Genomic DNA, 132,072 nt, shown 5'->3' with positions numbered 1-132,072 from the left:
TCTGTAGCCTTTTTCCACTGCTTTCTTAATTGTCTCCTTTCCTTGACTAACTTCTCTATTTCTCTCTGCCGCCTAGACTTACCTGACTGTACCCTCTCACTCCTCTTTCTCTCATGCACACCAAACCTCTCTACACCATATGAATACATTATATCTCCCATCTTTTCTAACCTTTGTATTGCATTTCCTCTAAGCCTACTCAAGATTACTGACAAGTCTCTATTAACTATCTCCCATTCTTTACTGTCATTTGCTCTAGGCCATCTAACTCTAACCTTTTGCTCCATAGTTCTTTCTCTGGCTAGCATACTGGCCTCAGTGTCACCTGCATCCTCTCTTACTACCCCCTCCTCCTCAGTGGCAGCGTTACTGATATCCTGCGAACTGTGGTTTTCTACCTGCCGCTGGACTTCATCCGACTGACTCGACTGACTTCTTAGGAAGTACTGATCAATGCGGCTACTCTGCCCTTTCTTTGCCACACACTTCTTCTTTCCCTGATGAGTTCTGAGGCCTTTCACTGATGTTACTTTCTGCCAGCCGTAAGGACAAACCTGAAGCATCTTGTTCTCAACTATGCTACTTTTGCCCTCTACAGATGCGCTCACCTTGCCCTGAGTGCTGCTAATTCTAGCACTGGTGGATAGGTCCGTGCCCCTATCCTTCACTGAGTCACCGGTCCAAGTCATAGTCGTGTCCTTTCCAATGTCTGTTACCGTGTAATCCACCTGTGAGTCATCTTCCACCCCTGCTCTCGCTGACTCTTGGGGTATTTTCCCTATGTTGGCTGTAGCTAATTTTGGTTGTAATAAGGCTGCTAGGCCTCACCACTGCTACCATGGGTTGCTAACCCATGCCAGCACCGCTGGGGTCTTTTCCCTCCTGTCAGCTGTCTTTCCAAGCGGTCACATGGTCTTTCCCTTGTTGTCAGCTGCCCTATTCACAGCAGTCACTAGCTGGGCTAGTTCTGAATTCAAATAAACACAAGAAGTTTGTGCTCTAATAAAAAAAAAAAAGGGATCAGCACTCAGTGAATAATCCTCCTAAGCCCTATGATAAGCTATTATGGCAAGGCTTAACTATACAGACCCGTGAGCAGTGATAACTAACATGTCTTTGGGGTCATCAGGTGGGAACCTCCTTTCACCAGTGTTTCGTCTAGTTAGTCCCACGACACCTCCAGGAGGCTAGACAGTGATCTCTGGCGTCCCAGAGACACTCCCCTAATGCCAGGTCTCACTGCTCCCCACACTAACCGAACAACCTCCTTTACCTTACCTATACTACCACAGAGGAGGTAGACCCAGGGAAGGAAGCCTTGTTAGGCTATCACACTCCCCCGCCGGGTTAGGCTGTACAGTCTACCTCCCCAGGACGAGCCCTCACAACAAAGACACCTCCAGGAGGCTGGACAGTGATCTCAGCCCAAACAGCACTGCCACCTTCAACCAAGCCCAGGCTACGTTTATGCGAGCTCCAGGCAGAAGCAATGCTGATACTACGTTTACTAGCACATTCACCATACTCTATTTCACACGCTACATAGCATAACTACAATGTAAGCTAAAGTTAAAGGAGATAAATGAACTCACAGGATCAGCAAACACACTCACCTTGCAGCATGGCCTCAAACAAAATGGATTCAAATAGGCCACTCCCACACTTAAATAACCTTCCTCTTCCTGGATTTCCTTCTTACTTACACATGGCTTTCTCAGCCCAAACAGCACTGCCATCTTCAACCAAACCCAGGCTCCATACATGCGAGCTCCAGGCAGAAGCAATGCTGATACTACCTTTCCTGTCACATTCACCATACTCTATTTCACACACTACATAGCATAACTACAATATAAGCTAAAGTTAAAGGAGATAAATGAACTTACAGGATCAGCAAACACACTCACCTTGCTGCATGGCCTCAAACAAAATGGATTCCAATAGGCCACTCTCACACTTAAATACTTCTTCTTCCTGGATTTCTCCTGAGAGGAATGTGTTCAATATGTTCGTGTGTTCGTGTTCAATGTGTTCAATGTGTTAATGTGTTCAATGTGTTCATGTGTTCAATGTGTTCATGTGTTCAATGTGTTAATGTGTTCATGTGTTCAATGTGTTCATGTGTTCATGTGTTCAATGTGTTAATGTGTTCAATGTGTTCAATGTATTCACGTGTTCAATGTGTTCATGTGTTCAATGTGTTAATGTGTTCAATGTGTTCATGTGTTAATGTGTTAATGTGTTCAATGTGTTAATGTGTTCATGTGTTCAATGTGTTCATGTGTTCAATGTGTTAATGTGTTCATGTGTTCAATGTGTTCATGTGTTCGATGTGTTCAATGTGTTCATGTGTTGATGTGTTCAATGTGTTAATGTTTTCATGTGTTCATGTGTTCAATGTGTTCATGTGTTCAATGTGTTCAATGTGTTAATGTGTTCATGTGTTCAATGTGTTCATGTGTTCATGTGTTCAATGTGTTAATGTGTTAATGTGTTCATGTGTTCAATGTGTTCAATGTATTCACGTGTTCAATGTGTTCATGTGTTCAATGTGTTAATGTGTTCAATGTGTTCATGTGTTAATGTGTTAAATGTGTTAATGTGTTCATGTGTTCAATGTGTTCATGTGTTCAATGTGTTAATGTGTTCATGTGTTCAATGTGTTCATGTGTTCAAGTGTTCAATGTGTTCAATGTGTTAGTGCTCATGTGTTCAATATGTTAATGTTACTGTGTTCATGTGTTCAATGCGGTCATGTGTCCAATGTGTTCATGTGTTAATGGGTTCATGTGTTAATGTGTTCATGTGTTCAATGTGCTCATGTGTTCAATGTGTTCAATGTGTTCAATATGTTCGTGTGTTCGTGTTCAATGTGTTCAATGTGTTAATGTGTTCAATGTGTTCAATGTGTTCATGTGTTCAATGTGTTCATGTGTTCAATGTGTTCAATGTGTTCATGTGTTCAATGTGTTCATGTGTTCAATGTGTTAATGTTTTCATGTGTTCAATGTGTTCATGTGTTCATGTGTTCAATGTGTTCATGTGTTCAATGTGTTCATGTGTTCAAGTGTTCAATGTGTTAGTGTTCATGTGTTCAATATGTTAATGTTACTGTGTTCATGTGTTCAATGCGGTCATGTGTCCAATGTGTTCATGTGTTAATGGGTTCATGTGTTAATGTGTTCATGTGTTCAATGTGCTCATGTGTTCAATGTGTTCAATGTGTTCAATATGTTCGTGTGTTCGTGTTCAATGTGTTCAATGTGTTAATGTGTTCAATGTGTTCATGTGTTCAATGTGTTCATGTGTTCAATGTGTTCAATGTGTTCATGTGTTCAATGTGTTCATGTGTTCAATGTGTTAATGTTTTCATGTGTTCAATGTGTTCATGTGTTCATGTGTTCAATGTGTTCATGTGTTCAATGTGTTCATATGTTCAAGTGTTCAATGTGTTAATGTGTTAGTGTTCATGTGTTCAATGTGTTAATGTTACTGTGTTCATGTGTTCAATGCGTTCATGTGTCCAATGTGTTCATGTGTTAATGTGCTCATGTGTTAATGTGTTCATGTGTTCAATGTGCTCATGTGTTCAATGTGTTAATGTGTTCAATGTATTCAAGGTGTTCAATATGTTCGTGTGTTCGTGTTCAATGTGTTCAATGTGTTCATGTGTTCAATGTGTTCATGTGTTCATGTGTTCAATGTGTTCAATGTGTTAATGTGTTCATGTGTTCAATGTGTTCATGTGTTCAATGTGTTCAATGTGTTCATGTGTTCAATGTGTTCATGTGTTCAATGTGTTTATGTGTTCAAGTGTTCAATGTGTTCATGTGTTCAATGTGTTCAATGTGTTAATGTGTACATGTGTTCAATGTGTTCACTGTGTTCATGTGTTCAATGTGTTCATGTGTTCAATGTGTTAATGGGTTCATGTGTTAATGTGTTCATGTGTTCATGTGTTCAGTGTGTTCATGTGTTCAAGTGTTCAATGTGTTCATGTGTTCAATGTGTTCATGTGTTCAAGTGTTCAATGTGTTAATGTGTTAGTGTTCATGTGTTCAATGTGTTAATGTTACTGTGTTCATGTGTTCAATGTGTTCATGTGTTAATGTGTTCAATGTGTTCAATGTGCTCATGTGTTCAATGTGTTAATGTGTTCAATGTGTTCAATATGTTTGTGTGTTCGTGTTCAATGTGTTAATGTGTTCAATGTGTTCATGTGTTCATGTGTTCAATGTGGTCATGTGGTCAATGTGTTCAAGTGTTCAATGTATTCATGTGTTCATGTGTTCAATGTGTTCATGTGTTCAATGTGTTCAATGTGTTCATGTGTTCAATGTGTTCATGTGTTCAATGTGTTCAATGTGTTAATGTGTTCAATGTGTTCATGTGTTCATGTGTTCAATGTGTTAATGTTTTCATGTGTTCAGTGTGTTCATGTGTTCAATGTGTTCATGTGTTCAAGTGTTCAATGTGTTCATGTGTTCAATGTGTTCAAGTGTTCAATGTGTTCATGTGTTCAATGTGTTAATGTGTTAATGTGTTCAATGTGTTCATGTGTTCAATGTGTTAATGTGTTCAATGTGTTCATGTGTTGATGTGTTCAATGTGTTAATGTGTTCATGTGTTAATGTGTTCAATGTGTTCATGTGTTCAATGTGTTGTGTTCAATGTGTTGTGTTCAATGTGTTCATGTGTTACTGTGTTCAATGTGTTGAATGTGTTCATGTGTTCAATGTGTTAATGTGTTCAATGTGTTAATGTGTTCAATGTGTTCAATGTGTTCATGTGTTCAATATGTTCAATGTGTTCATGTGTTCAATGTTTTCATGTGTTCAATGTGTTCATGTGTTCAATGTGTTCATGTGGTCAATTGTTAATGTGTTCATGTGTTCAAGTGTTCAATGTGTTCATGTGTTCAATGTGTTCATGTGTTCAAGTGTTCAGTGTGTTCATGTGTTAATGTGTTCAATGTGTTCATGTGTTCAATGTGTTCATGTGTTCAATGTGTTGATGTGTTAATGTGTTCAATGTGTTAATGTGTTGATGTGTTCAATGTGTTAATGTGTTCATGTGTTCAATGTGTTCATGTGTTCAATGTGTTAATGTTTTCAATGTGTTCATGTGTTAATGTGTTCAATGTGTTCATGTGTTCAATGTGTTCATGTGTTCGTGTTCAATGTGTTCATGTGTTCAATGTGTTCATGTGTTCAAGTGTTCAATGTGTTCATGTGTTCAATGTGTTCAATGTGTTCATGTGTTCATGTGTTCAATGTGTTCAATGTGTTGATGTGTTCAATGTGTTCATGTGTTCAATGTGTTAATGTGTTCAATGTGTTAATGTGTTTATGTGTTCAATGTGTTAATGTGTTAATGTGTTCATATGTTCAATGTGTTCATGTGTTCAATGTGTTGTGTTTAATGTGTTAATGTGTTCAATGTGTTCATGTGTTCAATGTGTTAATGTGTTCAATGTGTTAATGTGTTACTGTGTTCAAAGTGTTCAATGTGTTCATGTGTTCAATGTTTTCATGTGTTCAATATGTTCAATGTGTTCATGTGTTCAATGTGTTCATGTGTTCAATGTGTTCATGTGTTCAACGTGTTCAGTGTGTTCATGTGTTCAATGTGTTAATGTGTTCATGCGTTCAATGTGTTCATGTGTTCAATGTGTTCATGTGTTCAGTGTGTTCAGTGTGTTCAATGTGTTCATGTGTTCAATGTGTTCATGTGTTCAAGTGTTCAATGTGTTCATGTGTTCAATGTGTTCATGTGTTCATGTGTTCATGTGTTCAAGTGTTCAATGTGTTCATGTGTTCAGTGTGTTCATGTGTTCAATGTGTTCATGTATTCAATGTGTTCATGTGTTCAATGTGTTCAAGTGTTCAATGTGTTCAATGTGTTCATGTGTTCAATGTGTTCATGTGTTCAATATGTTCAATGTGTTCATGTGTTCAATGTGTTCATGTGTTCAATCTGTTAATGTGTTCATGTGTTCAATGTGTTCATGTGTTCAATGTGTTCATGTGTTCAATGTGTTCATGTGTTCAAGTGTTCAGTGTGTTCATGTGTTCATGTGTTCAATGTGTTGATGTGTTCAATGTGTTCATGTGATCAAGTGTTCAATGTGTTCATGTGTTCAATATGTTCATGTGTTAATGTGTTCAATGTGTTAATGTGTGGATGTGTTCAATGTGTTAATGTGTTCAATGTGTTAATGTTTTCATGTGTTCAATGTGTTCATGTGTTCATGTGTTCAATGTGTTAATGTGTTCATGTGTTCAATGTGTTCGTGTTCAATGTGTTCATGTGTTCAATGTGTTCATGTGTTCAATGTGTTAATGTGTTGATGTGTTCAATGTGTTAATGTGTTCATATGTTCAATGTGTTCATGTGTTCAATGTGTTGTGTTTAATGTGTTAATGTGTTCAATGTGTTCATGTGTTCAATGTGTTAATGTGTTCATGTGTTCAATGTGTTAATGTGTTACTGTGTTCAATGTGTTTATGTGTTCAATGTTTTCATGTGTTCAATATGTTCAATGTGTTCATGTGTTCAATGTGTTCATGTGTTCATGTGTTCAATGTGTTCATGTGTTCAATGTGTTAATGTCTTCAATGTGTTCATGCGTTCATGCGTTCAATGTGTTCAATGTGTTCATGTGTTCAATGTGTTCATGTGTTCAGTGTGTTCAGTGTGTTCAATGTGTTGATGTGTTCAATGTGTTGATGTGTTCAAGTGTTCAATGTGTTCATGTGTTCAAGTGTTCAATGTGTTCAATGTGTTCATGTGTTCATGTGTTCAATATGTTCAATGTATTCATGTGTTCAATGTGTTCATGTATTCAATGTGTTCATGTGTTCAATGTGTTCATGTGTTCAATGTGTTCATGTGTTCAATGTGTTCAATGTGTTCATGTGTTCATGTGTTCAATGTGTTCATGTGTTCATGTATTCAATATGTTCAATGTGTTCATGTGTTCAATGTGTTAATGTGTTCAATCTGTTAATGTGTTCAATGTGTTCATGTGTTCAATGTGTTCATGTGTTCAATGTGTTCATGTGTTCAAGTGTTCAGTGTGTTCATGTGTTAATGTGTTCAATGTGTTCATGTGTTCAATGTGTTCATGTGTTCAAGTGTTCAATGTGTTCATGTGTTCAATGTGTTCATGTGTTCATGTGTTCAATGTGTTCAATGTGTTCATGTGTTCAATGTGTTCATGTGTTCAATGTGTTAATGTGTTGATGTGTTCAATGTGTTAATGTGTTCAATGTGTTCATATGTTGAATGTGTTCAATGTGTTGTGTTCAATGTGTTAATGTGTTCAATGTGTTCATGTGTTCAATGTGTTAATGTGTTCAATGTCTTAATGTGTTACTGTGTTCAATGTGTTCAATGTGTTCATGTGTTCAATGTGTTCATGTGTTCATGTGTTCAATGTGTTCATGTGTTCAATGTGTTAATGTGTTCAATGTGTTACTGTGTTCAATGTGTTCAATGTGTTCATGTGTTCAATGTGTTCATGTGTTCATGTGTTCAATGTGTTCATGTGTTCAATGTGTTAATGTGTTCAATGTGTTCATGCGTTCAATGTGTTCAATGTGTTCAGTGTGTTCAATGTGTTCATGTGTTCAATGTGTTAATGTGTTGATGTGTTCAATGTGTTAATGTGTTCAATGTGTTCATATGTTGAATGTGTTCAATGTGTTGTGTTCAATGTGTTAATGTGTTCAATGTGTTCATGTGTTCAATGTGTTAATGTGTTCAATGTCTTAATGTGTTACTGTGTTCAATGTGTTCAATGTGTTCATGTGTTCAATGTGTTCATGTGTTCATGTGTTCAATGTGTTCATGTGTTCAATGTGTTAATGTGTTCAATGTGTTACTGTGTTCAATGTGTTCAATGTGTTCATGTGTTCAATGTGTTCATGTGTTCATGTGTTCAATGTGTTCATGTGTTCAATGTGTTAATGTGTTCAATGTGTTCATGCGTTCAATGTGTTCAATGTGTTCAGTGTGTTCAATGTGTTCATGTGTTCAATGTGTTCATGTGTTCAAGTGTTCAATGTGTTCATGTGTTCAATGTGTTCATGTGTTCAAGTGTTCAGTGTGTTCAATGTGTTCATGTGTTCAATATGTTCAATGTATTCATGTGTTCAATGTGTTCAATGTGTTCATGTATTCAATATGTTCATGTGTTCAATTTTTTTTTTCAATTTTATTTATAAAGCCCAATATCACAAATCACAATTTGCCTCACAGGGCTTTACAGCATACGACATCCCTCTGTCCTTAAGACCCTCACAGCTGATCAGGAAAAACTCCCCAAAAAAACCCTTTAACGGGGAAAAAAAAAAACGGTAGAAACCTCAGGAAGAGCAACTGAGGAGGGATCCCTCTTCCAGGACGGACAGACGTGCAATAGATGTCGTACAGAACAGATCAGCATAATAAATTAACAGTAATCCATATGACACAATGAGACAGAAAGAGAGAGAGAGAGATGCAGGTAATGACAGTAGCTTACAACAACATTAATGAAAGTAATAATATTATAGTTATAGTTCTGGCTACTGTGGTACAATATGTTGAAAGTATGTATTAGTATCAGACAGTATACTTGTGTGACAATAGTCATATGTGTATAATAACAGTAGAAGTATGACTAATGACTAATGATGGCAGCAGCAGCAGGAGGCATCTGGCAGGACCACGGCAGCAGCACAACCACACACGTCACGCTGTCCAGGCACCGCTGTGATATGAGTTAATCTGAGAGACAGTGGAGCACAAAGGCTCCGGAGAAGAAGCCGAGTTAGTGACATCCAGAATGGCCGAGTTAGCAAGATGCAGTAATAGGATGAGAGTGAGAGAGAGAGAGAGAGAGAGAGAGAGAGAGAGAGAGAGAGAGAGAGAGAGAGAAGGAGAGAAGGTGCCCGGTGTATTATAGGGGGGTCCTCCGGCAGACTAGGCCTAAGTCAGCCTAACTAGGGGCTGGTACAGGGCAAGCCTGAGCCAGCCCTAACTATAAGCTTTATCAAAGAGGAAAGTCTTAAGTCTAGTCTTAAATGTGGAGACGGTGTCTGCCTCCCGGACCGTAACAGGAAGATGATTCCACAGGAGAGGAGCCTGATAGCTGAAGGCTCTGGCTCCTGATCTACTTTTGGAGACTTTAGGGACCACGAGTAACCCTGCGTTCTCAGAGCGCAGTGTTCTGGTGGGATAATATGGCACTATGAGCTCTCTAAGATATGATGGAGCTTGACCATTTAGAGCTTTATAAGTTAACAGTAGGATTTTAAATTCAATTCTGGATTTTACAGGGAGCCAGTGCAGAGAAGCTAAAACAGGAGAAATATGATCTCGTTTCTTAGTTCCTGTTAGTACACGTGCTGCTGCATTCTGAATTAGCTGGAGAGTTTTTAAGGACTTACTAGAGCTACCTGATAATAGAGAGTTACAGTAATCCAGCCTAGAGGTAACAAAAGCGTGGACCAATTTTTCTGCATCTTTTCGGGTCAGGATAGGCCTAATTTTCACAATATTACGCAGATGAAAAAATGCAGTCCGTGAGGTTTGTTTTAAATGAGAATTAAAAGACAAATCTTGATCAAATATTACTCCGAGGTTTCTTACGGTAGTGCTAGAGGCCAGAGCAATGCCATCTAGAGAAACTATGTCATCAGATAAAGAATCTCTGAGTTGTTTGGGGCCAAGAACAATAACTTCAGTTTTGTCTGAATTTAACATCAGGAAATTGGTGCTCATCCAATTTTTTATGTCTTTAAGGCAGTTATGGAGTTTAGTTAATTGATTACTTTCTTCTGGCTTCATCGATAAATACAACTGTGTATCATCCGCATAACAATGGAAGTGTTCAATGTGTTCATATGTTCAATGTGTTCATGTGTTCAATGTGTTCAATGTGTTCATGTGTTCAATGTGTTCATGTGTTCAAGGTGTTCATGTGTTCAATGTGTTCATGTGTTCAATATGTTCAATGTGTTCATGTGTTCAATGTGTTAATGTGTTCATGTGTTCAATGTGTTCATGTGTTCAAGTGTTCAGTATGTTCATGTTAATGTGTTCAATGTGTTCATGTGTTCAAAGTGTTAATGTGTTGATGTGTTCAATGTGTTAATGTGTTCATGTGTTCAACGTGTTCGTGTTCAATGTGTTCATGTGTTCAATGTGTTCATGTGTTCAATGTGTTCGTGTTCAATGTGTTTAAGTGTTCAATGTGTTCAATGTGTTCATGTGTTCACTGCGTTCAATGTGTTCATGTAATCATGTGTTCAATGTGTTCATGTGTTCAATGCGTTCATGTGTTTCCATGCCCCTCTTTATGTCTCCAAAATACAGATTCTGGTTTTAATGAATCTCAGTTTTGCAAATGCTAAATTAGCGATTTGGAAAAGCCAGATATAAACATAAACTTGTTGGAGTGGGCTGGACTGATGGTCGCAGCTTATCTGAGGGTCCAACACGCATTTTATAAACTGACCAATAATCTGAATGGTTCCAGAGATGTGTGGGCTGTCAGGCTCTGTGGGGCCGAATCTTTAGAAAGGTAGATGGTTTTTTACATTTTGTGTGATTTGTGTATGAAATATGAATGTTTGATTAATTTATTCTGAAACAGGTTTTAAACAACATTAATTACATTGATCAGAATGTCCCATAAATAAAGTTTTTTTTTTTATCGAATCGGAATCGATTCACAGCCACTGTGGAAGGAGAGTCTTCTTCTTCTTCTTCACAGCGTTCTGACTCTGATAACAAGAAAAATGATTAAAGAATATAAAAGAATTATGAAATAAAAACATACATATATATATTAATAAAATAAAAATAAAAATAAATAAATAAATTAAAATAATAATAATTCACTCCTCTGGCCGTCAGAATAAAAGTGCATCTTAAAGATTTGACCCAGAAATGAATAATCAGTTTAAGAAGACTAATATGAATATTGTAAAATACACAGAGAGCAAAGCTACAGGTGAAGAGACAGTCTGATGATTAAACAATGACACTCAGTCTCTCTGTGTTCACAGACTGATGAAATATAAACATAAATATAAATATATTACAGAACATGAAGCAGACGGGTATGAAGCTTTTATTGTGTTGTTATTGCTTAAGTTGTGATTCGTTCCAACAGAGAAAATAAAAACAGGAGACACAGGAAGTTCAGTCAGGATCAACATGTAATAAATAAATACAAATAAAAGTATGATCAGCAATAAACATGATTTGAGTTTTATTTGGTGTCCTGACGGCTGAGGGAAACAAACTGACTCTGAGTCTGCAGCGTCTGTCACATGGCCACGCCTCAAGAGTTGGTTTTATTATTAGCATCATTATTATTTTTTTTATTATTAGTATTATTGTCATTATTATTATTGTTTTTATAATTATGATTATTATAACTTCATTTTTCCGTAGTGGAGTTACTGTTGGCTCTGATGCATGAACTGGAGCCGACAGCAGAGGGCGCTGAATGACTCAGTTTCTTCATTAATTAAAACAATCATTAGGTTGATTCAATCAATAATTCCATGTCTTAACTAACATAAAGCACCACTGACTTTTGATCAAATCAAAATATATTTTCCATGTCAAATACTGGTGTTAATACAGTCACTCTCAGGCTGTTCCAGATATTTATTCAATGTATTTACAGCTTTTTCTTTAAGTCATATAAATGTTTTATTTTGATCATATTTTTTTCCTTTTGAATATTTGTAATAAGTGTTAAATCGTTTTTGTTCTTTTAATTCCAAATAAGATCAATCAGTGATTACAACTAATAATCAAACAGCCCATTAATCAATTAAATGACTTACTCAATCACTTCATGAAATACTTCCATAAACAATCATAAATCATGATTTCATTTCATTCATCCACACCTTGAAGTATCTCCACTGTCAATAAATAACATCTTAAAATCACCTCAGAAATCGACCACGTCACGAAATTATGTGAATGAAATGAAAATAATGTGTCGACACACAGCACTGTCTTAAACTAGATGAAGAATGAATGAATGAATGAATGAATGAATGAATAGCAGGTCCTGCCACCTGTGTGACAACGCGGCTCGTGCGCTACATGACTACTTAATTTTTGGGAAGCTGTAAATCGTAGTTATTTGTGCTGGTGTCAAACATCATCGTCGACGCTCACAGATTTGTTCAGACCTGATTCTCTGAGCAGAGACAAACAAAGATCAGTCACGTGCTCGTGACTGACTGACTGACTGATTCCATCAGACCAGGCCAGCGTCTCTCTCTCTACACCTACAACAGCAGAAGCTTCGGTCGCCACACTGACTGAATTCATGAGCTCACCGCTGTCTTGATTTGTTCTTGATTGTTTTTTAATTTCTGCCTTAACATCAATATTTCTTCTTCCACATTATTTTTGTTTTTATTTCTATTATTTATTTTATCAGTATTTTTTTGTTATTCATTCTTATTTTTGTTTTCCTCATTGTTATTGTTTTTGTGATTATAATGGTCAGCTCTTATTTATTATTATTGTTGTTCTTGTTTTCATCTCACATATTCATTCATGTATTTTCCCAGATGTTGTTGTCACATCATCACTAGCCCCCCCCCCCCCCCCCCCCCGGTTCTGAAAGAATCCTGAAGAACAAGTCCAGCTCCAGATGACTGAGGATGCTGCATCAAATAATAAAATCAGAATGAACTGTTTTCTTTTGATAATGTGACTAAATAGTCATTGTGGTGCTCCATGGTCACAAATTGTTCAAATCTGACAGTTTGTTTTTTCTTTCTCGTCTTTCTAAAACTCGCTGTCGTCCCCCTCAGGTTCAGGACTCTCCGCCGTCCTGTTGTTAGGTTCTCTGGTCTCCTTCCAATCATCAATACTGACTTCAATCTCAGCTACAACAATGTCTCTGATCCTGCCATCAGTGTCAGACTGTAAATCTGGATCTGGATCTGGGTTCCTGTCTGGTTCTGGTCCTCCACAGTCTTCTCCGCCATGGCGCTGTGAGGACTGGCGGCCAACACACCGATGGTTCCTGAGCTGATAAACCCAGGTGAATTTCAGATCGCAGTCAGAGCAGCTGAACGGTTTCTCTCCGGTGTGAATCCTGGTGTGCATCTGTAAGTGCCCGCTCCTGGTGAAGGTCTTCTTACAGACAGAGCAGCTGAATGGTTTATCTTCTGTGTGGACTCTCATGTGTGTCTGTAACCTGTCACGCTGTCTGAAGGACTTCCCACAGACACTGCAGCTGAATCGTTTCTCTCCGGTGTGGACGCCCATGTGAAGCTGTAAACTTCCCTTCTGTGTGAAAGACTTCTGACACACAGAGCAGCTGTAGGGCTTCTCTCCTGTGTGAGTCCTCATGTGCGTCTGTAAACTTCCTCTCTGTGTAAACGATTTCTCACACACTGAGCAGGTGAATGGTTTCTCTCCTGTGTGGGTTCTCATGTGTGTCTCTAAGTATCCACTTCCTGTGAAGGATTTCTGGCACACGGAGCAGCTGAAGAGTTTCTCTCCCGTGTGGATCCTCATGTGTGTCTGTAAATATCCGCTCCGTGTGAACGACTTCTTACAGACAGAGCAGCTGAATAGTTTCTCTCCAGTGTGCGTTTTCATGTGCGTCTGTAGATAACCACTTCGTGTGAAAGATTTCTCACACTGAGAGCAACTGAATAGTTTCTCTCCTGAGTGCACCGTCATGTGGATCTTCATATTAGTCTTGTTGTTGAACCTTTTCCCACACTCAGGGCAGCTGAATGGTTTCTCCCCTGTGTGAGTTTTCATGTGCGTCTTCAGACCCGCCTTAAGGCCAAATCTTTTCCCACACTCGGAGCAGCTGAATGGTTTCAGGCCTGTGTGACTGGTTGAGTGTCTCTTCAGATCCACCTTGTTGCCAAACGCTTTCCCGCACTCGGAGCAGCTGAAGGGTTTCTCTCCGGTGTGGATTCTCATGTGCGTCTGCAGATGTGCGCCAACGGTGAAGGACTTCGTGCAGACGGAACAGCTGAACGGTTTCTCTCCTGTGTGAGTTCTCATGTGGATCTTGAGATGTGTCCTGCGGCCAAATGTTTTCCCACACTCGGAGCAGCTGAATGGTTTCTCACCAGGTCTACGTCTGGAATCAGTTTTCAGGGAGTTTAAACCCGACTGAGGTTCTCTGGTCTCGTCCAGGTCATCAAGACTGACTTCAATCTCGGCTACGATTGAGTCTTCATCACTGTCATCAGTCTCAGCTTCAGAAGACTCTCTGGGCACTGGTAATATGCCATCTTTGGGCACTGGTCCTGGTCCTGCTGGTCCTCCACAGTGGTGTCCCTCAGACTGAGGTTTCTCTTCATCATCTTCACTCTTCACAGCGACAGGAGTGAATGTGAACTTGGTGATATCAGCCTCCTCCAGCCCTTGAAGCTGCTCTCCCTCCTGACTGCTCCACAGTTCCTCCTCTTCCTCTTTAATGTGTGGGGGCTCTGGGTCCTCCTGGTCCACACTGGAGCTCCACTCCTGCTGCTCCTCTTTAACCACGATCATTTTGTGTCGTTGGTTGGTGGAGCTGAAATACAGGAAAACAATTATTAATGTTTAATCGCACATTTTAACATCAATAGTTTAATGACACATGACGAACTCCATCAGCATCAATTTTAATAATCAAACATGATTCATCAAAGGAATTATTAGCACTCCAGCACCGATCGCAGGCAGTCACCAAGGCCCTCTCAAAACTGAAGAAATGATTAGGGACTAGACCTGGTAGGTACATGTAATACTTCAAAACGTACAAAAACCCAACAGGAAGACGGCCATTTTGAATTTTATGTGGAATTTTAGTGCATTAGGCCCGTTTCCACTGAAGAAGTTCCTGGTACTATTTAAGGGGCAGGAACTACTACAGGAACGTCCTCTCGCTCGGCCCTCTCAACCGCTGTGTCTCCACTGAGAGAGCGGAGTAGGAGGAGGGTTCCTGTAAAGTTACAGGCTCTGGATGTGATGTAATCGTTGCGTGACCATTTTGACCGGGGCGACGTAGGGACGTTGTTAGCTGTTAGCCCTTAGCGGTGTCTGTAATAACTCAGTAAATGGCCCGTGAAAAAAATATTTTTTTTTCCAGCGGATGTCTTAGTTACAACATGATTGAGCTAACTGGAGTAGTTTCATGTCGTATCTGACAACGGGAGGCTTTTAACAGATGCTGCTGTTAGCTGTCCCTGTCAGCTGCAGCCACTGATGCTTTCTAGACATCGTGATTTCCCAAAACTGAATAAATACCACACATAGCAACACAAAACTGCTTTGCTAGCTGAATCATGTTGTAACTAAGATATCCGCTAGAAAATATATTTTTTTCACGGGCCATTTAGTGAGTTTTTTTTACATGTCGGCGGAAGCTATATGAACGAGCTAATCCTCGTCTGCTGAGTTTTAAAAATGCCGGCTATTTTGTAGCTTTCTGTTGACGTCACATCCCTCCTTGAGTATATCCAGTCAGCACCAAGTAAACCCCAAGCCCCAGCCAGGAGTCTTTCGGGGCCGTTCTGAGTACCTACTCCGAGGCAGGGACTTGTTTAGCCCCTGTAAAAGTTCCGGAACTCTGTCCTTCAGGGGTGGTTCCTGCGGTGGAGACACGCACCAACGGCCCCGTAAAATTACCCCGAAGTTCCTGCGGTGGAAACGGACCTATTTTTTTACCATTTCAAGGGGTCGTACTTTGATGAACTCCTCATTCACATTTGATCCAATCGACTTCAAATTTTGCCTTGAATATCTTTAGACCTTGGACATGCAAAGTTGTTAAAAGTTTGAGTTTTCGTCGAACTGTGTGACCGTGACGAGGCATCGGTTTTTAACTCAAGCACACACATGATCCAACCCGCACCCTACTCAGTCTCCCTCTGTTAGCACTCCACTGAACAGCCGAGACCCTGGACCAGATTATGAGATCCTGTCCAGTTTTTGACAAAAGACTAGTGTTCAATCAATCAATCAATCAATTTTATTTATAAAGCCCAATATCACAAATCACAATTTGCCTCACAGGGCTTTACAGCATACGACATCCCTCTGTCCTTATGACCCTCACAGCTGATCAGGAAAAACTCCCCAAAAAAAAAACAAAAAAAACCAAAACCCTTTAACGGGGAAAAAAAAACCGGTAGAAACCTCAGGAAGAGCAACTGAGGAGGGATCCCTCTTCCAGGACGGACAGACGTGCAATAGATGTCGTACAGAACAGATCAGCATGATAAATTAACAGTAATCTGTATGACACAATGAGACAGAGAGAGAGAGAGAGAGAGATGCAGGTAATGACAGTAGCTTACAACAACATTAATGAAAGTAATAATATTATAGTTATAGTTCTGGCTACTATGGTACAATATGTTGAAAGTATGTATTAATATCTGGCAGTATACATGTGTGACAATAGTCATATGTGTATAATAACAGTAGAAGTATGACTAATGACTAATGATGGCAGCAGCAGCAGGAGGCATCTGGCAGGACCACGGCAGCAGCACAACCACACACGTCACGCTGTCCAGGCACCGCTGTGATATGAGTTAATCTGAGAGACAGTGGAGCACAAAGGCTCCGGAGAAGAAGCCGAGTTAGTGACATCCAGAATGGCCGAGTTAGCAAGATGTAGTAATAGAATACAAGAGAGAGAGAGAGAGAGAGAGAGAGAGAGAGAGGGAGAGAGAGAGAGAGAGAGAGAGAGAGAGAGAGAGAGAGAGAAGGTGCCTGGTGTATTATAGGGGGGTCCTCCGGCAGACTAGGCCTAAGTCAGCCTAACTAGGGGCTGGTACAGGGCAAGCCTGAGCCAGCCCTAACTATAAGCTTTATCAAAGAGGAAAGTCTTAAGTCTAGTCTTAAATGTGGAGACGGTGTCTGCCTCCCGGACCGTAACAGGAAGATGATTCCACAGGAGAGGAGCCTGATAGCTGAAGGCTCTGGCTCCTGATCTGCTTTTGGAGACTTTAGGGACCACGAGTAACCCTGCGTTCTCAGAGCGCAGTGTTCTGGTGGGATAATATGGCACTATGAGCTCTCTAAGATATGATGGAGCTTGACCATTTAGAGCTTTATAAGTTAACAGTAGGATTTTAAATTCAATTCTGGATTTTACAGAGAGCCAGTGCAGAGAAGCTAAAACAGGAGAAATATGATCTCGTTTCTTAGTTCCTGTTAGTACACGTGCTGCTGCATTCTGAATTAGCTGGAGAGTTTTTAAGGACTTACTAGAGCTACCTGATAATAGAGAGTTACAGTAATCCAGCCTAGAGGTAACAAAAGCGTGGACCAATTTTTCTGCATCTTTTCGGGTCAGGATAGGCCTAATTTTCACAATATTACGCAGATGAAAAAATGCAGTCCATGAGGCAAATCTTGATCAAATATTACTCCGAGGTTTCTTACGGCAGTGCTAGAGGCCAGAGCAATGCCATCTAGAGAAACTATGTCATCAGATAAAGAGTCTCTGAGTTGTTTGGGGCCAAGAACAATAATTTCAGTTTTGTCTGAATTTAACATCAGGAAATTGGTGCTCATCCAAGTTTTTATGTCTTTAAGGCAGTTATGGAGTTTAGTTAATTGATTACTTTCTTCTGGCTTCATCGATAAATACAACTGTGTATCATCCGCATAACAATGGAAATTTACAGAGTGATTTCTAACGATGTTACCTAAAGGAAGCATATATAGAGTAAATAGGATTGGTCCGAGCACAGAACCTTGCGGAACTCCAAAACAAACTTTGGTACGTACGGATGATTCATTATGAACGTCAACAAATTGAAAACGATCAGATAAATAAGATTTAAACCAGCTTAGTGCAGAACCTTTTAGGCCAATTAAGTGATCCAGTCTCTGCAGCAGAATTTGATGGTCAGTTGTGTCAAACGCCGCACTAAGATCTAATAAAACAAGTACAGAGACAAGTCCTTTGTCTGAAGCAATCAGAAGGTCATTTGTAATTTTAACTAGAGCTGTCTCAGTGCTATGATGCACTCTAAATCCTGACTGAAATTCCTCAAATAAATTATTATCCTGGAGAAAATCACACAGCTGGTCTGCGACTACTTTCTCAAGGATCTTTGACATAAAGGGAAGATTAGATATTGGTCTATAGTTGGCTAACACCTCTGGATCCAGGGTGGGCTAGTGTTGTCACGGTACCGAAATTGGGACCCACGGTACAATACCAGTGAAAGTATCACGGTTCTGAGTAGTATCACGATACCACAGCAAAAATGAGGCAGATGTGCCTTTTGTCATTTATAAAAAGATAAATCACTTTTCTATAATACATCAATGATATTTCAATGGAATAAATTACTTACTGACTTATTCATACTTCAAAAACAGCATCAATAAGTTTTTAACATAGGGGGGATCAAAATAAAATAAATAAATTAAATACACTGAACAAAAATATAAACGCAACACTTTTGTTTTTGCTCCCATTTTTCATGAGCTGAACTCAAAGATCTAAAACATTTTCTATATACACAAAAGACCATTTCCCACAAATATTGTTCACAAATCTGTCTAAATCTGTGTTAGTGAGCACTTCTCCTTTGCCGAGATAATCCATCCCACCTCACAGGTGTGGCATATCAAGATGCTGATTAGACAGCATGAATATTGCTCAGGTGTGCCTTAGGCTGGCCACAATAAAAGGCCACTCTGAAATGTTCAGTTTTGCTTTATTGGGGGGGTCTGGGGGGGGTCAGAAAACCAGTCAGTATCTGGTGTGACCACCATTTGCCTCACGCAGTGCAACACATGTCCTTCGCATAGAGTTGATCAGGTTGTTGATTGTGGCCTGTGGAATGTTGGTCCACTCCTCTTCAATGGCTGTGCGAAGTTGCTGGATATTGGCAGGAACTGGAACACACTGTCATATACGCCGATCCAGAGCATCCCAAACATGCTCAATGGGTGACATGTCCGGTGAGAATGCTGGCCATGCAAGAACTGGGATGTTTTCAGCTTCCAGGAATTGTGTACAGATCCTTGCAACATGGGGCCGTGCATTATCATGCTGCAACATGAGGTGATGGTCGTGGATGAATGGCACAACAATGGGCCTCAGGATCTCGTCACGGTATCTCTGTGCATTCAAAATGACATCAATAAAATGCACCTGTGTTCGTTGTCCATAACATACACCTGCCCATACCATAACCCCACCGCCACCATGGGCCACTCGATCCACAACGTTGACATCAGCAAACCGCTCACGCACATGACGCCACACACGCTGTCTGCCATCTGCCCTGTACAGTGAAAACCGGGATTTATCCGTGAAGAGAACACCTCTCCAACGTGCCAGACGCCATCGAATGTGAGCATTTGCCCACTCAAGTTGGTTAAAACCCAAAAGTGTTGTGTTTATATTTTTGTTCAGTGTAAATCAACCAGCCACCCTCCTCCCCTGACAAGTAAAGAACAGTCCCTTCATAAGTAAAGAACAATCCCTAACGTGCGGTGAGGTTTGTGGGCCGTTACCTGCCACAAAGAGAGAAATGTGAGTCGGGCTTCTCGGTCGCTGGTAAGCCGTTATCTTGGGTCACTGAGCACTATGGCCACCGTATTTGACAGGAATACGTATTCCTGTCTGTGACCCCCGTTCAACCCACAACCGGCAGGATTCGCCTTTCGTTTCTGCTGCAGGTTGAAATCTGTACTCGCACAGCGTGCACCTGAAAGATTTCTTTTGCTCCCACAAAACTATTTTTAGTGGCAAATGCGAGTAAAATGCTCGCACCGTAGAGCTCTGTGGAAAACAAACCACTGTAGCATGTATAAACAAATCTAACCTACAAGTAAAAAGAAATAAATAGTAACTCAATAGCTCAGCTAATACCTGACATGTCACTGGAAAACAAACCACTGCAGCAGCATGTTGAGTGCCAGGTGGCCAGCACACGCCGTTATTGGACGGCGCATGGACACTCACCCGATTGTGATTGGACTCTGAACTTATCCCATAGTAGTGGTTCCATGAGGTACTGTAGCACTACGGTGCTCCAACATTATGGTATCATATGTACTGTGGTGGTTTAGTACCGCGGTCTACCTTTGGTACCAGTATACCCTGCAACACTACAAGAGACAACACTGGTGGAGGCCAACACTCACTGAAAACGTGTTTGACTTTGTGCCGAGCATGTCCGCCTGAAACCCTGGGCCCTTACATGAGGACGTCACATTGTGGCTTTACTTGACCTTATAATTCATTCTACTAAACTCAGACTTGTTGTCCTAGTTTGTGGACACTTTTTTGCCCACCTAGCAGCCTTTACGGAGCGCCGAGATGATGGTCAAACTTGGCTATCTAGAATAAGTCATGACAAGGTTTCCATCAGTGGACATGTGCAAAGATAATCTGCACAACAAACAAATCCAGGTAAAAACAAGATGGCAGCATACTCTGCCGTCATAAAGAATCCAGAGTGGACGACCCGGGGACGGAAAGTCCTAAGACCCTGAGACTGTACACTAGGGATGTCCCGATCACATTTTATTTTGAAACCGAGTCCGATCTGATACTTTGCAAAGCATTAACAAGAAAAAAAAATAATGCATCCAAGTTGTCCCATAAGATTTTTTTTTAATTTAAATAGTATCCAAAAAGCTTATCGGTGGTTCAGCAGCATAAAATGTAAACCAAGTCAATATCTTCTTCTTGTCTTCAATAAACAAAATAGGCCTCTATCTTTTGTAGCGGTTTGACACATGAAACAAATATTTTTCTTTTCCTCAGTCAAACCCCACAAAGAAACCATGAAACCCATAAAACAGGTCCCTCAACACCAAAATGAAAATGATTTTACCTGGTCTCTGTAGAACAAAAGAATTATACTCAATTTTCAAAAATACAAATACAACTGTAATCAGTTTCAAGAATGTAAATATTTTTTTCCACCAAAGAAAAGAAATGTTGAATCCAGTTCAAACAAAAAACAGCACTCCAGGATTTCCAAATAACATATCACAGTTCAATTCAGTTCAATCCACACAGTTCGCTAAACAAAAGAAAACTCCACCCCAGGTTTTCCTGGAAGCAAGGAGGTAAAGAAAATCCACTGTTTGCTCTGACTCAGCTCAGTTTTAAAACATTAATTCAACCCGTCCCGAAGGTTCCAAATAAGGAATAATGAAACGGAAAGTAACCCCCGGCTTGTGCCAACTCACGGGACCGTGGGTGAATGCCGTAATGCTCCGGCGTTGTTTTGGGCGTGGAGGCTCTGTAGGATCCCTTGATATCCATGGCGGAATCTCTGAGGTGAGGCCGGTGGCCGGATGGATGATATTCCACAGGGAAGCGCACCTATTTCGCGGACTTTGAGCGGTGTAAAATGCCGTGGTAGGCCGAATACGCAGAGGAATTCTGGCTCATTTCTCACTCGCCGATGACTCTCGCCATACTGACAGGAGCAGCATAATGTAGGGGCCGGTCAACCTGGGCTCTGCTGATCGCGCCATCCCACTGGCCGATAGCACCGGTGGTTGTGTCTGGCGGTGAGCAAGCCATCAGCTGACTGAGACTGTACACTAAGTCCAGCACCCTGAGACTGCACACTAAGTCCAGAACCCTGAGACCGGACACTAAGTCTAGCACCCTGAGACAGTACACTATGTCCAGCACCCTGAGACTGTACACTGAGTCCAGCACCCTGAGACACTACAGTAAGTCCAGCACCCCGAGACCGTGCACTAAGTCCAGCATCCTGAGACTGTACACTAAGTCCAGCACCCTGAGACTTAGACTAAGTCCAGCACCCTGAGACTGTACGCTAAGTACAGCACCCTGAGACTGTGCACTAAGTCCAGCACCCTGAGACTTAGACTAAGTCCAGCACCCTGAGACTGTACAGTAAGTCCAGCACCCTGAGACTGTACACTAAGTCCAGCACCCTGAGACTTAGACTAAGTCCAGCACCCTGAGACTGTACACTAAGTCCAGCACCCTGAGACTGTACACTAAGTCCAGCACCCTGAGACTGTGCACTAAGTCCAGCACCCTGAGACTTTACACTAAGTCCAGCACCCTGAGACTGTACACTAAGTCCGGCACCCCGAGACTGTGCACTAAGTCCAGCACCCTGAGACTTTACACTAAGTCCAGCACCCTGAGACTGTACACTAAGTCCGGCACCCTGACACTGTACAGTAAATCAAGCACCCTGAGACTGTACAGTAAATCCAGCACCCTGAGAGTGTACAGTAAGTCCAGCACCCTGAGACTGGACACTAAGTCCAGCACCCTGAGACCGTACACTAAATCCAGCACCCTGAGACTGCACACTAAGTCCAGCACCCTGAGACCGTACACTAAGTCCAGCACCCTGAGACCGTACACTAAATTCAGCACCCTGAGACTGGACACTAAGTCCAGCACCCTGAGACCGTACACTAAATCCAGCACCCTGAGACCGTACACTAAATCCAGCACCCTGAGACCGTACACTAAATCCAGCACCCTGAGACTGGACACTAAGTCCAGCACCCTGAGACTGTACACTAAGTCCAGCACCCTGAGACCGTACACTAAGTCCAGCACCCTGAGACCGTACACTAAATTCAGCACCCTGAGACTGTACACTAAGTCCAGCACCCTGAGACTGGACACTAAATCCAGCACCCTGAGACTGTACAGTAAGTCCAGCACCCTGAGACCGTACACTAAATTCAGCACCCTGAGACTGTACACTAAATCCAGCGCCCTGAGAGTGTGCACTAAGTCCAGCACCCTGAGACTGTACACTAAGTCCAGCACCCTGAGACTTAGACTAAGTCCAGCACCCTGAGACTGTACACTAAGTCCAGCACCCTGAGACCGTACAGTAAGTCCAGCACCCTGAGACTGTACAGTAAGTCCAGCACCCTGAGACAGTACACTAAGTCCAGCACCCTGAGACTGTACACTGAGTCCAGCACCCTGAGACACTACAGTAAGTCCAGCACCCTGAGACCGTGCACTAAGTCCAGAACCCTGAGACTGGACACGGAGTCCAGCACCCTGAGACAGTACACTAAGTCCAGCACCCTGAGACTGTACACTGAGTCCAGCACCCTGAGACACTACAGTAAGTCCAGCACCCCGAGACCGCACACTAAGTCCAGCACCCAGAGACTTAGACTAAGTCCAACACCCTGAGACTGTACGCTAAGTCCAGCACCCTGAGACTTAGACAAAGTCCAGCACCCTGAGACTGTGCACTAAGTCCAGCACCCTGAGACTGTGCACTGAGTCCAGCACCCTGAGACACTACAGTAAGTCCAGCACCCCGAGACCGTGCACTAAGTCCAGCACCCTGAGACTGTACACTAAGTCCAGCACCCTGAGACTTAGACTAAGTCCAGCACCCTGAGACTGTACGCTAAGTCCAGCACCCTGAGACTTAGACTAAGTCCAGCACCCTGAGACTTAGACTAAGTCCAGCACCCTGAGACTGTACACTAAGTCCAGCACCCTGAGACTTAGACTAAGTCCAGCACCCTGAGACTGTGCACTAAGTCGAGCACCCTGAGACTGTACACTAAGTCCAGCACCCTGAGACTGTACACTAAGTCCAGCACCCTGAGACTGTACACTAAGTCCAGCACCCTGAGACTTAGACTAAGTCCAGCACCCTGAGACTGTACACTAAGTCCAGCACCCTGAGACTTAGACTAAGTCCAGCACCCTGAGACTGTGCACTAAGTCCAGCACCCTGAGACTGTACACTAAGTCCAGCACCCTGAGAATGTGCACTAAGTCCAGCACCCTGAGACTGTACACTAAGTCCAGCACCCTGAGACTTAGACTAAGTCCAGCACCCTGAGACTGTACACTAAGTCCAGCACCCTGAGACTTAGACTAAGTCCAGCACCCTGAGACCGTACAGTAAGTCCAGCACCCTGAGACTGTACAGTAAGTCCAGCACCCTGAGACACTACAGTAAGTCCAGCACCCTGAGACTGCACACTAAGTCCAGAACCCTGAGACCGGACACTAAGTCTAGCACCCTGAGACAGTACACTATGTCCAGCACCCTGAGACTGTACACTGAGTCCAGCACCCTGAGACACTACAGTAAGTCCAGCACCCCGAGACCGTGCACTAAGTCCAGCATCCTGAGACTGTACACTAAGTCCAGCACCCTGAGACTTAGACTAAGTCCAGCACCCTGAGACTGTACGCTAAGTACAGCACCCTGAGACTGTGCACTAAGTCCAGCACCCTGAGACTTAGACTAAGTCCAGCACCCTGAGACTGTACAGTAAGTCCAGCACCCTGAGACTGTACACTAAGTCCAGCACCCTGAGACTTAGACTAAGTCCAGCACCCTGAGACTGTACACTAAGTCCAGCACCCTGAGACTGTACACTAAGTCCAGCACCCCGAGACTGTGCACTAAGTCCAGCACCCTGAGACTTTACACTAAGTCCAGCACCCTGAGACTGTACACTAAGTCCGGCACCCCGAGACTGTGCACTAAGTCCAGCACCCTGAGACTTTACACTAAGTCCAGCACCCTGAGACTGTACACTAAGTCCGGCACCCTGACACTGTACAGTAAATCAAGCACCCTGAGACTGTACAGTAAATCCAGCACCCTGAGAGTGTACAGTAAGTCCAGCACCCTGAGACTGGACACTAAGTCCAGCACCCTGAGACCGTACACTAAATCCAGCACCCTGAGACTGCACACTAAGTCCAGCACCCTGAGACCGTACACTAAGTCCAGCACCCTGAGACCGTACACTAAATTCAGCACCCTGAGACTGTACACTAAGTCCAGCACCCTGAGACCGTACACTAAATCCAGCACCCTGAGACTGTACAGTAAGTCCAGCACCCTGAGACTGGACACTAAGTCCAGCACCCTGAGACCGTACACTAAATCCAGCACCCTGAGACCGTACACTAAATCCAGCACCCTGAGACTGGACACTAAGTCCAGCACCCTGAGACTGTACACTAAGTCCAGCACCCTGAGACCGTACACTAAGTCCAGCACCCTGAGACCGTACACTAAATTCAGCACCCTGAGACTGTACACTAAGTCCAGCACCCTGAGACCGTACACTAAATTCAGCACCCTGAGACTGTACAGTAAGTCCAGCACCCTGAGACCGTACACTAAATCCAGCACCCTGAGACTGTACACTAAGTCCAGCACCCTGAAACCGTACACTAAATCCAGCACCCTGAGACTGTACACTAAGTCCAGCACCCTGAGACCGTACACTAAATCCAGCACCCTGAGACCGTACACTAAATCCAGCACCCTGAGACCGTACACTAAATTCAGCACCCTGAGACTGTACACTAAGTCCAGCACCCTGAGACCGTACACTATATCCAGCACCCTGAGACTGTACACTAAGTCCAGCACCCTGAGACTGTACACTAAATTCAGCACCCTGAGACTGTACACTAAGTCCAGCACCCTGAGACCATACACTAAATCCAGCACCCTGAGACTGTACACTAAATCCAGCACCCTGAGACCGTACACTAAATCCAGCACCCTGAGACCGTACACTAAGTCCAGCACCCTGAGACCGTACACTAAATCCAGCACCCTGAGACCGTACAGTAAGTCCAGCACCCTGAGACTGTACACTAAGTCCAGCACCCTGAGACCGTACACTAAATCCAGCACCCTGAGACTGTACACTAAGTCCAGCACCCTGAGATTGTACGCTAAGTCCAGCACCCTTAGACTGTATGCTAAGAGGAACGAGGGAGGCCGAGGACTGGTGAGCGTCAGAGCCACTGTTCAGGACCAAACAGCCAAGATCCAGCAACACATCAGGAAGATGTTCCCCAAAGATGAGCTGCTCAGTAAATACCTAACAGCTAACATTAACTAGGTGCTAACAGCTAACGTTAACCTGCTGCTAACAGCTAACATTAACTAGCTACTAACAGCTAACATTAACTAGGTGCTAACAGCTAACGTTAACCTGCTGCTAACAACTGTTTATTAGCTCTTCTCCGTTTTCCAAACAAATACAACATGCTAACATTATTAGCAAAAGCCTATGGCATTTTACATTGTATAAATTAGCCTAGCACCTAGCAGAGATTTCCACTGCTCATATTTCAGTCAGGACAAATCTCAGTGTGTGCGGAGACTTTATTGAAACGGACCTGAGTTCCGGATTTACTCGCAACCGTGTTAATTGGCGACTTTCAGCCGAATGCATCTGTGGTTGTCGTAGTGACAACAACTGTTTTTTCAACCAGGAAGAGAACATGTAGCTGTCCTCGCGACGCCTCTTTATTCCATTTTTCAGAACAATATCAAAACATAGCTGACCTGATCTGTCTTTGGACTCTTGTTGGAGGAACCCAGTCACGGACCAACACTCAGTCACAGTTTGAATCACACTTGTTATGACGGAATGTTGAAAACAGGAAGAGGCCAAGTTGCTTTTCCTGTAAATTTAACTCTTATCTCTCAAAAATGTTCTAAATAGGCTTACACAGTTTGGTCTCTGGTGCCTGTCTAAATAAACATGTGCCATATTAAAGAACCGTTCAGCCCTGTGAAACGTAAAAAAGAACATTTTCACGGGATTCAAACCCGCTCCATCATGGGAACATAGGCGCACAATTAACGTGATGCGCCACTATTGCAACTCCACCACAGATACAGATACACCGACAACATACAGCCAGTTGTGTCTTCAAACTGGGAGGCAGCCAGATCAACTTGTGACCACACAGTCCATGTACTGAGGAACATTTTACAATCTCACTGCTTTCAATACAAAAAGCAGCGGTTTAAACCGACTTAATTCATAAACCTAACGTTTACTGTTGTGCTACAGGTCGATAAAGACAATATTCATATACTCACCTGGAAATACTTTATTTTAAATTAAGCAATAAAGCAGCAACTGTGTAACAGATTTATCTCTAAGATAAATTATCTATTTATGTTGTAGCATTAAGGCGATTAAAACCACAGACGCATTCAGCTGAAAGTCGCCAGTTAACACAGTCGCAAGTAAATCCGAAACTGACCTGTGTTTGTATGGCTGCTTTCTAGTCATCCGACCACTCGAAGTACTTTTTACACTACGAGTCACATTCACACACACGCTTGTCGGTGAGAGAGATCACTCTGATTGGCTGTTCAGGTTTTATTTCCTCGCCCCTGTAGCGAGTGAATCTGCCTGTAGTGAAACCGGGGCTAACCGGTGCTTCCTCCTCAGGCTCCACTTCACTCAGCTGCCCCACAGACCCGCTGCTTCTTCACACTTTAACCTGAATAACAAACCGGAGCTAGCTGGGAGCGGCTAGCGGAGCGTTAGCCGCAGCATGACCGGAGGGAAGCACAGCCAGTTAGCCTCCACTAGTCTCTGAGCTAGCCCCGGCTCTCCCCTCGGCTGACAGGATGTACCACTCTCTCACTCCGCTCTCTCTCACGCAGGCGCAGAACGTACGTGCTACTTGGCCGTCGGATGTAGTCCGTGTAGTGTGTTCAAATGCAACTGACACAGGGCGACGTGAGGCAAAGTAGACGACGCAACAGATGGCTTTCATCACCGCTAGTTCTTTGATGTCGGTTTAGTGTGTCCGCACCTTTACACACTCACACTCCGATGGAAGCATCATCGGGAACAATTTGGAGGAGCTGGGGATCGAATCTCTGATCTTCCGATTGGTGGACAACCCGCTCTACGCCTGATCACAGCCGTCTGATCACAGCCTCTGATCACAGCCTCTGATCACAGCCTCTGATCACAGCCCTCTGTTCACAGCCCCTCTCTGATCACAGCCTCTCTCTGATCACAACCTCTCTCTGATCACAGCCTCACTCTGATCACAGCCTCACTCTGATCACAGCCTCTCTCTGATCACAACCTCTCTCTGATCACAGCCTCACTCTGATCACAACCTCTCTCTGATCACAGCCTCTCTCTGATCACAGCCTCTCTCTAATCACAACCTCTCTCTGATCACAACCTCTCTCTGATCACAGCCTCACTCTGATCACAACCTCTCTCTGATCACAGCCTCTCTCTAATCACAACCTCACTCTGATCACAACCTCTCTCTGATCACACCCTCACTCTGATCACAGCCTCTCTCTGATCACACCCTCACTCTGATCACAGCCTCACTCTGATCACAGCCTCACTCTGATCACAGCCTCTCTCTGATCACAGCCTCTCTCTGATCACAGCCTCTCTCTGATCACACCCTCACTCTGATCACACCCTCACTCTGATCACAGCCTCACTCTGATCACAGCCTCTCTCTGATCACAGCCTCTCTCTGATCACAGCCTCTCTCTAATCACAACCTCTCTCTGATCACAACCTCTCTCTGATCACAGCCTCACTCTGATCACAACCTCTCTCTGATCACAGCCTCTCTCTAATCACAACCTCACTCTGATCACAACCTCTCTCTGATCACAGCCTCTCTCTGATCACAACCTCTCTCTGATCACAGCCTCACTCTGATCACAGCCTCACTCTGATCACAACCTCTCTCTGATCACAGCCTCACTCTGATCACAGCCTCACTCTGATCACACCCTCACTCTGATCACAACCTCTCTCTGATCACAGCCTCTCTCTGATCACACCCTCACTCTGATCACAGCCTCTCTCTGATCACAACCTCTCTCTGATCACAGCCTCACTCTGATCACAGCCTCACTCTGATCACAGCCTCTCTCTGATCACAACCTCTCTCTGATCACAACCTCTCTCTGATCACAGCCTCACTCTGATCACAACCTCTCTCTGATCACAGCCTCTCTCTGATCACAGCCTCTCTCTAATCACAACCTCTCTCTGATCACAACCTCTCTCTGATCACAGCCTCTCTCTAATCACAACCTCACTCTGATCACAACCTCTCTCTGATCACACCCTCACTCTGATCACAGCCTCTCTCTGATCACAGCCTCACTCTGATCACAGCCTCACTCTGATCACAGCCTCACTCTGATCACAGCCTCTCTCTGATCACAGCCTCTCTCTGATCACAGCCTCTCTCTGATCACACCCTCACTCTGATCACACCCTCACTCTGATCACAGCCTCACTCTGATCACAGCCTCTCTCTGATCACAGCCTCTCTCTGATCACAGCCTCTCTCTAATCACAACCTCTCTCTGATCACAACCTCTCTCTGATCACAGCCTCACTCTGATCACAACCTCTCTCTGATCACAGCCTCTCTCTAATCACAACCTCACTCTGATCACAACCTCTCTCTGATCACAGCCTCTCTCTGATCACAACCTCTCTCTGATCACAGCCTCACTCTGATCACAACCTCTCTCTGATCACAGCCTCACTCTGATCACACCCTCACTCTGATCACAACCTCTCTCTGATCACAGCCTCTCTCTGATCACACCCTCACTCTGATCACAGCCTCACTCTGATCACAGCCTCTCTCTGATCATAGCCTCACTCTGATCACAGCCTCTCTCTGATCACACCCTCACTCTGATCACAGCCTCTCTCTGATCACAGCCTCTCTCTGATCACACCCTCACTCTGATCACACCCTCACTCTGATCACAGCCTCTCTCTGATCACAGCCTCACTCTGATCACAGCCTCTCTCTGATCACACCCTCACTCTGATCACAGCCTCACTCTGATCACAGCCTCTCTCTGATCATAGCCTCCTCTTCACCGTTTATTGTTTGTGAAATTAAAGTCAACCAGAGTTTTGTCTCCACAGAGGGAAATGGTGTCAGCTGGCAGAGACAAGAGGAAGCATCACTGTGACGTGGAGTTACATTTCTGGAGGTGCACGAGACAAACTGTGTGGATGTTTCCGCTGATTATAAAACTACAACACATCTTTGTTGCAGTTCTGTCCTCTTGAAATGAACTACAAAGTTGTTTTCAGGATTTTCTCATCTCGTGGAGGAATGATGAAAGAAAAACACCCTGAAATATAAAGAAACGATTTTCAGTCAGCAGCTCAGACTGTCCCCGTGTGTCCTCCAGGAGGACATCCTGTCTGGGTCCATGTCCCAGTGTCTCTCAGTCAGCAGCTCAGACTGTCTCCATCCTCCCAAAACACTCTCACTGACAGCAGCAGAAGGAATGAGACGTGTTAGCAGGAGCTAGCTGTGGCTAACGTTAGCAACATTAGCAGTGAAGCTGTTTCCGGCGGGAGAAAGAAAACAAACCTGCTCTTTGTAGTTTTATTTCAGCTTTGAAGTCCACATCCAGCTGTCTGTGACGTCACAAGGTCTTTACTAAACTAAACTCTGGAGCCTTTTCACTCCGCCGTCCTCCGCACGAGACTAATCACTACTGTAGGTTCCTCTTCTTTTTCGTTTTGTTTTCCGGCGGTTGGCATCCGGCATTTGGTGCATTACCGCCACCTTCTGCTCTGGAGTGTGGCTCACACACACACACACACACACACACACACACACACACACACACACACTTGCTTATCCTCCTGATTTGTTCTGGATTTCTTGTTGTTGCCTTCTCATCAGTCTCTCTCTCCACCGACCAACTTCTCTCCCTTCATGTGTGTTTCTCTCTCAAAGCTCTTTCCATCCTCGCATACCGAGATATCACCCACTCCATCTCATTGCCATCCTCTTCATCACTAATTGACGTGATGAAACATTCAGAGTACAGTTTGTGCTCCCGGGTGATCGTTCTTACGCCAGAAGTATTTTAATAATGTCAATGACATAAATCATCGTGACTGAGTTACACAGCCTCAGACATATTAATGACATCATCATTATTTTTATCATGTATCATCATTATCGTTCACAACGAAACCATTCATTATTGACTTTTTTTTCAACTTTATTAAACAAAGTCTGGCGTTATATTCAAAGCTTTCAATTTTCCAGACTGAGCATTTGCAGCATATTTGTAACAGTACATATATCAAAAATAAAATAAAATAAAATAAAATAAATAACAGAATAGAAGTCAGAGGTCTAGACAGAAATGAATGCATTCAAATTGTCATAAACAGTCAAGGCTTGTTTGGTTTGAAGACATTTCAGTGTTTTTTTTAAAGTTGGTTATCTCATTCATATAAACTGAGAACAGTGGGTGGCTCTTCATGATTCTGCATCTGTGGATAAATTGTTTTGCAATGATAATTAAACTGTTACACATCATTTCCCGTTTTTTTTTTGTTTTGTATTATAACTCCATACTTAATGTCCTTGTATTCCAGCTCGGGCGACTGAGTGACCTTTTCAGATATGCAGTCTTGAAATGCTTCCCAAAACACTCTGGTATAAGTACAGTTAAAAACAAGTGTTCTAATGTCTCAGTGTCAGAGTCACAAGAAGTACAGTGGTTTTTATCGATGTTGAATCTTTGTCTCAGAAACTCATTACAAGGATAGACATCATTTAAGGTTTTAAAATGTGTTTCCTTAGCTTTCGGTGATACGGGTAGAGTGAGGCATCTGGCTCTAATTCGGACTATAATCTCTTCAGGATAATCTTTGAACAGATTTTTTCTTTTTAATGATAAAGGGAAGAGATTAGACGTGAGGACACCTCGTATGATTTTGTTAGTACATTTTTTATCTATGAAATTAATATCATCTATAAAAAGTGACGGCATCATTCTTTTATCATAAAGCAACATTCCTTTTACCATGTTCACCTTGTGGAATTGCTTTGATCACCACTGAGTGTTGTTGTTTAGTACACTTCATATTAAATTGATTAACAAAATCATCATAGTCAAGAAAGTTTCCTCTTGAATCCATTAAGTGCAAAATCGACCAAATACCTCCCTCTACCCAGTCATTAAAAAACAAAGATTTTCTTCTAGACAAGACACATCTGTTGTTTCAGATGGGAACAGACTGTGGAGTAAAGTTATGATCATAAATTAGTTTCCAGTACAGGAGGACCTGCTGATGAAACTTGGACAACTTAACTGGTAGCTTGGTGATATTAACAGAAAATCTATCCCATTTTTCAAATATTTTAGAGGGAATATGAATGAATATAAAAATGAAACCAGAAACCACTGACATTTTTTAGATTGTTGCAACCATTTGAGTTTCATCATGCCGTTCATTGCTTCATAGTCGATCACATTTAGACCTCCTTCATCTAACTATTTTACCACATCCCCTTTTCTCAGATAATGATGTTTATTTTTCCAAATAAAATTAAAATTTGTTTGATTAATTGATTTAATTAAATGATCAGGAATGGGTAAAGAGAACGCTGGATAGCCTATGTTAATCTAGAAAGTGCTTCAATTTTGGGGCTCAAAATACGTCCAAAAATTGACATATCTCTTTGTAACCAGGAGTTGAGTATATTTTTACTTTTCTTTATGACAGTCATAATATTTAATTCTTCTCTGGTTTTACAATCCTTTGTTATGGTCACTCCTAAATATTTCACTTCATTCTTCACTGCAGTTCCATATAAGTCAATTGGTTGAAGATCATGTATTGAAATTAGCTCGCATTCTTTTAAATGTAAGTACAGTCTAGAAAAATGATCTATTTTATTGATTACCAAAGGGATCTGTTCTGCCCTCTTGAGGAAGATCGTGGTATCTTCAGCTAGCTGAGTTATGGTCAGATGATTACTTCATACATTTAAAGGCTCAATGTCGGGGTTATTTTTAAGAAAAACTGCTAATAACTCTGCAGCTAAAATAAATAATAAAGGAGAGCAGGAACAACCCTGCTGGACCACACGTTTAACCTCAAATCTTCTAGTTGTTCCTTGAGGGAGAGAGACTGAACTGTTAATATCCTTATACATTATATTAGTTACTTTAAAAAACTGTGCACCAAAGCCAAAATACTCTAAGGATTTCATTATAAACAATTGCTCAACAGAATCGAAGGCTTTGTAAAAATCTAAAAATAAAATAAAGCCTTTATCTTCAATTAAATATTTATAGTCAAGTAAATCAAGAACCAACCTAATATTATTATGTATAGACCTGTCTCTATAAATCCCGATTGAGTTTCACTTATTGTCTGTCCTAAAATAAGAGTAAACAATTTGTAGTCAACATTTAATAAAGTCATTGGTCTCAGGTTATCAACATACCTTTTGTCCTTACCAGATTTGGGTAATAGAGTAAAGACACCTTGTTTCATAGTCGGCATTAAATCATTATTCTCAATGAATTCCTTCAGAGCATTAAATAATAGTTCTTTTAAGTCTTCCCAGAAAAACTTATAAATTTTGAGGTTAAACCATCTTGACCAGGTGATTTTCCTGCTGACATTTGCTTTATAGCTGCATCCAGTTTTGTCATTTCTATCTCAGAATCACACAATGTTTTTAATGTTGAGTCAATTTTAGAAATGTTTTGTTTCATACTTTCCAAAAAAAGATAATGAATCTTCTCCTGCGTGTGCTGAAGAGTATAAATTAGAATAGAAACAGTGAATTTCTTCAGATATTAATTTTGTGTCAGAGCATTCTCTATCATTGATCATCAGCAGATCTATTCGATTTCTTTCTTGTCTCCTCCTTTCAAGTCCAAAAAAATAAGATGATTTTTTCTCTCCTGGCTCTGTCCATTTAGCTCTGCCTTCTGAATGTACAGCTTATCTACTCTGGTTTGTAAACATAACTTTTTTGCCTTATCTTCATCTGATAACTCAAATTTTCTACAACATTCATTAATTTCTTGAAATAATTTAAGTTCATTTTTTCTTTGCAGTTGATGTCTGGATTTACCACGTTTATAAACTTCTGACCTTATATTTAAAATATTCCCATTTTCTGCAATAATTTTCTAATTCTGTATCATTTTTAATTTCTGCTAATAAATCCTCTACATTCAACAGATCAGCATTAAACACCCAACCATTCTTCTTGGATTTTGAATTGTTTTCCGCTTTCAGAGTGATACCAGTTACACAGTGGTCTGTCTGCTGTGCGGGTTTCTCTCTCCAAATGTTGATAAGATTTATTTTATTGACATTATTGAAACACTTTTGGCGTAAGAACGATTACCCGGAAGTGGTTGTTGGTCCGACCCCTAACCCTTCCGTCCCCGGAACCTACAGTAGTGATTAGCCAAAGAGCATGGACACCAAGAGGCGAAGCTCCGTTGAATTTCTGCCAACAGCCACTAGGGGCGCTAACGCCATTTTGGACTGTTGCGCCCAGACAACATGCAAGATGTCAAGGAGAGAGGAGGAAACAAGTAAAAGAAAACAGTGTAGTGCAATTAACTGCAACAACTATCAGTGGAACACCCCGCACCTGGCCTTCCACCGTTTCCCGAAGGATCCCGACAGGTAAGAACTCCTGAGGTGTAAGTTTTTAAGTGTTTTAATATCAATTTAATATGCCAGTTTTCGTGGGAAGATATATGTGTATATGTATATATAGGCCTATATATGGCCTCTTGGACATTTATATCAGAACTGATTACTGCTTAAGCATTAAAATATATCATATTAAAATAGCCTATATATTATTATTGTTATTATTACTGTCCCCTTACTGTACAAACTGTAAATCAATCTTTATGTGACGTCGCCATTAATGTGTTTCTAGTTAAAATATTGTTTTTTTTATTATTTATTTATTTTTTGGTAGATTGGCTTATGATGGCTTATTTTGAAGTTAATCTTCTCATAAGTGGATGTAATATGTAGAGATGCCATCTAGGCCGTTTTTCTTCGTTTTGTTTTTTTTTAAAGTCTATATTTTGCTTTACAAAAACGTGAAAAAGCAGCTGTGACCAAGCTATGACGAGGTGAGTAGCATTGTAAGCATAATTAATAGCGATATACTTCAGTTTGTCTGTGTGTTTTTGTATGCAAGCGGGTCTGCTGCGGTCTGCTGACAGTCCAAAATGGCGGCGGTAGGACGAAACCATGGGCGAGTCTGTTGCTATGGGGCGTTCTGTTGAGCTTTGCCTCTTGGTGTCCATGCTCTTTGGATTAGTCTCGTGCGGAGGACGGCGGAGTGAAAAGGCTCCAGAGTTTAGTTTAGTAAAGACCTTGTGACGTCACAGACAGCTGGATGTGGACTTCAAAGCTGAAATAAAACTACAAAGAGCAGGTTTGTTTTCTTTCTCCCGCCGGAAACAGCTTCACTGCTAATGTTGCTAACGTTAGCCACAGCTAGCTCCTGCTAACACGTCTCATTCCTTCTGCTGCTGTCAGTGAGAGTGTTTTGGGAGGATGGAGACAGTCTGAGCTGCTGACTGAGAGACACTGGGACATGGACCCAGACAGGATGTCCTCCTGGAGGACACACGGGGACAGTAAGTGACACTGTTTACTCCCTCTGCTCCACATTTCTCTGACAGCTGCAGTCACTCTGCTGACTGACAGGCACTGGGACATGGACCCAGACAGGATTCGTTTACTGTTGATGGAAATGTTGATGTGGAGCTGCGGCCTGTTTGTTGTCACTCCCCAGAAATGCTGTTGAGCCATAAAGCAGGAAGAGGACAACACACTGCATTAGGTGACAGGTTATGAAGAAGGTGGTCTTAAATGATACAGACTGTATTAATATTGAATGAATTGGTTCAGATCCTTCGTGAGAAATGACAACAGCCTTTGGTTTCACATCTCAAACCACGTGTTCAGGAAGTTAGGTGCATCAACCTCCTCCAGATGTGACTGTTATTACATTAGCTCCTCTTCCATCAGCAGGGACCACATTATTGGAAAATGATCTGCAGACAGTTTTAGCCCCATAACACCTCAGTGTGGACCTGCAGGTCTGTGTCGCTGAAAAGTCAATCTGTAGTTTCTAGAAAAAGGAACATGATGTGTGTTGCACTGACTGAACGCTTCAGGAAACATTCTGCCCTTTGACGACCTTTGGTCTACATCAAACGTGTCATCACAGCAATCCCTCAGTCTGTTATTGTGATGTCATAACATTTATTCCAAAGCAATGTTTGCCCCAGTCTCCCTTCGCTTTGGTGAATGGTCCTAACATCACCCTTTTAAAACGACCTCATTTCACAACCCTGGTTAAAGAATAATATCCGCTCTCATCAAACAGAAATTCAATTGTACAGTTCTTGTCTAAACAGTTTCCTGTTGCACCAGAAGTGAAGGAGGGTCACATTAATAACCATCTGCTGAATGATCAGGACGTGTTTTTGGTTTCGATCATAAGAACTGCTCCTTCTGTGACGAACACTGAAACTACACAGCATTTATTTTATCAATGTAACTTTGTCTTTTGGGACAATTTGCATTATTGTCTGTTTCCTCAATTTGTCAACGTCTCTCGTCTCACAAAGGAAAACGTTTTGTTTGGTTTACGTGTGAAAGATCTGATACGTAACCTGGAGATCGACTCAATCATCAAGTTTTTTTATACATAAAACAGATTCATGAAATTTAAATCAAATGTTTGTCACAAAGAAATGTGTCTTTACTTTTCATCACTGAAATATATGGAGGAAAATAATGTGCTGAAGCCCAGCAGAGGATCTTCACCTCTTATTCCTGCTGAGTTTACTTTTATTTAGTTATCTGCCTTTTTGTTATTTATCTTATTTAACTTTTTTTAATAACTATTACTTTTAATTTTCTCTTCATCCACATTATCTTTAACACCCATTACGAGGCTTGTCTGTTCCTTGTTCTTTATGTACCACACTAAACTATGCCAATTTGTACTGTATATATGCTAATAAAGAATAATAAAAAAAGAGCTAACAGAGCTAACACGGAGCTAATAGAGCTAACACAACGTTAACACAGAGCTAACACAGATCTAACACAGGGCTAATAGATCTTACACAGAGAGAATAGAGCTAACATAGAGCTAACACAGAGCTAGTAGAGCTATCAGAGCCAACAAAGAGCTAACGCTGAGCTAATAGAGCTAACACGGAGCTAACAGAGTTGACACAGAGCTAACATGGTGCCAAACAAGGTGACACAGAGCTAACAGAGAGCTAACACGGTGCTAAAAAAGGTGACACAGAGCTAACAGTGAGCTAACAGTAGGGATGACCCGATCCGAATCGGCCGCCGATATTAGCAAAAAACGTGCGTTGGTATTGGATCGGACTGCATGGACAAATGCCAATCCAAGAACTCCAATCCAGTTTTTCATAGAGTCCAATCCAGGTTTTCCGGCCAGCCCAGCGCTCTGCAATTCAAGCAGTCCATTCCAGTGATCCGCTCCAGCACTTACTATCAATCCACCAGGCCAGCATGCAGACACACAGGAAACAGCAGCACCAGACTGGCATTGACACTACTAAAATAACTGAAAAGGAAAGGCTGCATTGTTTGTTAAATGTCAACAATGTTTTGTGGTGTTAATCTTTTTTTTTATTTATTAGGGGCCAAAGCACAAGTGTGTGGAGTCTTGCTGCTATTTTAATTTCAATGTTAGACATTTTAAAGATTTCTTGTGTTGATTTATTTTCTATTTATTAAGGGACCAAATCAGCCAAAGCAAACCAGCTATATGTTTTATTTAATGTTAATGTTCATGTTTAAAGTTTGTTTATTTAACCCTGTTAACAATAAACGGGTCAGTTTCTCATAAGAGATAAGATAAGATACACCTTTACTGATCCCATAATTGAGAAATTCCAGTGTTACAGCAGTCAAGGGGAAAGAGTCAAATTAAAGATTTCAATATTTAAAAACTTGAAAAAACTAGGCATGCAGAAAAAAGTACAAAAGATACAAGAAACAGCAATAAATAATAATAATAATAATAATAATAATAATAATAATAATAATAATGAGCAGTGGATAAAAAAGGTGAGCAATGGATTAAAGTGGACATATTTAGTGCAAGTGAATATTGAATGTGCAAATAACAACATGGGGGGCAGCAATGCTTATTGTGGTGTCCATAAAGTGTCCATAGTGTCCCTAAAGTGTCCATGGTGCAGTTTACTGTGAGCAGTGCTGGTTATGTAGCCTGACAGCAGCAGGCAGGAAGGACCTGTGATAGTGTTCCTTCACACACTTTGGGTGAATCAGTCTATCGCTGAAGGAGCTCTCCAGAGCTTTTATCTCCTCCTGCATGGGGTGGGAGTCATTAGTCCTCAGAGACGACAGCTTGGCTGTCATCCTCCTTTCTCCCACCACCTGCACAGAGTCCAGAGAGCATCCCAGGACAGAGCTGGCCTTCTTGATCAGCTTGTCCAGTCTCTTCCTATCTGCAGCTGAGACACTGCTGCCCCAGCAGACCACTCCGTAAAACCACCACAGTGTCTTCAGGAGCGCCCCCTGCACTCCAAAAGACCTGAGCCGCCTCAGCAGGTAGAGTCTGCTTTGGCCTTTCCTGTACAGTGCTGTTATGTGATTAGTCCAGTCCAGTTTATTGTTAAGATGAACACCCAGGTATTTATAAGATGTCACTATCTCAATGTCCTTTCCCTGGATGTTCACCGGTGTTGGGGGGAGGAGTCTGCGTCTGCGGAAATCCACCATCAGCTCTTTGGTTTTCCCCGCGTTGATCTGAAGGTGGTTCCTCAGGCACCAGTCCACAAAGTCCTGGTTCAGGACTCATCTGTGATGAGGCCGACTATGGCAGAGTCGTCAGAGAACTTCTGCAGATGACAGGTGGGAGTGTCGTATGAAAAGTCTGCAGTGTAGAGGGTGAAGAGGAACGGTGCCGGCACTGTCCCCTGTAGGGTGCCCGTACTGCAGACAACCAAGTCCAATACACAATCCTGGGTCCTGACATACTGCGGCCGGTCCGTGAGGTAGTCCAGGATCCAGGATGTGAGGTGATTAGCCACCCCTATGTGCTCCAGTTTGTCCCTCAGAAGCGCAGGCTGTATGGTGTTGAAAGCGCTGGAGAAATCAAAGAACATAATTCTCACAGAGCTTCCAGGCTTCTCCAGGTGAGAAAGAGCTCTATGCAGGAGGAAGATGGCGGCGTCGTCCACCCCAATGCCAGGCTGGTAGGCAAACTGCAGTGGGTCCATTGAAGGGCCTACTGCAGAGCTAACACAGAGCTAACAGAACTGATACAGAACTAACACAGAGCTAACACAGAGCTGATACAGAGCTAACACAGAGCTAACAGAGCTGATACAGAGCTAACACAGAGCTAACACAGAGCTGATACAGAGCTGATACAGAGCTAACACAGAGCTGATACAGAGCTAACACAAAGCAAACACAGAGCTAACACACAGCAAACACAGAGCTAACACACAGCTAACACAAAGCAAACACAGAGCTAACACACAGCTAACACAAAGCAAACATAGAGCTGATACAGAGCTAACACAGAGCTAACAGAGCTAACACAGAGCTGATACAGAGCTAACACAGAGCTAACAGAACTGATACAGAGCTAACACAAAGCTAACACAGAGCTAACAGAGAGCTAACACAGAGCTGATACAGAGCTAACACAGAGCTAACAGAACTGATACAGAGCTACTACAAAGCTAACACAGAGCTAACAGAGAGCTAAAACAGAGCTGATACAGAGCTAACAGAACTGATACAGAGCTAACACAAAGCTAACACAGAGCTGATACAGAGCTAACAAATCTGATACAGAGCTAACACAGAGCTAACAGAGAGCTAACACAGAGCTGATACAGAGCTAACACAGAGCTAACAGAACTGATACAGAGCTACCACAAAGCTAACACAGAGCTAACAGAGAGCTAACACAGAGCTGTTACAGAGCTAACACAGAGCTAACAGAACTGATACAGAGCTAACACAAAGCTAACACAGAGCTAACAGAGAGCTAACACAGAGCTGATACAGAGCTAACACAGAGCTAACAGAACTGATACAGAGCTACCACAAAGCTAACACAGAGCTAACAGAACTGATACAGAACTAACACAGAGCTAACACAGAGCTGATACAGAGCTAACACAGAGCTAACAGAGCTGATACAGAGCTAACACAGAGCTAACACAGAGCTGATACAGAGCTGATACAGAGCTAACACAGAGCTGATACAGAGCTAACACAAAGCAAACACAGAGCTAACACACAGCAAACACAGAGCTAACACACAGCTAACACAAAGCAAACACAGAGCTAACACACAGCTAACACAAAGCAAACATAGAGCTGATACAGAGCTAACACAGAGCTAACAGAGCTAACACAGAGCTGATACAGAGCTAACACAGAGCTAACAGAACTGATACAGAGCTAACACAAAGCTAACACAGAGCTAACAGAGAGCTAACACAGAGCTGATACAGAGCTAACACAGAGCTAACAGAACTGATACAGAGCTACTACAAAGCTAACACAGAGCTAACAGAGAGCTAAAACAGAGCTGATACAGAGCTAACAGAACTGATACAGAGCTAACACAAAGCTAACACAGAGCTGATACAGAGCTAACAAATCTGATACAGAGCTAACACAGAGCTAACAGAGAGCTAACACAGAGCTGATACAGAGCTAACACAGAGCTAACAGAACTGATACAGAGCTACCACAAAGCTAACACAGAGCTAACAGAGAGCTAACACAGAGCTGTTACAGAGCTAACACAGAGCTAACAGAACTGATACAGAGCTAACACAAAGCTAACACAGAGCTAACAGAGAGCTAACACAGAGCTGATACAGAGCTAACACAGAGCTAACAGAACTGATACAGAGCTACCACAAAGCTAACACAGAGCTAACAGAGAGCTAACACAGAGCTGATACAGAGCTAACACAAAGCTAACACAGAGCTGATACAGAGCTAACAAATCTGATACAGAGCTAACACAGAGCTAACAGAGAGCTAACACAGAGCTGATACAGAGCTAACACAGAGCTAACAGAACTGATACAGAGCTACCACAAAGCTAACACAGAGCTAACAGAGAGCTAACACAGAGCTGATACAGAGCTAACACAGAGCTAACAGAACTGATACAGAGCTAACACAAAGCTAACACAGAGCTGATACAGAGCTAACAAATCTGATACAGAGCTAACACAGAGCTAACAGAGCTGATACAGAGCTAACACAGAGCTGATACAGAGCTAACACACAGCTAACACACAGCTAACAGAGCTGATACAGAGCTGATACAGAGCTAACACAGAGCTAACACAGCTGATACAGAGCTAACACAAAGCAAACACAGAGCTAACACACAGCTAACACAAAGCAAACACAGAGCTAACACACAGCTAACACAAAGCAAACACAGAGCTAACACAAAGCAAACACAGAGCTAACACACAGCTAACACAAAGCAAACACAGAGCTAACACAAAGCAAACACAGAGCTAACACAGAGCTGATACAGAGCTAACACAAAGCAAACACAGAGCTAACACACAGCAAACACAGAGCTAACACACAGCTAACACAAAGCAAACACAGAGCTAACACACAGCTAACACAAAGCAAACACAGAGCTAACACAAAGCAAACACAGAGCTAACACAAAGCTAACACAGAGCTAGCACAGAACTAACACAGAGCTAACATTTACAACACCATAATGTACAACCAAGGGCTGAAATGCTAACAAAATGTCATAGCTAAAAACATCAGATAGCAGACTAGCAGATTATTTAACACTGTATGTCCACCTGAGAGGACACGTTCGGGTTTTCCAAATGAAATAAATTCCCCAGATATAACACTAAACTGGTCAACTAGCTCCGTCTTGCTATGATGAGGATATCTGAATAAAATCATTTTCCCACGTGTCAGGCTTGCGTGACAGCGATTTAATCCAAAAGGAGACTTGCAGCGTCAAGTTTTTCTGAGGTAAGTAACTTTCTTTCTAAGTCAAAAATAAAAGCAAAATGCTAGCTTTTTAGCCCATTAGCTAATGTTAGCTTTGATTGCAAAACAAATAATGGATTTGTCTGTAACACTAATGTTTTACGACATTAGCTAACGTTAGCTTCAATAGCAAAACAAATATTGGATTTCTCTGTAACACTAATGTTTTACGACATTAGCTAACGTTAGCTTCAATAGCAAAACAAATATTGGATTTCTCTGTAACACTAACGTTTTACGAAATTACCTAACGTTAGCGTCAATAGCAAGACAAACAGGATTTCTCTGTAAAACTAACTTTTTACACTAGCTAATGTTCCCTGCGATACCAAAATAAATATTTGATTTCTCTGTTACGCTAACATTTTAACGCATTAGCTAATGTTAGCTAATGTGATAGCAAAAAAGGGATTTCCTCCGTAATGCTAGCTTACCAGCACATCAGCTAACACTAGCTTCGATAGCAGAACTAAATTGGATTTTCCCCGTAATGCTATTTTTTAAGTGTAGTTGCTAAGTAAGCGTTAGCTGCAATATTATAACAAATATCGGATTTCTCTGTAGCGCTTACATTTTAGCGCATTAGCTAATGATAGCGTCAATAGCAAAAACAAAATTGGATTTCCTCCCTAATGCTAGCTTTCTAGAGCATCATCTGACATTAGCTTCGATAACAAAACAAAATTGGATTTCCCCGATAATGCTAGTATTTTACTGCATTAGCTAACATTAGCTGTGATAGCAAAACACATATTGCATTTCTCTGCAATGGTAGCTTTTTAGCCCATAAACTAATGTTAGCTTCAATCGCAAAACAAATATCAGATCTCCCAGTAATTCCAGCTTTCTAGTGCATTAGCTAGCATTAGCTGTGATAGTAAAACAAATACTGATTTCTCTGCAATGATAACTTTTTAGTGCATTAGCTACAATAACTGAAAGGGATAGTTCGACATTTTGGCAAATTCGCCTATTGCCATAATCCCTATAGTCATATGAGTAGGTACATTATCTTTAATTATCAGTGCCTGCTGTTCTGAGATCAGTGGGGCAGAGCTGCCCGCTGCTCAGCGCACAAAATGGAGGTGAGCAGTACGGCCCCCTCTCTCCCTCAAAAGTAATCAAATACACCATCAAGTAGGGTAAGAGATATTGGATTTTACTGTAATGCTAACTTTTTAGTGCATCAGTTAACGTTAGCTTCAGTAGCAAAACAAATATTGGATTTGGCTGAAATGCTAACTTTTCAGCACCTTAGCTAATGTTAGCTGTGATAGCAAAACAATATTGGATTTCCCTTTAGTGCTAGTTTTTTTTAGAACATTTACTTTCTGTAAATGTTCTCTTCTGCTGTAAGATCGAATTCAATGTAAATTTGTTTCTTTTTAGGTCTGAACTGACGTCAGAATCCAGCTGAGTGGAAAACGCTGGGGTCAGAATCTCAGTAAATGGACCCGCCTCTGAAACGACTCGTACACACAAAATGTTTTTCCCAAAGCAAAGAAAATAAAATGTTCCAAAGGGGAATTCCAACTGTGCAAATGAGCATGTGCCAAAATGCCAGGAGACCAACTCGGGACCAGCGACCCAGCTGAAGTATTTTGATCTCTTGAATACATTTTGAAAATGTGAAATGTTTTTAACTTTGTTTTCTTTGTCGTGTATTTTGACCTCAAGAAGCATGTGAATGACAGTGAATTATTTGGAACGGCCACTAGGTGGCAGTCCTGTATTGTTGAAGTAGAAACTGCAAGTGTGGGAAGGTGAGGAAGTAATCAAGTTGTATAGTTTCCGCCTGTGTGCCGCTTCCTCATCGCCTGCACTGCACACACTTTGTTTGCTTCGGTTTGGCGTGGCGTCTGTGCTGCTCCGGTTCCCCGCCGCTGATTCCTGATTTCCTGGTTAATATAGAGTAAGTTTACCCCATGTGTTGAGTTTTATTTCCATTGTGGCAACTATCACCGCTGTTGGAGGCCTTCTATGTACCGCTGTTGTTTTGTTTATTGGTAGAGAAGTAGACGGCCCCAACAGACAATATCAAACAATTAGCCCCCTTGGTAGTGGAATGAGGTACATTTTGCTTGGTGTATTTGTTCAGTTTGGGGTGTTTATTCGGTGTTTTAATCATAATATTAGCTTTGTTTATAAATGTATTTTTTTTGTGTGAAATGTTTGTAAATTTGCCTTGTAATTCATGAGCGTGTAAATTAACCCTTTTTTGTATTTCAACTTATAGTTTTCACGGTGCATATGGAGAAATAAAGATTTAAGCACCAGTACGAGACTCTCCATTTTATTACGGATGCCAAGGGCCAGCTATAGTGAAAACTCAACCATCATGTGTGAGCCATCTTCTATCGTCATCTGATGCCAGCAGCCGACCCAGCCTTTGTACACCGACAAGACCAGTAAATGGACGGTACCTACACTCTAAGGTCGGCTAAATATGCAATGAGAGATTTGGACTGAAACAATAAAGGAACAGCAATGGAACAATGCACTGAATGTCACCTATGAGATAAATTTCAAGAAACAAGCCTATAATTATCAAAGGTTTAAGAGTTTTAAATACCTGGTAAAGACTGTCTTTTAACCGTAATTAAATGATATGTTTACAATGTCCTTTTTAAATGAAAGGGTTGAAAGGGTAAAGTGCAATATATCTGTTTAATGCTCATAGCGCTCATGTATGTTTGTGGTCACAGTTTAATGCTAATTTTTAGTGTCAATAATTTGCAAATGTGTTGATGCATTGCTTGGTGAATTTATAACCCACAGGCCTAAATTCAGATATTTAAAGTAAAACAAACTATTCAAAATGTCACTTAAATCACAAGAGATAGACAATCTCACCGGCCAACCATCCAAGTCCAGCTCTCGTGAAAGAATTTTAACTGATAAGGGTCGAGAGTTGCGTGAAGAGAGGGCCAAACAAAAACTAAAGGCATTCTGTTCACTGGACAACCTCGACAACATTCAACAAAACATAAAGGTTAAACATGACGCAGTGTGCCAACTCTATGAGCCCATTAGACGCAACTGCACCTCCACTCCAGAGATCACTAAGAAAATGGATGCCTGTGTCTCCCTCACAGCTGAGATCTATGAATTTGTGGTCAAAAGAAAAGGGACTATAGAAGAGTCCTTTAATGATGAACTGGAGAAGGAGCGGGTCAGGATGATGCTGAATAAAAAGGATTACGGGTCTATCTTTGGATGCACTAACACAGAGACAGTAATTTCTGAGACATCCTCAACTCACTCTTCCTCCCACTCGACAGTCTCTAGTAAACGGGCTGATGCTGAAGTAGAACTTGTAGTAAAACTGGAACAAGCAAAAGCAATGCGGAAAATCCAAGCTCAACAAGCAAAAATGTGTAAACTGGAGAATGAATGGAAACTAAAAGAAACAAAAATGTTGACTGAAATGAAGCAGAAGGAAGCTGAAATGCACCTGAAGCGGGAAGAGGAGAAGTCAAGGTTGAAACAGCTAGAGGCAGAAAAGGAGATTGAAGTAGCAGCAGCCCGGGTGAGGGCTTATAAGAATTTTGAAGATGGAGTAAGGAATCATGGAGAAGAGAGTGATCTTGTTGAGATTCTGTCTGTTCATCAAAGAATGGAATCCAGAGATTCACTAAACCCAAGGGCCGTGCCATTCCAGCCTCATCAGACACTTCCTGAAACATCAAATCAAGACACAGTCAACCTAGCTCAAGCCATTGCAAGCTCTTTAAGTGTAAACCATCTGCCTCTCCCCGAACTGCCAACATTTTCTGGTGACCCTTTAAAATTTATTGACTGGAAAATTTCTTTCATGGCCCTCATTGATCAGAAGCCCCTCCCAGCTTGTGGGAAGATGCTCTATCTTAAACACTATCTTGCAGGAGAGGCACGCAAAGCCGTGGAGGGATTCTTTTATAGGAATTCTGAAGATGCCCATTACAGTGCTTGGGCACTATTGCAGGAGAGATATGGAAATCCATTTATTGTTCAAAAGGCTTTTCGAGGCAGACTTTTGAAATGGCCAAAGATCAGCGGAAGCGACCCCTTTGCCCTCAGAGAATCTGCAGATTTCTTAAAAGGCTGTGCTGAGGCTATGCCCCATGTGAAAGGATTAGATATCCTAAGTGACTGTGAGGAAAATCATAAATTACTTAAGAAATTACCCGACTGGATTATGCGCCAATGGAGCAGAATTGTCGTGGATGAGCTGGATGCATCTGACAACTACCCAAGCTTTTTGCATTTTACAGATTTTATGCAAAAAGAAACTCGTATAGCATGCAATCCCATTGCCTGCCCATTTCTGTTGAATCCCAAACCCGTGGATGATAGATTACCCAAAAGAGCTAACACCTTTAATACGAGCACCCAATTTAATAATTCCTCTGCAGGGATGCATAGAACTCACTTTAAGCCAAAACCACCTTGATTAGTCTGTGAGGATGATACACATGGTGTGGCTAAATGCCCTACCTTTGCTGAAAAAACCATTGAGGACAAAAGGGTATTTATTCGAGAGAACCAACTTTGCTTTGGCTGCCTGTGGAAAGGACATGTCATAAAGGACTGCAAAAGGCGACACGCATGCACTACATGTGGACAGCGTCATCCTACCTGCCTGCCATGAAGAGAGGGGTAACTCGTCTGTGGTAGCATTGGAGCAAAATCCTGCTCCCGCTGAAGACAGTGCAAGTCAGGAAGTCCACAATGTATTGTCACATGCTGTGACTCAAAGTTCTTCTTCCACGTCCAATATTGTACCAGTGTTTTTGTCATCAGTAGAAGAGCCACACAGAGAGGTACTCACTTATGCCTTACTTGACATGCAGAGTGACTCAACCTTTATTTTGGATGATCTGCTCAGTGAAATAAATGTGAATGCACAATCTGTGCAATTGAAGCTGAGCACAATGACTGCTGGCCACATGGCCTGCAAATTAGAGGAACCCACTCTGAAACCCACATTCAACTACATAAGGCCTACTATAGGGATTTTATCCCAGTGGACAGATCTCATATCCCAACTGACAAGACAGCACTGCAGTGGCCACACTTGAGACACCTGGCCGACAAACTATCCCCACTGCAAGAGTACGAAGTGGGACTGCTCATCGGATATGATTGTCCCTCAGCACTAGCACCTCTGGAGGTCATTAGAGGCGGCAAAAATGAACCTTTTGCACAGAGAACTGAGCTTGGGTGGAGTATAACTGGATCATCCAACCTCCATCTTGACAGACAGGGAAACCAGAGCTTCGTACATTGAGTCGCAGTGAAGGAAGTGCCAGTACCATCAGCCACTGACATTCTTAAGATCCTTGAGTCAGATTTCAATGAGAAGAGTTATGAAGACAAATATGTGTCACAAGACGATGTTCATTTTATACAACTCCTTAGTGATAACATAAAGCAGAGAGAAGATGGACATTATGAGCTTTCCCTCCCCTTCAAGAGTAGCACTCTTCCTTCACTCCCAAATAACAAAAAACTGGCTGTTGTTCGTTTGCAACATCTAAGGAGGAAATTGAAGGCCAACAACCAGTATTATGACCATTATAAGGCATTCATGGAGGAAATCATCAAAAGAGGTGACGCAGAACTTGCCCCCCCCCCGACGACATCTGAGGGAGAGACTGTGTGGTATATACCCCACCACGGTGTATACCACCCACAAAATCCAGACAAGCTAAGGGTGGTTTTTGATTGCTCAGCAACGTTCTGTGGAGTCTCTCTAAATGACACCCTGTTGACTGGCCCTGACTTGATTAACTCCTTTGTGGGTGTGCTTTGTCATTTCTGGAAAGAGAGTGTGGCCGTGGTCTGTGATATTGAAAGGATGTTTCACCTGTTTTTTGTCTCTCCTAAAGTACGGAACTATCTGAGGTTTCTCTGGTGGGATAGTGCAGATCTGGAAACAGAACCACAAGAATATTGGATGATGGTTCACCTTTTTGGCGCTGCCTCATCCCCTGGCTGTGCCAACTTTGGCCTTAAGTACTTGGCTCAACAATACAAGTCTGATCATCCCTTAGCATCAGCCTTTGTTGAAAAGAACTTTTATGTAGACGACGGCCTAACCAGCGTCCCTTCAATCAAAGAAGCTAAGGACTTGATTGTTGAAGCACAAAGGTTGTGCAAAAGGGGAGGTCTACATCTGCACAAGTTCAATTCAAACAAGCAAGAAGTCCTCAACAGTGTTGACCCCACAGAGAGGGCGACAACTGCTAAATCCCTTGATCTCAGCCTGGATGCGACATCTGTTGGACGTGCTCTTGGGATTCAGTGGTCAGTAGAACATGACACCTTCAGTTTCGACGTCAACTTTAAGGACCAGCCTTCCACTTGCCGTGGTATTCTCTCAGTCATCGCTTCTCTGTTTGATCCGCTTGGATTTTTCTCTCCATTCACCTTGCGTGGAAAGTGCATTTTACAGGAACTGTGTCGTATGGGTATTGGATGGGATGAGCCCCTTCCTAAGGACTTATATCCACGGTGGGAGGAGTGGAAGAGTGGTCTCCAGAAATTGAGAGCAGTTACAATTCCAAGATGTTATCACCCACATGACTTCAGCAACATTTTGAGGACCAGAACTACATCACTTTTCGGATGCCGGTAATGTTGGCTATGGTGCATGTTCCTATATAAGGTACATTAACAGAAATGAAGTCCACTGCAGCCTTGTGATGGCCAAGGCGAGAGTAGCACCTACAAGAATCATGAGCATTCCAAGATTAGAACTTTCTGCCGCTGTGGTCGCCACCAGAACAAGTGTCATGTTGAAAAATGAATTGGAAATGAAAATTGATGAGGAGTTCTTTTGGACAGACTCTCAAGTCGTATTGGCATATATCAATAACGATGCAAGAAGGTTTCATGTTTTTGTTGCAAATCGCCTCCAAGTGATAAAGGAAAAAACGGATCCCAGTCGGTGGCATTATGTTGATACATCAGAAAATCCAGCGGACTATGCCTCTAGAGGGCTTGATGCCTCTGACATCTCCTCAACTAGCTGGATGTCAGGACCCAAGTTTTTGTGGGAGCAAGAAGTGAAACCAAGACTCACCCCTTCAGCTGAATTGCTGGTTGGTGACCCTGAGATCAGAGCAGTAAATACAGTAAATACAACCACCACCAGTAATTGTATGGACATGCTCAGCAGTTTGAGTCGATTTTCTTCCTGGACAAGGCTTCTCAAGGTTGTTGCAAGAATCAAGAGGCTGGCATCTAAGCAAGAACACCACAGTGATTATGTGATTATAGATGAACGAGGCAGAGCGGCTGAAGTAGTTATTAAACTTGCCCAGCAGCAAGCCTTTGCTCAAAAGATGAAAACGCTGGAAAGAGGAGGCAGCCTTCCTAGTTCTAGTCCTCTTTTTCGCCTCGATCCTGTTGTAGACAAGGGAATCCTTCGGATTGGTGGGAGGTTAAAGTAGTCATCTCTTAGCCAAGAACTAAAACATCCAGTTATCCTTCCAAAAAACTCTCACATTACCAAGCTCATTCTGTCTTATTACCATAACAGAATTTATCATCAAGGCCGAAGTCAAACTCAAATGGAGCTCAGAGCCAGTGGGTTTTGGGTCATTGGTGGGAGCAAATCAGTCGCCAAGCTGATATACAACTGTGTGAGATGCAGGAGGCTCCGACGTCCAGCAGAGGAGCAACGAATGGCTGAGCTCCCAAGGGAACGCATTGAAGTCTCGGCTCCGTTCACATACTGTGGTATGGATGTGTTTGGCCCATTCTTCATCAAGAGGGCACGCAAGGAATACAAGAGGTATGGACTGATCCTAACTTGCTTCTCTTCTTGAGCTGTTCATATCAAAATGCTCGAAGATCTGTCGACAGACACGTTTTATCAATGCTTTAAGGTGTTTCATTAGCCTCAGAGGAGCTGTGCGCCAACTCCGCTGTGATCAGGGCACAAACTTTGTGGGAGCCAGAAATGAGCTCAGAGAAGCACTAAAGCAGTGTGACCCCAGCCAACTGGAAGTTTACCTAGCTGATAAGCAATGCGAGTTCATCTTCAGCGCCCCTGCAGCAAGTCATGCCGGTGGCGTCTGGGAGCGCCAAATCCGGACTGTGCGAAATGTGTTAAATGCCACACTCTCTCTCTGTCCAGGTAGACTTGATGACGCCTCACTGCAAACTCTGTTCTATGAAGCTATGGGCATCGTTAACAGCCGTCCGTTGAATATAGATGGAATTAACGATCCAAAATCACTAGAGCCTTTGACCCCCAACCATCTTATTCTGATGAAAACCAAAATCGCCTCCCCGCCTCCTGGGAAATTCGTAAAGGAAGATATGTATGCAACAAAACGGTGGCGACAAGTGCAGTATTTGATTGAACAGTTCTGGAGCCGTTGGAAGAGGGAATACCTCTTGAACATTTCTAAACGGCAGTAGTGGCACGTGCCTCGGCGCAACCTTAAAGTAGATGACATTGTTATTATCAAGGATGATACTCTTCCAAGAAACCAGTGGCAGCTGGGACGAGTGGTCGAAACCGTACAAGGAAGTGATGGACTAGTTTGTAAGGTCAAGGTACAAGTTGCAGATCAGAAACCACCAGCAAAATCAGATGGCCCTCCCAAACCTACCATCCTCGAAAGGCCCATTCAGAAGTTGGTTCTCCTTCTTGAGAGTGACTGAATTGCGGTGTAATGTTTTTATGCCAAACTGTTAACGTGTGAATCAATTCAGTGTTGTCAAAAACATTATAGGCCCTTCTAGTCAGGCACTTATTTTAAAAATCATGTATGATTCGTGTGGTTATAAATTCATCATAACATGATTGGTGGGAGTGTGAATGACAGTGAATTATTTGGAACGGCCACTAGGTGGCAGTCCTGTATTGTTGATGTAGAAACTGCAAGTGTGGGAAGGTGAGGAAGTAATCAAGTTGTATAGTTTCCGCCTGTGTGCCGCTTCCTCATCGCCTGCACTGCACACACTTTGTTTGCTTCGGTTTGGCGTGGCGTCTGTGCTGCTCCGGTTCCCCGCCGCTGATTCCTGATTTCCTGGTTAATATAGAGTAAGTTTACCCCATGTGTTGAGTTTTATTTCCATTGTGGCAACTATCACCGCTGTTGGAGGCCTTCTATGTACCGCTGTTGTTTTGTTTATTGGTAGAGAAGTAGACGGCCCCAACAGACAATATCAAACAATTAGCCCCCTTGGTAGTGGAATGAGGTACGTTTTGCTTGGTGTATTTGTTCAATTTGGGGTGTTTATTCTGTATTTTAATCATAATATTAGCTTTGTTTATGAATGTATTTTTGTGTGTGAAATGTTTGTAAATTTGTCTTGTAATTCATGAGCGTGTAAATTAACCTTTTTTTGTATTTCAACTTATAGTTTTCACGGTGCATATGGAGAAATAAAGATTTAAGCACCAGTACGAGACTCTCCATTTTATTACAGATGCCAAGGGCCAGCTTTAAAGCAGTTAAAGAAGTTAAGAGGAGTTAAAGTCTATTGATATTTTTTGAAAAATGTAAATGTGTAATTATTTCTTAATGGTTATTAATGTTGACTTGATCTTTTTAATATTTGTGTGCAATAACAATGAAATATTCATCAAGCTTTATTTGACTGCTTTATGACTGAACCACATGCCGTGATGTCACACACCACTCCACCCACCATTACAAGTAAACTCTCACCCTGTGGTGACGAGTGCTGCATACGCTGAACGAAGAGTGACGTCCATAATTGAATACTTGTTTCCTCATGCCCATGAGAGGTCTCCCGATTCATCAGTGTGGCTGATTAGATTGAGTCAGATTTTGATTGCAGGACTTTTACTTTTAAAATTCGCTGCCTTAATGTGGTGCTACACTTGTGTCCCAGGGAGCTTTGCTGTCAGGGGCTGTAGCTCCTGGTCAGGTCATAGGGGAGGGGCCAGACTAAGAGTGTTTCACAAACTATGCGAATCTGCAAAAAAGGAGCTGTAGCTTCTCGCTAATTTGAGGAACCTTAAAATGTTTGGTAATTTATGTTCGATAATGGAGTTGAAATGTCCGAATATACACTAACAACTGTCTGTCTGTGTTTCAGCTTCAACTCCAGACGTCCAAACAGTGATCGCTGTTAAAGAGGAGCAGCAGGAGTGGAGCTCCAGTGTGGACCAGGAGGACCCAGAGCCCCCACACATTAAAGAGGAAGAGGAGGAACTGTGGAGCAGTCAGGAGGGAGAGCAGCTTCAAGGGCTGGAGGAGGCTGATATCACCAAGTTCACATTCACTCCTGTCCCTGTGAAGAGTGAAGACGATGAAGAGAAACCTCAGTCTGAGAGGCACCACTGTGGAGGACCAGGACCAGGACCAGGACCAGTGCCTGAAGACTCATCTGAAGCTGAGACTGATGACAGCGATGATTGGACGGAGACCAGAGAACCTCCATCGGGTTTAAACTCTTTGAAAAATGATGATGTGTCTGTCAGAGATGGAGAGAAACCGTTCAGTTGCTCTGAGTGTGGTAAAAAATTTGGCCTCAAAAGGATCCTGAAGGAACACGTGAGAATCCATACGGGAGAAAAACCGTTCAGCTGCTCCGAGTGCGGGAAAAGATTTCGCATCAAGGCACATCTGAAGAGACACATGAGAACCCACACAGGAGAGAAACCATACAGTTGCTCCGCCTGCATGAAATCTTTCACAGAGAACGAAAGTTTACAAACGCACATGAAAATCCACACAGGAGAGAAACCATTCAGTTGCTCCGGATGCGGGAGACGATTTAGCACCAAGGGAAGTCTGAAAAGACATGTGACAACTCACACAGGAGAGAAACGGTTTAGCTGCTCTATTTGTGGGAAATCTTTTACGGAGAGCGGTAACTTACAGAAACATATGGTGACTCACACAGGGGAGAAACAGTTCGGCTGCTTTGAGTGCGGGAAAAGATTTGGCATCAAGGGAAATCTGACGAGACACATGAAGTTCCACACGGGAGAAAAACCGTTCTCCTGCTCCGAGTGCGGGAAAAGATTTGGCCGCAAGACGCATTTGAAAATACATGCCAGATCTCACACAGGAGAGAAACCGTTTAGCTGCTCTGAGTGTGGGAAAAGATTTGGTTTCAAGGGGGGTCTGGACCGACACATGAGGACTCATACAGGAGAGAAATCACAAACGATCACTTGGCTCAGAAACCATCAGTACCGTGGTCGTCAGTTCTCACGTTTTCATCAGATTGAGGAGAACAGAGGGGCGGAGCCTCCAGTTAACAGCTCGACTCTAAAGATGGAGACAGAAGCTGAAAGAGAGGTCTGTGGAGGACCAGAACCAGCTAGGAACTCGCATTCAGGTCCAGGTTTACAACCAGGAGATTTGTTTGGACCTGAGACTGATGACAGTGAGTTTTGGAGAGAGACCAGGCAGCATTCATCAGGTTTCACGTATCTGAGTAATAAAAGAGTCTCTGATGTCAAGACCAAAACTGAACCCAGCGTTGTTGACCAAGATATTCGTCAGCAGCCTCCCTTGGTGAAAACAGAGGATGTCTCTGAGACTGAGGAGAAACCACGTCACAGATTTGAAGACAGTCACACTCTGCAGACGCACAGGAAGTCATACGCAGGGGAGAAACCATTCGGTTGCGTAGTGTGTGGTAAAACCTTTGTGAAGTGTGAACGTTTACGATCCCACATGGCTTGTCACACGGGGGAGAAACTGTTTGGTTGGTCAGTTAGAGATAAGAAGTTAGATTCTCATTTGATGAGTAACACAGGAGAGACACCATTCCACTGCTCAGTGTGTAATGCCAGCTTCATCGACAGCGAGGTTTTAATCCAGCACATGAGGGTCCACACGGGACAGACCCAGTTTAGGTGCCCGATGTGCGGTCAGGAGTTCGCCTGGAGACGGACTCTGACCAAACATTTGGAGGTCCACAAAATCTTTGGCTGCAGAGTCTGCAACAAAAAGTTCACCTGGTACTATCAGCTGAAAGACCACAAGTGTGTCGGCCGCCAGTCTGACGCCGCCAGAGAGGGCTGTGGAGAACCAGGACCAGCTGGGAACTCAGATCCAGATTTACAGCCAGACACTGATGGAGAATCTTCTGAAGCTGAGACTGACGACAGCAACGATTGGACAGAGACCAGAGAACCTCCTTCAGATTCAGAGAAACCATTCAGCTGCTCTGTCTGTGGGAAATCATTTCCAGGGAGCAAACATTTACAAGCACATCTCAAAATCCACTCAGGTGAGAAACCATTACGTTGCTCAGTCTGCGGCAGCGGCTTCATCGGTAGTGGACACCTGAAAAGACACATGAGAACTCACACGGGAGAGAAACCATTCAGTTGCTCCGAGTGTGGGAAAAGATTCCCTCGGAAGGACAACTTGGCTCATCACACAAGAGTCCACACGGGAGAGAAACCGTTCGACTGCAGCGTGTGCGACCGACGGTTCACCTGGTACACTAGCTTTAAACACCATCATTGTGTTGGTCATCTGTCTGACGCTGATGGAGACGACTGTGGAGGACCAAAACCAGCCAAGGACTCAGATCCAGATCCAAACTTACAGTCTGATACTGATGATAGTGTTGACAGTGATTTTTGGAAAGAGACCAGAGAACGTCCATCTGGTTTAAAACTGTTAGAACAATAATCAAGTGAAGAAAACATTAACTTCAGGCGCTGTGTGGAGCAGGAACAGATTCATCCAGAGCTCCAAACTGTGACCTTTTTGAGTCAGTGCGAGCTTTTACAACGATTCACTGGTGTGCGACTCACAAATTTGTAGGTGTTTCTTTTTTCATGTTGAAAAACGAGGGACAGAGCTGACAAACGTCATGGGGCACAGCCGGAGAGATGCCGTTTTAGAGTGTGTGTGGGCATGCTAGAGAGGGCGGGTCAACTGTCAATCATTTTTAATGTGGCCAATCAGAGGCTCACAATCCCCTGTCAATTTCTAATTCTGCCAATCACTTCACAGTCAGTGGGAGGAGTCAACATTGCAACTAACTAGCTACGCTAATGCTAGCTAGCGTCTACGTATCAACTTCCTGATCTTAACAGAATACAGTAACTTCAACCGCGGCTCATTGTAGAAGGACCACCGCAGGAAGGTGTGTTCTTTGTTTAAATAATTAGACAGTTAATGGACAGTGAACCATAATTGTTTGTTTCTGGCTGCAGTTTTAGTGAGCACAGTTAGCATGTTAGCTAAGTTAGCTGAAAAGTCATAATTTCCACTTCAAAGTCCACGTCTCCACATCCAGGGGTGTCTGGACGCTGGAAGAAGGCCAACAGTCTCCGCCCACTGATGTCCCGCCCTTCCTCTGGTTCTTGTAGCGGAGAAGCAGATCACAGCCTGGGTCAGCGGGGTCTGACTTAGAGTCAGGACACTTGTCTTCTCTGTCCCCGGGGGTTTCATGTCCCTGTCCTCAGGATCATTTCAGCACTAATCGGAGTCAAAGTATCAACAGGCAGAGACATTTTTAATCAACATGATAAACTTATGTAAACTTGCTGCAGCCAGAAACCAACATGTATGATCCATCGTGTGTCTGATCATCTCAACACAGAACATGTTTCCTCTCAGTGCTCCTCCTAAAATGTTCCTATATTCTCTATTGATCTAGGATTAAGGAGCTGATCAGGAGACAGCATTAGCTAACGAGCTAATGCGCTAAGTAGTAGAAAAGTTTCTATTTCTGCTTTAAACAAGGAACTGCGAACACAAGACTAACGTTATTTTCACAACAGCGATCTAAAATATGTCTTTAACAATCTCTGTCTGTACAACATACAACTGAGAGTCTGGTACTTGCTAGGGCTGTAACGGTACACAAGTCACGGTTCGGTTTTTTTCTGTACATTCATTCATTCATCTTCTAACCGCTTCATCCTCTTGAGGGTCGCGGGGGGGCGGAGCCTATCCCAGCTGACATTGGGCGAGAGGCACGGTACACCCTGGACAGGTCGCCAGACTATCACAGGGCTGACACATAGAGACAGACAACCATTCACACTCACGTTCACACCTACGGACAATTTAGAGTCATCAATTAACCTAGTCCCCAATCTGCATGTCTTTGGACTGTGGGAGGAAGCCGGAGTGCCCGGAGAGAACCCACGCTGACACGGGGAGAACATGCAAACTCCGCACAGAAGGGCTCCCACGCCCGGGATCGAACCGGCAACCCTCTTGCTGTGAGGCGAGAGTGCTAACCACCACACCACCGTGCCGCCCTTTTTTCGGTACAGTAATGAAAAAAATAGACAACTATTAAATATCTTTTACTTATTGGTAACCTTATTAAAACATATCACCACAGCAGTTAACTCTTTTTACACAATTTTTGAATGAAACAAATATATATAAAATTCTGCTTTTTTACATTGTTTGAATGAAAATAGAAATATGTAAAATTTAAAAAATAAAATCTTGCTTTTTATTTTACACATTTTTGAATGAACAACAGTGGCTTTAACTTGTTTATACAGACGTGGTATGATGACTTCACTCATGTAGGGACGAGAAGGCACTTTAAACTGCGGCTCAATCACCTTCATCATGTGTTTGAATCCTCTGTTTTCAACGACGGAGCACGGTCGTAGATCGGCTGCTATGAAAACTCCAATGGCGTTGGTTATTTCTTTAGCGTGATGGTCAGGGAAACGCTCTTTCTTTTTAAACGATGGCGATATCGTAGTTTGCACCAAATTGCTTTCTAGATGTTCAAACTAGGGTGGTGTCGCTTTAGATGCGTTAGCATGTTAGACGTGTTTCCAAGTACATACCCGACCGCTGTTCTGCAGTGTCAGCACACTGCTTTTGTCTTGCCCACTTGTTTATTTCCATCTTCGTATTTTACCCTGAAACCAAAGTGTTCCCAAACGGAGGACTTAAGGATTGCGGGTTGGTCTTCAGGTTCGTCAGGCTCACTTGCCACGTTATCCAAATGCGAGAATGTGCTGCACAAAGTGAAAGCGGAGATTTACGGTTGGACTCGTCCGTCACTCAATTATGTCCGTCGGGGAACTAGATATTTTAAATGGTTCAGCTCACAAAAACTGAATTAAAATAAAACAAAATAAAATAAAATAATATCCTGCGCCCCATAATTCGGTACAGGGTCGTGCCGAACCGAAAGTCTCACAGGGGGACACAAATACACGTACCGTTACAGCCCTAGTACTTGCACATGTGCACGTCTATAACGGCGTCCCTCCGGCTCTGTAGGGGAACGATTTTGTAATAACAGGTACGTTAGGAAGGTTACTGAGCACATACTTTTTACAATTATGAAAGTTCAATTTTGTTCAATTTGTTTAGTTGTAAACATGAAATAAACAACACTTTCTTTGTCATTTCTGTACGTTGTCTCTTTATTACCAAAACATGTTTCAGTCATTCAGTTAAAATGTGAAGATCACGCCCCCTGCTGGTTTTCTCTTGGAACTCACTGAGTGGGTTGTCACTTTAAGATAAAGTACATAAACGATGTAAAGGCTCCTGTACGAGAGCGAGTTTTGCTCCTGAATATAGATGTGCTCATATTTGGGTCCTTTGGGAGGAAGAATTAATTTACAACCCTCAAAATAATATTTTCCTGACTTTAGAGTTTATCAAAGCGATTGAAGGGAAGGTCCTACACGCCACATGTTACTAACACGGCTGTAGAAAAGTTCAGACGTGTAAACCGCAGCGCTGAACAATCAAACTAAGTGTTTTTAGCAGAGACTCAGACAGATTTAAATCCTCTGCAGGTCGTTCAGAGTCTCAAGGCCTGATTCTAAGCCTCTGCCCCCCTTTGGTCTTCAGTCTGGACTCTGGACAGACAGAAGACCTCTGCCTGAGGATCTCAGACTATTTAGAGGTTCATACGGGACTAACAGGTCTGTGATGTGATCTGGAGCCACAAAGAGCCTGAAATTTAATGAATAAGATTTTAAAGTTTATCCTAAAACAAACAGGAAGTCGATGTAACGAGACTGAAACTGCTGTGACGTGGTCGGACATCTTGGTTCTGGTTAAAAGGCGAGCAGCTGAGTTCTGATTGGTCTGAAGTTGTTGGTCGGTTTTTAGATTGAGACAGGAATAAAGTCTGCTGCAATAATCAGTGTGAAGAGATCAAATCAGGTCCAACAGTTTCTGTGTCTCTAAAAGTTCAAACAGATTTTATTCAAACAATGTTTGAACAATAATAATAATAACAATAATAATAATAATTATTATTATTATTTAAACAGTGTTTGAATAATAATAATAATGTAGACTAGCAATTTTTTTTGTAAGATAACGATCCTCATCATGTTGTGTCAGATTTTCAATCAATCAATCAATCAATCAATCAATTTTATTTATAGAGCCCAATATCACAAATCACAATTTGCCTCACAGGGCTTTACAGCATACGACATCCCTCTGTCCTTATGACCCTCACAGCTGATCAGGAAAAACTCCCCAAAAAAAAACCCTTTAACGGGGAAAAAAAACGGTAGAAACCTCAGGAAGAGCAACTGAGGAGGGATCCCTCTTCCAGGACGGACAGACGTGCAATAGATGTCGTACAGAACAGATCAGCATAATAAATTAACAGTAATCCGTATGACACAATGAGACAGAGAGAGAGACAGAGAGAGAGATGCAGGTAATGACAGTAGCTTACAACAACATTAATGAAAGTAGTAATATTATAGTTATAGTTCTGGCTACTGTGGTACAATATGTTGAAAGTATGTATTAATATCTGGCAGTATACATGTGTGACAATAGTCATATGTGTATTATAACAGTAGAAGTATGACTAATGACTAATGATGGCAGCAGCAGCAGGAGGCATCTGGCAGGACCACGGCAGCAGCACAACCACACACGTCACGCTGTCCAGGCACCGCTGCGATATGAGTTAATCTGAGAGACAGTGGAGCACAAAGGCTCCGGAGAAGAAGCCGAGTTAGTGACATCCAGAATGGCCGAGTTAGCAAGATGCAGTAATAGAATACAAGAGAGAGAGAGAGAGAGAGAGAAGGAGAGAGAGAGAGAAGGAGAGAAGGTGCCCGGTGTATTATAGGGGGGTCCTCCGGCAGACTAGGCCTAAGTCAGCCTAACTAGGGGCTGGTACAGGGCAAGCCTGAGCCAGCCCTAACTATAAGCTTTATCAAAGAGGAAAGTCTTAAGTCTAGTCTTAAATGTGGAGACGGTGTCTGCCTCCCGGACCGTAACAGGAAGATGATTCCACAGGAGAGGAGCCTGATAGCTGAAGGCTCTGGCTCCTGATCTACTTTTGGAGACTTTAGGGACCACGAGTAACCCTGCGTTCTCAGAGCGCAGTGTTCTGGTGGGATAATATGGCACTATGAGCTCTCTAAGATATGATGGAGCTTGACCATTTAGAGCTTTATAAGTTAACAGTAGGATTTTAAATTCAATTCTGGATTTTACAGGGAGCCAGTGCAGAGAAGCTAAAACAGGAGAAATATGATCTTGTTTCTTAGTTCCTGTTAGTACACGTGCTGCTGCATTCTGAATTAGCTGGAAAGTTTTTAAGGACTTACTAGAGCTACCTGATAATAGAGAGTTACAGTAATCCAGCCTAGAGGTAACAAAAGTGTGGACCAATTTTTCTGCATCTTTTCGGGTCAGGATAGGCCTAATTTTCACAATATTACGCAGATGAAAAAATGCAGTCCGTGAGGTTTGTTTTAAATGAGAATTAAAAGACAAATCTTGATCAAATATTACTCCGAGGTTTCTTACGGTAGTGCTAGAGGCCAGAGCAATGCCATCTAGAGAAACTATGTCATCAGATAAAGAGTCTCTGAGTTGTTTGGGGCCAAGAACAATAACTTCAGTTTTGTCTGTATTTAACATCAGGAAATTGGTGCTCATCCAAGTTTTTATGTCTTTAAGGCAGTTATGGAGTTTAGTTAATTGATTACTTTCTTCTGGCTTCATCGATAAATACAGCTGAGTATCATTCGCATAACAATGGAAATTTATAGAGTGATTTCTAATGATGTTACCTAAAGGAAGCATATATAGAGTAAATAGGATTGGTCCGAGCACAGAACCTTGCGGAACTCCAAAACAAACTTTGGTACGTAAGGATGATTCATTATGAACGTCAACAAACTGAAAACGATCAGATAAATAAGGTTTAAACCAGCTTAGTGCAGAACCTTTTAGGCCAATTAAGTGATCCAGTCTCTGCAGTAGAATTTGATGGTCAATTGTGTCAAACGCCGCACTAAGATCTAATAAAACAAGTACAGAGACAAGTCCTTTGTCTGAAGCAATCAGAAGGTCATTTGTAATTTTAACTAGTGCTGTCTCAGTGCTATGATGCACTCTAAATCCTGACTGAAATTCCTCAAATAAATTATTATCATGGAGAAAATCACACAGCTGGTCTGCGACTACTTTCTCAAGGATCTTTGACATAAAGGGAAGATTAGATATTGGTCTATAGTTGGCTAACACCTCTGGATCCAGGGTGGGCTTTTTTAGTAGAGGTTTAATTACAGCTACCTTAAAAGACTGTGGTACATAGCCTGTTAATAAGGATATATTGATCATATCTAATATATGAGTGTTAACTAAAGGAAAGACCTCCTTAAGTAGCCTAGTTGGGATGGGGTCTAAGAGACACGTTGATGATTTAGATGAAGAAATCACTGCTGTCAGTTCTTGAAGAGAAATTGGGGAGAAGCAATCTAAATATATATTAGGTCTTACAGCTGTGTTTGAGGTTAGATAGGTACTATCTGAGGACAGGAGGTCATGAATTTTGCCTCTAATAGTTAGAATTTTGTCATTAAAAAAGCTCATAAAATCATTACTGCTAAGGGCTAAAGGAATACAAGGCTCAATAGAGCTTTGACTCTCAGTCAGCCTGGCTACAGTGCTGAAAAGAAACCTGGGGTTGTTCTTGTTTTCTTCTATTAATGCTGAGTAATAGTTTGCTCTGGCATTGCGGAGGCCCCTCTTATAAGTTTTGAGACTGTCTGTCCAGATTAAACGAGATTCTTCCAGTTTGGTTAATCGCCAATTCCTTTCAACTTTTCGCGATATTTGTTTTAACTTACGGGTTTGAGAGTTATACCAAGGAGCGAACTTTCTTTGCTTTTTTAACTTCTTTTTAAGAGGAGCTACAGAGTCAAGTGTTGTTCGCAGCAAGCCTACGGCGCTATCGACAAAATGATCAAAGTCGGTACAGGAAACCTCTGTTACTGAGGGACTTGGTATTGAATTTAACGACGGAGTAATCTTTTCCTTAAATTTTGCGACAGCACTATCTGATAAACATCTAGTATAGTAACTGTTGCTGAGTGGCGTGTAATCGGGTAAAAAGAAATCAAAAGTAATCAGATAATGATCCAATAGCGAGGGATTCTGTGGAAAGACTTTTAGGTTATCAATTTCAATTCCATACGTCAGAACTAGATCGAGGGTATGGTTAAAACAATGAGTGGGTTCATGTACACCCTGACTGAAGCCAATGGAGTCTAATAATGAGATAAACGCGGTAGCCAGGGAGTCATTATCAACGTCGACATGAATGTTAAAATCGCCTACAATAATAACTTTATCTGATTTAAGAACTAAACTGGATAAAAACTCTGAGAATTCAGATACAAATTCAGAATACGGGCCAGGAGCACGGTACACTATAACAAATAAAAGTGGCTGCGAGGTTTTCCAGGTCGGATGTAAAAGACTAAGAACGAGGCTTTCAAATGAATTATAATCTAGTTTAGGTTTAGGGCTGATTAACAGACTAGAGTTAAAAATGGCTGCAACTCCCCCTCCTCGGCATTTTATGACATTCAGCGCACAAACATTTTTTTCCATCACATGTGCAACATATATGTCGCACTGTACAGCCCTGTTATTGTTGTCATTATTATTATTATTATTATTATTATTATCGTTATCGTTATTATTGTTAATTTTTTTTTAAATTATTATCGTTATTATTATTAGGGGAGTAGGGACACAGATTGGTTCACACCCTAACCCTCAGTGATAAGACCCTGAAAGAGATCAACAAAATGCTCCTTGACTTTGTATAGGAAAACAGGACCCGTTACTTAAAGAAGACTGTTATCATGAACTCTGGTTGTCTTAACTTTCTTTGAACAATACATTTAAGATTAATTGGTTAAAACGACTTTTCCAAAACCCAGCTTCAGTCTGAGTCTTACTCCTCTCCACATGTTGTCCAAACTAGGTGGCATTGACTTTTTTGTTCTTTGTAATTATGACATTGATAAAATGTCTGCTTTTCATCACCAGGCCTTTCTCTCGTGGTCTCTCATCTACAAGCACAACTTTTCTCCACATAACTACTTAATTTGGAAAAACAAAGACACTCTGTATGAGCACACATCTCTTTTGTTGAAGAGTTTCTTAGAAAATATAACATCCCTGTAACTCCTGGACAGTTTGCTGAGGTGTTTGGGGCCATCCCCTCTGGTGTGTGTGTGTGTGTGTGTGTGTCAGAGAAATGGCCAGGGCTTCTCTTTTGTTGGATTTTTGCAAGAGAAAAGTCCCCCTGGCCACTGCAACCCAGAACAACTTCCTGGGCTTCAGGAGGAAAGATTCTGGGAAATTGGACTCACAGGCCGAAGGCTTTGGGGTCTGGTCTGATTGGCCTGACCTCAATGACCTCTGCAACCGGACAGGAGTTGAGCTAGAGTGGTCTCAAAACAATGGACAGGTGGATATGCCCATCACTGATGAGCTCATAACTGACTCCTCTGTGGCTGTAGTGGCCACTATTAACCAGCAGGGGGTGAACATCGAACTGCTTAGTGACACTGCACCAAAGGCCCTGCTCAGTATTAAGCAGACTGAGGCCAAAGAACATTGGCGTGGACTAAGACTGCAAGGAAAGTTAGCCTGTCTTGATTTTGTTGATCATTCTATCCACATTCAATGTACAGAAATGCTGCTATTGGTGAGGACGTCTTAGAATTTACCATCAAAGCAAGATTGCAGGTATTGCCAACTAAGTATAATCTGTCAACCTGGTACCCAAGTATGCATGAACCATTCTATTTAAACCATGATTCTGAACAACTTGAATCAACAGCACATGTTCTAAATGGGTGTCATGCTTACAAAGCTCTGTATATTGCTCGTCATGATCGCATTGTTGATCTAATATCTGAGGCTGTGCAAAAAGCTTTACCATCAAGCGCTGCAAGGTATAAAAACTTGAGAGTGTTGCCAGGTTGGTTTGACCTAAATTATGACACCTTTGCCAACATCCCCAGTACACCTGACATTGTTTTTGTTGATAGCCGCCACATGGAGGTCCTAATTCTGGAAGTAGGCTGTGTGTTTGACCTGTACATGGACCAGGCTTTCCATGACAAATATTCAAAATATCAACCATTACTCCAAATCATAACAAGTCTTGGTTACAAATGCAGATTCTCTGTACTCATATTTGGAAGCCTGGGCCATGTGTATAAATATACCACTAGTGGCCTGAACATTGCTGGCATATCTAAGTGCAGAGCAACAAAGCTTGCTACGTTCTGCTCTGTTTCTGCTGTTATAGGCAGCTTGGCTGTATGGAGGAGAAGATGCTATATATTACCAGTATTGTCTTCTTGACCCTTTTGTATTTGACTGCCTGCCATATTTAATGTAATTGGTGGAATCAAATAACGACTTTAATGTGTGTGTGTGTGTATGTGTGTGTGTGTGTGTGTGTGTGTGTGCTTTTCAGAGATCAAAAACGGCTTGATGGTTCACAAATTAACCTGTTTATCTCCAACAGACACATCCGTAGGGAAACTTAGTCTATCCAGCCACGCGGTCAATAACAACAGACAACAAGAGCTTTGTTCCAGACAGATGTTGCAACACGACTATACCATGGAAAAGCTTTTGGCTCCTGCCTATATATATATATATATATATATATATATATATATATATGTATATGTGTATATATATGTATATATATGTATATGTATATGTGTATATATATGTATATATATGTATATATATATGTATATGTATATATATATATATATATATATATATATGTGTGTGTATGTATCTAACAGATATCTGCTGACAAATAAGGTCAAAGAAATTTCCTTTAAACTTTTTCTACCCAGCAAACACTTAGACTTATAGACTGTAGCTTCTCTGATGAATTCCCTGAAACATTTATGTTGGTGTTGCACAGCTGTCAAATTTTGTGGCAGAAACTGTGATTTTATTCACATTAACAAAAACAATCTGTCTTGGTTTGAAGAATGTTGTTATTTGTCTTATCTGACAATGATGTAAAACATTGTTTACTTTAGTCTCTTAATCTCGATGTGAAAATATCACATTCATTGTTGAACGTACTCTGGTAAAAAGCCACGCTGTACTGCTTTAAAATAACGAGTTTAGATACACAATAAATTCTCCCTGAAGCACTCTGAAAAATAAAAGGCACCTAAAACTGTTTTTAATGGCGTCATCTGAACCCGATCACACCTGTTCCATGGATCCTTTGTAAATGATCAACTTTCCGACGATTGTCGCTGTTCATACCACAAATAAAGTTTGAAGGGAAAAAACACTGGAAAAAAACGCTCCGGAAATGACCGTGTGTCATTGAACAAAATGGCGACTGGCGGCCAGAGTGAGTGTTCGGTGGAGAGCGGACTGTCGTGTCAGTGAGGAGGAGGAGGAGGAGAGGTGAAGATGTGTAAAGTCCAAATGCTGAGAGCGTTGGTGAAGCAGCGACTAACTGCGGCTGCTGAAGAGATATTTGGGCTGTTTGAAAGAACGATAGCAGAGTACGAGGAGCAACTTTGTCGCTCAAAAGAGGAGAACGAGCGACAACGGAAACTACTGGACGCTGTTTACAACCCTCAGCTCAGGTTACACAGAGCAGGTTAGTGTGTTCTTCTTCTGTGGTTATAAACACAGAGCAGGTTAGTGTGTTCTTCTTCTGTGGTTATAAACAGAGCAGGTTAGTGTGTTCTTCTTCTGTGGTTATAAACACAGAGCAGGTTAGTGTCTTCTTCTGTGGTCATAAACACACAGCAGGTTAGTGTCTTCTTCTGTGGTTATAAACACACAGCAGGTTAGTGTCTTCTTCTGTGGTTATAAACACACAGCAGGTTAGTGTGTTCTTCTGTGGTTATAAACACAGAGCAGGTTAGTGTCTTCTTCTGTGGTTATAAACACAGAGCAGGTTAGTGTCTTCTGTGGTTATAAACACAGAGCAGGTTAGTGTGTTCTTCTGTGGTTATAAACACAGAGGAGGTTAGTGTCTTCTTCTTCTGTGGTTATAAACAGCAGGTTAGTGTCTTCTTCTTCTGTGGTTATAAACAGAGCAGGTTAGTGTGCTCTTCTTCTGTGGTTATAAACACAGAGCAGGTTAGTGTCTTCTTCTTCTGTGGTTATAAACACAGAGCAGATTAGTGTCTTCTTCTGTGGTTATAAACAGCAGGTTAGTGTCTTCTTCTGTGGTTATAAACACAGAGCAGATTAGTGTCTTCTTCTGTGGTTATAAACACAGAGCAGGTTAGTGTCTTCTTCTGTGGTTATAAACAGCAGGTTAGTGTCTTCTTCTTCTGTGGTTATAAACAGAGCAGGTTAGTGTGCTCTTCTTCTGTGGTTATAAACACAGAGCAGGTTAGTGTCTTCTTCTGTGGTTATAAACACAGAGCAGGTTAGTGTCTTCTTCTGTGGTTATAAACACAGAGCAGGTTAGTGTCTTCTTCTGTGGTTATAAACAGCAGGTTAGTGTGTTCTTCTGTGGTTATAAACACAGAGCAGGTTAGTTTCTTCTTCTGTGGTTATAAACAGAGCAAGTTAGTGTCTTCTTCTTCTGTGGTTATAAACACAGAGCAGGTTAGTGTCTTCTGTGGTTAGAAACACAGAGCAGGTTAGTGTCTTCTTCTGTGGTTATAAACACAGAGCAGGTTAGTGTCTTCTGTGGTTATAAACAGAGCAGGTTAGTGTCTTCTTCTGTGGTTATAAACACACAGCAGGTTAGTGTCTTCTTCTGTGGTTATAAACACAGCAGGTTAGTGTCTTCTTCTGTGGTTATAAACACAGAGCAGGTTAGTGTCTTCTTCTGTGGTTATAAACAGAGCAGGTTAGTGTCTTCTTCTGTGGTTATAAACACACAGCAGGTTAGTGTCTTCTTCTGTGGTTATAAACACACAGCAGGTTAGTGTCTTCTTCTGTGGTTATAAACACACAGCAGGTTAGTGTCTTCTTCTTCTGTGGTTATAAACACACAGCAGGTTAGTGTCTTCTTCTGTGGTTATAAACAGAGCAGGTTAGTGTCTTCTTCTTCTTCTGTGGTTATAAACAGAGCAGGTTAGTGTCTTCTTCTTCTGTGGTTATAAACAGAGCAGGTTAGTGTCTTCTTCTGTGGTTATAAACACAGAGCAGGTTAGTGTCTTCTTCTGTGGTTATAAACACAGAGCAGGTTAGTGTGTTCTTCTGTGGTTATAAACACAGAGGAGGTTAGTGTCTTCTTCTTCTGTGGTTATAAACAGCAGGTTAGTGTCTTCTTCTTCTGTGGTTATAAACAGAGCAGGTTAGTGTGCTCTTCTTCTGTGGTTATAAACACAGAGCAGGTTAGTGTCTTCTTCTTCTGTGGTTATAAACACAGAGCAGATTAGTGTCTTCTTCTGTGGTTATAAACAGCAGGTTAGTGTCTTCTTCTGTGGTTATAAACACAGAGCAGATTAGTGTCTTCTTCTGTGGTTATAAACACAGAGCAGGTTAGTGTCTTCTTCTGTGGTTATAAACAGCAGGTTAGTGTCTTCTTCTTCTGTGGTTATAAACAGAGCAGGTTAGTGTGCTCTTCTTCTGTGGTTATAAACACAGAGCAGGTTAGTGTCTTCTTCTGTGGTTATAAACAGCAGGTTAGTGTCTTCTTCTTCTGTGGTTATAAACAGAGCAGGTTAGTGTGCTCTTCTTCTGTGGTTATAAACACAGCAGGTTAGTGTCTTCTTCTGTGGTTATAAACACAGAGCAGGTTAGTGTCTTCTTCTGTGGTTATAAACACAGAGCAGGTTAGTGTCTTCTTCTGTGGTTATAAACAGCAGGTTAGTGTGTTCTTCTGTGGTTATAAACACAGAGCAGGTTAGTTTCTTCTTCTGTGGTTATAAACAGAGCAGGTTAGTGTCTTCTGTGGTTAGAAACACAGAGCAGGTTAGTGTCTTCTTCTGTGGTTATAAACACAGAGCAGGTTAGTGTCTTCTGTGGTTATAAACAGAGCAGGTTAGTGTCTTCTTCTGTGGTTATAAACACACAGCAGGTTAGTGTCTTCTTCTGTGGTTATAAACACAGCAGGTTAGTGTCTTCTTCTGTGGTTATAAACACAGAGCAGGTTAGTGTCTTCTTCTGTGGTTATAAACAGAGCAGGTTAGTGTCTTCTTCTTCTGTGGTTATAAACACACAGCAGGTTAGTGTCTTCTTCTGTGGTTATAAACACACAGCAGGTTAGTGTCTTCTTCTGTGGTTATAAACACACAGCAGGTTAGTGTCTTCTTCTTCTGTGGTTATAAACACACAGCAGGTTAGTGTCTTCTTCTGTGGTTATAAACAGAGCAGGTTAGTGTCTTCTTCTTCTTCTGTGGTTATAAACAGAGCAGGTTAGTGTCTTCTTCTTCTTCTGTGGTTATAAACAGAGCAGGTTAGTGTCTTCTTCTGTGGTTATAAACACAGAGCAGGTTAGTGTCTTCTTCTGTGGTTATAAACAGAGCAGGTTAGTGTCTTCTTCTGTGGTTATAAACACAGAGCAGGTTAGTGTCTTCTTCTGTGGTTATAAACAGAGCAGGTTAGTGTCTTCTTCTTCTGTGGTTATAAACACAGCAGGTTAGTGTCTTCTTCTTCTGTGGTTATAAACACAGAGCAGGTTAGTGTCTTCTTCTGTGGTTATAAACACAGAGCAGGTTAGTGTCTTCTTCTTCTGTGGTTATAAACACAGCAGGTTAGTGTCTTCTTCTTCTGTGGTTAGAAACACAGAGCAGGTTAGTGTCTTCTTCTGTGGTTATAAACATAGAGCAGGTTAGTGTGTTCTTCTGTGGTTATAAACACAGAGCAGGTTAGTGTCTTCTTCTGTGGTTATAAACACAGAGCAGGTTAGTGTCTTCTTCTTCTGTGGTTATAAACACAGCAGGTTAGTGTCTTCTTCTTCTGTGGTTATAAACACAGAGCAGGTTAGTGTCTTCTTCTGTGGTTATAAACATAGAGCAGGTTAGTGTGTTCTTCTTCTGTGGTTATAAACACAGAGCAGGTTAGTGTCTTCTTCTTCTGTGGTTATAAACACAGCAGGTTAGTGTCTTCTTCTTCTGTGGTTATAAACACAGAGCAGGTTAGTGTGTTCTTCTTCTGTGGTTATAAACACAGAGCAGGTTAGTGTCTTCTTCTTCTGTGGTTATAAACACAGCAGGTTAGTGTCTTCTTCTTCTGTGGTTATAAACACAGAGCAGGTTAGTGTCTTCTTCTGTGGTTATAAACACAGAGCAGGTTAGTGTCTTCTTCTTCTGTGGTTATAAACACAGAGCAGGTTAGTGTCTTCTTCTTCTGTGGTTATAAACACAGAGCAGGTTAGTGTCTTCTTCTGTGGTTATAAACACAGAGCAGGTTAGTGTGTTCTTCTGTGGTTATAAACACAGCAGGTTAGTGTCTTCTTCTGTGGTTATAAACACAGAGCAGGTTAGTGTGTTCTTCTGTGGTTATAAACACACAGCAGGTTAGTGTCTTCTTCTGTGGTTATAAACACAGCAGGTTAGTGTCTTCTTCTGTGGTTATAAACACAGCAGGTTAGTGTCTTCTTCTGTGGTTATAAACACAGAGCAGGTTAGTGTGTTCTTCTGTGGTTATAAACACACAGCAGGTTAGTGTCTTCTTCTGTGGTTATAAACACAGCAGGTTAGTGTCTTCTTCTTCTGTGGTTATAAACACAGAGCAGGTTAGTGTCTTCTTCTGTGGTTATAAACACAGAGCAGGTTAGTGTCTTCTTCTTCTGTGGTTAGAAACACAGAGCAGGTTAGTGTGTTCTTCTTCTGTGGTTATAAACACAGCAGGTTAGTGTCTTCTTCTTCTGTGGTTATAAACACACAGCAGGTTAGTGTCTTCTTCTTCTTCTGTGGTTATAAACACAGCAGGTTAGTGTGTTCTCCTGTGGTTATAAACAGAGCAGGTTAGTGTCTTCTTCTGTGGTTATAAACACAGAGCAGGTTAGTGTCTTCTTCTGTGGTTATAAACAGAGCAGGTTAGTGTCTTCTTCTGTGGTTATAAACACAGCAGGTTAGTGTCTTCTTCTGTGGTTATAAACACAGCAGGTTAGTGTCTTCTTCTTCTGTGGTTATAAACACAGAGCAGGTTAGTGTCTTCTTCTGTGGTTATAAACACAGAGCAGGTTAGTGTCTTCTTCTTCTGTGGTTAGAAACACAGAGCAGGTTAGTGTGTTCTTCTTCTTCTGTGGTTATAAACACAGCAGGATAGTGTCTTCTGTGGTTATAAATAGAGCAGGTTAGTGTCTTCTTCTGTGGTTATAAACACACAGCAGGTTAGTGTCTTCTTCTGTGGTTATAAACACAGCAGGTTAGTGTCTTCTTCTTCTGTGGTTATAAACACAGAGCAGGTTAGTGTCTTCTTCTGTGGTTATAAACACAGAGCAGGTTAGTGTCTTCTTCTTCTGTGGTTAGAAACACAGAGCAGGTTAGTGTGTTCTTCTTCTTCTGTGGTTATAAACACAGCAGGTTAGTGTCTTCTGTGGTTATAAACAGAGCAGGTTAGTGTCTTCTTCTGTGGTTATAAACACAGAGCAGGTTAGTGTCTTCTTCTTCTGTGGTTAGAAACACAGAGCAGGTTAGTGTCTTCTTCTGTGGTTATAAACACAGCAGGTTAGTGTCTTCTTCTGTGGTTATAAACACAGCAGGTTAGTGTCTTCTGTGGTTATAAACAGAGCAGGTTAGTGTCTTCTTCTGTGGTTATAAACACACAGCAGGTTAGTGTCTTCTTCTGTGGTTATAAACACAGCAAGTTAGTGTCTTCTGTGGTTATAAACAGAGCAGGTTAGTGTCTTCTTCTGTGGTTATAAACACAGCAGGTTAGTGTCTTCTGTGGTTATAAACAGAGCAGGTTAGTGTCTTCTTCTGTGGTTATAAACAGAGCAGGTTAGTGTCTTCTTCTGTGGTTATAAACACAGAGCAGGTTAGTGTCTTCTTCTGTGGTTATAAACACACAGCAGGTTAGTGTCTTCTTCTGTGGTTATAAACACAGCAGGTTAGTGTCTTCTTCTTCTTCTGTGGTTATAAACACAGCAGGTTAGTGTCTTCTTCTGTGGTTATAAACACAGCAGGTTAGTGTCTTCTTCTTCTGTGGTTATAAACACAGAGCAGGTTAGTGTCTTCTTCTTCTGTGGTTATAAACAGAGCAGGTTAGTGTCTTCTTCTGTGGTTATAAACACAGAGCAGGTTAGTGTCTTCTTCTGTGGTTATAAACAGAGCAGGTTAGTGTCTTCTGTGGTTATAAACACACAGCAGGTTAGTGTCTTCTTCTGTGGTTATAAACACAGCAGGTTAGTGTCTTCTTCTTCTGTGGTTATAAACACAGAGCAAGTTAGTGTCTTCTTCTGTGGTTATAAACACAGAGCAGGTTAGTGTCTTCTTCTGTGGTTAGAAACACAGAGCAGGTTAGTGTGTTCTTCTTCTTCTGTGGTTATAAACACAGCAGGTTAGTGTCTTCTTCTTCTGTGGTTATAAACACAGCAGGTTAGTGTCTTCTGTGGTTATAAACAGAGCAGGTTAGTGTCTTCTTCTGTGGTTATAAACACACAGCAGGTTAGTGTCTTCTTCTGTGGTTATAAACACAGCAGGTTAGTGTCTTCTGTGGTTATAAACACAGCAGGTTAGTGTCGTCTTCTGTGGTTATAAACACAGAGCAGGTTAGTGTCTTCTGTGGTTATAAACAGCAGGTTAGTGTCTTCTTCTTCTGTGGTTATAAACAGAGCAGGTTAGTGTCTTCTGTGGTTATAAACACACAGCAGGTTAGTGTCTTCTTCTGTGGTTATAAACACAGCAGGTTAGTGTCTTCTTCTTCTGTGGTTATAAACACAGAGCAGGTTAGTGTCTTCTTCTGTGGTTATAAACACAGAGCAGGTTAGTGTCTTCTTCTTCTGTGGTTAGAAACACAGAGCAGGTTAGTGTGTTCTTCTGTGGTTATAAACACAGAGCAGGTTAGTGTCTTCTTCTTCTTCTGTGGTTATAAACACAGCAGGTTAGTGTCTTCTTCTTCTGTGGTTATAAACATAGAGCAGGTTAGTGTCTTCTTCTGTGGTTATAAACACAGAGCAGGTCTGTTACCAACACTGCTTCTTCTTGTGACGTCTCACCAGTCTCACCTGATAAAATGTTTTAAAAAATGTCCAATAAATGTTAATGATTTAATGAATCCCCCCCCAAAACTAATACTATATCTGAAAATTAATATTAAATTGTTCAATAAAATGTAAAAAAAAAAAAAAATATTATTAAACTGTCTGAAAAACTGTCTGGAAAAAAATGTTCATTAAATGTCTACGAAATTTTTTATAGAATGCCAGAAAATGTCTCAACAAAATGTCCAAAAGCATTATTAAAATGTCAAAGAAAATTTTGATGAAATGTCAAAAATAATTATTGAAAAGTCCAAAAATAGTTAATAAAATTTTTGAAAAATATTATGAAAATATTTGATAAAATGTTGATGAAATGTCTGGGAAAAAAATTAAATAGTCTGGAAACGTTTGTTGAAAATGTCCAAAAAACATTATTAATTGTCCAAAAAATGTTGCTAAAACTGCTTCTTCTTCTACTGTGATTAAACTGGAGGGCGGCTGTATTCTGAACTTATGGTAACTGAGCACCGTTTAAAATGGCAAAATGTTTGTGACTTTGTTCACAACCTGTTTACTAGGGCTGTGGTCAACCAACGGAAATCCTGGTCGACTAAAATCGCACATAATCTTCAACTAATCGATTAGTCGTGGGGAAAAAAAAAATCTGCGTGTTATTTTTACTTTTGCGGTGGTGTGTCTGTGTCACTCTGCAGTTACACCTCCAAAACACTAGTCAGCGGTGGAGAACTGTGTTAAGAGCTGTAAAGTTTAGTTCAAATCAAACTTTATTTATATAGTTGATTCAAAACACACATTAAACACACATTAAACACACATTAAACATGTCTTAATAGAGACAGTTTCAAAAATGTTATTTTAGTGGAGGCTTTATTGTCTTCACAATTTATTATTTCTTATCTGTGAAATTAAAGTAAATACAAGCTTTGTTTCCACTGAGGGAAATGGTGTCAGCTTACAGAGACAGACAGGAGGTCTGCGTCACCGCGACGCTGAGCGTGAGGGTGGGCGAGTTCAACTGTCATTCAACAACGGGGGTCTTTTGAAAACACCCCCATTTTCACAGGTAACTTAGCCTGTCCCCCCGCCACAGGAAATAATGGATTAATCCTGGAATGCTGTTGATGTAGCACTTTTCTCCTTATGAAAGTAACACGGCGATTATTCGACCAGTGAGAATTTGGTCAGACGAGAGCATAGCGACCAAATAATCGACCAGTCGACCAGGAGACTACAGCCCTACTGTTTACTGACCAGTACTGTTACCATGGTTACCAAGCTGATTGTCATCAGTCTGGTTTCAAACGGTGACTTGGTGGATTCTACTTCCGGTTAAGGTGAGTTTAGGTAAACTGGGACAGTTCAGGCATCTTTTCAGTGAAAACACAAATTAACCCAAAAACGTCCGGGATACTGACACTTGAGTCCAGAATCAAGAAATGGCGGCGTTCTGACCTAAGAATTATTCAGCTTATAAAAATCAAAAAGTAAATACTTGCTGTTTTATTCCAATTATCTTAACTGAGTCGTAGTAAATTTGTACCAAAATTATTACGAGTCAATTTAATTATAGGTGTAACTCTCACTCAGCTCCTTGACACTGCTGTTAACCTGCATCAAACAATAACTCCACTGTAACCTGAGGATGAAAAAGTTACACAAAATGAATGGTTCTCAAGTATTGAAAATTACAACAGTACATTCAGGGATGATGTGATTCAGTGTTTGGATGAAAAGACACATATTCCCAATCCTGTTGAAAATGATTTGGTTGCAGCAACAAAGGATGTGTGTCACTTTCAAATGGATGATGCCTCACAGGCAGCAGCACAGGACACAGACCCCATCACACTTCGTGAAGGCTCACAGGATGATGTGAAACCAAGTGATAGCATATCAAATGTGCAAAGCAGACGATCTGCACAAAGTACTGCAAGTGGAAAAGAAAAGAAAAAAGAAAGGCTCGAGTTGGATGAAGAAATTGCTGCACACTTGGCTAAAGTGAGTGTGCTAACGGCTGCTAGCACATCTGTAACAGATAGGTCCAATGCAATGAATTCTTACCTTGAAAATGAACAAGGAAAAACAGCAAAGTTCAGTATCGACGCCGCTCCTTTCATTCCTCAGAGGCTGGAAACACCTAAACAGCATTCGAAAATCATGGTCAGCGATCAGGTGACAAGGCCTAAAGCAGATAGCTACTTGAAAGCGCCACCCATCTGAGCCCAATCCTCAGTCCAGTGCTCATAATGATCAGACGCAACATGGAACCATTCTCAACACTGAAGGTTCATCAGGCAATGAGGAGCAAAGCAATGTTCTTGACATCATGAAAAGGCAAAATGAAATAACAACACTACTGATACAACAGCAGCAACGGTCATCCTTGCCCAAAAGAGATATTCAGGTCTTTGATGGTGACCCATTGCAGTATCATACATTCCTGAGAGCATTTGAAAATGGTGTTGAAAGTAAGCCTGACAGTTATAGTGATTGCCTGTACTTCCTTGAGCAATTCACTAGAGGTCGCACAAGGGATCTTGTAAGAAGCTGCCAGCATATGGACCCAGAGAGGGGCTATGCTCAGGCTAAAGTCCTACTACAGGAACATTTTGGAGATGAACAAAGGATTGTAGCTGCTTATATGGATAAGGCATTGTCATGGGCCCCAGTTAAATCAGAGGATGTTAAGGCGCTCCAGGACTACAGCTTATTTCTCAGAGGCTGTTCAAATGCAATGAACAAAGTGCAGTACATGTTTGAAATGGATATGCCTGCTAATATGCTGACAATTGTAAAAAGCTGCCTTACAAGCTAAGGGATCGATGGAGGACTATTGCTTGTGAAATACAAGAGAGGCGTAACCAAAGGGCTACATTCAGTGATATTGTTCATTTCATTGAAAGGCAAGCAAGGATTCTAACAGACCCAGTGTTCGGGGACATTCAAGATGCAACACCAGTATTAAGCAGAGGCATAAATCGAACCAGCTTAAAACCCAGATCTAGGCCAAAAGGAAGTAGTTTTGCTACAACTGTGACTACTGCAGAGAACAATAACACTACACCAAAGGAAGTCAAGAAAATCTGTCTGTTTTGTGAGGGTGGACACGCTTTGGAGTTTTGCCCTCGATTGAAGAAAAGGGCTCACACTGAAACAATCAGCTTTTTAAGGGAAAAGGGAGTGTGCTTTGGCTGTTTGTGTATAGGACACGTTAGCAAGGATTGTCGAAAGCGTCTCTCATGCAAAGTGTGCAGTTTGAAACACCCACAATGCTTCACATCCACTCAAAGGAAAAGGAGCCAGTGACGGAAGGAGAACCAGGCACTGCAGTGGGCTGTGCTCTGGTAACCAGTGGGCTTACTGGGGCAGGTGGTCATGATTGCAAGCTTCATATAGTTCCAGTACAGATTAAATCCAAGAAAAGTAATCACACAGTGGTTACTTATGGCTTCTTGGATCAGGGTAGCACGGCTGTTTTCTGCACAGTTAACCTCATGAACAAGCTCAACCTCTCAGGAAAAAGGACACGAATCCTTTTATGGACAATGAGTCAAGAGAAGGTTGTCAATAGCTGTGTGGTCACAGGACTGGAGGTGGCTGGCTTAGACGGGGAGACATACTGTGATTTGCCCAATACCTACACCCAGGAGTGCATGCCAGTGCATAAGGGCAATATTCCATGTCAAAGGGATCTTCAGAGGTGGCCTCACTTGGGAGATGTTCACTTACCTGAGACTGACTCCGAAGTTGAGCCAAATGTACCAAAGGCACTGGAATGACTACAAGTCATCCGTAGTGTGGATGATGGACCCTATGGCATTAAGACTATTCTGGGCTGGACTGTTAATGGACCACTGGGAGGAGACAGTGGTGATGGAATGGATGTTGTGACCGTTAACAGAATCTCAGTCCTGAACTTGGAGGAGCTTTGGCAGCGGCAGTTCATAACAGATTTCCCAGAATGCAGTTATGATGAACAACCTGGTCAGTGGAGAGAAGACCAAAGGTTCATGAAGCTCGTCCAGGATTCAGCCAGGCTTGTAGATGGCCATTACCAGGTTGCATTGCCTCTGAGACAAAGTTGTGTGAACATGCCAAACAAGAAGAAGGTTGCAGAGCAGCGTGCCCTAAACCTAAAGAGGAGGTTCAAAAGAAACTCATCTTTTTTTTTTACATAAAATGTCATAAAAAGTAAAAATGTCAAAAAAAATGTAGTAAAAACATCAGTAAAATCTCAGCCAAAGAAAATGTTAACAAAATGTCAGAAAAATATATATTTTTAAAAATTCAGAGAAAAAAAAAAAACAAGAATTAAAATGTCAGGAAAAAAATAAATTGTCACAAAAATCAATACAATTTTAGAAAAAATATTTTATAACATGTCAGAAAAATGTTGATAAAATGTCAGAATTTCTTTCTATAAAACTGAAAAAAAAAATTAGGAAAATGTTGGAAAAAATGTTATTGAAATGTTCTGCCAAAAAAAAAAAGTTCTAAAAAATGTTGATAAATTCATTCTTTTTTTTTTTTTTTTATTTCTGTGTCATGCCATATTTGGCCCGTCCCTCATGGGATTACAAGACACCACTTTTTACAAAACGTACATCTTCCGGTCTTGCATACCAAACGTGGAAAAAGAAAAAGAAACACAGGCAATACATACTAGGTTTCTATATAACATAACTATCATGTATCTTCACATTATCTTGATAAAGCTTTCTCCACATACCTGGCTAATTTATATGTTTCATATGTGAACAGCCAACTCAGTCTTTGTGCATCATCCATATTCATAAAATCAACGTCCATTCTTATCTTACTAAACAAAACTTCACGCAGTTCACAATACAAACGACAGTTGAAAACAAAATGAAACACATTTTCTGTATCATTTAGACAACACATTGGACAAATCCAGCTTTCTTCTTCTACATTAACATACCGTCCAGTTTCCACAGTCAAAGGTAAAATACCAGATCTCAGCTGGGCACATAAAGATCTCTGCTTTTTAGACAAATTATATACAACATAATTCTCTGTGCCATATTCAGTTTTTATCCTCGTAAAAGTAGGAAATTTTGGTCAAACAAATCAATTAACAAATCAATGTTAAGCTTTTTGCCCCCCCCCCAAAAAAAAATGTTGACAAAATGTTTGAAAAAAAAAAAAAATAATAAAATAAATTGTGTTATGGGCACTATATCCTGCGGTGTGTCAGGTTGCTCACCTGACATCAAATGACAGTTTGTCTCTGTTTCCTGTTTCCTGTTTGGTGCAGACATCCAGCAGCTGTTGGTGGTTAAAGAAGAGGTTCCCCCTGAGCAGCAGGAGTGGAGCTCCAGTGTGGACCAGGAGGACCCAGAGCCCCCACACATTAAAGAGGAAGAGGAGGAACTGTGGAGCAGTCAGGAGGGAGAGCAGCTTCAAGGGCTGGAGGAGGCTGATATCACCAAGTTCACATTCACTCCTGTCCCTGTGAAGAGTGAAGATGATGAAGAGACACCTCAGTCTGGGGGACACCACTGTGGAGGACCAGGAGCAGGACCAGCGCCCGAAGACGATGACGCTGATGATTGGACAGAGACCAGAGGACCTCAGACAGAATTAACCCATCTGAGTCTGAACATGTCTGTCCCTGCCAGTGACTGTCGCACTGACGAGAAACCCTTCAGCTGCAATGTGTGTGGGAAAAGATTCATGCAGAAGGGCTACTTGAAGACACACATGAGGACCCACACAGGAGAGAGACCGTTCGGCTGCTCCGTCTGCAGTAAGTCCTTCTCACAAAGTGGGAGTTTACAGAGACACATGAGGACGCACACTGGAGAGAAACCCTATATTTGCTCCGTTTGTGGGAAAGCTTTCAGCGAAACCGGAAACCTGAAGGTTCACATTAAAACTCACACGGGAGAGAGACCGTACAGCTGCTCCGTGTGTGGGAAAGCTTTCATCGAGAGTATCCACCTGAAGGTGCACATGTGGAACCACACGGGGCAGAAACCTTTCGGCTGCTCCTTGTGTGGGAAAAGATTCCCCTGCAATGAGAATTTGGTGCGTCACACGAGGACTCACACGGGAGAGAAGTCGCTTGGCTGCAGCTGATGAAGAGGACTGCGGAGGACGGGGGAGACCAGACAAGAAGTAGTCTTCATCAAAGCCGACAGAAAAATGTCAGCGAGTTTTAGAAACACTTAGTATGAGACTCTTTACTTTTACTTTTGTGTCACTTACTTGTGTTTTCACATGACGATCCACTCAGGAGAGAGACCGTCAACCTCAAGAGTCAGAAACAGGAAGTGAAAGCAGGAAGTGGAGCTGCTGCTGATTATTACATATTAAAGTTAAATATTTAGCTGCTTATTATTCAGCAACGTTTTCTCTTCAGTTTAACTCTTCAAAATCAGACACCTGTGGGTAGCTGAGGCCTTTGTCTTCCCCATCGCCACGTCATGACCTCATGTTACTGTACGTTCTGTGCAGATATGGTACTTTGCTGTAATGACGCCAGCATTTCCCCGTTATGACTGCAGGAGATAGTTGTTTCCATAATCCTGTGTATATATATTTATCAAAAATAAAACCTGTAAAAGTTTGAATATTCAGCTAAAGGCACAAAACACGCCGGTGGTGAACGCCATGTGTCAACAAATAGGCCCCTGTTATTTTCAACGTACGACCCCACACTGGTGGTGGCAAGAAGTGCGTTGGTGCTCTGCCACTGTCCTGTTTCCAGCCTCGCTGCCCCCACATTTAAATGCATTTTCCCCACTAGCAGCTCTTGTCTGCTCCCGTAGCAGCTCGACTCCTCTCCTCATCACAGATGTGTAAAGAGAACTCTGTAGCTGTTTCTAACGGATGAGGAGAGACTTGAAAAACATGCTAAACTAAATGACCCACAATCGTTGTGACAACCTATCAGATACTTCCTGTGATTTGAAGCTTAAGCCTAGTTCACATTACACGATTTTCACCACGATTTTGACGTCGCAGAGGATCTTGAGAGCCACTTTGGGTCGGAGGTGAGTTGGCAGGTAGACTGTCCTCATGTGTGAACAACCCTCTGAGCCAGTCGCCCCCTCGTCTGTGACTGGGACTGGATATCTGGCATGCTAGAAAACTGGAGAGGTGTGACATGACTGACAAAGAGCATCAGCTAATGAGAGGCGGGATACGTCCCACATCAGCACGCAGGAGGACGGAATAAATGTGAGGAGGACAAGCCAGCAAGCAACAACAACAATAGCGGCGTCCACAGGAGCACATAGTGCGTGTTGTGTTCGGACCCAGGCTCTGGAGGCAGATCTGATTCATTTATTTTTACTTCCACGCAATTTAAATAACCCACCTGTAGCCAGAAAACACAGGGTCAAGGACAGACATTCTCTAGGGGATATGGCAAGCCTAAATCTGGTGTCTTTCCTTGAGATGTGCAGCTCTACCAGCCCCAGCAAGAAATCAAAGTCATCCGCTGTCATCTGTAGCATTTCCTGAAAACCCGTTCGATCACTCAGCTATGACAGGTACAATAATCTGGGTCAGAATACATGCATAGACTATATACAGGGATTAAAGTTCTCCGGCACACAGCGGATTTCCGGCGTGGCGAAGTTTCTGTCCAGCACGGGCAGAAGTGCTCTACAGTGCGAGCATTTAACTTGCATTTGCCCCTAAAAATATATATATGTGCGAACCGGGAAAATGATTTAGGTGCACAGTGTGCGAGTAAACACAACCTACTGTTTACTGTAATCGGCATCGTACGTTTTTCCATCGATAACCGATCAAATAAATGTATTTTAAAACTCGCTCCTTTGGCTCTGACACAGCTGTCTCCCTCCCTACCTGCAGTCCCCACTGCACTGGGCTTTGTAACAATGTCCCGCCTACAGCCCCCTCTGATTGGTTACACGGCACAAGTGATAGCCAGTCAACACTGACGCCTGTGCATGCTTTCACATCATGTCACATTGAGAGACAGAGCACAGACAGAGTGGGAGACGCTCCGGTAAGCCAGCTGTAATTTTGAAGGTAAGGTAACTGAAACCAGACAGAAACTAAAGTTGCAATAAAAATGCTTTATGCTGAAGTTTTAAAGTCACCACCACAACGTTATATGATCCATGTCAATGATGACATGCTTGCCCAGAGGCGAAATTTCGACCTAACTGCCTGTTTAATTCACATCAAGCGCGATACAATTTTGCAAACAGCCTAAATGATTTAGCTTCTAAAAATAAATAGCACCAAGGCAAAAAAGAGATGTAGGAGCTATAAGTCAAAAAGTCTGGTAACCACTGAAAGTTTAATCTTTATTTATAAACTCATTATACTATAAAAGTTTAATCTGAAAAGTAACGACTAAAGCTATAATCTTTTTGTTTGTGTTGATAATAAACACTTTCCTTTGCAACACATACATTTCTATTTCTTCATTTTGTGACCGCAGCACCAAGCCCCCCGCTCGGGAAAATATTTCAGATTTCAGGCACACAAATCTTCCGAGCTCCACATTTCAGGCACAAAATTTTTTCTTGCTTTAACCCCTGCTATATAGACAGTACGATGAAAGCTAATAGGCTAGCGGCGCAGTGGCAACTGAGTTTCATTCACAGAACTCACCTCCAACTCTGCAGAGTTGACAACCTGCGCAATCTGCGTGCAGCAACCTTTTCCTTTCCCCAAATCCCTCTCTTCGTTTCCTGTTTCTTCTCAGCGCAGAGCAGGGCACAAACGACCTGCAGAGCTCCAAGCTGTTGGACATCTATGTTGACAAGTAGCGCCAGGGAACTTCATAATATCCTGTTTTGGTCACGCGTGACAAAATGTAGTTTGGTGTGTGTCATGTCACATGCCATACAGTGGTGGCGCCGGTGTGTTTTCAGTCCGAGGCTTCTGTCTTCCTGTCATCACATTTCATTGGTTATCACCAGGCTGTAAATGTTTTTCCACTGATTCTCAAAAACATCAGCTGAGAGACGACTCATCAGCTGTTTCCTGACGTCAGAGAAGAAATGCTCACTGATGGCGGTAACTGGTAAAAGATGTGGCTCGATGATGATGTCAGGACTAATTCAGGTGTTTGAGAAATGAACAGGTGAATTTATTTTTTATTAAATATCTAGAGAAGAAAACAGAGTGATGTCATCTGCAGATTCTTGTCACCAGTTCAATGTTGGGACCTTCTGTTTTTTTTGGTGTCTGAGATGGTGCTTTCTGTTTTCGTTGTTTTCTATTTTTTTTTCTGTTTTTTATTCGTTATTTTTTCTATTGTGTCTTTTTTTTCACATATATTTATATATCCTTAAAGAGCTCAGTGTCTATATCAGTTTTGTAAAAGCACCATCTCTTATTTTGTATTTGTTTATTTACCAATAACTTCTGTGTTTTTCATATTTCCTTCTGATCTGTGCAAACTGACGCCGCTCTCAATAAAACCATTGAACTATGACATCATGACCTGATAGTTGTTTCCATGATCCTGTATATGTGTTGATATAACACAGAAACCAACCAGCAGCAGAAAACTGAAGCTTCTCTTTCTCGTGTCATTGCATTGAACACTCATCATGATGTCACTGAGCTGCATGACGTGTGGTGCAACAACACACAGAAACATGAGTGATGTCTTTTCACGTTGCTCATAAAAGTGATCACATCTTAAAGCTATGGTCTACGTTTAGAAAGATAGATCAGTATCATTAACATCATTTAGATGGTGGTTATGGCCCAATAGTGCTAGCTGCACAATGAACAGAACAGATCAACATAATAAATTAACAGTAATCTGTATGACACAATGAAGTAGCTTACAACAACATTAATGAAAGTAATAATATTATAGTTATAGTTCTGGCTACTGTGGTACAATATGTTGAAAGTATGTATTAATATCTGACAGTATACATGTGTGACAATAGTCATATGTGTATAATAACAGTAGAAGTATGACTAATGACTAATGATGGCAGCAGCAGCAGGAGGCATCTGGCAGGACCACGGCAGCAGCACAACCACACACGTCACGCTGTCCAGGCACCGCTGTGATATGAGTTAATCTGAGAGACAGTGGAGCACAAAGGCTCCGGAGAAGAAGCCGAGTTAGTGACATCCAGAATGGCCGAGTTAGCAAGATGCAGTAATAGAATACGAGAGAGAGAGAGAGAGAAGGAGAGAAGGTGCCCGGTGTATTATAGAGGGGTCCTCCGGCAGACTAGGCCTAAGTCAGCCTAACTAGGGGCTGGTACAGGGCAAGCCTGAGCCAGCCCTAACTATAAGCTTTATCAAAGAGGAAAGTCTTAAGTCTAGTCTTAAATGTGGAGAGCAAAAGGAACCAAAAAAAATCTATTCTCTCTGGTGGCTGCAGGAGCTGCAAAGAAATTGACCAATCACAGCCATCTGGTCCACATGGGAGTTACTCCTTGCTCAAATTTGCACTCTCTCTCTCTCTTACCCTCCGTCCAATCCCCTCGCTCCATTTTGACACTCCTCTGCTCCTCTGAGCGATTCAGATACACGAGTTTCGATATGGAAAAAAAAGAGAGCGACAGCAGGAAGCAGCCTCTGCTTGCCCCACTGGCAAAGGCTGAAAGGAAGTGTAGGTCTGCCTCTGAAAAGGCAGAAACGAAGAGGAAATGCGACAGATTAAGGGCTCAAAGCAGAGTAAACATCGGGTCATCCTTTGACCGATGGAGAAAGCTCTGGCAAGATCTGGGCCTGAAAAGTGCTGCTGATATAGCAGAGTTTTTGTTGAACAGGTAATATTTCGTTTTTACTGTGGATGTTGTGACATAGATAACTGTATGCCAATGCTGGCTTATGACTGTGAAAGCTGCCATTAGTTTTTGTGTGGTTAGATGGTGTCGAAACATTTTTTGTCTGCAATATTGTCAACACTTGTTTACTTGTTCGACGGAGACGTTAGCCTCATTTTTAGCATTGTAAGCTAAAATTGCTATCATGTTTACACATTGTCACATCAGCATGTTTCCTTAGGAGGCTACGAGGGGAGGGAGGGGTGGGAGCACAGAGGGAGGGGTGTGTGTGTGTGTGTGTGTGTGTGTGTGTGGCAGAGACTTAAGAAATATTTCATGTTTCTACATTTAAAGATGTGTCGGCTCGTGCAGGTGTCTTTAACTCCTTAACCGAAGCAACATCCGCCGCCACCTGCAGAGTGGAATTCATTTTCCGAATCTACTTGAGCATGTTGTTGTTGTCGTTCCTTCCAGTGCGGCTTTGTCTGGCTTAGATTTTTCCCGTGGAGATTTAATCTCTGGTACCACTGTCGGCGAGGGGCTCCTTCCCACAACTTTGAAAAAGTCTGACTATACTACATTTAAAATTTTCGTTGACATGATGCATTACTGTTTACTACGACATTTAGAATTTTCTTTTTTAAGTTCTGAATTTTCATTGACTGAAACGTTGAATATTGCTCAGCATTTCCCCGCAGAGTTTTGACGACAACACTTTTCTCTCGAAAAAGACACTTACGTTGTAGTTATCGGCCAAGTGTACATTTCCAAATTTATGAAGTTAATCAGTGGTTGTCGGGAGCTCCATGAGTGAGCTACCATCTTTCTCAGCAGTTACGACATGCTATACTATGATGTTTTTTTTTGTTTGATTGTTTGTTGTTGACACCATACTGTACTATGATGGGGTTTATTTTGTTTTGTTGTTGACACCATACTGTACTATGATGTTTTTTTTTGTTTGATTGTTTGTTGTTGACACCATACTGTACTATGATGGGGTTTATTTTGTTTTGTTGTTGACACCATACTGTACTATGATGTTTTTTTTTGTTTGTTTGTATGTTGTTGACACCATACTGTACTATGATGGGGTTTATTTTGTTTTGTTGTTGACACCATACTGTACTATGATGTTTTTTTTTGTTTGTTTGTTTGTTGTTGACACCATACTGTACTATGATGGGGTTTATTTTGTTTTGTTGTTGACACCATACTGTACTATGATGGGGTTTTTTTTTTGTTTTGTTGTTGACACCATACTGTACTATGATGTTTTTTTTTGTTTGTTTGTTTGTTGTTGACACCATACTGTACTATGATGGGGTTTTTTGTTTTGTTGTTGACACCATACTGTACTATGATGGGGTTTTTTTTTTGTTTTGTTGTTGACACCATACTGTACTATGATGGGTTTTTTTTGTTTTGTTGTTGACACCATACTGTACTATGATGGGGTTTTTTTGTTTTGTTGTTGACACCATACTGTACTATGATGGGGTTTTTTTTTTGTTTTGTTGTTGACACCATACTGTACTATGATGGGTTTTTTTTTTTGTTTTGTTGTTGACACCATACTGTACTATGATGGGGTTTTTTGTTTTGTTGTTGACACCATACTGTACTATGATGGGGTTTTTTTTGTTTTGTTGTTGACACCATACTGTACTATGATGGGGTTTTTTTGTTTTGTTGTTGACACCATACTGTACTATGATGGGGTTTTTTTGTTTTGTTTTGTTTTTGACATCATACTGTACTATGATGGTTTTTTTTTTGTTTTGTTGTTGACACCATACTGTACTATGATGGGGTTGTTTTTTTTGTTTTATTGTTGACACCATACTGTACTATGATGGGTTTTTTTGTTTTGTTTTGTTGTTGACACCATACTGTACCATGATGGGTTTTTTTGTTTTGTTGTTGACACCATACTGTACTATGGTGGGGTTTTTGTTTTGTTTTGTTGTTGACACCATACTGTACTATGATGGGGTTTTTTTTGTTTTGTTGTTGACACCATACTGTACTATGATGGGGTTGTTTTTTTTTGTTTTGTTGTTGACACCATACTGTACTATGATGGGTTTTTTTGTTTTGTTGTTGACACCATACTGTACTATGATGGGGTTTTTTTTTTGTTTTGTTGTTGACACCATACTGAACTAGGATGGGTTTGTTTGTTTTGTTGTTGACACCATACTGTACTATGATGGGGTTTTTTTTGTTTTGTTGTTGACACCATACTGTACTATGATGGGGTTTTTTTTTTGTTTTGTTGTTGACACCATACTGAACTAGGATGGGTTTGTTTGTTTTGTTGTTGACACCATACTGTACTATGATGGTTTTTTTTTTGTTTTGTTGTTGACACCATACTGTACTATGATGGTTTTTTTTTTGTTTTGTTGTTGACACCATACTGTACTATGATGTTTTTTTTTTTGTTTTGTTGTTGACACCATACTGTACTATGATGGGTTTTTTTTGTTTTGTTGTTGACACCATACTGTACTATGATGGGGTTTTTTTTTTGTTTTGTTGTTGACACCATACTGAACTAGGATGGGTTTGTTTGTTTTGTTGTTGACACCATACTGTACTATGATGGGGTTTTTTTTTGTTTTGTTGTTGACACCATACTGTACTATGATGGATTTTTTTTTTGTTTTGTTGTTGACACCATACTGTACTATGATGGGTTTTTTTTGTTTTGTTGTTGACACCATACTGTACTATGATGGGTTTTTTTTTGTTTTGTTGTTGACACCATACTGTACTATGATGGGGTTTTTTGTTTTGTTGTTGACACCATACTGTACTATGATGGGGTTTTTTTGTTTTGTTTTGTTTTTGACACCATACTGTACTATGATGGGTTTTTTTTGTTTTGTTGTTGACACCATACTGTACCATGATGGGTTTTTTTGTTTTGTTGTTGACACCATACTGTACTATGATGGGTTTTTTTTTTGTTTTGTTGTTGACACCATACTGTACTATGATAGTTTTTTTTTCTTTTGACACCATACTGTACCATGATGGGTTTTTTTCTTTTGACACCATACTGTTCTATGATGTTTTTTTTCTTTTGACACCATACTGTTCTATGATGGGTTTTTTTTATTTTGTTGTTGACACCATACTGTACTATGATGGGTTTTTTTGTTTTGTTGTTGACACCATACTGTACCATGATGGGGTTTTTTTGTTTTGTTGTTGACACCATACTGTACTATGATGGGTTTTTTTTGTTTTGTTGTTGACACCATACTGTACTATGATGGGTATTTTGTTTTGTTTTGTTTTTGACATCATACTGTACTATGATGGGGTTGTTTTTTTTGTTTTGTTGTTGACACCATACTGTACTATGATGGGGTTTTTTTCTTTTGTTGTTGACACCATACTGTACTATGATGGGGTTTTTTTGTTTTGTTTTGTTGACACCATACTGTACTATGATGGGGTTTTTTTGTTTTGTTTTGTTGACACCATACTGTACTATGATGGGGTTTTTTTGTTTTGTTGTTGACACCATACTGTACTATGATGGGTATTTTGTTTTGTTTTGTTTTTGACATCATACTGTACTATGATGGGGTTGTTTTTTTTGTTTTGTTGTTGACACCATACTGTACTATGATGGGGTTTTTTTCTTTTGTTGTTGACACCATACTGTACTATGATGGGGTTTTTTTCTTTTGTTGTTGACACCATACTGTACTATGATGGGGTTTTTTTGTTTTGTTGTTGACACCATACTGTACTATGATGGGGTTTTTTTGTTTTGTTTTGTTGTTGACACCATACTGTACCATGATGGGGTTTTTTGTTTTGTTGTTGACACCATACTGTACTATGATGGGTTTTTTTTGTTTTGTTGTTGACACCATACTGTACTATGATGGGGTTTTTTTTTTGTTTTGTTGTTGACACCATACTGTACTATGATGGGGTTTTTTTGTTTTGTTGTTGACACCATACTGTACTATGATGGGGGTTTTTTTGTTTTGTTTTGTTGTTGACACCATACTGTACTATGATGGGGTTTTTTGTTTTGTTTTTGACACCATACTGTATTATGATGGGGTTTTTTTTGTTTTGTTTTGTTTTTGACATCATACTGTACTATGATGGGGTTTTTTTGTTTTGTTTTGTTGTTGACACCATACTGTACTATGATAGTTTTTTTTTCTTTTGACACCATACTGTACCATGATGGGTTTTTTTCTTTTGACACCATACTGTTCTATGATGTTTTTTTTTCTTTTGACACCATACTGTTCTATGATGGGGTTTTTTTATTTTGTTGTTGACACCATACTGTACTATGATGGGTTTTTTTGTTTTGTTGTTGACACCATACTGTACCATGATGGGGTTTTTTTGTTTTGTTGTTGACACCATACTGTACTATGATGGGGTTTTTTTGTTTTGTTGTTGACACCATACTGTACTATGATGGGGTTTTTTTGTTTTGTTGACACCATACTGTACTATGATGGGGTTTTTTGTTTTGTTTTTGACACCATACTGTATTATGATGGGGTTTTTTTTGTTTTGTTTTGTTTTTGACATCATACTGTACTATGATGGGGTTTTTTTGTTTTGTTTTGTTGTTGACACCATACTGTACTATGATAGTTTTTTTTTCTTTTGACACCATACTGTACCATGATGGGTTTTTTTCTTTTGACACCATACTGTTCTATGATGTTTTTTTTTCTTTTGACACCATACTGTTCTATGATGGGGTTTTTTTATTTTGTTGTTGACACCATACTGTACTATGATGGGTTTTTTTGTTTTGTTGTTGACACCATACTGTACCATGATGGGGTTTTTTTGTTTTGTTGTTGACACCATACTGTACTATGATGGGGTTTTTTTGTTTTGTTGTTGACACCATACTGTACTATGATGGGGTTTTTTTGTTTTGTTGACACCATACTGTACTATGATGGGGTTTTTTTTGTTTTGTTTTGTTTTGTTTTGTTTTTGACATCATACTGTACTATGAGTTTTTTTGTTTTGTTTTGTTGTTGACACCATACTGTACTATGATAGTTTTTTTTCTTTTGACACCATACTGTACTATGATAGTTTTTTTTCTTTTGACACCATACTGTACTATGATAGTTTTTTTTCTTTTGACACCATACTGTACTATGATAGTTTTTTTTCATTTGACACCATACTGTACTATGATGTTTTTTTTTCTTTTGACACCATACTGTTCTATGATGTTTTTTTTTTGTCTTTTGACACCATACTGTTCTATGATGGGTTTTTTTATTTTGTTGTTGACACCATACTGTACTATGATGGGTTTTTTTGTTTTGTTGTTGACACCATACTGTACTATGATGGGTTTTTTTTGTTTTGTTGTTGACACCATACTGTACTATGATGTTTTTTTTTCTTTTGACACCATACTGTTCTATGATGTTTTTTTTTTCTTTTGACACCATACTGTACTATGATGGGTTTTTTTATTTTGTTGTTGACACCATACTGTTCTATGATGGTTTTTTTTGTTTTGTTGTTGACACCATACTGTACTATGATGGGGTTTTTTTTGTTTTGTTGTTGACACCATACTGTACTATGATGGGGTTTTTTTGTTTTGTTGTTGACACCATACTGTACTATGATGGGGTTTTTTTTGTTTTGTTTTGTTGTTGACACCATACTGTACTATGATAGTTTTTTTTTCTTTTGACACCATACTGTACTATGATGGGTTTTTTTTCTTTTGACACCATACTGTTCTATGGTGGGTTTTTTTTTTTTGGACACCATACTGTTCTATGATGGGTTTTTTATCTTTTGACACCATACTGTTCTATGATGGGGTTTTTTCTTTTGAGACCATACTGTTCTATGATGTTTTTTTTTTCTTTTGACACCACACTGTTCTATGATGTTTTTTGTTTTTTTTTCCGACACCATACTGTTCTATGATGAGTTTTTTTTCTTTTGACACCATACTGTTCTAGGATGGTTTTTTTTCTTTGGACACCATACTGTTCTATGATGGGTTTTTTATCTTTTGACACCATACTGTTCTATGATGGGGTTTTTTCTTTTGACACCATACTGTTCTATGATGGGGTTTTTTCTTTTGACACCATACTGTTCTATGATGTTTTTTTTTTTCTTTTGACACCACACTGTTCTATGATGTTTTTTGTTTTTTTTTTCCGACACCATACTGTTCTATGATGGGTTTTTTTATTTTGTTGTTGACACCATACTGTACTATGATGGGTTTTTTTGTTTTGTTGTTGACACCATACTGTACTATGATGGGTTTTTTTGTTTTGTTGTTGACACCATACTGTACTATGATGGGGTTTTTTTGTTTTGTTGTTGACACCATACTGTACTATGATGGGGTTTTTTTTGTTTTGTTTTGTTGTTGACACCATACTGTACTATGATAGTTTTTTTTTCTTTTGACACCATACTGTTCTATGGTGGGTTTTTTTTTTTTTTGGACACCATACTGTTCTATGATGGGTTTTTTATCTTTTGACACCATACTGTTCTATGATGGGTTTTTTATCTTTTGACACCATACTGTTCTATGATGGGTTTTTTTATTTTGTTGTTGACACCATACTGTACTATGATGGGTTTTTTTATTTTGTTGTTGACACCATACTGTACTATGATGGGTTTTTTTATTTTGTTGTTGACACCATACTGTACTATGATGGGTTTTTTTGTTTTGTTGTTGACACCATACTGTACTATGATGGGGTTTTTTTGTTTTGTTGTTGACACCATACTGTACTATGATGGGGTTTTTTTTGTTTTGTTTTGTTGTTGACACCATACTGTACTATGATAGTTTTTTTTTCTTTTGACACCATACTGTTCTATGGTGGGTTTTTTTTTTTTTTGGACACCATACTGTTCTATGATGGGTTTTTTATCTTTTGACACCATACTGTTCTATGATGGGTTTTTTATCTTTTGACACCATACTGTTCTATGATGGGTTTTTTATCTTTTGACACCATACTGTTGTATGATGGGGTTTTTTCTTTTGAGACCATACTGTTCTATGATGTTTTTTTTTTCTTTTGACACCACACTGTTCTATGATGTTTTTTGTTTTTTTTTCCGACACCATACTGTTCTATGATGAGTTTTTTTTCTTTTGACACCATACTGTTCTATGATGGTTTTTTTTCTTTGGACACCATACTGTTCTATGATGGGTTTTTTATCTTTTGACACCATACTGTTCTATGATGGGGTTTTTTCTTTTGACACCATACTGTTCTATGATGGGGTTTTTTCTTTTGACACCATACTGTTCTATGATGTTTTTTTTTTTCTTTTGACACCATACTGTTCTATGATGTTTTTTGTTTTTTTTTTCCGACACCATACTGTTCTATGATGGGTTTTTTTCTTTTGACACCATACTGTTCTATGATGTTTTTTTTTTTCTTTTGACACCACACTGTTCTATGATGTTTTTTGTTTTTTTTTTCCGACACCATACTGTTCTATGATGGGTTTTTTTCTTTTGACACCATACTGTTCTATGATGAGTTTTTTTTCTTTTGACACCATACTGTTCTATGATGTTTTTTTTTCTTTTCACACCATACTGTTCTATGATGAGTTTTTTTTTCTTTTGACACCGTACTGTTCTATGATGTTTTTTTTTCTTTTGACACCATACTGTTCTATGATGGGTTTTTTTCTTTTGACACCGTACTGTTCTATGATGTTTTTTTTTCTTTTCACACCATACTGTTCTATGATGAGTGTTTTTTCTTTTGACACCATACTGTTCTATGATGTTTTTTGTTTTTTTTTTCGACACCATACTGTTCTATGATGGGTTTTTTTCTTTTGACACCATACTGTTCTATGATGTTTTTTTTTCTTTTGACACCATACTGTTGTATGATGAGTTTTTTTTCTTTTGACACCATACTGTTCTATGATGGGTTTTTTTCTTTTGACACCATACTGTTGTATGATGTTTTTTTTTTTGGACACCATACTGTTCTATGATGTTTTTTTTTTCTTTTGACACCATACTGTACTATGATGGGGTTTTTTTTGGACACCATACTGTTCTATGATGTTTTTTTTTTCTTTTGACACCATACTGTTCTATGATGGTTTTTTTCTTTTGACACCATATTGTTCTATGATGGTTTTTTTTTCTTTTGACACCATATTGTTCTATGATGGTTTTTTTCTTTTGACACCATACTGTACTATGATGTTTTTTTTTTCTTTTGACACCATACTGTTCTATGATGGGTTTTTTTTTTCTTTTGACACCATACTGTTCTATGATGGGTTTTTTTTCTTTTGACACCATATTGTTCTATGATGGTTTTTTTCTTTTGACACCATACTGTACTATGATGTTTTTTTTTTCTTTTGACACCATACTGTTCTATGATGGGTTTTTTTTTTCTTTTGACACCATACTGTACTATGATGGGTTTTTTTTCTTTTGACACCATATTGTTCTATGATGGTTTTTTTCTTTTGACACCATACTGTACTATGATGTTTTTTTTTTCTTTTGACACCATACTGTTCTATGATGGTTTTTTTTTCTTTTGACACCATACTGTTCTATGATGTTTTTTTTTTCTTTTGGACACCATACTGTTCTATGATGGGTTTTTTTTTTCTTTTGACACCATACTGTTCTATGATGGGTTTTTTTTCTTTTGACACCATATTGTTCTATGATGGTTTTTTTCTTTTGACACCATACTGTACTATGATGGTTTTTTTTTCTTTTGACACCATACTGTTCTATGATGTTTTTTTTTCTTTTGACACCATACTGTTCTATGATGGTTTTTTTTTCTTTTGACACCATATTGTTCTATGATGTTTTTTTTTTTCTTTTGACACCATATTGTTCTATGATGTTTTTTTTCTTTTGACACCATACTGTTCTATGATGGGTTTTTTTTCTTTTGACACCATATTGTTCTATGATGGTTTTTTTCTTTTGACACCATACTGTACTATGATGTTTTTTTTTTTTTTGACACCATACTGTTCTATGATGTTTTTTTTTTTCTTTTGACACCATACTGTTCTATGATGTTTTTTTTTCTTTTGACACCATACTGTTCTATGATGGGTTTTTTTTTTCTTTTGACACCATACTGTTTTATGATGGTTTTTTTTTCTTTTGACACCATATTGTTCTATGATGGTTTTTTTCTTTTGACACCATACTGTACTATGATGTTTTTTTTTTTCTTTTGACACCATATTGTTCTATGATGGGTTTTTTTTTCTTTTGACACCATACTGTTGTATGATGGGGTTTTTTCTTTTGACACCATATTGTTCTATGATGTTTTTTTTTTGTGGACACCATACTGTTCTATGATGGGTTTTTTTTTCTTTTGACACCATACTGTTGTATGATGGGGTTTTTTCCTTTTGACACCATATTGTTCTATGATGTTTTTTTTTTTGGACACCATACTGTTCTATGATGTTTTTTTTTTTCTTTTGACACCATACTGTTCTATGATGTTTTTTTTTCTTTTGACACCATACTGTTCTATGATGGGTTTTTTTTTTCTTTTGACACCATACTGTTTTATGATGGTTTTTTTTTCTTTTGACACCATATTGTTCTATGATGGTTTTTTTCTTTTGACACCATACTGTACTATGATGTTTTTTTTTTTCTTTTGACACCATATTGTTCTATGATGGGTTTTTTTTTTCTTTTGACACCATACTGTTGTATGATGGGGTTTTTTCTTTTGACACCATATTGTTCTATGATGTTTTTTTTTTGTGGACACCATACTGTTCTATGATGGGTTTTTTTTTCTTTTGACACCATACTGTTGTATGATGGGGTTTTTTCTTTTGACACCATATTGTTCTATGATGTTTTTTTTTTTGGACACCATACTGTTCTATGATGGGTTTTTTTTTCTTTTGACACCATACTGTTGTATGATGGTTTTTTTTTCTTTTGACACCATATTGTTCTATGATGTTTTTTTTTTGTGGACACCATACTGTTCTATGATGGGTTTTTTTTCTTTTGACACCATACTGTTCTATGATGGGTTTTTTTTTCTTTTGACACCATATTGTTCTATGATGGGTTTTTTTTTCTTTTGACACCATATTGTTCTATGATGTTTTTTTTTTGTGGACACCATACTGTTCTATGATGGGTTTTTTTTTCTTTTGACACCATACTGTTCTATGATGGGTTTTTTTTTCTTTTGACACCATACTGTTGTATGATGTTTTTTTTTTCTTTTGACACCATACTGTTCTATGATGGGTTTTTTTTTTCTTTTGACACCACACTGTTCTATGATGGGGTTTTTTTTTCTTTTGACACCATACTGTTCTATGATGTTTTTTTTTTTCTTTGGACACCATACTGTTCTATGATGGGTTTTTTTTGGACACCATACTGTTCTATGATGTTTTTTTTTTCTTTGGACACCATACTGTTCTATGATGGGTTTTTTTTGGACACCATACTGTTCTATGATGGGTTTTTTTTTTCTTTGGACACCACACTGTTCTATGATGGGTTTTTTTTTCCTTTGGACACCATACTGTTGTATGATGTTTTTCTTTTTTAACGCTATACCGTACTATGACGACATGCTACACTATGACTTTTTTTTACATGATTTTGGACGACATGCTATACTATGACTTTTTTTACGTGATTTTGGACGACATGCTATACTATGACTTTTTTTCTTGGTTTTGGACGACATGCTATACTATGAATTTTTTTATATGATTTTGGACGACATGCTATATTATGAATTTTTTTTCATGATTTTGGACAACATGCTATACTATGACTTTTTTTACATGATTTTGGACGACATGCTATACTATGACTTTTTTTACATGATTTTGGACGACATGCTATACTATGACTTTTTTTATATGATTTTGGACGACATGCTATATTATGAATTTTTTTTCATGATTTTGGACAACATGCTATACTATGACTTTTTTTACATGATTTTGGACGACATGCTATACTATGACTTTTTTTATATGATTTTGGACGACATGCTATATTATGAATTTTTTTTCATGATTTTGGACAACATGCTATACCATGACTTTTTTTTACATGATTTTGAATGACATACTATACTGACTTTTTTTTACATGATTTTGGACAACATGCTATACTATGACCTTTTTTTTTTACATGATTTTGGACGACATACTATACTGACTTTTTTTTACATGATTTTGGACAACATGCTATACTATGACTTTTTTTTACATGATTTTGGACAACATGTTATACTATGACTTTTTTTTACATGATTTTGGACGACATGCTATACTATGACCTTTTTTTTTTACATGATTTTGGACGACATACTATACTGACTTTTTTTTACATGATTTTGGACAACATGCTATACTATGACTTTTTTTTACATGATTTTGGACGACATGCTATACTATGACTTTTTTTAAATGATTTTGGGCGACATGCTATACTATGATTTTTTTTTTAAAATGATTTTGGACGACATGCTATATGACTTTTTTTTACATGATTTTGGATGACATGCTATACTATGACTTTTTTTTTAAAAATGATTTTGGAAGACATGCTATACTATGACTTTTTTTTACATGATTTTGGACGACATACTATACTATGACTTTTTTTACATGATTTTGGACGACATACTATACTATGACATTTTTTTTTTACATGATTTTGGACAACATACTATACTATGACTTTTTTTTAAATGATTTTGGACGACATGCTATACTATGACTTTTTTTAAATGATTTTGGACGACATGCTATACTATGACTTTTTTTAAATGATTTTGGACGACATGCTATACTATGACTTTTTTTCTTGGTTTTGGACGACATGCTATACTATGACTTTTTTTTACAAGATTCGGACGACATGCTATACTATGACTTTCTTTACATGATTTTGGACGACATGCTATACTATGACTTTTTTTTACATGATTTTGGACGACATGCTATATTATGAATTTTTTTTCATGATTTTGGACAACATGCTATACCATGACTTTTTTTTACATGATTTTGGATGACATACTATACTGACTTTTTTTTACATGATTTTGGACAACATGCTATACTATGACCATGGTTTTGGACGACATACTATACTGACTTTTTTTTACATGATTTTGGACATGCTATACTATGACTTTTTCACGTGATTTTTGACGACATACTCTACTATGACTTTCACATGAGTTTTGATGAAATACTTTACTACAAATTTTTCACGTGACGTGACCCCGTCTGACGAGGTGGGCAGGGCTATGACTTTATCAAGTGATTTTTGACATCATATTCTACTATGACTTTTTTTTACATGATTTTGACATCTTTTTTGACATTTTTAGTTTTGTTTTGGAATAAATTGAATCTAATAAATGCAAAAGAAATAACACAGTATTATTATTTTTGTATAATAAATAAAATCAAATGAATCAAAGCTAATAATAAATTATTCGTAAATTGTCAAATCCAAAAGTATACATTTTTTATCATAATTTTATTTAAGTGAATAATTCAGAACTAATAATTGTAACATTTCAGCCAATTTTCTTTTTCATTTAATAACCATAATATAAAAAAATACATTTTGATGTCTGATTTGCTGAATTCATTGATCAGGGTTTATATTAAAGTCATTGATCAACTTTATTCATTCATTCTACATCACTGAATGAAAACATGGATCTGATCACAAGTGATGTCACACTGTGGCACTGCCAATATAATTATTCTTTTTTTTTCATTTATCTAACAGATTTAACACAGAATTAACACAAAGAAAAAAAGTTGAAGCTAAAGATCAGAAGAGGTAAATAACAACAAATAAATAAATAAATAAAGTCTCTTCACAGTAAAACCAAAATAGGTTTTTCATTTATTCATATGTAAATACACACAGCAGGGGGCAGCAGATGTTTTATTAACTACCAATACGACTGCAGCTCAGATGAAATTTTGCTGGAGAACAAAAACAGGACTGAGAATTCTTAGTGGGTCAGTTTATCAGGGTCCAGACCTGAGGGGGTCCAGACCCTGCATCAACGGTCAGGGTCTGAGGGTCAGGACACAAAGGTTCCTGGTCACACTGTCTCTGTCCTACACTTGGGTCGAGTCCCAGTGCCGTCTGGTGTCCGAGCTTAGATCAGTTTGAGTTTCGTCTTTATGACATGTACTGACAAATGAAAAAGTCCCTGACGTCATCGTGTGCTGATGACATCACTGTGTTAAATCCAGCTCATGTTACCACTGGTGTCTGACAGGCTGGGAGCCACGTGTTTTTTGGGGTGATGAGAGGAAAACATGTCAGAATTCATCTCCTAAAATTAGGGCTGCAACGATTAATCGACTAATTGATGACTAATCGACTATTAAAATAATCGGTGACTATTTTAGTAATCGATTAATCGGTTTGAGTCTTTTCATAAAAAAGTACTATAAAAGTACCCCAAAATACTCTTATTGCAGCTTCTTATGTTGAAATATTGGCAGCTTTACACACTCTCCCATGACGGTGAACTAAAACCCTTTGGCATGAGTATGAAACAAGACACTGGATGACATAATTTTGAGGTTTGGGGGAAACAGACCGACATTTTCAACATTTTAACACATTTTTTGATGAAATGATTAGTCGACTAATCGAAGAAATAATCGACAGATTAGTCGACAATGAAAATAATCGTTAGTTGCAGCCCTACCTAAAATGTTGTAATTATATTTTTCAGACATTTCACTGACAGTGAGTGTCTGCGGTCGAAACTCTAAACTGACCAGAGGCTAACTTTTATCAAAAATTTTATCAACTTTTTTTTTTTTGGAAATATTAAAACTTTTTGGACATCTTAATGATATTTGGTATAGTCTCACCCCAGCCCCACCCTCTGTCTCTGTCTCTGTGTGTATGTCTGTCTCTGTCTTGGTCTCAGTCCTTCTCTGTCTCTGTCTGTCTGTCTGTCCGTCTAATGATGGACACACGTCTCACAGTCCACAGTGAACCTGACGGCGTCCTGATGAACTCGACAGCTGCAGTATCTCAAACACTAAAGTCTGTGTCTTCTGTCCTCGTCACTGTGGCGGGACGTCCTCCGCCTCGTGCATCGCCATGTGTTTATTCAGATTCCCCTTCTGCCTGAAGCCCCGCCCACAGCGTGAGCAGCTGAAGGGGAACTCGCTGCTGTGGATTCTCATGTGGTTCTTCAGGATGTACTTGAGACGGAACTTCCTGCTGCAGATGGAGCAGCTGAACGGTTTCTCCCCCGAGTGAACCCTCATGTGTTCCACCAGCTCTCCTTTGTACCGGTATCCTTTCCCACACAGCAGGCAGCTGAGCGGTTTCTCCCCCGTGTGCGTTTTCATGTGGTTTGCTAGACGGAACCTGTGACCGAACTTTCTGCCACACACGGCGCAGTCGAACGTGTTCTCACCTGTGTGGTGCCGTGTGTGTTCCAGGAAGTGATAGCGCTGGACGAAGCGTTTGGCACAGACGGAGCAGCTAAAGGGTTTCTCTCCTGTGTGGAATCTCATGTGGACAGACAGCGAGTACCGTCGGGTGAAGGTCTTCCCGCAGAGGGAGCAGCTGAGTGGTTTCTCTGACGTCTCCTCGCTGACGGGGACTTCCTTCCCTCCTTCCTCTTGGTCCTCAGGATCTGGTCCTCCACCATCTCCTTCGTCAGCGTCTGTCGTCATCTGTGAAGACTGGAGTCTGTCTTCATCATCCTCGCCCCTTAGTGGGACAGGTGGGAGCTCCATCTGCTTCTTTGCTTCGCCCACACAGAAAGCAGACTGCCCCTCCCTGGTGTGGACCTTCATGTGTCTCCTGACGTCTCCTTTGAACCTGAAGCATCTGTGACAGACGGGACAACTATGCGGTTTCTCTCCTGTGTGACGGGTCATGTGACGCCTCAGGTTGGACTTCTGCGTAAACTTGGCGCCACAGACCGTGCAGCTGAATGGTTTCTCTCTGGTGTGGACAACCATGTGGATCTTCAGGTTCGTCTTGTTGCCAAATCTTTTCCCGCACTCAGAACAGATGCACGACTTCCTGTCGTTAGTTGCTGCCATGTTGCTCACACAAGAAGTAAACAGTTTTCCTTGGTGGTGGATTCTCATGTGTCTCTCAACATACGGCTCACACCTGAAGTGCTTATGGCAGGAAGGACAGCTGTACGGTTTCTCTCCTGTGTGGCAGGGAATGTGACGAAGTAAATTGGCCTTCTGGGTGAAGCCTTTCCTGCAAACAGAGCAGCTGAAGGGTTTCTCTCCAGTGTGAACTCTCATGTGAACCTTCAGGTTCGTCCTGGTGCCGAATCGTTTCCCACACTCGGAGCAAATAAACAACTTCCTGCTGCCACTTTGTGGCGCCTTTGTAGAGTCTGAACCTGACTGAGGCTCTCCGGTCTGATGGATGTCAGTCTCAACTGACGTGTCATCACTTCCTAATTTTAATTGTCTTTCTGGTTCTGTCTGAGCAACACAGGAAGTAGACGGTTTCTCTACTGTGTGACGCGTCATGTGTCGCATTAAGTCCACCCACAGAGAGAAGCCCTCATCACACAAGAAGCAGGTGAATGGGTTCTCTTCTGTGTGCTGCCCGTCACTGTCTGTGGTCATGTGATCAGTCACACAGGAAGTGGACTCTCTCTGTCGTGCATGGATCCTCATGTGTCGTCCAACGTCTCCGCTGTATTTGAACCGTTTCTTACAGATGGAGCAACAGTATGGTCTCTCTCCCGTGTGACGCGTCATGTGACGCATCAGGTTCTGCTTCTGGTTGAATCTACGTCCGCAGACGGAGCAACCAAACGGGTTCTCTCCAGTGTGGACCCTCATGTGGATGTTCAGGTTTGTCTTGGAGTGAAACCCTTTCCCACACACGGAGCAGTTGAACGGTTTCTCTCCAGCATGACGTCCCTCATTGCTGACAGGGACACTGTCGATTAGCGGAGCTGAAGGAGGTTCACCAGGATCCGTCTGATAGTCACCCACGTGACTCTCAGAACAGTCTCTGGTCCTGTCATCAGTGTCTAGACCTGAGTCCCTGTCTGGTCCTGGTCCTCCACAGTGGTGTCCCTCAGACTGAGGTTTCTCTTCATCATCTTCACTCTTCACAGGGACAGGAGTGAATGTGAACTTGGTGATGTCAGCCTCCTCCAGCATACTGTGGAGCAGTTCCTCCTCTTCCTCTTTAATGTGTGGGGGCTCTGGGTCCTCCTGGTCCACACTGGAGCTCCACTCCTGCTGCTCAGGGGGAACCTCTTCTTTAACCACCAACAGCTGCTGGACGTCTGCACCAAACAGGAAACAGGAAACAGAGACAAACTGTCATTTGATGCCAGATGAGCAACCTGACACACTGCAGGATATAGTGCCCACGCAACTTGAGGTTATTTTTACATATTTTATCAACATTTTGTTGCATTTTTTTTCTTCGGTCATTTTATCAGCATTTTTTAAAAACTTTTTATTAATAAAAAAATAAAAAAGTAGTCGCAGACCAGCTGTGTGATTTTCTCCATGATAGTAATTTATTTGAGGAATTTCAGTCAGGATTTAGAGTGCATCATAGCACTGAGACAGCACTAGTTAAAATTACAAATGACCTTCTGATTGCTTCAGACAAAGGACTCGTCTCTGTACTTGTTTTATTAGATCTTAGTGCGGCGTTTGACACAATTGACCATCAAATTCTGCTGCAGAGACTGGATCACTTAATTGGCCTAAAAGGTTCAGCACTAAGCTGGTTTAAATCTTATTTATCTGATCGTTTTCAGTTTGTTGACGTTCGTAATGAATCATCCTTACGTACTAAAGTTTGTTTTGGAGTTCCGCAAGGTTCTGTGCTCGGACCAATCCTATTTACTCTATATATGCTTCCTTTAGGTAACATCATTAGAATTCACTCTATAAATTTCCATTGTTATGCGGATGATACACAGTTGTATTTATCTATGAAGCCAGAAGAAAGTAATCAATTAACTAAACTCCATAACTGCCTTAAAGACATAAAAACTTGGATGAGCACCAATTTCCTGATGTTAAATACAGACAAAACTGAAATTATTGTTCTTGGCCCCAAACAGCTCAGAGACTCTTTATCTGATGACATAGTTTCTCTAGATGGCATTGCTCTGGCCTCTAGCACTACCATAAGAAACCTCGGAGTAATATTTGATCAAGATTTGTCTTTTAATTCTCATTTAAAACAAACCTCACGGACTGCATTTTTTCATCTGCGTAATATTGTGAAAATTAGGCCTATCCTGACCCGAAAAGATGCAGAAAAATTGGTCCACGCTTTTGTTACCTCAAGGCTGGATTACTGTAACTCTCTATTATCAGGTAGCTCTAGTAAGTCCTTAAAAACTCTCCAGCTAATTCAGAATGCAGCAGCACGTGTACTAACAGGAACTAAGAAACGAGATCATATTTCTCCTGTTTTAGCTTCTCTGCACTGGCTCCCTGTAAAATCCAGAATTGAATTTAAAATCCTACTGTTAACTTATAAAGCTCTAAATGGTCAAGCTCCGTCATATCTTAGAGAGCTCATAGTGCCATATTATCCCACCAGAACACTGCGCTCTGAGAACGCAGGGTTACTCGTGGTCCCTAAAGTCTCCAAAAGCAGATCAGGAGCCAGAGCCTTCAGCTATCAGGCTCCTCTCCTGTGGAATCATCTTCCTGTTACGGTCCGGGAGGCAGACACCGTCTCCACATTTAAGACTAGACTTAAGACTTTCCTCTTTGATAAAGCTTATAGTTAGGGCTGGCTCAGGCTTGCCCTGTACCAGCCCCTAGTTAGGCTGACTTAGGCCTAGTCTGCCAGAGGACCTCCCTATAATACACCGGGCACCTTCTCTCCTTCTCTCTCTCTCTCTCTCTCCTTCTCTCTCTCTCTCTCGTATCCTATTACTGCATCTTGCTAACTCGGCCATTCTGGATGTCACTAACTCGGCTTCTTCTCCGGAGCCTTTGTGCTCCACTGTCTCTCAGATTAACTCATATCACAGCGGTGCCTGGACAGTGTGACGTGTGTGGTTGTGCTGCTGCCGTGGTCCTGCCAGATGCCTCCTGCTTCTGCTGCCATCATTAGTCATTAGTCATACTTCTACTGTTATTATACACATATGACTATTGTCACACAAGTATACTGTCAGATATTAATATATTATTATTAATTATAATATTATTACTTTCATTAATGTTGTTGTAAGCTACTGTCATTACCGTCTGTCCTGCATCTCTCTCTCTCTGTCTCTCTCTCTGTCTCTCTGTCTCTCTCTCTGTCTCTGTCTCTCTGTCTCTCTCTCTTTCTCTCTGTCTCATTGTGTCATACGGATTACTGTTAATTTATTATGCTGATCTGTTCTGTACGACATCTATTGCACGTCTGTCCGTCCTGGAAGAGGGATCCCTCCTCAGTTGCTCTTCCTGAGGTTTCTACCGTTTTTTTCCCCGTTAAAGGGTTTTTTGGGGAGTTTTTCCTGATCAGCTGTGAGGGTCATAAGGACAGAGGGATGTTGTATGCTGTAAAGCCCTGTGAGGCAAATTGTGATTTGTGATATTGGGCTTTATAAATAAAATTGATCGACTGATTGATATGTGTATAACATCATGTGTGTGCAGACATAAACTCCATTAAAACTTTCTATAGCTTTTAATAAAGCCTCCTGACAGCTGTAATCAGAAACAGATGTTGCTTCACGTGATGCTTCAGAGGAAAGGATGTCTCATTTCTCTAAAGATATGTCTCCTCGTTTCTTCTCGCCTCACATCTCATCTTCTCATCTCTCCCCCGTGTCCCATGAGGGCGGAGCTAAGATGCGAGGAAGAGACGCAAGTGAGGGAAACGTGGATGAGAGTTTCGGTATTGGGATGAACCCCTGCTCTGTGTTTATAACCACTGAAGAAGAAGGAGCAGTGTCAGCAACAGACTAGGGCCCTATTTCAGGAAGCAAGCTCCACAAACTGTGAGCCTAATCCCAATCTCCAGGCTGACTGAGCCTGAGTTGAGAAACTCTGAGCTTTAGGTTCCAGAGCAGCTGATCGGCATTAGTTCAATCAACTCTGAGTATGTTCAGCCTGAGAGAGGTGTGTTCACGGCAAGCACCGAAAGGCATCATCAATGGAGTGCAGATAACATGAGATTCAGTGGCTGAAAGCAGAAAGCCGCTTGTTTCATCCCAGCTCAGTCCGAGATTTTAATGACTGTGAAATGAAAACAAATACAAACTAACACGTCAGCTGCAGCTGAACAGCGTGAGGTGTGATGGGAACAGCCTGCAGAGTGTGTTAGTAGGTAATGTGAAGTGATGTGATGTAATGTGATGAGTTAATGTGTCTAAATAAATCTAAATATAGAAACATGTTTATATCTTAACAGTGTTCATACATTTTAATTAGGGCTGTAACGGGACACAAGTCACGGTTCGTTTTTTTTTCGGTACAGTAATGAAAAAAATAGACAACTATTAAATATCTTTTACTTATTGGTAACCTTATTAAAACATACCACCACAGCAGTTAACTGTTTTTACACAATTTTTGAATGAAACAAATATATATAAAATCCTGCTTTTTCACACTGTTTGAATGAAAATAGAAATATAAAAGTGAAAAATAAAATCCTGCTGTTTTTTAACACATTTTTTTTAATGAAAAATATAAATATAAATTTCTGCTTTAACAGTTTTACTCAATTAAAATAAAAAGTATAGTGCAGCTGGTCAGCTTTAAAGCCTGCTCAGATTCAGTTTTACTAGGAACTTACTTAGCTTTCCCACTTTGTTAAAGTGCAGTAAACAAAACATGCTTATATCTAAAGTGCAGCTTAAACAATTTTACTCAGCTCCAATGGCGTTGATTATTTCTTTAGCGCAATGGTCAGGGAAACGCTCTTTCTTTTGAAACGACGACGATATCGTAGTTTGCACCAGATTGCTTTTTCTAGTCATGCCGGTTAACGTTCAAACTCGGGTGGTGTCGCTTTAGATGTGTTAGTATGTTAGACGTGTTTCCAAGTACATACCCGACCGCTGTTCTGCAGTGTCGGCACACTGCTTTTGTCTTGTCAACTTGTTTATTTCCATCTTCGTATTTTACCCTGAAGCCAAAGTGTTCCCAAACGGAGGACTTAAGGTTTGCGGGTGGGTCTTCAGGTTCGTCAGGCTCACTTGCCATGTTGTCAAAATGCGAGAATGCGCTGCACAAAGTGAAAGCGGAGATTTACGGGACTCGGTCCGACACTCAATTATGTCCGTCGGGGAACTAGATATTTTAAATGGTTCGGCTCGCAAAAACGGAATTAAAATAAAACAAAATAAAATAAAATAATATCCTGCACCCAATAATTCGGTACAGGGTCGTGCCGAACCGAAAGTCGCGTACCGAACGGTTTGACACAAATACATGTACCGTTACGTCCCTAATTTTAATATAATTTGCTATATCATCTTATTGGGCAGTGACTCAACATCAAACACAAAAATATTAAACAGACTGGTAAAAGTTTTGTTTATACTTTCTTAATTCCTGCAATATTAGGCTGAGCTTAACTGAACTGCTGTGAAATGACTTCATGTAATCTCCTTTATTCTCACATGGAGCTATTATGGGATGTTGAGTCCAATAAATTCAGCATATTACACCGCGGAATCTTTGAATATATGAAAAGTATTCATGAATCACTGCATCATGTGTCCACGTAGATTCATTTCTCATTAACACTGACAAACCTGCAGTTCTTTTTTTAAAGATGATTTTTTGGGACTTTGTGAAACAGAAAACTCAGAGTTTCCCTCAGGGAACTAACCTGCTGTGTGTTTATGACCACAGAAGAAGACACTAACCTGCTGTGTGTTTATAACCACAGAAGAAGACACTAACCTGCTGTGTGTTTATAACCACAGAAGAAGACACTAACCTGCTGTGTGTTTATAACCACAGAAGAAGACACTAACCTGCTGTGTTTATAACCACAGAAGAAGACACTAACCTGCTGTATGTTTATAACCACAGAAGAAGACACTAATCTGCTCTGTGTTTATAACCACAGAAGAAGAAGACACTAACCTGCTGTGTTTATAACCACAGAAGAAGACACTAACCTGCTCTGTTTATAACCACAGAAGAAGAAGACACTAACCTGCTCTGTGTTTATAACCACAGAAGAAGACACTAACCTGCTCTGTTTATAACCACAGAAGAAGAAGACACTAACCTGCTCTGTGTTTATAACCACAGAAGAAGAAGACACTAACCTGCTGTGTTTATAACCACAGAAGAAGACACTAACCTGCTCTGTGTTTATAACCACAGAAGAAGACACTAACCTGCTCTGTGTTTATAACCACAGAAGAAGACACTAACCTGCTGTGTTTATAACCACAGAAGAAGACACTAACCTGCTGTATGTTTATAACCACAGAAGAAGAAGACACTAGCCTGCTCTGTGTTTATAACCACAGAAGAAGAAGACACTAACCTGCTCTGTGTTTATAACCACAGAAGAAGAAGACACTAACCTGCTGTGTTTATAACCACAGAAGAAGAAGACACTAACCTGCTGTGTGTTTATAACCACAGAAGAAGAAGACACTAACCTGCTGTGTTTATAACCACAGAAGAAGAAGACACTAACCTGCTGTGTGTTTATAACCACAGAAGAAGAAGACACTAACCTGCTGTGGGTTTATAACCACAGAAGAAGAAGACACTAACCTGCTGTGTTTATAACCACAGAAGAAGACACTAACCTGCTGTGTGTTTATAACCACAGAAGAAGAAGACACTAACCTGCTGTGTTTATAACCACAGAAGAAGACACTAACCTGCTGTGTGTTTATAACCACAGAAGAAGACACTAACCTGCTCTGTGTTTATAACCACAGAAGAAGACACTAACCTGCTGTGTTTATAACCACAGAAGAAGACACTAACCTGCTGTGTTTATAACCACAGAAGAAGACACTAACCTGCTCTGTGTTTATAACCACAGAAGAAGAAGACACTAACCTGCTGTGTCTTTATAACCACAGAAGAAGACACTAACCTGCTGTGTGTTTATAACCACAGAAGAAGAAGACACTAACCTGCTGTGTTTATAACCACAGAAGAAGACACTAACCTGCTGTGTGTTTATAACCACAGAAGAAGACACTAACCTGCTCTGTGTTTATAACCACAGAAGAACACACTAACCTGCTGTGTTTATAACCACAGAAGAAGAAGACACTAACCTGCTGTGTTTATAACCACAGAAGAAGACACTAACCTGCTCTGTGTTTATAACCACAGAAGAAGAAGACACTAACCTGCTGTGTCTTTATAACCACAGAAGAAGACACTAACCTGCTGTGTGTTTATAACCACAGAAGAAGAAGACACTAACCTGCTGTGTTTATAACCACAGAAGAAGACACTAACCTGCTGTGTGTTTATAACCACAGAAGAAGACACTAACCTGCTCTGTGTTTATAACCACAGAAGAACACACTAACCTGCTGTGTTTATAACCACAGAAGAAGAAGACACTAACCTGCTGTGTTTATAACCACAGAAGAAGACACTAACCTGCTCTGTGTTTATAACCACAGAAGAAGAAGACACTAACCTGCTGTGTCTTTATAACCACAGAAGAAGACACTAACCTGCTGTGTGTTTATAACCACAGAAGAAGAAGACACTAACCTGCTGTGTTTATAACCACAGAAGAAGACACTAACCTGCTCTGTGTTTATAACCACAGAAAAAGAAGACACTAACCTGCTCTGTGTTTATAACCACAGAAGAAGAAGACACTAACCTGCTCTGTGTTTATAACCACAGAAGAAGAAGACACTAACCTGCTGTGTTTATAACCACAGAAGACACTAACCCGCTGTGTTTATAACCACAGAAGAAGACACTAACCTGCTGTGTTTATAACCACAGAAGAAGACACTAACCTGCTGTGTTTATAACCACAGAAGAAGAAGACACTAACCTGCTGTGTTTATAACCACAGAAGAAGAAGACACTAACCTGCTGTGTCTTTATAACCACAGAAGAAGAAGACACTAACCTGCTGTGTGTTTATAACCACAGAAGAAGACACTAACCTGCTCTGTGTTTATAACCACAGAAGAAGACACTAACCTGCTCTGTGTTTATAACCACAGAAGAAGAAGACACTAACCTGCTGTGTTTATAACCACAGAAGAAGAAGACACTAACCTGCTCTGTGTTTATAACCACAGAAGAAGACACTAACCTGCTGTGTTTATAACCACAGAAGAAGAAGACACTAACCTGCTCTGTGTTTATAACCACAGAAGAAGAAGACACTAACCTGCTGTGTTTATAACCACAGAAGAAGACACTAACCTGCTCTGTGTTTATAACCACAGAAGAAGAAGACACTAACCTGCTGTGTCTTTATAACCACAGAAGAAGACACTAACCCGCTGTGTTTATAACCACAGAAGAAGACACTAACCTGCTCTGTGTTCATAACCACAGAAGAAGACACTAACCTGCTGTGTGTTTATAACCACAGAAGAAGACACTAACCCGCTGTGTGTTTATAACCACAGAAGAAGACACTAACCTGCTGTTTATAACCACAGAAGAAGACACTAACCTGCTCTGTGTTTATAACCACAGAAGAAGACACTAACCCGCTGTGTGTTTATAACCACAGAAGAAGACACTAACCTGCTGTTTATAACCACAGAAGAAGACACTAACCTGCTCTGTATTTATAACCACAGAAGAAGACACTAATCTGCTCTGTGTTTATAACCACAGAAGAAGAAGACACTAACCTGCTCTGTGTTTATAACCACAGAAGAAGAAGGAGACACTAACCTGCTGTGTTTATAACCACAGAAGAAGAAGGAGACACTAACCTGCTGTGTTTATAACCACAGAAGAAGACACTAACCTGCTCTGTGTTTATAACCACAGAAGAAGAAGGAGACACTAACCTGCTGTGTTTATAACCACAGAAGAAGAAGACACTAACCCGCTGTGTGTTTATAACCACAGAAGAAGAAGGAGACACTAACCTGCTGTGTTTATAACCACAGAAGAAGACACTAACCTGCTCTGTGTTTATAACCACAGAAGAAGAAGGAGACACTAACCTGCTGTGTTTATAACCACAGAAGAAGACACTAACCTGCTCTGTGTTTATAACCACAGAAGAAGAAGGAGACACTAACCTGCTGTGTTTATAACCACAGAAGAAGAAGACACTAACCCGCTGTGTGTTTATAACCACAGAAGAAGAAGGAGACACTAACCTGCTGTGTTTATAACCACAGAAGAAGACACTAACCTGCTCTGTGTTTATAACCACAGAAGAAGACACTAACCCGCTGTGTGTTTATAACCACAGAAGAAGAAGGAGACACTAACCTGCTGTGTTTATAACCACAGAAGAAGACACTAACCTGCTGTGTTTATAACCACAGAAGAAGAAGACACTAACCTGCTGTGTGTTTATAACCACAGAAGAAGAAGACACTAACCTGCTGTGTGTTTATAACCACAGAAGAAGACACTAACCTGCTGTGTTTATAACCACAGAAGAAGAAGACACTAACCTGCTGTGTTTATAACCACAGAAGAAGAAGACACTAACCTGCTCTGTGTTTATAACCACAGAAGAAGAAGACACTAACCTGCTGTTTATAACCATAGAAGAAGACACTAACCTGCTGTGTGTTTATAACCACAGAAGAAGACACTAACCTGCTCTGTGTTTATAACCACAGAAGAAGACACTAACCTGCTCTGTGTTTATAACCACAGAAGAAGAAGACACTAACCTGCTGTGTTTATAACCACAGAAGAAGAAGACACTAACCTGCTCTGTGTTTATAACCACAGAAGAAGAAGACACTAACCTGCTGTGTTTATAACCACAGAAGAAGACGACACTAACCTGCTCTGTGTTTATAACCACAGAAGAAGAAGACACTAACCTGCTCTGTGTTTATAACCACAGAAGAAGAAGACACTAACCTGCTGTGTTTATAACCACAGAAGAAGACACTAACCTGCTCTGTGTTTATAACCACAGAAGAAGAAGACACTAACCTGCTGTGTCTTTATAACCACAGAAGAAGAAGACACTAACCTGCTGTGTGTTTATAACCACAGAAGAAGACACTAACCCGCTGTGTTTATAACCACAGAAGAAGACACTAACCTGCTCTGTGTTCATAACCACAGAAGAAGAAGACACTAACCTGCTGTGTGTTTATAACCACAGAAGAAGACACTAACCCGCTGTGTGTTTATAACCACAGAAGAAGACACTAACCTGCTCTGTGTTTATAACCACAGAAGAAGACACTAACCTGCTGTGTTTATAACCACAGAAGAAGAAGACACTAACCTGCTGTGTTTATAACCACAGAAGAAGAAGACACTAACCTGCTGTGTGTTTATAACCACAGAAGAAGAAGACACTAACCTGCTGTGTTTATAACCACAGAAGAAGAAGACACTAACCTGCTGTGTGTTTATAACCACAGAAGAAGAAGACACTAACCTGCTGTGGGTTTATAACCACAGAAGAAGAAGACACTAACCTGCTGTGTTTATAACCACAGAAGAAGACACTAACCTGCTGTGTGTTTATAACCACAGAAGAAGAAGACACTAACCTGCTGTGTTTATAACCACAGAAGAAGACACTAACCTGCTGTGTGTTTATAACCACAGAAGAAGACAATAACCTGCTGTGTTTATAACCACAGAAGAAGACACTAACCTGCTGTGTTTATAACCACAGAAGAAGAAGACACTAACCTGCTGTGTTTATAACCACAGAAGAAGACACTAACCTGCTCTGTGTTTATAACCACAGAAGAAGAAGACACTAACCTGCTGTGTCTTTATAACCACAGAAGAAGAACACACTAACCTGCTGTGTGTTTATAACCACAGAAGAAGAAGACACTAACCTGCTGTGTTTATAACCACAGAAGAAGACACTAACCTGCTCTGTGTTTATAACCACAGAAAAAGAAGACACTAACCTGCTCTGTGTTTATAACCACAGAAGAAGAAGACACTAACCTGCTCTGTGTTTATAACCACAGAAGAAGAAGACACTAACCTGCTCTGTGTTTATAACCACAGAAGAAGAAGACACTAACCTGCTGTGTTTATAACCACAGAAGAAGACACTAACCTGCTCTGTGTTTATAACCACAGAAAAAGAAGACACTAACCTGCTCTGTGTTTATAACCACAGAAGAAGAAGACACTAACCTGCTCTGTGTTTATAACCACAGAAGAAGAAGACACTAACCTGCTGTATTTATAACCACAGAAGAAGAAGACACTAACCCGCTGTGTTTATAACCACAGGAGAAGACACTAACCTGCTGTGTTTATAACCACAGAAGAAGACACTAACCTGCTGTGTTTATAACCACAGAAGAAGAAGACACTAACCTGCTGTGTTTATAACCACAGAAGAAGAAGACACTAACCTGCTGTGTCTTTATAACCACAGAAGAAGAAGACACTAACCTGCTGTGTGTTTATAACCACAGAAGAAGACACTAACCTGCTCTGTGTTTATAACCACAGAAGAAGACACTAACCTGCTCTGTGTTTATAACCACAGAAGAAGAAGACACTAACCTGCTGTGTTTATAACCACAGAAGAAGAAGACACTAACCTGCTCTGTGTTTATAACCACAGAAGAAGACACTAACCTGCTGTGTTTATAACCACAGAAGAAGAAGACACTAACCTGCTCTGTGTTTATAACCACAGAAGAAGAAGACACTAACCTGCTGTGTTTATAACCACAGAAGAAGACACTAACCTGCTCTGTGTTTATAACCACAGAAGAAGAAGACACTAACCTGCTGTGTCTTTATAACCACAGAAGAAGAAGACACTAACCTGCTGTGTGTTTATAACCACAGAAGAAGACACTAACCCGCTGTGTTTATAACCACAGAAGAAGACACTAACCTGCTCTGTGTTCATAACCACAGAAGAAGAAGACACTAACCTGCTGTGTGTTTATAACCACAGAAGAAGACACTAACCCGCTGTGTGTTTATAACCACAGAAGAAGACACTAACCTGCTGTTTATAACCACAGAAGAAGACACTAACCTGCTCTGTGTTTATAACCACAGAAGAAGACACTAACCCGCTGTGTGTTTATAACCACAGAAGAAGACACTAACCTGCTGTTTATAACCACAGAAGAAGACACTAACCTGCTCTGTGTTTATAACCACAGAAGAAGACACTAACCCGCTCTGTGTTTATAACCACAGAAGAAGACACTAACCTGCTGTTTATAACCACAGAAGAAGACACTAACCTGCTCTGTGTTTATAACCACAGAAGAAGACACTAACCTGCTCTGTATTTATAACCACAGAAGAAGACACTAATCTGCTCTGTGTTTATAACCACAGAAGAAGAAGACACTAACCTGCTCTGTGTTTATAACCACAGAAGAAGACACTAACCTGCTCTGTGTTTATAACCACAGAAGAAGACACTAACCTGCTGTGTTTATAACCACAGAAGAAGAAGACACTAACCTGCTGTGTTTATAACCACAGAAGAAGAAGACACTAACCTGCTCTGTTTATAACCACAGAAGAAGAAGACACTAACCTGCTCTGTTTATAACCACAGAAGAAGAAGACACTAACCTGCTGTGTGTTTATAACCACAGAAGAAGACACTAACCCGCTGTGTGTTTATAACCACAGAAGAAGACACTACCCTGCTGTTTATAACCACAGAAGAAGACACTAACCTGCTGTTTATAACCACAGAAGAAGACACTAACCTGCTCTGTGTTTATAACCACAGAAGAAGACACTAACCCGCTGTGTGTTTATAACCACAGAAGAAGACACTAACCTGCTGTTTATAACCACAGAAGAAGACACTAACCTGCTCTGTGTTTATAACCACAGAAGAAGACACTAACCTGCTCTGTATTTATAACCACAGAAGAAGACACTAATCTGCTCTGTGTTTATAACCACAGAAGAAGAAGACACTAACCTGCTCTGTGTTTATAACCACAGAAGAAGAAGACACTAACCTGCTGTGTTTATAACCACAGAAGAAGAAGACACTAACCTGCTGTGTTTATAACCACAGAAGAAGACACTAACCTGCTCTGTGTTTATAACCACAGAAGAAGACACTAACCTGCTCTGTGTTTATAACCACAGAAGAAGACACTAACCTGCTGTGTTTATAACCACAGAAGAAGAAGACACTAACCTGCTCTGTGTTCATAACCACAGAAGAAGAAGACACTAACCCGCTGTGTTTATAACCACAGAAGAAGACACTAACCTGCTGTGTTTATAACCACAGAAGAAGAAGACACTAACCTGCTGTGTTTATAACCACAGAAGAAGACACTAACCTGCGGTGTTTATAACCACAGAAGAAGAAGACACTAACCTGCTGTGTGTTTATAACCACAGAAGAAGACACTAACCCGCTGTGTGTTTATAACCACAGAAGAAGACACTAACCTGCTGTTTATAACCACAGAAGAAGACACTAACCTGCTGTTTATAACCACAGAAGAAGACACTAACCTGCTGTGTGTTTATAACCACAGAAGAAGACACTAACCTGCTGTTTATAACCACAGAAGAAGACACTAACCTGCTGTTTATAACCACAGAAGAAGACACTAACCTGCTGTGTGTTTATAACCACAGAAGAAGACACTAACCCGCTGTGTGTTTATAACCACAGAAGAAGACACTAACCTGCTGTTTATAACCACAGAAGAAGACACTAACCTGCTCTGTATTTATAACCACAGAAGAAGACACTAATCTGCTCTGTGTTTATAACCACAGAAGAAGAAGACACTAACCTGCTCTGTGTTTATAACCACAGAAGAAGAAGACACTAACCTGCTGTGTTTATAACCACAGAAGAAGACACTAACCTGCTGTGTTTATAACCACAGAAGAAGAACACACTAACCTGCTCTGTGTTTATAACCACAGAAGAAGACACTAACCTGCTCTGTGTTTATAACCACAGAAGAAGACACTAACCTGCTGTGTTTATAACCACAGAAGAAGAAGATACTAACCTGCTCTGTGTTTATAACCACAGAAGAAGAAGACACTAACCTGCTCTGTGTTTATAACCACAGAAGAAGAAGACACTAACCTGCTCTGTGTTTATAACCACAGAAGAAGACACTAACCTGCTCTGTGTTTATAACCACAGAAGAAGAACACACTAACCTGCTCTGTGTTTATAACCACAGAAGAAGAACACACTAACCTGCTCTGTGTTTATAACCACAGAAGAAGACACTAACCTGCTCTGTGTTTATAACCACAGAAGAAGAAGACACTAACCTGCTCTGTGTTTATAACCACAGAAGAAGAAGACACTAACCTGCTCTGTGTATATAACCACAGAAGAAGACACTAACCTGCTCTGTGTTTATAACCACAGAAGAAGACACTAACCTGCTCTGTGTTTATAACCACAGAAGAAGACACTAACCTGCTGTGTTTATAACCACAGAAGAAGACACTAACCTGCTGTATGTTTATAACCACAGAAGAAGAAGACACTAGCCTGCTCTGTGTTTATAACCACAGAAGAAGAAGACACTAACCTGCTCTGTGTTTATAACCACAGAAGAAGAAGACACTAACCTGCTGTGTTTATAACCACAGAAGAAGAAGACACTAACCTGCTGTGTGTTTATAACCACAGAAGAAGAAGACACTAACCTGCTGTGTTTATAACCACAGAAGAAGAAGACACTAACCTGCTGTGTGTTTATAACCACAGAAGAAGAAGACACTAACCTGCTGTGGGTTTATAACCACAGAAGAAGAAGACACTAACCTGCTGTGTTTATAACCACAGAAGAAGACACTAACCTGCTGTGTGTTTATAACCACAGAAGAAGAAGACACTAACCTGCTGTGTTTATAACCACAGAAGAAGACACTAACCTGCTGTGTGTTTATAACCACAGAAGAAGACACTAACCTGCTCTGTGTTTATAACCACAGAAGAAGACACTAACCTGCTGTGTTTATAACCACAGAAGAAGAAGACACTAACCTGCTGTGTTTATAACCACAGAAGAAGACACTAACCTGCTCTGTGTTTATAACCACAGAAGAAGAAGACACTAACCTGCTGTGTCTTTATAACCACAGAAGAAGACACTAACCTGCTGTGTGTTTATAACCACAGAAGAAGAAGACACTAACCTGCTGTGTTTATAACCACAGAAGAAGACACTAACCTGCTCTGTGTTTATAACCACAGAAAAAGAAGACACTAACCTGCTCTGTGTTTATAACCACAGAAGAAGAAGACACTAACCTGCTGTGTTTATAACCACAGAAGAAGACACTAACCTGCTGTGTGTTTATAACCACAGAAGAAGACACTAACCTGCTCTGTGTTTATAACCACAGAAGAACACACTAACCTGCTGTGTTTATAACCACAGAAGAAGACACTAACCTGCTGTGTGTTTATAACCACAGAAGAAGACACTAACCTGCTCTGTGTTTATAACCACAGAAAAAGAAGACACTAACCTGCTCTGTGTTTATAACCACAGAAGAAGAAGACACTAACCTGCTGTGTTTATAACCACAGAAGAAGACACTAACCTGCTGTGTGTTTATAACCACAGAAGAAGACACTAACCTGCTCTGTGTTTATAACCACAGAAGAACACACTAACCTGCTGTGTTTATAACCACAGAAGAAGAAGACACTAACCTGCTGTGTTTATAACCACAGAAGAAGACACTAACCTGCTCTGTGTTTATAACCACAGAAGAAGAAGACACTAACCTGCTGTGTCTTTATAACCACAGAAGAAGACACTAACCTGCTGTGTGTTTATAACCACAGAAGAAGAAGACACTAACCTGCTGTGTTTATAACCACAGAAGAAGACACTAACCTGCTCTGTGTTTATAACCACAGAAAAAGAAGACACTAACCTGCTCTGTGTTTATAACCACAGAAGAAGAAGACACTAACCTGCTCTGTGTTTATAACCACAGAAGAAGAAGACACTAACCTGCTGTGTTTATAACCACAGAAGACACTAACCCGCTGTGTTTATAACCACAGAAGAAGACACTAACCTGCTGTGTTTATAACCACAGAAGAAGACACTAACCTGCTGTGTTTATAACCACAGAAGAAGAAGACACTAACCTGCTGTGTTTATAACCACAGAAGAAGAAGACACTAACCTGCTGTGTCTTTATAACCACAGAAGAAGACACTAACCTGCTGTGTGTTTATAACCACAGAAGAAGACACTAACCTGCTCTGTGTTTATAACCACAGAAGAAGACACTAACCTGCTCTGTGTTTATAACCACAGAAGAAGAAGACACTAACCTGCTGTGTTTATAACCACAGAAGAAGAAGACACTAACCTGCTCTGTGTTTATAACCACAGAAGAAGACACTAACCTGCTGTGTTTATAACCACAGAAGAAGAAGACACTAACCTGCTCTGTGTTTATAACCACAGAAGAAGAAGACACTAACCTGCTGTGTTTATAACCACAGAAGAAGACACTAACCTGCTCTGTGTTTATAACCACAGAAGAAGAAGACACTAACCTGCTGTGTCTTTATAACCACAGAAGAAGACACTAACCCGCTGTGTTTATAACCACAGAAGAAGACACTAACCTGCTCTGTGTTCATAACCACAGAAGAAGACACTAACCTGCTGTGTGTTTATAACCACAGAAGAAGACACTAACCCGCTGTGTGTTTATAACCACAGAAGAAGACACTAACCTGCTGTTTATAACCACAGAAGAAGACACTAACCTGCTCTGTGTTTATAACCACAGAAGAAGACACTAACCCGTTGTGTGTTTATAACCACAGAAGAAGACACTAACCTGCTGTTTATAACCACAGAAGAAGAAGACACTAACCTGCTCTGTATTTATAACCACAGAAGAAGACACTAATCTGCTCTGTGTTTATAACCACAGAAGAAGAAGACACTAACCTGCTCTGTGTTTATAACCACAGAAGAAGACACTAACCTGCTCTGTGTTTATAACCACAGAAGAAGAAGGAGACACTAACCTGCTGTGTTTATAACCACAGAAGAAGAAGACACTAACCCGCTGTGTGTTTATAACCACAGAAGAAGAAGGAGACACTAACCTGCTGTGTTTATAACCACAGAAGAAGAAGACACTAACCTGCTCTGTGTTTATAACCACAGAAGAAGACACTAACCCGCTGTGTGTTTATAACCACAGAAGAAGAAGGAGACACTAACCTGCTGTGTTTATAACCACAGAAGAAGACACTAACCTGCTGTGTTTATAACCACAGAAGAAGAAGACACTAACCTGCTCTGTGTTTATAACCACAGAAGAACACACTAACCTGCTGTGTGTTTATAACCACAGAAGAAGAAGACACTAACCTGCTGTGTGTTTATAACCACAGAAGAAGACACTAACCTGCTGTGTTTATAACCACAGAAGAAGACACTAACCTGCTGTGTTTATAACCACAGAAGAAGAAGACACTAACCTGCTCTGTGTTTATAACCACAGAAGAAGAAGACACTAACCTGCTGTGTCTTTATAACCACAGAAGAAGAAGACACTAACCTGCTGTGTGTTTATAACCACAGAAGAAGACACTAACCTGCTCTGTGTTTATAACCACAGAAGAAGACACTAACCTGCTCTGTGTTTATAACCACAGAAGAAGAAGACACTAACCTGCTGTGTTTATAACCACAGAAGAAGAAGACACTAACCTGCTCTGTGTTTATAACCACAGAAGAAGAAGACACTAACCTGCTGTGTTTATAACCACAGAAGAAGACGACACTAACCTGCTCTGTGTTTATAACCACAGAAGAAGAAGACACTAACCTGCTCTGTGTTTATAACCACAGAAGAAGAAGACACTAACCTGCTGTGTTTATAACCACAGAAGAAGACACTAACCTGCTGTGTTTATAACCACAGAAGAAGAACACACTAACCTGCTCTGTGTTTATAACCACAGAAGAAGACACTAACCTGCTCTGTGTTTATAACCACAGAAGAAGACACTAACCCGTTGTGTGTTTATAACCACAGAAGAAGACACTAACCTGCTGTTTATAACCACAGAAGAAGAAGACACTAACCTGCTCTGTATTTATAACCACAGAAGAAGACACTAATCTGCTCTGTGTTTATAACCACAGAAGAAGAAGACACTAACCTGCTCTGTGTTTATAACCACAGAAGAAGACACTAACCTGCTCTGTGTTTATAACCACAGAAGAAGAAGGAGACACTAACCTGCTGTGTTTATAACCACAGAAGAAGAAGACACTAACCCGCTGTGTGTTTATAACCACAGAAGAAGAAGGAGACACTAACCTGCTGTGTTTATAACCACAGAAGAAGAAGACACTAACCTGCTCTGTGTTTATAACCACAGAAGAAGACACTAACCCGCTGTGTGTTTATAACCACAGAAGAAGAAGGAGACACTAACCTGCTGTGTTTATAACCACAGAAGAAGACACTAACCTGCTGTGTTTATAACCACAGAAGAAGAAGACACTAACCTGCTCTGTGTTTATAACCACAGAAGAACACACTAACCTGCTGTGTGTTTATAACCACAGAAGAAGAAGACACTAACCTGCTGTGTGTTTATAACCACAGAAGAAGACACTAACCTGCTGTGTTTATAACCACAGAAGAAGACACTAACCTGCTGTGTTTATAACCACAGAAGAAGAAGACACTAACCTGCTCTGTGTTTATAACCACAGAAGAAGAAGACACTAACCTGCTGTGTCTTTATAACCACAGAAGAAGAAGACACTAACCTGCTGTGTGTTTATAACCACAGAAGAAGACACTAACCTGCTCTGTGTTTATAACCACAGAAGAAGACACTAACCTGCTCTGTGTTTATAACCACAGAAGAAGAAGACACTAACCTGCTGTGTTTATAACCACAGAAGAAGAAGACACTAACCTGCTCTGTGTTTATAACCACAGAAGAAGAAGACACTAACCTGCTGTGTTTATAACCACAGAAGAAGACGACACTAACCTGCTCTGTGTTTATAACCACAGAAGAAGAAGACACTAACCTGCTCTGTGTTTATAACCACAGAAGAAGAAGACACTAACCTGCTGTGTTTATAACCACAGAAGAAGACACTAACCTGCTCTGTGTTTATAACCACAGAAGAAGACACTAACCTGCTCTGTGTTTATAACCACAGAAGAAGACACTAACCTGCTGTGTTTATAACCACAGAAGAAGACACTAACCTGCTGTATGTTTATAACCACAGAAGAAGAAGACACTAGCCTGCTCTGTGTTTATAACCACAGAAGAAGACACTAACCTGCTCTGTGTTTATAACCACAGAAGAAGACACTAACCTGCTCTGTGTTTATAACCACAGAAGAAGACACTAACCTGCTGTGTTTATAACCACAGAAGAAGAAGATACTAACCTGCTCTGTGTTTATAACCACAGAAGAAGAAGACACTAACCTGCTCTGTGTTTATAACCACAGAAGAAGAAGACACTAACCTGCTCTGTGTTTATAACCACAGAAGAAGACACTAACCTGCTCTGTGTTTATAACCACAGAAGAAGAACACACTAACCTGCTCTGTGTTTATAACCACAGAAGAAGACACTAACCTGCTCTGTGTTTATAACCACAGAAGAAGACACTAACCTGCTCTGTGTTTATAACCACAGAAGAAGACACTAACCTGCTGTGTTTATAACCACAGAAGAAGAAGATACTAACCTGCTCTGTGTTTATAACCACAGAAGAAGAAGACACTAACCTGCTCTGTGTTTATAACCACAGAAGAAGAAGACACTAACCTGCTCTGTGTTTATAACCACAGAAGAAGACACTAACCTGCTCTGTGTTTATAACCACAGAAGAAGAACACACTAACCTGCTCTGTGTTTATAACCACAGAAGAAGAACACACTAACCTGCTCTGTGTTTATAACCACAGAAGAAGACACTAACCTGCTCTGTGTTTATAACCACAGAAGAAGAAGACACTAACCTGCTCTGTGTTTATAACCACAGAAGAAGAAGACACTAACCTGCTCTGTGTATATAACCACAGAAGAAGACACTAACCTGCTCTGTGTTTATAACCACAGAAGAAGACACTAACCTGCTCTGTGTTTATAACCACAGAAGAAGACACTAACCTGCTGTGTTTATAACCACAGAAGAAGACACTAACCTGCTGTATGTTTATAACCACAGAAGAAGAAGACACTAGCCTGCTCTGTGTTTATAACCACAGAAGAAGAAGACACTAACCTGCTCTGTGTTTATAACCACAGAAGAAGAAGACACTAACCTGCTGTGTTTATAACCACAGAAGAAGAAGACACTAACCTGCTGTGTGTTTATAACCACAGAAGAAGAAGACACTAACCTGCTGTGTTTATAACCACAGAAGAAGAAGACACTAACCTGCTGTGTGTTTATAACCACAGAAGAAGAAGACACTAACCTGCTGTGGGTTTATAACCACAGAAGAAGAAGACACTAACCTGCTGTGTTTATAACCACAGAAGAAGACACTAACCTGCTGTGTGTTTATAACCACAGAAGAAGAAGACACTAACCTGCTGTGTTTATAACCACAGAAGAAGACACTAACCTGCTGTGTGTTTATAACCACAGAAGAAGACACTAACCTGCTCTGTGTTTATAACCACAGAAGAAGACACTAACCTGCTGTGTTTATAACCACAGAAGAAGAAGACACTAACCTGCTGTGTTTATAACCACAGAAGAAGACACTAACCTGCTCTGTGTTTATAACCACAGAAGAAGAAGACACTAACCTGCTGTGTCTTTATAACCACAGAAGAAGACACTAACCTGCTGTGTGTTTATAACCACAGAAGAAGAAGACACTAACCTGCTGTGTTTATAACCACAGAAGAAGACACTAACCTGCTCTGTGTTTACAACCACAGAAAAAGAAGACACTAACCTGCTCTGTGTTTATAACCACAGAAGAAGAAGACACTAACCTGCTGTGTTTATAACCACAGAAGAAGACACTAACCTGCTGTGTGTTTATAACCACAGAAGAAGACACTAACCTGCTCTGTGTTTATAACCACAGAAGAACACACTAACCTGCTGTGTTTATAACCACAGAAGAAGACACTAACCTGCTGTGTGTTTATAACCACAGAAGAAGACACTAACCTGCTCTGTGTTTATAACCACAGAAAAAGAAGACACTAACCTGCTCTGTGTTTATAACCACAGAAGAAGAAGACACTAACCTGCTGTGTTTATAACCACAGAAGAAGACACTAACCTGCTGTGTGTTTATAACCACAGAAGAAGACACTAACCTGCTCTGTGTTTATAACCACAGAAGAACACACTAACCTGCTGTGTTTATAACCACAGAAGAAGAAGACACTAACCTGCTGTGTTTATAACCACAGAAGAAGACACTAACCTGCTCTGTGTTTATAACCACAGAAGAAGAAGACACTAACCTGCTGTGTCTTTATAACCACAGAAGAAGACACTAACCTGCTGTGTGTGTATAACCACAGAAGAAGAAGACACTAACCTGCTGTGTTTATAACCACAGAAGAAGAAGACACTAACCTGCTGTGTTTATAACCACAGAAGACACTAACCCGCTGTGTTTATAACCACAGAAGAAGACACTAACCTGCTGTGTTTATAACCACAGAAGAAGACACTAACCTGCTGTGTTTATAACCACAGAAGAAGAAGACACTAACCTGCTGTGTTTATAACCACAGAAGAAGAAGACACTAACCTGCTGTGTCTTTATAACCACAGAAGAAGACACTAACCTGCTGTGTGTTTATAACCACAGAAGAAGACACTAACCTGCTCTGTGTTTATAACCACAGAAGAAGACACTAACCTGCTCTGTGTTTATAACCACAGAAGAAGAAGACACTAACCTGCTGTGTTTATAACCACAGAAGAAGAAGACACTAACCTGCTCTGTGTTTATAACCACAGAAGAAGACACTAACCTGCTGTGTTTATAACCACAGAAGAAGAAGACACTAACCTGCTCTGTGTTTATAACCACAGAAGAAGAAGACACTAACCTGCTGTGTTTATAACCACAGAAGAAGACACTAACCTGCTCTGTGTTTATAACCACAGAAGAAGAAGACACTAACCTGCTGTGTCTTTATAACCACAGAAGAAGACACTAACCCGCTGTGTTTATAACCACAGAAGAAGACACTAACCTGCTCTGTGTTCATAACCACAGAAGAAGACACTAACCTGCTGTGTGTTTATAACCACAGAAGAAGACACTAACCCGCTGTGTGTTTATAACCACAGAAGAAGACACTAACCTGCTGTTTATAACCACAGAAGAAGACACTAACCTGCTCTGTGTTTATAACCACAGAAGAAGACACTAACCCGTTGTGTGTTTATAACCACAGAAGAAGACACTAACCTGCTGTTTATAACCACAGAAGAAGAAGACACTAACCTGCTCTGTATTTATAACCACAGAAGAAGACACTAATCTGCTCTGTGTTTATAACCACAGAAGAAGAAGACACTAACCTGCTCTGTGTTTATAACCACAGAAGAAGACACTAACCTGCTCTGTGTTTATAACCACAGAAGAAGAAGGAGACACTAACCTGCTGTGTTTATAACCACAGAAGAAGAAGACACTAACCCGCTGTGTGTTTATAACCACAGAAGAAGAAGGAGACACTAACCTGCTGTGTTTATAACCACAGAAGAAGAAGACACTAACCTGCTCTGTGTTTATAACCACAGAAGAAGACACTAACCCGCTGTGTGTTTATAACCACAGAAGAAGAAGGAGACACTAACCTGCTGTGTTTATAACCACAGAAGAAGACACTAACCTGCTGTGTTTATAACCACAGAAGAAGAAGACACTAACCTGCTCTGTGTTTATAACCACAGAAGAACACACTAACCTGCTGTGTGTTTATAACCACAGAAGAAGAAGACACTAACCTGCTGTGTGTTTATAACCACAGAAGAAGACACTAACCTGCTGTGTTTATAACCACAGAAGAAGAAGACACTAACCTGCTGTGTTTATAACCACAGAAGAAGAAGACACTAACCTGCTCTGTGTTTATAACCACAGAAGAAGAAGACACTAACCTGCTGTGTCTTTATAACCACAGAAGAAGAAGACACTAACCTGCTGTGTGTTTATAACCACAGAAGAAGACACTAACCTGCTCTGTGTTTATAACCACAGAAGAAGACACTAACCTGCTCTGTGTTTATAACCACAGAAGAAGAAGACACTAACCTGCTGTGTTTATAACCACAGAAGAAGAAGACACTAACCTGCTCTGTGTTTATAACCACAGAAGAAGAAGACACTAACCTGCTGTGTTTATAACCACAGAAGAAGACGACACTAACCTGCTCTGTGTTTATAACCACAGAAGAAGAAGACACTAACCTGCTCTGTGTTTATAACCACAGAAGAAGAAGACACTAACCTGCTGTGTTTATAACCACAGAAGAAGACACTAACCTGCTCTGTGTTTATAACCACAGAAGAAGAAGACACTAACCTGCTGTGTCTTTATAACCACAGAAGAAGAAGACACTAACCTGCTGTGTGTTTATAACCACAGAAGAAGACACTAACCCGCTGTGTTTATAACCACAGAAGAAGACACTAACCTGCTCTGTGTTCATAACCACAGAAGAAGAAGACACTAACCTGCTGTGTGTTTATAACCACAGAAGAAGACACTAACCCGCTGTGTGTTTATAACCACAGAAGAAGACACTAACCTGCTGTTTATAACCACAGAAGAAGACACTAACCTGCTCTGTGTTTATAACCACAGAAGAAGACACTAACCCGCTGTGTGTTTATAACCACAGAAGAAGACACTAACCTGCTGTTTATAACCACAGAAGAAGACACTAACCTGCTCTGTGTTTATAACCACAGAAGAAGACACTAACCCGCTCTGTGTTTATAACCACAGAAGAAGACACTAACCTGCTGTTTATAACCACAGAAGAAGACACTAACCTGCTCTGTGTTTATAACCACAGAAGAAGACACTAACCTGCTCTGTATTTATAACCACAGAAGAAGACACTAATCTGCTCTGTGTTTATAACCACAGAAGAAGAAGACACTAACCTGCTCTGTGTTTATAACCACAGAAGAAGACACTAACCTGCTCTGTGTTTATAACCACAGAAGAAGACACTAACCTGCTGTGTTTATAACCACAGAAGAAGAAGACACTAACCTGCTGTGTTTATAACCACAGAAGAAGAAGACACTAACCTGCTCTGTTTATAACCACAGAAGAAGAAGACACTAACCTGCTCTGTTTATAACCACAGAAGAAGAAGACACTAACCTGCTCTGTGTTTATAACCACAGAAGAAGACACTACCCTGCTGTTTATAACCACAGAAGAAGACACTAACCTGCTGTTTATAACCACAGAAGAAGACACTAACCTGCTCTGTGTTTATAACCACAGAAGAAGACACTAACCCGCTGTGTGTTTATAACCACAGAAGAAGACACTAACCTGCTGTTTATAACCACAGAAGAAGACACTAACCTGCTCTGTGTTTATAACCACAGAAGAAGACACTAACCTGCTCTGTATTTATAACCACAGAAGAAGACACTAATCTGCTCTGTGTTTATAACCACAGAAGAAGAAGACACTAACCTGCTCTGTGTTTATAACCACAGAAGAAGAAGACACTAACCTGCTGTGTTTATAACCACAGAAGAAGAAGACACTAACCTGCTGTGTTTATAACCACAGAAGAAGAAGACACTAACCTGCTCTGTGTTTATAACCACAGAAGAAGACACTAACCTGCTCTGTGTTTATAACCACAGAAGAAGACACTAACCTGCTGTGTTTATAACCACAGAAGAAGACACTAACCTGCTCTGTGTTCATAACCACAGAAGAAGAAGACACTAACCCGCTGTGTTTATAACCACAGAAGAAGACACTAACCTGCTGTGTGTTTATAACCACAGAAGAAGAAGACACTAACCTGCTGTGTTTATACCCACAGAAGAAGACACTAACCTGCTGTGTTTATAACCACAGAAGAAGACACTAACCTGCTCTGTGTTTATAACCACAGAAGAAGAAGACACTAACCTGCTGTGTTTATAACCACAGAAGAAGACACTAACCTGCTGTGTTTATAACCACAGAAGAAGAAGACACTAACCTGCTGTGTTTATAACCACAGAAGAAGAAGACACTAACCTGCTGTGTCTTTATAACCACAGAAGAAGAAGACACTAACCTGCTGTGTGTTTATAACCACAGAAGAAGACACTAACCTGCTCTGTGTTTATAACCACAGAAGAAGACACTAACCTGCTCTGTGTTTATAACCACAGAAGAAGAAGACACTAACCTGCTGTGTTTATAACCACAGAAGAAGAAGACACTAACCTGCTCTGTGTTTATAACCACAGAAGAAGACACTAACCTGTTGTGTTTATAACCACAGAAGAAGAAGACACTAACCTGCTCTGTGTTTATAACCACAGAAGAAGAAGACACTAACCTGCTGTGTTTATAACCACAGAAGAAGACACTAACCTGCTCTGTGTTTATAACCACAGAAGAAGAAGACACTAACCTGCTGTGTCTTTATAACCACAGAAGAAGACACTAACCCGCTGTGTTTATAACCACAGAAGAAGACACTAACCTGCTCTGTGTTCATAACCACAGAAGAAGACACTAACCTGCTGTGTGTTTATAACCACAGAAGAAGACACTAACCCGCTGTGTGTTTATAACCACAGAAGAAGACACTAACCTGCTGTTTATAACCACAGAAGAAGACACTAACCTGCTCTGTGTTTATAACCACAGAAGAAGACACTAACCCGTTGTGTGTTTATAACCACAGAAGAAGACACTAACCTGCTGTTTATAACCACAGAAGAAGACACTAACCTGCTCTGTATTTATAACCACAGAAGAAGACACTAATCTGCTCTGTGTTTATAACCACAGAAGAAGAAGACACTAACCTGCTCTGTGTTTATAACCACAGAAGAAGACACTAACCTGCTCTGTGTTTATAACCACAGAAGAAGAAGGAGACACTAACCTGCTGTGTTTATAACCACAGAAGAAGAAGACACTAACCCGCTGTGTGTTTATAACCACAGAAGAAGAAGGAGACACTAACCTGCTGTGTTTATAACCACAGAAGAAGACACTAACCCGCTGTGTGTTTATAACCACAGAAGAAGAAGGAGACACTAACCTGCTGTGTTTATAACCACAGAAGAAGACACTAACCTGCTGTGTTTATAACCACAGAAGAAGAAGACACTAACCTGCTCTGTGTTTATAACCACAGAAGAACACACTAACCTGCTGTGTGTTTATAACCACAGAAGAAGAAGACACTAACCTGCTGTGTGTTTATAACCACAGAAGAAGACACTAACCTGCTGTGTTTATAACCACAGAAGAAGAAGACACTAACCTGCTGTGTTTATAACCACAGAAGAAGAAGACACTAACCTGCTCTGTGTTTATAACCACAGAAGAAGAAGACACTAACCTGCTGTGTCTTTATAACCACAGAAGAAGAAGACACTAACCTGCTGTGTGTTTATAACCACAGAAGAAGACACTAACCTGCTCTGTGTTTATAACCACAGAAGAAGACACTAACCTGCTCTGTGTTTATAACCACAGAAGAAGAAGACACTAACCTGCTGTGTTTATAACCACAGAAGAAGACGACACTAACCTGCTCTGTGTTTATAACCACAGAAGAAGAAGACACTAACCTGCTCTGTGTTTATAACCACAGAAGAAGAAGACACTAACCTGCTGTGTTTATAACCACAGAAGAAGACACTAACCTGCTCTGTGTTTATAACCACAGAAGAAGAAGACACTAACCTGCTGTGTCTTTATAACCACAGAAGAAGAAGACACTAACCTGCTGTGTGTTTATAACCACAGAAGAAGACACTAACCCGCTGTGTTTATAACCACAGAAGAAGACACTAACCTGCTCTGTATTTATAACCACAGAAGAAGACACTAATCTGCTCTGTGTTTATAACCACAGAAGAAGAAGACACTAACCTGCTCTGTGTTTATAACCACAGAAGAAGACACTAACCTGCTCTGTGTTTATAACCACAGAAGAAGACACTAACCTGCTGTGTTTATAACCACAGAAGAAGAAGACACTAACCTGCTGTGTTTATAACCACAGAAGAAGAAGACACTAACCTGCTCTGTTTATAACCACAGAAGAAGAAGACACTAACCTGCTCTGTTTATAACCACAGAAGAAGAAGACACTAACCTGCTCTGTGTTTATAACCACAGAAGAAGACACTACCCTGCTGTTTATAACCACAGAAGAAGACACTAACCTGCTGTTTATAACCACAGAAGAAGACACTAACCTGCTCTGTGTTTATAACCACAGAAGAAGACACTAACCCGCTGTGTGTTTATAACCACAGAAGAAGACACTAACCTGCTGTTTATAACCACAGAAGAAGACACTAACCTGCTCTGTGTTTATAACCACAGAAGAAGACACTAACCTGCTCTGTATTTATAACCACAGAAGAAGACACTAATCTGCTCTGTGTTTATAACCACAGAAGAAGAAGACACTAACCTGCTCTGTGTTTATAACCACAGAAGAAGAAGACACTAACCTGCTGTGTTTATAACCACAGAAGAAGACACTAACCTGCTGTGTTTATAACCACAGAAGAAGAAGACACTAACCTGCTCTGTGTTTATAACCACAGAAGAAGACACTAACCTGCTCTGTGTTTATAACCACAGAAGAAGACACTAACCTGCTGTGTTTATAACCACAGAAGAAGACACTAACCTGCTCTGTGTTCATAACCACAGAAGAAGAAGACACTAACCCGCTGTGTTTATAACCACAGAAGAAGACACTAACCTGCTGTGTGTTTATAACCACAGAAGAAGAAGACACTAACCTGCTGTGTTCATAACCACAGAAGAAGACACTAACCTGCTGTGTTTATAACCACAGAAGAAGACACTAACCTGCTCTGTGTTTATAACCACAGAAGAAGAAGACACTAACCTGCTGTGTTTATAACCACAGAAGAAGACACTAACCTGCGGTGTTTATAACCACAGAAGAAGAAGACACTAACCTGCTGTGTGTTTATAACCACAGAAGAAGACACTAACCCGCTGTGTGTTTATAACCACAGAAGAAGACACTAACCTGCTGTTTATAACCACAGAAGAAGACACTAACCTGCTGTTTATAACCACAGAAGAAGACACTAACCTGCTGTGTGTTTATAACCACAGAAGAAGACACTAACCTGCTGTTTATAACCACAGAAGAAGACACTAACCTGCTGTTTATAACCACAGAAGAAGACACTAACCTGCTGTGTGTTTATAACCACAGAAGAAGACACTAACCCGCTGTGTGTTTATAACCACAGAAGAAGACACTAACCTGCTGTTTATAACCACAGAAGAAGACACTAACCTGCTCTGTATTTATAACCACAGAAGAAGACACTAATCTGCTCTGTGTTTATAACCACAGAAGAAGAAGACACTAACCTGCTCTGTGTTTATAACCACAGAAGAAGAAGACACTAACCTGCTGTGTTTATAACCACAGAAGAAGACACTAACCTGCTGTGTTTATAACCACAGAAGAAGAAGACACTAACCTGCTCTGTGTTTATAACCACAGAAGAAGACACTAACCTGCTCTGTGTTTATAACCACAGAAGAAGACACTAACCTGCTGTGTTTATAACCACAGAAGAAGAAGATACTAACCTGCTCTGTGTTTATAACCACAGAAGAAGAAGACACTAACCTGCTCTGTGTTTATAACCACAGAAGAAGAAGACACTAACCTGCTCTGTGTTTATAACCACAGAAGAAGACACTAACCTGCTCTGTGTTTATAACCACAGAAGAAGACACTAACCTGCTCTGTGTTTATAACCACAGAAGAAGAACACACTAACCTGCTCTGTGTTTATAACCACAGAAGAAGAACACACTAACCTGCTCTGTGTTTATAACCACAGAAGAAGACACTAACCTGCTCTGTGTTTATAACCACAGAAGAAGAAGACACTAACCTGCTCTGTGTTTATAACCACAGAAGAAGAAGACACTAACCTGCTCTGTGTATATAACCACAGAAGAAGACACTAACCTGCTCTGTGTTTATAACCACAGAAGAAGACACTAACCTGCTCTGTTTATAACCACAGAAGAAGAACACACTAACCTGCTGTGTGTTTATAACCACAGAAGAAGAACACACTAACCTGCTCTGTGTTTATAACCACAGAAGAAGACACTAACCTGCTCTGTTTATAACCACAGAAGAAGAAGACACTAACCTGCTGTGTGTTTATAACCACAGAAGAAGACACTAACCTGCTCTGTGTTTATAACCACAGAAGAAGAACACACTAACCTGCTCTGTGTTTATAACCACAGAAGAAGAACACACTAACCTGCTCTGTGTAACCTGAGCTGAGGGTTGTAAACAGCGTCCAGTAGTTTCCGTTGTCGCTCGTTCTCCTCTTTTGAGCGACAAAGTTGCTCCTCGTACTCTGCTATCGTTCTTTCAAACAGCCCAAATATCTCTTCAGCAGCCGCAGTTAGTCGCTGCTTCACCAACGCTCTCAGCATTTGGACTTTACACATCTTCAGTCTCTCCGACAGCTGCTCTGTGATGCTAACTTCCGCTAACAGCTAGCATGCTAAGCTAACTCCATGAGCACTGTAGTCCACCGAGTCAGAATAAAAACAGTCAGAAGAGCTGTTCATGGATCAACACCAAATAAACTCCTTCACCGGCGGAAAAACACAGACGCCATGTTGCCGCATGTTGTCAGCAGCGCTTCCGGTTCAGCTTCTTCTTTGGAGTTTTACGGCGGTTGGCATCCGTCCCGTAGCATTACCGCCATCTTCTGGGTCTACCTTGCTCCAACATCTTTCATTCCATTACATTCTTTTCACCAGTCCAGTTGTTGTTAGGTAGCTGATTAAGAACCTCCTTCCCCTCCATTCACTCCACACTCCAGTGTGTTCTTCAGTGTCTGTTTTTTTTTTTAATGGAATCTTTTTTTCGTTTCCAACAAACAATACACCCCCCACACACCAAACCTATATACATATGTACAGTTTATACATTAATGATCCAAGAATTCATATTCAGTTCACATTCATGAGGAAAAAGAAAATACCAGAAAAACAAAAACAAAAGAAACAAACACAGACAACATCCAAATCAAAGCACTTCAACTTAAATTAAATTTGTCAACTAAGGCTAGCAATTTCTGGGCTTTGCTATCTTTAACCCATTCAAGTGATCTATTCAGGCTCTTCGGCTCCTTTTTCCATTGGTAGAGACACGGTTTAACCCTTAAAAATTTGCATTTGTGAATATAAAACTTAACACATACCAGCAGAATATTAAACAAAAAATCTATGTCCTTATTTGTGATACTGAGACCACATCTAACCACTTCCATTGATATGGGCGGCAGGTTAATCTCCTTATCTAGTAGTGTGTCACAGTGTGACAACAGTGTCTCTGTTGTCAGTCCTGTTGCTTTCATTCCCTCCACCATGTCCGCTCTCTCCGCTGTACTTTCTGCATCTGACCATCACATGCTCCACTGTGTCCAGTTCTTGGCATCTGTCACACTGTCCTGTCGGATGTTTTCCTATCATGTATAATGTGCTGTTAAGCTGTGTATGTCCTATTCTTAGCCTGCTGATCAGTGTCTCCTCTTTCCTCCTCCCCCCTCCTCCTTGTACTGCCAACTTTATTCTGATGGATGTATAATTGTCTCCCTTTGATCCCCTGGTCCCACTGCTGCTGCCATTTTCTAATTATCTCCCTCCATACAATACTCTCCCCCTCTGTTCTTGTTAGTCTAATCTGTACATCTGTGTTGTCTTTCCTTATAGCTTGTTTGGCTATTGTATCTGACCTTTCATTTCCCAGGTTGCCAATGTGAACAGGGACCCACATTCTGTACGACATCTATTGCACGTCTGTCCGTCCTGGAAGAGGGATCCCTCCTCAGTTGCTCTTCCTGAGGTTTCTACCATTTTTTCCCCGTTAAAGGGTTTTTTGGGGAGTTTTTCCTGATCAGCTGTGAGGGTCATAAGGACAGAGGGATGTTGTATGCTGTAAAGCCCTGTGAGGCAAATTGTGATTTGTGATATTGGGCTTTATAAATAAAATTGATTGATTGATTGATTGATAACCACTATATCTTTACCTTGCTTCTTCACTGCTGTGTGTGTTGCTAATACTTCATATAACAAATCTTGTCTGCACTTAGACCTTCCTGCCCTAAGACTGTGAAGCACTGATGTTGAGTCACTGCAGATTATAGCCTTGTCTATTGTCCTCTCTCTTACCCAATCCAAAGCCATCAATATGGCGTACATTTCAACAGAGTGACTGGGTATTGCAACTGCTGCCCCTGTGTGTCCTGAGTCTGGATCCTTCGACCCATCTGTATAGACCTGCACATAGTCCCCATACTTGCTCTCCCCATACTCATAGAACTCATTCTTTCACTGCTCTTCTTGAGCTCAAGCATTTTCAGGTCAACCACCATAGGCTCTATCATCATAGGTATCACAGGCCATATTACAGTTGGAATAAACTCATCTTCATACACGCCCAACTCCCTTGCTGTTGCATGTGCATGTCCTGTCCAGCCAAAACTTAGTTTCTGTGCCCTTTCTTTCTCCCAGCATGCCTCTAGTATCTTTTTTGTTGGATGACTCTCTTCATGCCCCTTCAAGTTTATCCAATAGTTTACTGCCAGCTGTTTCCGGCGTAGCTCAAATGGCATTTCCCCTGCTTCAACTTGAAGAGCACATACTGGAGATGTTCTGACTGCCCCTAAGCACACCCTCAGAGCCCGCGATTGAATCCTGTCCAGCCCCTCCAGCACAGATTTTGCTGCTGACCCATACACCATGCTCCCATAGTCTTTTCTTGATCTTATTAGGGCTACATATATATATCTCAGGCTCCCCACTCCACCCCTGCTAGGCATCTCATGACATTTATCACTTTCCTGCATTTCCCCTCCACCTGCTTCACATGCTCTCTCCACGTCAGTCTTGCGTCAAAGTGCACTCCTCGAAAACGGAAACTCTCCATCCTCTCAAGGTTACTTCTATACATCTCCACCACATACTCTGCCCTGGTTCTTTTCTTTGTGAATAAATACTTTGTCTTTTCAACTGAGAATTTAAACCCCCACTTCAACCCCCCATTCCTCCACCTGCCGGATCCCATCTTGTATTTTGCTGACTACATGCCTCTCATTCCACCCTCTTTTCCATAGAGCTCCATCATCTGCAAACAAAGATCTTCCCATGTCCCCTGCTACAGTTAGTTAGTTAGTCAGTCATTACAGAAAACAGAGTAGGGCTGACCACACTCCCCTGGGGTGTCCCATTCTCTACCCTATGCTGGCTAGACATCTCAGATCCCACTTTAACCTGTATAAATCTTCCCCTCAAAAAGTCCATGAGCCAGTTAAACATTCTCCCTCCTATTCCCAGCTTGTGCAGCTTAGTCATCAGGCCCTCTGTCCACATCATGTCATATGCCTTCTCTACATTAAAGAACACTGCTGCCACTGTCTCTTTATTTACCTGTGCTTTCCTGACATCATCCTCCAGGCAAAGAACTGGGCCCATAGTGCCCCTTCCCCTCCTAAACCCACTCTGATAAGGAGCCACCATACCTCTCTTCTCTAGGTAATACATAAGTCTCTCATTGACCATTGATGTCAGCACAATAGGCCTATAGTTTGCCGGTTTGCTGACATCCTTCCCTGGCTTCCTTATCGGGATAATTATTGCTTCCTTCCAGCTCTCTGGAATTTTTCCCTCCTCCCCACTTCAGACAGATTGTTTGAACTATGCACACTAACAAAAGTTTTGACCATTCATTCAGCTTTTTCCTTATGTGTTACTGCAACCCCCTCACCATCACTCAACACTGGATAGCGCCATTCCCTCTTATCTCCACCCATCTTCCTTATCATTCCCCAGACCTCTCCTACCTGAGTGGTGCTGCCAATAGAATCACAGTATTTCCTCCAGTATGTCCTTTTCGTCTGCCTTATTGTTCTCCTCACCACTGCCTGGGCATGCTTATACTGCAACACTGTCTGTAAACTATGTATTCTTTTAACTAATCTAAACGCTTCATTCCTATTCTTCACTGCCTCTTTGCATTTATCATCCCAACAAGGTACTGCTTTTCTCTTCCCTCTACCCTTACTTTTAGGAATGGACTCTTCTGCAGCTAGCAGTATACCTTTCCTTACTTCTCTATCCAATGTTTCTATGTCTAAGCCATCCGCAATCAGACTTAAGTATACATCATCACTTTTCCATTGAAACTTCTCCCAGTCCACCTTCTCAAACACCAGTTTCCCTCCACTATTATTTGCAGTCACTGTTACATCTGTAATGACTTTGCACAAAACTGGATAGTGGTCACTTCCTATTGTTCCCTGCTGATATACACTCCACTCACATATTGCTGCCATACTATCAGTCACCAACGTGAGATCCAATACAGCCTCTCTCCCTGTGTTCACATCTATCCTTGTTTAACTCCCATCATTCAAACATACAAGGTTTCCCTCATCCAACAGCTCTTCAATTACTTAACCATTATTATCCATGCTCTCACACCCCCACAATGTGTTGTGTGCATTAAAATCCCCACATCATATCACATTATTCCTATCAATCAATCAATCAATCAATCAATCAATCAAACTTTATTTGTATAGCACTTTTCATACATTAAAAATGCAGCACAAAGTGCTTCACAGAATAAAAAACAAACAAAAATACTACATACATATTGAAAACCCGCCCCTCCCAACCCCACACACACATGCACACACACACACGCACACACACGCACACACACACACGCGCACACACAGTCAATATAGTCAATAACATGGCTGGGCACTGAGGAACCAGGTGAGGAAAACCGAGGTAGGCTCCACACATGGTGCAGAGCCCCCCAATACTCTGAGGGATCTCCAGGACGACGTCCCCGCGGGCAGACCGGGCACACCTCCCAGTGTGGAGGCCCCCCATGAGGAAACACTGGAGCTAAAAACTAAAAGACTAAAAGGTAATATGATAAGATAAAACAAGTATGAGATAAAATAGTGATAAAATGCATAAAAGTGTAAGGATTTAGAAAAAATTAAAGATTTAAAGATTAAAATATTAATAATAATAAATAAATAAATGAAGATTTAGAAACTTAATAATAATAAAATGCATAAAGATTTAAAAATAAATCATTTAAAAGCATTAGAAAGTAAAAAGAACATATAAGAATTAAAAGAGTAAAAGAAATCAGTTAAAAGCCAAACTAAAAAGGTGAGTCTTGAGCCTCCTTTTAAAAACATCAACAGTCTCTGCAGTCCTGATGCTCTCCGGCAGGCTGTTCCATAAGTGAGGGCCATAATGGCTGAATGCAGCCTCCCCGTGGGTTTTTGTTCTAACTCTTGGAACAATTAAAAGGCCAATGCCGGAGGACCTCAGGGTCCACGAGGGTTAATATGATAAAAGCAGGTCAGATAAATAAGATGGCCCAAGACCGTTAAGACATTTAAAAACTAATAAAAGAACCTTAAAATCCATCCTGAAACACACGGGGAGCCAATGCAGCCATTGTAAAACTGGTGAAATGTGCGTCCGCCCTCTGGTCCTCGTCAGCACTCGTGCGGCTGAGTTTTGGAGTAGCTGCAGGTTAGAGATGGTCTTTTTGGGAAGACCAGAGAGCAGGGCATTACAGTAATCTAAACAACAAGAGATAAAAGCATGCATCAGCACCTCCGTGTTAGCCTGAGAGAGAAACAGGCAGACTCTGGCTATATTCTTAAGATGATAAAAACCTGTCTTTGTTACATTTTTGATGTGTGGAATAAAATTAAGCTCAGAGT

At 40.8% G+C, this 132,072-nt stretch overlaps 4 protein-coding genes across 5 annotated transcripts; 2 read left to right on the top strand and 2 right to left on the bottom strand.

Annotated features, from left to right (window-relative positions):
- Positions 1 to 11,192: 11,192 nt before the first annotated feature.
- Positions 11,193 to 30,329, bottom strand: LOC117264010 (uncharacterized). Of its 2 annotated transcripts, none has more exons than XM_033637800.2 (2): positions 30,191 to 30,329; positions 11,193 to 14,569 (listed from the first exon to the last, which is right to left on the bottom strand). In XM_033637800.2, the coding sequence occupies exon 2, from the start codon at positions 14,545 to 14,547 to the stop codon at positions 12,814 to 12,816; it is 1,734 nt and encodes a 577-aa protein (XP_033493691.2). In that variant the 5' UTR covers positions 14,548 to 14,569; positions 30,191 to 30,329; the 3' UTR covers positions 11,193 to 12,813. The 2 variants fall into 2 exon arrangements, 1 of the variants encoding a protein (XP_033493691.2); XR_004502226.2 differs by lacking the exon at positions 11,193 to 14,569 and adding an exon at positions 29,641 to 30,086.
- A 4,347-nt stretch (positions 30,330 to 34,676) lies between these two features.
- LOC117264024 (uncharacterized) lies at positions 34,677 to 57,048 on the top strand. Its single transcript, XM_078175776.1, has 3 exons — positions 34,677 to 35,053; positions 35,158 to 35,258; positions 51,781 to 57,048. The coding sequence occupies exons 2-3, from the start codon at positions 35,216 to 35,218 to the stop codon at positions 54,339 to 54,341; spliced, it is 2,604 nt and encodes an 867-aa protein (XP_078031902.1). The 5' UTR covers positions 34,677 to 35,053; positions 35,158 to 35,215; the 3' UTR covers positions 54,342 to 57,048.
- A 7,254-nt stretch (positions 57,049 to 64,302) lies between these two features.
- LOC117264020 (uncharacterized) lies at positions 64,303 to 80,529 on the top strand. The gene is made up of 2 exons (XM_078175790.1): positions 64,303 to 64,593; positions 76,352 to 80,529. Exons 1-2 carry the CDS (start codon positions 64,401 to 64,403, stop codon positions 77,173 to 77,175), a joined length of 1,017 nt encoding a protein of 338 aa, XP_078031916.1. The 5' UTR covers positions 64,303 to 64,400; the 3' UTR covers positions 77,176 to 80,529.
- Positions 80,530 to 94,763: 14,234 nt separating this feature from the next.
- LOC117264006 (uncharacterized) lies at positions 94,764 to 127,796 on the bottom strand. The gene is made up of 2 exons (XM_033637795.2): positions 126,562 to 127,796; positions 94,764 to 98,203 (listed from the first exon to the last, which is right to left on the bottom strand). The coding sequence occupies exons 1-2, from the start codon at positions 126,752 to 126,754 to the stop codon at positions 95,985 to 95,987; spliced, it is 2,412 nt and encodes an 803-aa protein (XP_033493686.2). The 5' UTR covers positions 126,755 to 127,796; the 3' UTR covers positions 94,764 to 95,984.
- Between the last annotated feature and the right edge of the window lie 4,276 nt (positions 127,797 to 132,072).

The sequence above is a fragment of the Epinephelus lanceolatus genome, chromosome 16, assembly GCF_041903045.1.
Source record: "Epinephelus lanceolatus isolate andai-2023 chromosome 16, ASM4190304v1, whole genome shotgun sequence".
Classification (NCBI taxonomy): domain Eukaryota; kingdom Metazoa; phylum Chordata; class Actinopteri; order Perciformes; family Serranidae; genus Epinephelus; species Epinephelus lanceolatus.
Note: the sequence above shows the minus strand (reverse complement) of the source record. Positions and strands in the feature narration are given on the sequence as shown.

Excerpts from the sequence above, each read along its gene's own strand:
- LOC117264006 (XM_033637795.2), bottom strand. The coding sequence starts at position 126,754 with ATGTGTAAAGTCCAAATGCTGAGAGCGTTGGTGAAGCAGCGACTAACT. Across the intron at positions 98,204-126,561 it reads GCTCAGGTTACACAGAGCAG|ACGTCCAGCAGCTGTTGGTG; the intron begins GTTAGTGTGTTC and ends TGTTTGGTGCAG.
- LOC117264010 (XM_033637800.2), bottom strand. The coding sequence starts at position 14,547 with ATGATCGTGGTTAAAGAGGAGCAGCAGGAGTGGAGCTCCAGTGTGGAC.
- LOC117264024 (XM_078175776.1), top strand. The coding sequence starts at position 35,216 with ATGGACCCAGACAGGATGTCCTCCTGGAGGACACACGGGGACA. Across the intron at positions 35,259-51,780 it reads CTGGAGGACACACGGGGACA|CTTCAACTCCAGACGTCCAA; the intron begins GTAAGTGACACT and ends TCTGTGTTTCAG.
- LOC117264020 (XM_078175790.1), top strand. The coding sequence starts at position 64,401 with ATGTGTAAAGTCCAAATGCTGAGAGCGTTGGTGAAGCAGCGACTAACT. Across the intron at positions 64,594-76,351 it reads GCTCAGGTTACACAGAGCAG|ACATCCAGCAGCTGTTGGTG; the intron begins GTTAGTGTGTTC and ends TGTTTGGTGCAG.